This window comes from Astatotilapia calliptera, chromosome 12 (assembly GCF_900246225.1).
Source record: "Astatotilapia calliptera chromosome 12, fAstCal1.2, whole genome shotgun sequence".
NCBI classification, from domain to species: Eukaryota; Metazoa; Chordata; class Actinopteri; order Cichliformes; family Cichlidae; genus Astatotilapia; species Astatotilapia calliptera.
This window is the reverse complement of record NC_039313.1, coordinates 36,085,150-36,228,092: the sequence shown is the minus strand read 5'-3', so window position 1 is coordinate 36,228,092 and position 142,943 is coordinate 36,085,150. Positions and strand designations below refer to the sequence as shown.

General features: G+C 43.7%; 7 protein-coding genes and 1 long non-coding RNA gene across 16 annotated transcripts in view; 5 read left to right on the top strand and 3 right to left on the bottom strand.

The window, feature by feature from the left end:
- Window positions 1-14,115, bottom strand: part of LOC113034150 (multifunctional-autoprocessing repeats-in-toxin-like) — a 23,210-nt gene extending 9,095 nt beyond the window's left edge. Inside the window, exons 1-2 of the mRNA XM_026188512.1 lie at window positions 13,903-14,115; window positions 2,848-2,930 (exon numbers count right to left, since the gene is read on the bottom strand). Coding sequence (XP_026044297.1) covers window positions 2,848-2,926 — 79 coding nt within the window. The 5' untranslated portion in view covers window positions 2,927-2,930; window positions 13,903-14,115. The remainder of the gene's footprint in view (window positions 1-2,847; window positions 2,931-13,902) is intronic.
- A 13,444-nt stretch (window positions 14,116-27,559) lies between these two features.
- LOC113033408 (serine/threonine-protein phosphatase 2A catalytic subunit beta isoform) lies at window positions 27,560-40,389 on the top strand. Its single transcript, XM_026187163.1, has 8 exons — window positions 27,560-28,001; window positions 30,162-30,200; window positions 33,034-33,204; window positions 34,452-34,625; window positions 37,038-37,127; window positions 37,708-37,869; window positions 38,895-39,013; window positions 39,667-40,389. Exons 1-8 carry the CDS (start codon window positions 27,900-27,902, stop codon window positions 39,737-39,739), a joined length of 930 nt encoding a protein of 309 aa, XP_026042948.1. The 5' UTR covers window positions 27,560-27,899; the 3' UTR covers window positions 39,740-40,389.
- Window positions 40,390-40,652: 263 nt separating this feature from the next.
- shld3 (shieldin complex subunit 3) lies at window positions 40,653-47,138 on the top strand. Of its 4 annotated transcripts, XM_026188552.1 has the most exons (5): window positions 40,653-40,742; window positions 40,838-40,991; window positions 41,212-42,203; window positions 42,269-42,497; window positions 45,991-47,138. In XM_026188552.1, exons 3-5 carry the CDS (start codon window positions 42,028-42,030, stop codon window positions 46,192-46,194), a joined length of 609 nt encoding a protein of 202 aa, XP_026044337.1. In that variant the 5' UTR covers window positions 40,653-40,742; window positions 40,838-40,991; window positions 41,212-42,027; the 3' UTR covers window positions 46,195-47,138. The 4 variants fall into 4 exon arrangements, with proteins under 4 accessions (XP_026044337.1, XP_026044336.1, XP_026044334.1 ...); XM_026188551.1 differs by having other exon boundaries at window positions 40,838-40,923; window positions 41,212-42,497; XM_026188549.1 differs by having other exon boundaries at window positions 41,212-42,497.
- Window positions 47,139-47,831: 693 nt separating this feature from the next.
- On the top strand, window positions 47,832-68,138 carry LOC113033441 (phosphatidylinositol 3-kinase regulatory subunit alpha-like). 2 transcript variants are annotated; one of them, XM_026187227.1, is made up of 17 exons: window positions 47,832-48,053; window positions 50,671-51,124; window positions 51,899-52,028; window positions 54,374-54,466; window positions 54,913-54,984; window positions 55,068-55,184; window positions 55,284-55,482; window positions 57,811-57,893; window positions 62,963-63,068; window positions 63,149-63,247; window positions 64,683-64,863; window positions 64,935-65,060; window positions 65,313-65,455; window positions 65,713-65,889; window positions 65,961-66,035; window positions 66,341-66,511; window positions 66,595-68,138. In XM_026187227.1, exons 2-17 carry the CDS (start codon window positions 50,933-50,935, stop codon window positions 66,782-66,784), a joined length of 2,154 nt encoding a protein of 717 aa, XP_026043012.1. In that variant the 5' UTR covers window positions 47,832-48,053; window positions 50,671-50,932; the 3' UTR covers window positions 66,785-68,138. The 2 variants fall into 2 exon arrangements, with proteins under 2 accessions (XP_026043012.1, XP_026043013.1); XM_026187228.1 differs by lacking the exons at window positions 47,832-48,053; window positions 50,671-51,124; window positions 51,899-52,028; ... (3 more) ...; window positions 55,284-55,482; window positions 57,811-57,893 and adding an exon at window positions 59,315-59,775.
- Window positions 68,139-72,595: 4,457 nt separating this feature from the next.
- On the bottom strand, window positions 72,596-88,124 carry LOC113034230 (GTPase IMAP family member 8-like). 3 transcript variants are annotated; one of them, XM_026188628.1, is made up of 5 exons: window positions 88,034-88,124; window positions 87,913-87,950; window positions 84,867-84,918; window positions 74,843-75,997; window positions 72,596-74,757 (listed from the first exon to the last, which is right to left on the bottom strand). In XM_026188628.1, the coding sequence occupies exons 3-5, from the start codon at window positions 84,883-84,885 to the stop codon at window positions 73,196-73,198; spliced, it is 2,736 nt and encodes a 911-aa protein (XP_026044413.1). In that variant the 5' UTR covers window positions 84,886-84,918; window positions 87,913-87,950; window positions 88,034-88,124; the 3' UTR covers window positions 72,596-73,195. The 3 variants fall into 3 exon arrangements, with proteins under 3 accessions (XP_026044413.1, XP_026044414.1, XP_026044415.1); XM_026188629.1 differs by having other exon boundaries at window positions 87,913-88,124; XM_026188630.1 differs by lacking the exon at window positions 87,913-87,950.
- A 9,754-nt stretch (window positions 88,125-97,878) lies between these two features.
- LOC113034020 (GTPase IMAP family member 8-like) lies at window positions 97,879-108,764 on the top strand. Of its 3 annotated transcripts, XM_026188294.1 has the most exons (6): window positions 97,879-98,683; window positions 98,767-98,804; window positions 100,030-100,081; window positions 101,081-101,125; window positions 103,716-104,924; window positions 105,025-108,764. In XM_026188294.1, the coding sequence occupies exons 3-6, from the start codon at window positions 100,063-100,065 to the stop codon at window positions 106,590-106,592; spliced, it is 2,841 nt and encodes a 946-aa protein (XP_026044079.1). In that variant the 5' UTR covers window positions 97,879-98,683; window positions 98,767-98,804; window positions 100,030-100,062; the 3' UTR covers window positions 106,593-108,764. The 3 variants fall into 3 exon arrangements, with proteins under 3 accessions (XP_026044079.1, XP_026044080.1, XP_026044081.1); XM_026188295.1 differs by lacking the exon at window positions 98,767-98,804; XM_026188296.1 differs by lacking the exon at window positions 101,081-101,125.
- On the bottom strand, window positions 102,098-102,554 carry LOC113034021 (uncharacterized). Its single transcript, XR_003274111.1, has 3 exons — window positions 102,523-102,554; window positions 102,287-102,446; window positions 102,098-102,204 (listed from the first exon to the last, which is right to left on the bottom strand). It is a non-coding gene; the product is annotated as an uncharacterized LOC113034021 (long non-coding RNA).
- Window positions 108,765-115,090: 6,326 nt separating the features above from the next.
- Window positions 115,091-134,049, top strand: LOC113033265 (GTPase IMAP family member 8-like). Its single transcript, XM_026186900.1, has 6 exons — window positions 115,091-115,567; window positions 117,548-117,606; window positions 128,632-128,679; window positions 129,026-129,640; window positions 130,764-131,927; window positions 132,016-134,049. The coding sequence occupies exons 2-6, from the start codon at window positions 117,585-117,587 to the stop codon at window positions 133,572-133,574; spliced, it is 3,408 nt and encodes a 1,135-aa protein (XP_026042685.1). The 5' UTR covers window positions 115,091-115,567; window positions 117,548-117,584; the 3' UTR covers window positions 133,575-134,049.
- The last annotated feature ends 8,894 nt before the right edge of the window (window positions 134,050-142,943 follow it).

Sequence of the window (142,943 nt, the reverse complement as noted above, 5' to 3'; positions counted from 1 at the left end):
GAGACAGGATGATGGTGAAGCTGGAAACCTGGAGCCTTCAGTCACCAAGACTACGTGAAGTATCCTCTGAAGGTCAACTAGAAGATGTGAAAGCAGCATTACGGGCAGTCCTCACTGCGACCATCACCGAAACCAACCAGGTGATCAACATTACAGCCATGTGTATGCAAGCAGGCCGCTTGGTGCTATAGCTACAGGAAAGGCTGGATCATTGGATGGTTAGGGGTCAATTTATGATGAAGGTGGAGCAGGACAGTGGAGTTGTGGCCCCATTTTCCTGCTTATTGAACAGAAACTACCACAGAGAGTCCCATTTAATAATTCAGAGCAATAAACGTAATATTTACATTATTGATTTTAAGCAAAGCAGAATGTTGGAAACTTAAGGTAGGATTAATTCAAGCATTATAATATAGTAATACTATCCAAATAGGCTAAAACATCAGTCACTATTACCTTATTATTATTACATTATTCCAATTGAAACTGTATAAAAATGTGAAAATTCAAACTCATTTTTGTATTGTTACAAAGGTATTACACTATTATTACTGACGGCCACCATGAGTTTACTTGAATATTAACTGGTTACTATGTTATAATTGAGTGGTAATAACTTTGAAATGACAACAACTGACTTTCCTGGGGGAACCCACCCGAGCGATTAATACAGTTTTATCCAATCTCTAATCATTATTACAGGATTGTTTCCGTCTTGTTATCCTACCTCTGCCACTTTATTGCAGAATGTAAAACTCAAAGTCAGAATTTCATTGCAGATAACAAAGTGACCAAGAAACCCCAAAAGGCCAAATACACTATCTAAGCTGGGCAAGAACAGAACAAGAGACAGAGACAAGAGGTGATGTTCACGGAGAGAGCAAAGAGAGACGCGAACATGACCGGAGAGGTCGGAGGTGAATTAAAACAGGGACACTGAAGACAGAACATGGAGCAGAGACAGACTGTCGGGGTTCCTGGCTGGTTGACCCAGTGTTTTCAGTTTTGTCATTTTAGTTTGTTTTTCCACATCAATGTTGTTCTCACTTCCTGTTTTTCCTGTCAGCTCGTCTCACGTGTCGTTAGCCAGATTATGTTCAGCTGTGTCTCTCATCAGTCTGTGTGTTTAAGTCTTCTGTTTCCACTCGTTCAACATCATGTCTTTGAATGTGTCTACGCCATACGTGATCCACTCCAGCCAGTTCAGCTATTTCAGTTCAGTCGGTCCTCCGTTTCATGTCCTGTTCATCCGCTCATCATAACAAACACTAGCCTTCACCTATCTGTGAGTCCAGCGTTTGGGGCCTCCTTTCCTTGCATCCACACACAACACAAGTCCTGGCACAGACTGGCCAAGAAGAACGAACATTACCAGAAACAACACAGAGCTCGTAAAGACTGCTCACATTATGTTTTTAATTTATGTTTAAAGTGAAGTTTAATTTTATATTTTTGGTTTTGGTGCCTAACTGCATAAAGCTTGTTAGATATTATAAAATTCAGTTCAATTTTATTTATATAGCGCCAAATCACAACAACAGTCGCCTTATATTGTAAGGTAAAACAGATCAGATCGATCGATGGCTGTTAGAAGAATTATTAGAAATCTTGTTACTACGTGTATGATGGGCAATTTCCATTGTAAATATTAATCTATGAAATGAAGTAGTCTTCAAGTACGCTGTCATTCCAGTGGTTGTCATGGTTACTGTCAGCAGACTCACTCATCCACAGTTCAGTGTGTTTATTTAAAGTGACGACTGTAACAGGGCTCATGAAGGTTTGACCAGCAGCAACAACAGAAACAAACTACTCACAGCTCAGAACAGTCACTTTAAGCCCATCTTAGTCAACAATCTGGTGTTGAATGACTGGTGTGATAATCAGCCCAGGTACAGACACGCCGCGACAAAGCAAAGTGTGATTAAACACACAGAGAGAGGAGAGTGCAAAAGTGAGAGCGAGCCATGAGACCAGAGGACCATGATGATGGTAGAGTGATGGTTTCCTCCTGTTCTTGGAAAGTCTGGACTGCTGTACAAATGTTTGAAGTACAAACTAGCAAGAACACAAGCACAGACCTGCTTACTTGGGTATTGAGCAACAACTTTGTCTGAGTCTCTTGTTGCTGCGTGCCTCGTGCTTCTTTGTAGTTCCTAGTGTGTAAGTTCCTGGTTTCTGCCTTGAATGAGTTTTTGTACACTGTTCCTGTGGCTTCCATCAATGAAGTGTGATACAAAATTTGTGTTTTATCTAACCTTTGTGTACTGCTGATATGTAATTGTAACTTTCTTGTACAAATAAAGATGGGAAACAAGTGTAAGCTCTGCTTCGGGTCACGACACGCTTCATTATGAAGCTCAGCTCAACACGAGGGTGAGAACTTCACTCCAACCAGCCGAACAAAGACTGTATCCTCACCATGGGCCTGATTAACATGCGTGGTTAACATGACTATCAGAAATGTCTTGTGGTCCAGTTACTGCAACAAACAATGAAATAAAACAGCAGCAACAAACAGAACACGATACAGTGATCCAGACTCTAAACTTTGTTTGATGTTAGTGAAGAACCTGCGAGCATCAGGGATTTTACTCTAAACGTCTTTTCTCACAATCGATCCAGCTTCTCCATCATAAAAAATTATGTTCTGAAGAGAAGCCGAATGTTAGTTGCAGTATTCAGGATTCTCATCCAGTGATGTCAGCTCCAAGATGTTACAATATAGACATCTATCCATCCATTCTGGTCTGTTTATCCTTATCAGGGTCGCTGGAGCCTATCCCAGCTGTCATAGGGCAGGGGACACCATGAACAGGTCACCAGAATAAGGAGGAAGTCTCTTACCGAACTCTTCAGTGAGGCCGAGGAGGCTGAAGATGACCAGGAGCTTCCAACTCCAGCAGCCCTGCCTCTGTCCTGGCATGGCCCTGCAAAATATGATTAACATTCAATTCAATTAAATTTTATTTATATAGCGCCAAATCACAACAACAGTTGCCCCCAAGGCGATTTATATTGTACAGTAGATCGTACAATAACAGAGAAAAACCCAACAATCATATGACCCTCTATGAGCAGCACTTTGGCGACAGTGGGAAGGAAAAACTCCCTTTTAACAGGAAGAAACCTCCGGCAGAACCAGGCTCAGGGAGGGGCGGGGCCATCTGCTGTGATTGGTTGGGGTGAGAGAAGGAAGACAGGATAAAGACATGCTGTGGAAGAGAGACAGAGGTTAATAACAGATATGATTCAGTGCAGAGAGGTCTGTTAACACACAGTGAGTGAGAAACGTGACTGGAAATGTCACGACCTGCGGGATCGGCAAGGCGCTGATCAGCATCTCTTCACTCCTAGCCCTCCTTCTCTTCTCTTTTTCCTCTCCTTCTCCCCTGTTTTGCCGGGGAGGAACTCATGGCGGGTTCACGCCCTCAGTCCACGCCTTCCCGGATCGTGCACACCTGGGCCTCATCAGACCAGCTGGTATATTAGAAGGAGGAGATCAGCTGTTCAACGCTGGATTGTTGTGAAGACTCTAGTCAGTACACGTCAAGCCCAAGTTTCGCATGCTTCCGTCTCAGAAAGTTAACGTGTGTCTCTGTGTTCTAGATTCCCCGGACCTGTCCCCATGTTTCCCCGTGTGGAGTGTGGAAGGAGTGACTGGTCACAGGGGTGGCTGTAGCTCAGGTGGCAGAGCAGGTCAGCCACTAATCAGAAGGTCGGTGGTTCGATCCCAGGCTGCATCCTGGCTGCATGCCAAATATCCTTGGGCAAGATACTAACCCCGTGTTTGCCTACTGGTGGTGGTCAGAGGGCCCGGTGGCGCCTGTGTCCGGCAGCCTCGCCTCTGTCAGTGCGCCCCAGGGCAGCTGTGGCTACAATGTAGCTGCCATCACCAGTGTGTGAATGTGTGGATGACTGAATGTAGTGTAAAGCGCTTTGGGGTCCTATGGACTAGAAAAGCGCTATACAAATGCAGGCCATTTACCATTTACTAGCAGAGAGAGAGGTTGGAGTGCGCGCGTGTGTGATTCCCTTGTTTTTCCTGGAACCCTGCCTCTCACATCTTGTATATAGCACTATCCTCGCACTGTCTGTTAATACACTTGGTGAAGATCTTGTAAATAAACCATCTCTGTTAAAACACAACTCCGGAGTCCTGCGAGTGGATCCTCAGAGCAACCCGTGACAGGAAAGGAAAAACTCAATGCATCATGGGAATGCCTACGTCTATTGCAGCATAACTAAGGGAGGATTCAGGGTCACCTGGTCCAGCCCTAACTATATGCTTTAGCAAAAAGGAAAGTTTTAAGCCTAATCTTAAAAGTAGAGATAGTGTCTGTCTCCTGAATCCAAACTGGAAGCTGGTTCCACAGAAGAGGGGCCTGAAAACTGAAGGCTCTGCCTCCCATTCTACTTTTAAATACTCTAGGAACAATAAGTAGGCCTGCACAGTGGCATGTCAGGAAATTTTTTGTTTGGGGGGGCAGGTAGGGGCACAGATTTGGAGAAGGGTGGCAGATGTAATTGGCAGATAATGTTAAAAAAAATTCTACCAACCATTAACCATAATCCAATAACCCTGTAAACCTAATAACCGAATGTGCTTTTAACTCTTGTTAGAATGAGATTTTAACCACTACGGTGCAAAGTTTTTAGATACTGCGTTGATAAAGTACAAGAGATACAATCAGTCAGTGTTTATTCAGCATTCAAGGACATCAATATTTGCATAGCATTTTTACTGACATATAGTGCACATATGTTTTGGGCAAAAACATTTTTGAATATTAAAATACGAACATTTTTAACATACAATTGGCAAATTCCAATGTAAAACTTTATCTGCCTGTTAAAAAAAGAAGATAATCTTCTCACAAACTGGTGTTTGATTTTGAAACAGGAAAAAAGTGGAGAAACAACTGAAAAGACTAACATTTGAATAAAACCTGAAAGCAAGTAAATACTTTCTATGCTGCCTTATGGTAAACTTTGGTAATATTGATAAAGAACAACACTGGCTGATGATGAAATACAGTCAGCTGGCAGTCAGCCACCACCTCTCATTGTTCATGCCGTTACAAAAAAACCAAACAAACTCATCAGCCCACCGGGCAAATGCCCGGTATGGTCAGTCCAGGTAAGTTAAGTCGCGTCTTCTGTCCTTGTAGTTGCTGGTCCGTCTGTGTATCTACCATGTTCCACTCGTGTGTCTCCCTGCTGTCTACCGTCGTCTGCCTCTGCTTGCCCTTCTCGTTTGGCTCTCAGCGAAGGCGGTCGCACTTTTTCTCCTCTCCTCTCCCTTATCTTCCCTGCTTAGCTTCTTATGTCCTTGTCTTGTCTCGTGCTTTTCTCACTTTCCCTGGAACACTCTCTCACAGTCTGTTTCTAAAGCCTAAAGAGAATTATGGATTTGATCAACTGGTCTCTGAATGCAATTGACACGCTCTTATCAACGAGAAGCCCCGCGTCGGGAGAGCCCGAGTACCCTGGATGGACTTTCCCTGCCGGATACACGATGGACGGGTGGCATAACTGGAGGGTCGTGTGCCTGGTGGGACTGTCGATCGAGGACGCTGAAGATATCTATCTATTTGGAACCATGATAACAGGGTTCTTACTGATCGGAGCTGGCTTGGCCCTGACTTATCGGAGAATTAAGAAAGCAGAACCGGCTATTCAAACCCCCCCAAGGCTGCCCGCTGGGATTGAAACGCTGGGACGAGACGCGACTTTTCAGAACGGGCCCACTGAGTGCAGCATGGTTAAGATCTTGGAGAAGCTTACGGCTGCAGTGAATACTCAGTCCAACACCTCTGAGCGTATATTAGATCAGCTCACTGTAACATTGAATATTTAGTATTTACTGCTGTTTACACTTAGCTAGATTAATGCGATGGTGTTGTGTTTAATATGTTGCTTTGTTTTTTTTTTGGTTTTTTTTGCTTGTTTTCTATTCTTCTCTCAACAGGTGATCCAGGAGATTTTTATTTTTTTTCTCCCCCCCTTTCTCACTGTCCCTCTCCCCTTCTGCTTTTCCTTTCCTTCCTCTTTCTCTCTCCCTTTCCTATCTCTCACTCATGTCTGTCCCGTCTGTAACATCTGGAAATAAAATATAATAAATAATAAAAACAAAGATCGACCAAATGGACCAATACGGCAATGCCACGATGATCCATTTGGCAAAGTAAATCCATTGGGTATCCTTGTTGGTCTTCAGACAACAATTCTGACGGCTAAAGAACCAAGTGGAACAGGCAGAAAAGAAAAAAAAATTTCTGAGACCTCACTGTGGTCGTGAGGTCTCAGAATCTGCTCTCTGGGCACAAGAATGACAACACCATGGAGCATAAGCTTGATAACATCATGGAAAAGCTCGCGGCTCTCCAACGGGAAATTGAGAGACCTATGTCGGTGTCGGAGTGTTAAAGAACAGCTCTTAAATTATCATGAGTTGTTCGCATAAAAGAAAAACCACCATCACTTCATGCGGCTACCCATTCGGCGCCAGCTGTGGGCTCAAGGCTGGAGCCGAACAAAAAACACCCTGATAACGACTGTGTTGTGACTGTTCCTCCCATCCTATGCAAGGCCACCTGAGTTGGCTGGAAGACTGTTTTACTTAGGGCGAAGGACACTGTCTCAGCTTGACTCTGGACACGCACACACATACACACATACTGATATGCACACACTGATCCCCCTGCCTTTCCAAACGCCTTCGATACTTGTTCCCTCCTGGGAACACGGCGGGTCTGTGTGCTGCGCTGGAATGATACCGCTGTGCAGGGCGGCTGCTGAGTTCGCTTCGTATTACTCCTCACCAACCACCCAACCCTGTGGCTTGTCAAGTCTTTCATAATGTTGTACTGTGGACATTTATGTGCTTTTCTGTGCAGAGGAGTTTTTGTTTCCTGCTCTCATGCTGTCCTCCTGTAGCCCAGCATGAGTAGAGGTCTCTGTCTTTCCTCTTGTACTTTCCCATTGTAGTGTACATTTCAGTGTTTTTCTGTAACGTGACTGATCTCCGACTTGTATCCCCATGTGATGTCTGTGTTGTGTGTGTAAGGTCTGGGGGGGGGGGGGGGTTCCATTTCACTGCAGGGCAACCTGCATGTGACGAATAAAGATTGATTGATTGATTGATTGATTGGATTGGATTGAATTGAATATTCATGTTCGCGTTTTTGTTCATGCTCAGTAGTTTAGTTTATCTTCATTTGCCATTTTCTCCCTGAGCTTTGTATTCAATAAATCACCTTCACTCCTTCACGACTGCCTGTGTTTGGATCCTCCTTTATTTCTTCCACATGGCTCACTCTACTCGCCGTGACACCATCTCTGAGTGAGTCTCACAGACCTGAATGTGCTTCAAGTCATTTATTATTCTTAACGCGTTTGATCTGTTGCTCACCCATACACCGCAAACAAGCGCAAGAAAAGGGTTTGGACTGTATTTTTATACGTTTTACAGCTTTTACTACAGATGAAAACCTCCCTCATGGCTATTCATACTACACAAAGTCATTAGCAATAACAAAATTAACCTGTTGAACCCCAGTGCCCTGGGACTCGAGGTGATCTGTTACTTAAATATAAACGTGTGGTTTCCATGGAAATATCAGAATTTCAGCAACACTAAACAGGTAAAACAGATAAAATGATTACAGAGCAGGCAAACTGATTCCTAAACACAAAGCGTGGATCGTTCTCCCGACGGCACGTACTCAAGACATGCTGTTGGTGCTGAAACCCGACAGCTCACAGATCCTGAAGCTGCAGGTTTCATCACTCAAAACAAGAGCCAAACTCTGTTGATGTTTGATAAATATCGTCATGAATTCCCTCTGACTTTGGCTTTTACTTCCTGCACTCTCCCTCTCAGTGTACTCAGAGACCATTTTACCTGCATTATTCAACTGCTGATCAAGCACCAGTCTACCGTTGTGTTCAGTGATGTCGGACAGTTTTAAAAAAACAAAAACAAAACCTTTGACAGGAAAGTGTACCGCTGTTCAACATCGAAGAAATTTCAGCTTCACGAATTTTGTGAAATTGTAAAACGCTTAGCTCTATCTCCAATAAAACCTGTGTAACTTTGTGAAAAACAGAAAAAATCTGTGTATCAATTTCTACCTTAGAGATTAATGGAGAGGAGTTATGACTACAGTTATGAATATTAAATATTAAATAGAATAAAACAACAAAAACTGACAGTGTGGGCAATGAGCTAGCAGAAACTTTTCTGTAATTTTATTTCTTACAGTTTAAGTCCAAAGAGTCGTGCTGACAGAGTTCTTTGTCTTTATCATGTCTGAAACTTACAGTGACAGGAAGGTCAAAGTGGGCAGTACGTGGGCCGCAATGGAAAATGAAAGTTTAGACATATAGATTTAATCAGAGGTTCCTTAGATGCCTGTACTATAAAGTTTCATAATATATGTATACGTGTATATATATATATATATATATATATATATATATATATATATATATATATATATATACACTCAACAAAAATATAAACGCAACACCTTTGTTACTGCTCCCATTCCCCATGGGATGGACGTAGAGACCTAAAATTCATTCCAGACACACAATATAACCATCCCTCCCAAACAGTGGTCACAAATCAGTCCAAATGTGTGGTAGTGGGCACATCTGCTATATTGAGATAATCCATCCCACCTCACAGGTGTGCCACATCAGGATGCTGATCTGACATCATGAGTAGTGCACAGGTGTACCTCAGACTGACCACAACAAAAGGCCACCCTGGAATGTGCAGTTTTTTGCGCTATTGGGGGTCTGGGGACCCAGAACCGGTCAGTATCTGGTGTGACCACCATTTGCCTCATGCAGTGCAACACATCGTCGCATGGAGTCTATCAGATTGTCAATTGTGGCCTGTGGAATGTTGGTCCACTCCACTTCAATGGCTGTGCGAGGTTGTTGGATATTCGTGGGAACTGGTACACGCTGTCGTATACGCCGGTCAAGCACATCCCGAACATGCTCAATGGGTGACATGTCCGGTGAGTATGCTGGCCATGCAAGAACTGGGACATTCTCAGCTGCCATCTGCCCTGAACAATGTGAACCATGATTCATCCATGAAGCGCACACCTCTCCAACGTGCCAGACGCCATCGAACGTGAGCATTTGCCCACACAAGTCTGTTACGGCGACGAGCTGGAGTCAGGTCAAGACCCCGATGAGGACGACGGGCATGCAGTTGAGCGTCCCTGAGACGGTTTCTGACAGTTTGTGCAGAAATTGTTTGGTTGTGCAAACCAATTGTTCCAGCAGCTGTCTGGGTGGCTGGTCTCAGACGATCTTGGAGGTGAACCTGCTGGATGTGGAGGTCCTGGGCTGGTGTGGTTACACGAGGTCTGCGATTGTGAGGCCGGTTGGATGTGCTGCCATATTCTCTGAAACGCCTGTGGAGACGGCTTATGGTTGAGAAATGAACATTCAATGCACGGGCGACAGATCTGGTTGACATTCCTGCTGTCGGCATGCCAATTGCACGCTCCCTCATTGCTTGTGGCATCTGTGGCATTTTGCTGTGAGACAAAACTGCACATTCCAGGGTGGCCTTTTGTTGTGGGCAGTCTGAGGTACACCTGTGCACTACTCATGATGTCAGATCAGCATCCTGATGTGGCACACCTGTGAGGTGGGATGGATTATGTTAATATAGCAGGTGTGCCCACTACCACACATTTTGACTGATTTGTGACCACTGTTTGGGAGGGATGGTTATATTGTGTATCTGGAATGAATTTTAGGTCTCTACGTCCATCCCATGGGGAATGGGAGCAATATATATATATATCCATCCTATCCTATGGATAGTATAGGATCATGGCCAAGCTTGAAACCTGGATCCCCCGTAGCCGGTTACCAAGATTACGTGAAGTTCCCTCAGAAGGTCTGCTAGATGATGTTAATGCAGCACTACGGGCAATACCTACAACCACGATTACCGACACTAACAAGCTGATCTACAATACAGCAGCAGTGATCAGTGAGATGCTTGGCTACAAGTTGAACAGCCACAAGGGGCAGTACCCTCCATGGAGAAGGAGGCTAGAGAGCAAGATCAAAGTAGCACGGAGGGAGGTTAGCCAACTAACGGAGTTGCAGAAAGGTGCGACAAATAAGATGCCTAAGAAATACAGCAAGCTGTCCATACCTGAGGCCTTGGAAACTGCCAAGCAAAGACTCACAGCCTTGGCCAGCCGCTTGAGGAGGTACACCAGAAAGATAGAAGGCAGGAGAATAAACCAGCTGTTCTCCACAGAACCAGCAAAGGTGTACTCTCAGTGGCAAGGGAACAATAATAAGAGAACAGCACCACCAAGGCTGGAGACGGAGCAATACTGGAAGAGCATATGGGAGAAGGATGCAACCCATAACGGCAATGCTCAGTGGCTAGAGGATCTGAGGGCAGACCACAGCGACCTCCCTGAACAGGGTCCAGTAACCATCACAGTGGCAGATATCCAAGAAAGGGTCTCCAGTATGAAGAGTTGGACAGCACCAGGGCCCGACATGGTTCACGCCTACTGCCTGAAGAAGCTGACTGCACTCCACGAGCGTCTGGCAGCACAAATGAACCAGCTGCTAGTTAATGGGAGACACCCGGAATGGCTAACCGAAGGTCGGACGGTCCTGATCCCCAAGGACCCCAAGAAGGGACATCCAACTACCGACCAATAACCTGCCTCAGTACTACATGGAAGCTCCTGTCAGGCATCATATCGGCTAAGATGAACAGGCACATGGGTCAATACATGAGCGGGACACAGAAAGGAATTGGCAAGAATACCAGAGGCGCAAAACACCAGCTACTGGTAGACAGAACAATCAGCCGAGACTGCAAGACCAGACTGACCAACCTGTGCACTGCCTGGATTGATTACAAGAAGGCCTATGACTCAATGCTCCACAGCTGGATACTGGAATGCCTAGAATTGTACAAGATCAATGGGACCCTAAGAGCCTTCATCAGGAACTCAATGGGGATGTGGCGTACAACACTAGAGGCCAACTCCAAGCCCATAGCACAAGTCACCATCAAGTGCGGGATCTACCAAGGAGATGCTCTGTCCCCACTGCTGTTCTGCATAGGCCTGAACCCCCTCAGTGAGATCATTAACAAGACTGGCTACGGATACCGACTACGGAACGGAGCAGCTGTCAGCCACCTCCTGTACATGGATGACATCAAGCTGTATGCCAAGAGTGAACGAGACATCGATTCACTGATCCACACTACTAGGCTATACAGCAATGACATTGGAATGTCGTTCGGACTGGAGAAGTGTAGTCGGATGGTAACAAAGAGAGGGAAGGTAGTCAGAACTGAGGGGATTGAACTACCAGAAGGCAACATTGCAGACATAGAGGACAGTTACAAGTACCTGGGGATCCCGCAGGCGAATGGGAACAATGAAGAGGCCGCTATAAAAGCTGCAACCACCAAGTACCTGCAGAGGGTAAGGCAAGTCCTGAGGAGTCAGCTGAATGGTAAGAACAAGATCCGGGCCATCAACACATACGCCCTGCCCGTGATCAGGTACCCTGCTGGGGTAATAGGCTGGCCAAAGGAGGAGATAGAAGCCACTGACATAAAGACAAGAAAGCTCCTTACCATGCATGGAGGGTTTCACCCCAAGTCCAGCACCCTGAGGCTGTACGCTAAGCGGAAGGAAGGGGGCCGGGGACTGGTGAGTGTCAGCACCACAGTCCAGGATGAGACGACGAACATCCAAGAATACATTGGGAAGATGGCCCCAACTGACCGAGTGCTCAGTGAATACCTCAGGCAGCAGAAACCCAAGAAAGAGGAGGGAGACGAGGAACCATCATGGAAGGACAGGCCCCTGCACGGTATGTACCACCGGCAGATAGAGGAGGTGGCTGATATCCAGAAATCCTACCAGTGGCTGGACAAAGCTGGACTGAAAGACAGCACAGAGGCACTAATCATGGCAGCACAAGAACAAGCTCTGAGCACAAGATCCATAGAGGCTGGGGTCTATCACACCAGGCAAGACCCCAGGTGCAGGCTGTGTAAAGATGCCCCAGAGACAATCCAGCACATAACAGCAGGGTGCAAGATGCTAGCAGGCAAGGCATACATGGAACGCCATAACCAAGTGGCCGGCATAGTGTACAGGAACATCTGTGCCGAGTATAACCTAGAAGTCCCGAGGTCAAAATGGGAGATGCCCCCAAGGGTGGTGGAGAATGACCGAGCTAAGATCCTGTGGGACTTCCAGATACAGACGGACAAAATGGTGGTGGCTAACCAACCGGACATAGTGGTGGTAGACAAACAGAAGAAGACGGCCGTAGTGATCGATGTAGCGGTTCCGAATGACAGCAATATCAGGAAGAAGGAACACGAGAAGCTGGAGAAATACCAAGGGCTCAGAGAAGAGCTCGAGAGGATGTGGAGGGTGAAGGTAACGGTGGTCCCCGTGGTAATCGGAGCACTAGGTGCGGTGACTCCCAAGCTAGGCGAGTGGCTCCAGCAGATCCCGGGAACAACATCGGAGATCTCTGTCCAGAAGAGCGCAGTCCTGGGAACAGCTAAGATACTGCGCAGGACCCTCAAGCTCCCAGGCCTCTGGTAGAGGACCCGAGCTTGGAGGATAAACCGCCCGCAGGGGCGTGCTGGGTGTTTTTTTTTTTGGTTTATATATAAAAAAAAAAAAACACCCAGCATATATATATATATATATATATATATATATATATATATATATATATATATATGAATTATTTTTATATTTATACCACATCACACATTTATCTTATCTTTTACTACACAAATACGTATTATTACAGGAAAATGCGACATCCGTGCAATACAAAACATACCCCCCCTCCCAGGAATGTGTGTGGGGGATGGTCTTCCAGCCAGTTAGGCAGGAGGACAGGAAATAAGTTGTGTGTGTAGAAAGAAGGGGTTGATCGTCTGTCTTCTCTTGCAGGAAAAGATCGGAGGAATGGACAAGGTCGGGTAAAACTTTTTATTAACATTAATTACAATGCATGTTCATAATAGGAGTCATACACTCCTCGTTAGAAGGATATAAGCACTAACCCCACAGTGTGGAGGGTTAAAAATAAGAATAAGGTGAGTTTAGTGTTGAAAGTAAAACTGCTACACCCTTACATAGGAAGAGGCCTTGGCCTTGTGTGTAACACGATGTTCCTGCTGACAGAAAACTGACCAGAAATAGAAACTTTAAGGTGTTGGTTAAAGCTGACATCAGTGTGGAAATAAAAGCTGCGTAGTAACAACTGCAGAGAAGGCAGAAGTTTTCTCATATGGGACAAGATCCGTGGTTGGAGGTCAAAGGTCGAACAAATCAGGGAGGCTAAGTCTAAACCACAGCATCTCCCGGTCGACGGCCAATCACAAACATTACCTGTTAATATTTACTCTGAGTTATGAACTGTGCTTCACTTCTCTGTGTGACACGTCCACAGGTGTGTGACCCCAATCTTTAACTGTCTGACGATAAAATAGTGTGAACTACTAGACTGTCTCCAGTTCTCTGAGTAAAAGAAGAAAACGACACAGATCCTTCTGAATGTAGAAGCCAGAATGCTTACAGTGCTGAAGTCACTTTTTTGCTTCCAGTACAGACGTCATAAACACTTAAGAAGTCTCACCTGGATACACAACCGCGGTTAAAGAATAATCCTTTGGTCAGTGTTTAACTTGACAGCCTTTGTCAAGTTAACCGAAGTTTTGTTTCCTGCACATTTAAGCTGTGTAACAATGCATGTATCATATAAATGATAAAAACATTTATCACACAGCTGGAAATTGGAATAAAAAAGTTCATAATTACATTTTTTACCTCTTGCTTTACTCACCTGTAAAATGTAATCCTAGTCTTTGGATGTTAGAGTTCAGCTGGAGTGTGAGTTCATGCGTGAGATGGTAGCACCCTTCCACATCATCACAAGTTTCTGTGAGTTGTTTTCTTTCAGTTCTCTTTTTTATCATGCAGAGCAGACCTGCCCCTTTGGGCTGGGACTGTGAGAGACGCCAGACATGAGTTTTGTAGGCAGACACACAAACTTCAATCTATACTGGAAAATAAACAATATTCAAGAAAAACATAAATATTTATATAGATAAGATGTTTTATAATATTCAAACATCTCAGTTACATACTGAGATGTTTGAATATTGCTATAACCTGTAATGTTGTGGTGCTTTGTGTCTGTGAAGGTTCTCAGTCATCCAGGTCATCGTAGTCTAAGGAGCTTGGAAAGAAAAGCGTCTGGACTGGATGTTTCATGCAAGAAGCTTCTTCAGTTCTAAGAGCAACTTTTAGGCCCTATGAGAATGTCCCCAAGAGGGTCATGGACCCTCTGTTGCTCCTCTAATCACATGTGCTTTCACATCAGACATAGTGCATGCAAACTTTCCTCCATGAGAAAGGAAGTGGGTTCCAGGAAAGCGGGGTCAGGACTTTCTGTTAAACTCTAAAAATGAAACTTAGTTGATTCTAGGAATGAAGTGAAAGCAGCACAGAGCTGAATAAACCCAGTGTTCAGGTAATGTGCCAGAAAATTATTTCTGATGTTTGTGTTTTATGTCAAATATGTTTGCTTATATCAGTGAATACACTGTAGTCAAAATGTAAAGAGGTTATACAGTCCAGGAATTAGTAGCTTCGCTCTCTTCCAAATAAATGAACAGTCTCTTGTTTTTATGATAGTTTCTTTTAATTTTATTTCCATGTCATGTTTCATGTCCTCCCTTACGACCCAGCCACAGTTCTGGCTCCCACAGGCCGGCTGTGCCCATGTGGCACACGTTTGATGGTTGGTATTGTTTCTTCACATGTTCAAGGCTGAACAGGTTTGCTCAAGTGTTTCTGTGAGAGTCACACTGGAAGTTTTAATATTTGGTGTCTTTCATTTGTAGTTTATAATTAGAAGTTAAGCTTAAATGGGCACAATTAGTAAACATCTTCACTATTTAATTACTTAACTGTAAAAGTAACGATATTAACAGCGACCTTCTCCTTTCATCTTGAACAGCGTCCTGTCATTTCTGTCATCGAGTAAATGAAATGGTCACGGCCAAACCCGGTAAAAGACTCACAAGTGGAGCGCACACAGAGACTGTGGAGAGCGTGACTACAAGACTTTATTTACACCATTTTCACAAAGACAACTGAATGTGAGCGATGAACTAATGATGCACAGAGCCTAGAAGAAAAACATAAAGCTCCTGTTCTCCAGGTAAATGTAATTACTAGGATTTTTGTGAGAAACTGGACTTATGGAGAGTATAAGCAATGGTGGTGTGTGAAAGTCAGGAGGCTATGGAGGAGAACAAAAGCTGAGATGGTTACTACGACAAACTCTAAACTTTAACAAGAATTGTGATGGCCAGCACTGACTGAGGGTGGCAGATCACTTGGCGGTGAATGCTGGTCTTAAATGTCAGCAGCTCAATCGCCCGCAGGCGTGTGGAAATGCCAGTGCACGGCGACTCCGCCCAGGGGTGGCGACCAGAGATGAGAGGCGACCAGAGATGAGAAAAAAGTAATCGGATTACTTTTTTCAAGTAACGAGTAAAGTAAGGGATTACTATAGCAAAAACGGTAATTAGATTACCGTTACTTTCCCGTAGGAACGCTGCGTTACTGCGTTACTAAAACCGTGATTTTTTTGCGAGAATGTCTCACGACAGTGACGTAAGCAAGTGCGACGTTCGTGACAACAGCTGTGTGCAGATCAACAATGGAGTATGAGCGTGCAGCGTTTAAAGCGTGGAAGTACTGACCTTACTTTGAGTTTGATTCCATAAAAAGTGACAAAAACATTAGTGTCCGCTGTGCGTGGGAAGAAAACTTCTTTTTACAGCGAAAAAAACCCCTAAACTTCCAACAAGCACCGAGTAGCTACGACGTAATGGGAAACTCACAGAGAAACTCGCGGATTCTTCCACTGACCGCAGCACACCTGCACCAGGGTAACCCTCCACCTACCCACACTTCTGCTTTACAGGTGAAAATAGAGCAACTTTGGAGGTGGGGTGCCCCCGGCCTCTTGGCCTGGGGCTCGGTCACTCAGGCACAGCTGGCTGCCGGCGGAGCTCACGGGCGCGTCACTGCAACTCCCCCTGGCTTCTGCTCCGCGGCTGCTGAGTGAGCCCTCATCTGGGACTCTCCTCAGCTCTTTCTGGGACAGTGGCGCGGCTGCCCCTCTGTTGGTCTTCCTTGGTCTCTTGTGTTCTGGGGGCCTCTGGATGTCTGGAGTTTTGATCTCCTCCACACCTGCTTCATGCCCTGGAGGACGGGGCTGTGGCCCCCCCACACTCCCTAGCAGATCATTACATGAAGGAACCTTTTAAAAAAACAAGTGCGTCCATGCTCACAGGTGTACACACGGGTGATCACACCCACAAACTACACCCTTTTTGGCTCCTACCTCAAAGCACACTGTGTTCTGTTGATCTTATGTGCTGCACAATAATGTTTAACATTTAGTATTTACTGTCATATTCCCATATATCATTGTGATGCTGTTTATTCTATTACTCTTGTTCTCTTCTGCTTGTTTTCTTTTTTCTTTCTCAACAGGTGATCCAGGTGATTGATATATGCATTTTTCTTTTCCTTTTTTTTTTTTTTTTCCTGCCCGTTCTGTTGGTTTTTGTCTTTTGCCCTTCTCCCCCGTCCCTCTTCTCAGCTGTTTCTCTTTCCCTCTTTCTTTCTCTCCTTCTTTCTCCAGTCAAGTCTGTCCCGTATTCAGCAAGTGAAAATAAAATAAACAATAAAACTTGAATCAAATGGACCATTACGGCAAGGCTGGGATGGTCAATTTGGTAAAGTAAATCCGTTGGGCATCTTTCTTTGCCTTTAGACAACAATTCTGATGCAAAAGAGCCAAACGGGACAGGCAAAAAAAAAAAAAAATAAAATAGAGCAACAGGACCGCTGAGTCTTTGATTTTATTTATTTTCTGCTGTGTTTTACTTGCATCTATTTGAAAGACTGAGTGTAAACACAAAAAATATTTTATTTTATGTGCTGGAATGTGCAGAAAATAGGTTTAAATGTTAAACTAATTTCTTCCAGTCAGAGAATGTTGCAGATAATTAAATTTTTGCTTGATGCATAAAGTTAAAAGATTAAAACTAATAAAACAAGTTTTAAAAAGAGACTTTTCCATTTGATTACATTTTGTATGATGGATTATGCAGAAAAAGTAGAATTAGGCTGAAAGATCTATCGCTTTATCACCTCTTCAGGTTGTAAATCGTGTTTTTAAAAAGTAACTAAGTAACTAAGTAATTAATTACTTTTGAAAATAAGTAATCAGTAAAGTAGCGGGATTACTTTTTTTGGGGGGGGGAAGTAATCAGTAATTAGTTACTGATTACTTTTTTCAAGTAACTTGACCAACACTGGTGGCGACCGTGCTCCGGTGGAAAACCGCAGCACTCACCTGGACCATGACATGAAATAATAGTACAATTACAAAGAAACAGATCAGTGGACTGTCAGTACATATCAGTTCATACAGATGGCACATTTCATAGTCCTTTCGTGTATCTTTAACGTGCACCATGTTACTCTGTTTGTGTCGGGGACCCGATCCTTGGGGTGGACCAGTTTTTGGCGCAGCGTGTTTTGGGCTTTAAAAGCCACAGAGACGCGGTGTTTAGAAAAAATGCGTCTCAACTCCTCGATACTCCTGACACGTACGGGATCACTACAGGTTTTTGCTTAGGCAGCGGTTACTCCCGTTACTCCCCAACACTGATGGTAGTCATGTGACTGATCCTTTTATTTAGCAAAACGGTGATTAATAGTTAAATGTTATTGTAGAGGAGCACAGGCACACATGAAAAAAAAACTGCCTCAAGAAAAGGGCAGGTTTTCAAAGCCCCCCACCCCCACCCTGCATGTACCGGTGGAGGATCAGAAAAACAAACCCACATCCAGCATGTCTGGGCAGAGCTTCTATACAACTGATAAGGACTTCGATAGAACAGGAATGTAAATCAGGAGGCTGGATCAGGTCACGGACAGCTGACTGTACCACGCTTCGTTCTCAGCAACGACCTGCAGCTGATTTCACAACATCAAGCAGCAGGTAGAGAGTGTGAGCTCTTTTCTACAGCTGCATATGAAAAGAACATGAAACCATAAAGAAAGCTTCATGGACTGATCCTCAAATAGCACCTCTCTACTCTATTTGAGGACTCTACCAAAAGCCTCATTCACTCTCTGTCACTCACACACTGATAGCTCACCTGCTCACAATCAAAGCTTTGAGCAGGTACTTCAAAGGTGACAGGACCATTCCCACCAACATACAGCTGGACCATTCAGCTCATATTGATAAAGACAGTGATGGGCCGATCAACACAGAGGTGGATGAGGATGTTAGCCCTGCTTGTTTGAAGAAATGACTCCAATTATCAAGGTTTTAATTCAAGTGACCACTACAGAGGAAATGCAGGCATGAAAGGTCCAGCTGCAGCCCTCCATGGTGCAGCTCAGTGTTTCCACCTGACATGCCTGTTGTCTGCTGTCAAACACAGGTGTTAAGTATTGCTTATGACTCAACTGTAGAGGAAATACACAATTTTGCAAATGTCATTAGAAATTAATCACAAAAAGCACAAAGGTCTTTCTTTGAATGAAAAATCAATGTTTTCTGTCTTTGAACCATAAACAATCAGGATATACGATTTGATACGCAGGATCCAGAAAATATATTCTTTTTACTATTTTACTCTCATCATGCAGTCTTTGTAGTTCGTAGGCAGTGTCAGTGGAATCAAAAACAGATTCTTTGGAAAAGAGGAATCACGTCCAAAGTATGTGAATGCATGAGGTTGAGTGACAGCTTCAGGTTTTTGTGTTTGTTTCTTGAGATAGGCACAGGTCCCAGCTGTTAATTTCACAGTTAACAGCAGCATGAATAAAAGGTTTTGTCCTCTGGGAGAAGCTTGTCTTAGACTCATTGTCATTACATGCTTTCCTCCTGACTTCTCTGTGTGTGCAAAGCATTTGTAACAGCAACTAAGATGTCTGTTGTTTCTAAATTCAAGTTTTCAGAAAATAAGTTGTCATCTTTCTTTTTATAGCACATTTAAAGGACATCGAGTGTCGGCCAAGTGCTGAACAGAGGGATAATATAATCAGATAAAAAGAGTTAAAATAGATAAGATGGAAACATCATAGAAAACATTGTAAGACATCCAAATATGTTTGTAAAGTCTGACAGCACCGATGTCAACTTCGGCCTCCTTAACATCCGCTCGCTTACGAGCAGAGATGGGCAGAGATGATTACTTTTTTCAAGTAACGAGTAAAGTAAGGGATTACTATTGCAAAAACGGTAATTAGATTACCGTTACTTTCCCGTAGGAACGCTGCGTTACTGCGTTACTAAAACCGTGATTTTTTGCGAGAATGTCTCATGACAGTGACGTAAGCGAGTGCGACGGTCGTGACAACAGCTGTGTGCAGATCAACAGTGGATCATATATCGATTGTGGGAGAGAGTATGAGCGTGCAGCGTTTAAAGCGTGGAAGTACTGACCTTACTTTGAGTTTGATTCCATACAAAGTGACAAAAACATTAGTGTCCGCTGTGCGTGGGAAGAAAACTTCTTTTTACAGCGAAAAAACCCCTAAACTTCCAACAAGCACCGAGTAGCTACGACGTAATGGGAAACTCACAGAGACACTCGCGGATTCTTCCACTGACCGCGGCACACCTGCACCAGGGTAAACCTCCGCCTACCCCACTCCTGCTTTACAGGTGAAAATAGAGCAACAGGACCGCTGAGTCTTTGACTTTATTTATTTTCTGCTGTGTTTTACTTGCATCTATTTGAAAGACTGAGTGTAAACACAAAAAATATTTTATTTTATGAGCTGGAATGTGCAGAAAATAGGTTTAAATGTTAAACTAATTTCTTCCAGTCAGAGAATGTTGCAGATAATTAAATGTTTGCTTGATGCATAAAGTTAAAAGATTAAAACTAATAAAACAAGTTTTAAAAAGAGACTTTTCCATTTGATTACATTTTGTATGATGGATTATGTAGGAAGTAGAATTGGGCTGAAAGATCTATCGCTTTATCACCTCTTCAGGTTGTAAATCGTGTTTTTAAAAGTAACTAAGTAACTAAGTAATTAATTACTTTTGAAAATAAGTAATCAGTAAAGTAACGGGATTACTTTTTTGGGGAAGTAATCAGTAATTAGTTACTGATTACTTTTTTCAAGTAACTTGACCAACACTGCTTACAAGCAAGGGTCATCTAGTTCGGGATCTACTCACGGATCGTAAGTTTGACTTTATCTGTTTGACCGAGACGTCGCAACAGCCCAACAACTCCACCCCTCCGGGGTTTGTTTACACCTGCCAACCCCGTATGTCCGGCCGTGGTGGAGGTCTCGCGGTAATCTATCACGAGAACTGGAAAGTCACGCCGTTGTCTGTACCTGTCTACAGCTCCTTTGAATCTGTTCTTTGTCAACTCTCAGGACCTGTTCCAACTGTCATAGCTGTTATTTACCGCCCTCCAAAGTCTAATTCTGTCTTCATAAGTGACTTTGTTGATCTCCTGACTCACATAGCTACTGTTTCCCCTAATATAATACTCCTGGGAGACTTTAATATTCATATGGAGAACAGAGATCATCCACTCACCAAAGACTTCTCATCCTGCCTCGATAGTTTTGGCTTTAAACAACACATAAACTTTCCTACTCATATTAAGGGCCATTCTTTGGACCTAGTTTGTTGCTCTGGACTTACTCCTTTTAACTGCAAAGCTGATGAACTGCTAATTTCTGATCACTTGCTTCTTTCTTTTAATGTCAAAATGACCTTTTCTATAACCAAGAACCCTCGTACCATTTCTTTTCGGAATATTAAGAAAATCAATCCTGATACTCTTTCTTTTGCTTTTTCTGGTCATTTGCATTTTCATAACCTGCTTACTCAAGAGGACTTAGTTTCCTATTATAACTCTAGTCTCAATAGTATTCTAAACTCTGTTGCCCCACTCAAAACCAAATCTGTATCATTCTCTCAGTCAGCACCCTGGTTCACAGCTGAACTCAGGCTCCTGAAAGCAAAAGGACGACGACTTGAACGCCTTTATAAGAAAACTGGTCTGAATATCCACAAGGAAATGTTTAATAATCATATTACGTATTGGGGCGATCATGGCTCATGAGTTGGCAGTTCGTATTGTAATCGGAAGGTTGCCGGTTCGAGCCCCGGCTCCAACAGTCTCGGTCGTTGTGTCCTTGGGCAAGACACTTCACCCGTTGCCTACTGGTGGTGGTCAGAGGGCCCGGTGGCGCCAGTGTCCGGCAGCCTCACCTCTGTCAGTGCGCCCCAGGGTGGCTGTGGCTACAATGTAGCTGCCATCACCAGTGTGTGAATGTGTGTGTGAATGGGTGGATGACTGGATGTGTAAAGCGCTTTGGGGTCCTTAGGGACTAGTAAAGTGCAATACAAGTACAGGCCATTATAAGGAGTGTAAATCTTCTTACTACTCCACCATTATCTGTTCAAAAGACCAAGATACTGTTTTCACTGTTCAACTCTTCTTTCAGGTCACAAGATTTTTTACCTGCTCACCTTTACTCGTCCTCCTTCTGTGATTCTCTAATGTTATTTTTCATCAAGAAAATACACCAAGACCTGGTTTCCGATGTTCCATTAAGCTCTTCCTGTGTAATTCATCTCCCATCACACTGTTTTTCTGCTTTCCAGCTCCCCTCAGTGACTGATATTTCAGATCTCATCTGTAAGTCAAAACCTTCAACCTGTCAGCTAGACCCCATTCCTACAGTTTTGGTTAAAGCATGTCTGCCTTCTTTGCTTCCCCTCATATCTGCTATCATCTGCTCTTCACTTACCACTGGAACTGTTCCTGCTTCCCTCTAATTTCTGCCATCACCCCAATATTGAAAAAAACTGGTCTAGATCCCAGTAATTTTGAGAATTTTTGGCCTATTTCCAATCTACCATTCCTCTCAAAAATTCTTGAGAAAATAGTTGCCACACAACTCCACTCACATTTAACTAATAATAATCTGTATGAACAGTTCCAGTCCCACAGCACTGAAACAGCACTTATAAAAATAACCAATGATCTTCTTATAGCAGCTGACTCTGGTTTACTTTCCATCCTTATTCTCCTCGATCTGAGAGCTGCTTTCGACACTATTTCTCACTCTGTTCTCCTCAGTAGGCTAGCCTCCATCGGTCTCTCCCATACTCCACTAGCCTGGTTTAAATCGTACCTGTCTGATCGCACTCAGTTCATTCAACTCAAATCCTTTACTTCTCAGCCCTTTCCTCTGAGCACTGGCGTGCCCCAGGGATCTGTCCTGGGCCCCTTCTTTTCACTATCTACCTTCTACCGCTTGGACACGTTTTTCGTAAATACAATATCCAGTTTCACTGTTATGCTGATGACACCCAGCTTTATCTGTCCACCAAACCTGATTCTGCTCTCCCCCGTCCTCCCTCACCCTCTGCTTAGCTGAACTAAATTCATGGTTCTCTTCTAATTTTCTTAAACTCAACAGTAACAAATCCGAGCTCCTCTTGGTCGGCACTAAATCAACATTATCCAGAACCAACAGTTTCTCTGTTACTATCAATAACTCGCCGGTCTTCGTTTCTTCCTCTGTGAAAAGCTTGGGTGTCATCCTCGACAGCACTCTATCTTTCACTTCACACATTAATAACGACACTCGGTCTGCATATTTTCAATTGCGCAACAATAATCGTCTCCGTCCTTTCCTCTCCCCACATGCTGCTGCCATTCTTGTCCACAGCCTTGTTACTTCCCGGACTGATTATTGTAATTCACTTCTTTTTGGTCTTACTCAAACATCCATCCACAAGCTCCAACGCGTCCAGAACTCTGCTGCCTGTATCATCTCCAGGACCCCTTCTGTCCACCACATCACTCCTGTCCTGCAGCAGCTTCATTGGCTTCCAGTCAAATATGGCATCAATTTCAAAATACTCTTGTACACATTTAAGGCTATTCATCATCTGTCTCCTCCATATCTCTCTGACCTGGTTCGGATCACCGCCCCATCTCGGTGTCTCAGATCTACTTCTTCCCTTTCTCTCTATGTTCCCTCCGTCTTGCCACCATGGGGAGCTTTCAGCTGCTCCTCGACTCTGGAATTCCCGACCTCCTGATTTAAGAAATATCTCTTCCTTGTCTCTCTTTAAGTCCCAATTCAAAACTCACTTGTTCAAAACAGCTTATCCCACATAACCTCTCCACTCTGCTATTTTAAATTTGTTTTATGTCTTATGCTTTTATGATTGTGTAAACTGCTGGCTTTCATGTTGCTTTTATTATTCTACCATGTACAGTGTCCTTGAGTGTTCTGAAAGGCGCTTTCAAATAAAATTTATTATTATTATTATTATTATTATTATTATTATATTTATTATTATTATTAAGGCAGAGAAGAAAGTAACAAAAATCAGCAAAAAGTGGAAAAGTTGGGTCAGAGCATCCAGCACGGCAGCCCACCTCACCGGTGTTCTGGGACTCTATCCTACCTCACAAACCATCCAACCGTTTGTTTCTGCACAAACGCTGCGCATGCTCGTAACCCAAACCCCTAATTTACATATTTTTTTAATCCATTGTGAATATTTCTTATGGTTAGGGTTAGGGGTTGGATTAGTCAGAAGTCTCTGGCAAATTCTAATACAAGTAGGACGATATGCCAAAGTAGGACGGTTTCTCAGCACACTGGAATTGGAAAATCGCACCATGCCACCATCTTCCTTATGCCTGCTTACAAACAAAGGCTAAAGCAGTAGGCACTAGTGATGTGCGAATCATGAACCTATCGTTCAATACTCGAGAATCACTTTCCTGACTCGTGAATCATGATTCACAAGCCCAACTGACTCATTCACTGACTCCTCCCTGTTCCTGATAGCAAACTCATTTCATTAGTAGAAATATATCTAGCTTATAATTAAAATTGTGGCCCCCTGGCATAACTTTGCTAGACCCGCCCCTGCACAGTTACCAGCTACTTAGAAAAGGATCCTGGTGTTATTTGTCTCTCAGAAACAGTTCATAACTTTGTCTTGATGCATTCTCAGTCATCCAGGAAAGTAAATCTCCAAAAAGTTGATTCTGTTCATCTGGACGTAGCGTTTTGTGGGAGAAACGTTTCGTCATCATCCAGGTGACTTCTTCAGTCTCAGCTGACTGCAGGTTTCTCCAACCTTATAAACAGCACATTTGCATAATGACTGAAACCAGCCCACTGAAGGACCAATGGGCTGGGAGGTCTCCCACAAAACTTCCCTTCAGCTCATTCATGTCACCTAAAAGGTAAACCTGCTTCTCCATCACTGTTCAGCTCTGATGATTCAGTAAGGACATCTCCTGGTTTCATCTTCATGTTTCCCTCTCACCACATATCCAAACCGACATCATGAGCAGCAGCTTTACAGCTGTGGCTCCAGCAAACATCAGCTGATACTAGAAAGTAATATTAAATAAACTCTAACAACAGCTGATCTGGTTTCCTCTTTCTGGCACAAAGTGGGCGATAAATAAACAAGAGAGAAAAGCCGATCAGCTGATCATTGATCAGTTTCATGATTGAAGTAGGAACAGCAGAGGGAGGGGGAGAATGAAGGAAGAAGAGGCAGCTGTGCAGCGTAAAGACACAGAATAACTCCAGCTTTGTGTCATTTTTTGTGTCATAATAAAGTTACGTTGAAACCAAGCACACCATTGTTTTTCTTGTGACATTACCAATAAGTTTGATGTGTCACATGGCCCTCTTCCTATTGAAAAAACAAAAGTTGTATCCAAGATGGCCGACTTCTAAATGGCCACCATGGCCACCACCAGAGATTACTTTTTTCAAGTAACGAGTAAAGTAAGGGATTACTATTGCAAAAACGGTAATTAGATTACCGTTACTTTCCCGTAGGAACGCTGCGTTACTGCGTTAGTAAAACCGTGATTTTTTTGCGAGAATGTCTCACGACAGTGACGTAAGCGAGTGCGACGGTCGTGACAACAGCTGTGTGCAGATCAACAGTGGATCATATATCGAGTATGGGAGAGAGTATGAGCGTGCAGCGTTTAAAGCGTGGAAGTACTGACCTTACTTTAAGTTTGAATCCATAAAAAGTGACAAAAACATTAGCGTCCATTAGCATTGTGCGTGGGAAGAAAACATCTTTTTACAGCGAAAAAAACCCCTAAACTTCCAAGCAAGCTCCGAGTGCGCTACGACGTAATGGGAAATTCACAGAGAAACTGCCGTATCCTTCCACTGACCGCTGCGGCACACCTGCACCAGGGTAAACCTCCGCCTACCCAACTCCTGCTTTACAGGTGAAAATAGAGCAACAGGACCGCTGAGTCTTTGACTTTATTTATTTTCTGCTGTGTTTTACTTGCATCTATTTGAAAGACTGAGTGTAAACACACAAAATATTTTATTTTATGTGCTGGAATGTGCAGAAAATAGGTTTAAATGTTAAACTAATTTCTTCCAGTCAGAGAATGTTGCATATAATTACATTTTTGCTTTATGCATAAAGTTAAAAGATTAAAATTAATAAAACTAATAAAACTTTTAAAAAGAGACTTTTCCATTTGATTACATTTTGTATGATGGATTATGCAGAAAAAGTAGAATTGGGCTGAAAGATCTATCGCTTTATCACCTATTCAGGGTGTAAATCGTGTTTTTAAAAAGTAACTAAGTAACTAAGTAATTAATTACTTTTGAAAATAAGTAATCAGTAAAGTAACGGGATTACTTTTTTGGGGAAGTAATCAGTAATTAGTTACTGATTACTTTTTTTCAAGTAACTTGACCAACACTGGTCACCACCCATCTTGAGGAGTTTGCCCCCTCACATATACTAATGTGCCACAAACAGGACTTTAATATCACCAACCATTCCCATGTTATTACGGTGTATCCATATAAATGGCCACCCTGTAGTATACGAGTAGTAGTTGTTGCAAAGATTTTTGTTTTTCTTCCTCACTCGCCCTAACCTTACCTGACTTACCTTGTTTCCTTTTCTCACCTTCGATTGGCTCTAGAGTTTGCCCTTAATTGCACTCACCTGGCACACATTATATAAGGACTGCACTCACTTACAGCTGGGGCAGCAGCTGACGTGAGTTTGAGTTGGTCTCCTGAGTTTAAACCTTTATTCCTAAGTTCAACATCACCTCCGTCACATCCATCACCTCCGTCACCTCCGTCACCAAAAGCGCCTCCACTTCCTGAGACGCCTGAAACGGGCCAACCTCCCTCCTCACCGTGTTCTACAGGAGCACCATAGAGAGCGTTCTGACCAGCTGCATCTCCGTGTCGTTCAGTAACTGCAAAGTCGACGATCTCAGCCAGCTCCGGAGGAACCCACCCGAGGGATTAATAACGTTTTATTTAATCAAATCTAAGAACTTTAATCTCAGCCAAACTGATTTACTCCCCAACAAATAAAAGACTGAAAAAAGCAAATCAATAACATCTTAAGTTATCTGAGTGACTTATATATCATGTTTAACCTGAGTAGCGAAAGACCGCGGGGGTTGAACGATTAACCATGTGCCGGGGGTCTGGTGTTCTCGCCGGCTCGAGTGACCCTTGAACCCCCGGTCAGCTATCAAGCTGGTGGGTAACAGATGTCTCTGAAAATGTCGGAGCACTTTTGCAAATATGTGATGTCTTGATAAACCGAGCAGATATTTGAAGTTTACACAGCTACATTCTCGCCTGAATATATGTTAAAAGTTTATTTTGTGACCCAGAAAGATTAATAAGAGCATGTCTGTGAATGTCCTCAGTCATCCAGGTCATCGTAGTCTGAGGAGCTTGGAAAGAAAAGCGCCTGGACTTCTTTAAGTTGCTTGAAGACGTTTCACCTCTCATCCGAGAAGCATCTTCAGGGCCACGAAGGACACACCCGACCCACCCTTCAAATCTGGGGAAAAGGAGGACGTATTTGTCGGCCGGCTTCGGAGGAGTCTACGAATTGGGACAGCCTTCGTTGCGCCGCTGTGACGTAATCGGCCTACAAATGCGGCCTCAGGAGGATGCAGCCTACGTTTTGGGACACAGCTTATGTCTCCCTTTAAGTTATGCTATATAACTCTGATATACTGCAACAGATTGATGGGTGTTTTATTTTGCATTCTGACCGGTTGATTTCATGAGGATAACAATTTCAACTTTCCTTTGAACCTCCTCATTAACAGTATTGATAGTGTAGTAATAGCGTAGTTATAGTATTGCAGTAATGTAGGTGTACTGTGAAAGTAGCAGTAATGAAGCTGTAGCAGCAGTAATGTAGTAGTGTAGCAGCAGTAGTTCTGTACTTGTACTGTGTTAGTAGTACTAGTAGTGTTGTGGCGCGCATTCGCGCCGTAATTCAAGGTCTGTCCACACGGTGTCACTGCTGTGCTGAGTCCACACGCTGGTTAAATCCCCGGATGTTATTGTGGCTAGCTCCTTTAGCAAATCGGCTAGCCGCTGCGACGCCGCAGTATTCTGCCGCTACGCTCTGCCGCATCGGGGACTTTTGATCCTTTTCACTCCCCCGGCCGATAGACCCGTGTTTTTAACGTTGGTATCTTAACATCGGTCATTTATCATGATAGAAGTTGATTAAACAGGTCGTTGTTTTAAACTGTTGCGGTGATTTTTTTCCAACCGGTCCGGTGGGTTAACAATACGAAGAGCTAAAGGCTAAATTAGCAGCTAGCGTAGAGACACAGGCCCGCTTGTTTCTTCAGGTAGCTAACACAGCTAGCTTAGCGAGCTACCGCGGCTGTCATGGAAGACAAATCCTTCACTAAAGAGTTAGACCAATGGATCGAACAGCTAAACGAGTGCAAGCAGCTATCGGAAAACCAAGTCCGGACGCTCTGTGAGAAGGTAAGTTCCAAAGTTTTTGACATGATTTCCCGGCAGGCCTGGCTCAGCCCAGCGCGGCCTGTGTTGCGAAAGTGGCTCCGGCTAATTTCCGGAATGAAGGAGCGACGAGGCGGCTGTTTGCGCCCAATTTTCCTACGCATTCTGAGTCAGAATTCCCTTTCAGGTGTGATATATATGTGTGTATTTCTATTAAATAATCCCCACTGTGAACTGTTGTCCGACTATCGTCGACTCATTACACACGGGCCGAAAAATCGCATCTCTAGCCCAGTGCCAAGAAATAGACGCAGCCCATTTTACTGCCCGGTTATTACCTGCGCTGTCTTTTGCGCACAGGCCGGGATTCAGCCTGATTCAGCCATTCACTGTAGAGGGCTTTATTCTTAATTCTCTCTTAAGGCGAATCATCTGTTAATGTGTGTCGCGATTGATCGATTAGTACCGCGCCCTTAATGTATTGATCAACCATTTGATTGCATAAACGGCAGGTTGGTTGCACCATTAAAGATGAGCCGTTTGTTCAGCCGTGTGGCGGCTCTCGTCCTATGTCGAAGCGATTAAACCCGAAATATTCTTCGTTGCGTACTTTTAGAAGTGTGCGTTGACTAAATGAGCAGCGATGTTCAGAGAAAATACCCATCAAACTGAAAATCCACGTCCGAGACAGCAGAGCGTAAAATGTCTGTAACCTGATTTATTATGCTCTCTGCATAAAGAGCAATCCATTGTTGGTGCCATTTAACATCTAAATGAGGGCTGAAACCGTCTGTACTAATCAGTCATTTATTTGTTTCTAGCTAATCAGCAGAGTCAGAGATGGTTTAGATGTTAAAAATAAATAAATAAAGAGACTTATAGTACAGGTTCTGGTGTCCCCGTTTTGTCTTCTTAGATTTTCAGTATAATAAAAAGATGAAAGTCTCAAAGTAAAAACTGGATAAACATGGCGTGAAATTTGAAGGACAGAAGAATATAATGGAGGTATGATGAACATGGCACAGACTGGCTCATATCTGATTGATCTCCATTAGGAGATTATTGCAGTAATCTGAGGGGGAATGAAAGTATGCAGGTGGTATTGGTCAGGTGGGTGAGGAGGTTTGAGCGCAGCCAGGTTCTGCCAGCTGACTTCATATGAACTAATCAATTACTGAAGGGGGCTCTTATTACAGTTAATAACAGCAACATTCATGAGATGAATGAGGTTTGGCCTGTTGTAGGTACATGCTGTCATCTTTCAGCTGTGAGTGGAGCTGAAGTGATGTAAAAAGTACTGATAAGTCTTTCTTTTGCTCTTCCTACACATTGCTGTTTGCAGTAAATTTGAATAAAAACCAGCAACATGTTTATGGACTTTTTCCTTAGGTGGGTACATTTTTAAAGGTTATTGATTTTATATTTCCACGTATTGAAGCTGTTGCATGATTCATTGCAGCAAGTTTTTCCTGCTCTAAATGAGCCTCACACAGCGAGTCCACGTGTAGCTGATGACTCAGTGTTGATGAGTTTACTGTGCCTAACAAAGGGCTGTGTAAGGTTTGGATATTTCTGACATTTTGACTAACAAAGATGGCGTTATTTCGAATAGAGGGAACCGTAACCTGCTGTTCTGAAGGGTTCTGGTTGGAGGACGCTGTTGGTACAGCATAAAAAAGATATTTAGCATTTTGCCCGGTTAGCTGTTTCCAGTAAAATAAATTAATAATACTTTATCAGTAAGAGAATTTAAAAAAATGACAGCTTAAATGTCACATGTGTGTGACGTGTTTAGCTGGTCAAAAATGAGGCAGTCCCAGCTGTAGCCTGTGTATCCTGTGAATTCTGATGTGAAGGAGGGAAGTTTAGCTGCTGAGTGATTGATGGTTAAAACTCTAAAATAAGATCAACTTTATTTTCTCACTAATTTAAAAGAGCTGTGGGGCTGAGGAGAGCAGGTTTCCAAACAGCACAGTGTCCTCTGAGGTCACGTGGGCCTGAAATCTTAAGAAGGAAAAAACAAACAAACCAAAAACAGTCGTGTGTGTGACTCTGGGCATGTAGGAGCTGAGTTTGATTTCACCTCCTGTCAGCTCGTCACATGATCCCCCCCTCCACTGTCTGAGCTGTGAGTCCTTTAGAAAAAACCCCCAAAGACACTCATTAAATCTGTTTCCTCTACAGGCCAAGGAGATCCTGACCAAGGAGTCCAACGTTCAGGAGGTGAGTTTTCCGAACTCATTATTGATTATTCATGGAAAATATGAAAGTCACGAGGAAAAAGAAAAGCAGAAGATAAAACCAGAGCTGATATCAAACGATTAGATTCTAATCCAAGTCAGCCGTTTATGGGTCATCGGTCCTTTATAAATGGTAAATGGCCTGTATTTATATAGCGCTTTTCTAGTCCCTAAGGACCCCAAAGCGCTTTACATATCCAGTCATCCACCCATTCACGCACACATTCACACACTGGTGATGGCAGCTACATTGTAGCCACAGCCACCCTGGGGCGCACTGACAGAGGCGAGGCTGCCGGACACTGGCGCCACCGGGCCCTCTGACCACCACCTTTATGTGTTTCAGAGTGAAGATGTGGCTCTGTGACTCGGGTGGAGCGGAGCTCAGGTTAACATTTTACATGCATCCGTAGTTCTGTGTTAACCTGAGCTGCACTGCTCACAGAGCCACGGTACTAGGACTCTACCTTTGACAATATTTGAAGTAGGTCCAGCCCAGGGAGCCTTCTAGATAGTGGAGTTGTAAACTGTGACAGGCTCCTTCCTCCTCATAAACACCTCCAGGCTGCTCTTACAAAAACCCATAAAAGCAGCATGAAGAAACACGCTGTGAAATGATGGACAGTTTCCAGGTCCCAGGTATCAGCACGTGTAGGTGAGCACCAGCCTGTTTTTAAATGAGCTCTCCACCCGCTGATGGTGTTTCTGCAGGGCACAGGTGAAGAAAGGTTCCTGTTTGTCCAAATTCTTTCTTTCATTTGTATCAAAGTGTGGAAAAGATTTGAGGAACAGATTTCAGTGTGCGGTTTGTTCCCTGTGGGGTGTTTGAGCAATCTCACACCCTGTTTACACGGCCTACAGCTGAGGCGTGGGCTCGCACACATGCCCACCGCCATGTTTTTATGGAAACGGTTTTCCCTCAAAAGCACAAAACTGATCCAAACATTCAGCCGTCGGTGAACGTCCTATTTACAGCCGCTCCTGTCAGATGCTTGTTACTGATTCACCTGCAGTGAGGAAGGTGGAAGTGATTTGAGGAAACTGTTCCTCCTGTGTGTTCGGCCTTAAAGAACTTTAATTGATCATATTGACTTCCTGTCAACAGAGCAGTTGCCAGATCGGATCAGATTTCTTTTGTTTTAATGCAGTTCTTAAACATTTTTTGGTGCCTTCATTTTTTTATTATTTGTAAACAATAACAAAAATGAGGATTTCTGTCAGCAGCTTAGAACCTCTTTAAACCCTGAAGTAAGCAAACGCTGACGTTCTGAAGTAGGGGGTTCTTTGAGACTCAGGTGTGCTAAAAGGAACGAGTGAAAGTTACATTTACTGTGTGTGAACACATGAAAGGGCTGATTGATGGTGAAGAGGTAAAACTGATCCCTTTGACGTTTGGAGAAATGACCTGAAGAAAAACGCAGTCGAGAGAAACGACAGTGAAAGCTGCCTGACGACATCAGGTGTGCCGAGGTGTCGGCAGCTTTCAGTGAAACCTCCTCTAAAAGGAAGCTGGATCTGAACCAGAGTGTCTGATAAGACCAGTTATGATCCAGTGAGCTTATCATGAAGAGAGCTTGATGCTGCTACAGGTGACATGAAGACGTTTCCCTCGCAGGTTGTTGAAACGTTACTTCACTCGGTGTTGTGCCTTGGCAGTAATTGGTGCGCTCAGTGTGATGTTGCACAAACATGCCAGTGTACTCAGCACGGTGAGGCTAACGTTAGCAGTGCTAGCACCTGCAGCCATCATGTGCATGATGTGGGCGCCTTGGTCCCGTGGTTTTATCTTAGTGTGCCAGGAAACACATGCAGGAGTTTTAACAGCAGTGTGGATATTTAGTGATATTCCAACAGATCAGCTGCGAATGTTTTTTTTTTTTCTTTCAGAAACAAAACAAATGGACGTCTCTAACATCTTTTTTGTTTCTTATTGACATGATTATATACTGACGCTGATATTGGCCCACCGATAAACTGTGCTAGCTTTACAGGAAACTGTGGTTGTAGATTAATGAAATACTGCTCAGTTTAACCACAGAGTAGTTATGTAACTGTCGAGTGCAGCAGCTGTTAAACATCTAATTGATGAGTCGCACACATTCCTGGTAATTAGTGAGCACAGGTGAAGGTCGAACAGTGTTACACCGATTATCATTTTCATCGTCTTTCTAGCCGATCTGATTCCTGCAGGTTTGATGTTTTTGTGTCCAAAAGGCTAACAAACAGTAAAAACTAGAACTGACTAGAATATATCAGCCTGTTGTCATGGATACCCAGTTCAACCTTTTGAGTTGAGATCAAATTTCTGATTCAAAGATCAGGTCAGTGCATCCCAAATAAAACCCAGCATTAAATATTCACGTACTGTGGCTCAGCTCCGTGTGTGTGTGTGTGTGTGTGTGTGTGTGTGTGTGTGTGTGTGTGTGTGCGCGCGCGCACGCACATGTGTGTTCATTTGTTATCAGCCTAAATATTGACGTTCCTCTGCTGCAGACACAAACATGAGTCATGTCAACATAAAAGCAGGTTGTTCAGGGTTAAAGAAAATCCCCGACTTTTCCTTCAGCTTTGTATCCTAATAGAAATGTAATTTATTTAATGACCCAACAGTTGGATCCTATTTGATCATCAGTCATCGGAGCCAGTATCTAACAACTATATTTGTGCTTTTATCTAAACTCAGGCCTTGGAGCGGATGTTAGAGCAGGAAGATAAAAAACCCCGCTGGCTTCCTTTTGGCTTGGTGTAAAAAAACAAAACGAATGAGCTTCAGTTTCTGTGGCGCTGACCATGTGACTCTGTGTTTGTCCCCTCAGGTGCGATGCCCGGTGACGGTGTGCGGCGATGTCCACGGTCAGTTCCACGACCTGATGGAGCTCTTTAAGATCGGAGGAAAGTCTCCCGACACCAACTACCTGTTCATGGGGGACTACGTCGACAGAGGCTACTACTCTGTGGAGACGGTCACGCTGCTCGTCACGTTAAAGGTAAACCTCTGTGTTTCTGTGTGGCGTTCACGTGTGCTGCGTGGAAGCGCTCTGATGTCAGCTGATGTTCTCTGAGTTTACTTTCTGTTAGGATCACAGCGGCCCTCTCGGTGGCCACAGGCTGACAGACTGTTTGTTTGTTCTGATAAGAAGCATACTGAACTTGTTTGCTCCGTCAGTCTGAAAGCTTCCAAAAATCATCTGCAGTTCGTCTGAGCTTCAAACAAACAGATCAACATCAGCTCAGCTGAGCAGACGTTTAATCTGAGGACTGATGGTTCTGTAAAGTTTTAGAGCATCATAAACACGTTTTATAAAAACATGAAGTGGTGGCATGTGAGGGGAAATCAGCTGACTGAGGAGATGGCCAATGTTTCTGCTGCACACAGAGGAGCAGTCGGGGGATAAATGTGGTCTGAACAGAAGCAACCACATGATGTGAAAATGATGTGAACTAGTTTGACTCTGATTGTGTTCACAGTACAGCTGCAGCGTGTAAATCTCAAGGAAACTGACAGACTTTAATGACCTTTTTGTTTTCCAACCACAACACGTGTCAGACCTGGACTCTGACGTGTGATTCTGGTTAGATATCAGGTTTGTTGCAGGATTCACAGGCTGTGAGCTTCGAGTTTACAGAAACATGGTTGTTCACAGGAACAACCAGGCGTGATCGGCCCTTCAGACAAAGTTATTTATTCTTAAAGTTTAGTGTATTGTAGTTAAAATGATACACAGACAAATAAAAATGATGCAAAGAAACTTTATTTAGAAAATTGCATCACTGTGGTTATTGTTGTACTTGCATGTTTCACACATGTTTACCTGGTTGTTATAATTTTTTTTTTAACCTGTTTGAGAGAACAGCGCTGCTGCTTTAGTAGTTTACAACCTCTTTGCTTTTATTTTGAAAGTATAGTTAATGCCATCCAGCTAGCTTCCTGTCTCGAAGGTTCTTCCGGTATGTCTCGTCCTGCCGTCAGACTCCTCCCCCGGTGGGGAGCGGTGGTCCTGTTTCTGTTCTAGAGGCTGCCAGCAGAGTCACACTTTGGTCTGAGTGCTTCTTCTTTCCCGTCTCGGTATCACAGCGTGACGGCTTCCTTTAGCTAATCGTTTCTATTTTACATCATGAAGTCTGACAGAAGAGTCATTAAACATGTAGCTGAGTCAGCATGCTGCTCTCTGGGGGTCTGACCCAGCTTTAGATCGTCTTTAACGTTATTATGTATTTTTAAATTGTCGTTCAGGTTCGTTTCCAGGAGCGAATCACCATCCTGCGAGGGAACCACGAGTCTCGGCAGATCACACAGGTCTACGGCTTCTACGACGAGTGCCTGAGGAAGTACGGCAACGCTAACGTGTGGAAGTACTTCACAGACCTGTTCGACTACCTGCCGCTCACCGCGCTGGTTGACGGACAGGTAGGACGCGCCACGCCCAGTTTCACTGTGACGTTTTCATCTGATCAGACCTGCAGTTAGAATGGGAATCAATAAGAATTTAGTTATTCAGATTCCATTATTAATATTACTTATCGATTTGATTCCTTATGAATTCTCTTATTGATTCTCATTGGCTCTGCTTTGAGAGTGGCCACCGTCACTGAGCAGCATATCAGTTCATGCAGATTAATTTCATGTTGTGTGGTCAGTTATTTGTGCATGTTGGAGGTGTTTCCTGTTTGTTGTGATCGGTGTTGGGTCAATACTCATAGTCAAGTAAAAATGTTAGTTTCTGTGCTACCAAAGTTCCCCGGCTTTCATTCAAACTGTGTATCAGCACCGACACTTTAAACTACTTAAACATTATAAATGTCTTCAAGCTCACACTGAGGCCTGTGGAGCACAATCAGCCACTCACACAGTACACACAGTTATGTGTGTTTGTATATGAATATTTCATAGTTTGAGGCTGCCTGTTTATCTAAGGCAGATGAACAAAGTACATTGGAATTGTACATAATATCACAGATGATAAATTCAATAGATTTTAAGTAGATGCTTGTGCTTTCTTAAAGTCTTATATGTTGAATTGAACTATGTGATGTGTTCAAAGCCTCCCAGTCAGTGCTGTTCTCCGTGCCTGTCTGACATGATGTTATTAGCACAAACACTTTAAAGGTGATCGTTCAGGATTTCAGCAATAATACAGACAGCAACGTAGTTAGCAAAAAACAGTTTTATTGGGAATTAACTTAAAAAACAAACAAACATCTGTCTCCTATTTTTTGTCACACAGGAAAGAAGCATCAATATCTGATGAGAAGACTCATTGGTTTCTTTTTGTGGGGTTTTTGTTGTTGTTGTTGTTTATTTTAGAACATCTCTAACAAGTTGATTTGTTCACATTTTCACATCTTAATTTTTAAGTGAAATGTGCATTTTGAGTTTACACGATGTGTATAAGGCGACCGTTTCCTTTTGCAGTATTTTTGTTTGGTGCGTTTTTATATGTCTCAACAAAAGGGGAACAAAGGTGTTTAAGTTCACCCAGGATGATTTGTTTTCATTTTCACATGGTCTTACTGACGTGATGCGAATTGAAACATGCATTCTTTGTGTTGGGCGGTGGGGGGGATGTGCTGGAAAAGCTTGAAAAGTGACCTTGAAAGTGCTTAAAAAGTGCTTGAATTTGACCCTGAAATAGGCGTATGAACCCTGACACTGAGTCAGTTACTGTTTAACATTATAAACCTGAGGCTACAGCTGCATACACCGACATAGATCCCTGTGCTGATAAGGACACGCGATCGTTCTTAGTGTTTAGGCATGAGCAGAGCTGAAACCAGCAGAGAGACTGTAAAGTGGTTGCCATGGTGATTCTACCTCAGCCTGGCTGGTCACTTTATCGCAGCGCGGTGTGGTGTTGGGATTCACTCAGCTTTAGCGTCACTCTGGGCTCTTGGCTAGCTTAACATTAGCATGCTGTTAAAGAGCGTGTGTTAACAGTATGATGCAGGCGCTTCTGTCCTGGAGGAGTCTCCATATTATCATTGCGTCCACGCTGGAGACGGCGCCACTACTTTCCTCCTCCAACACGCAAACTGAAATCAGCTGATCGTAGCCAAGTGTGCAAGGATCTATAGGCAGGCAGACTAACAATTCCAAGCACGTAGACTACTAGAATTCCAATAACCGGTTCTTCTACCATAAGAACCGGTTCTCGTATCCCATCCCTGCGTGTAAGGTTAAATCAGTGCTCCTTTTTTCAGGTATGACATTGTGTTTATTATCATAACCCACAGATGGTTACTTGCACACACTTGTTTTTGTTTGTTGGTTGGAAAACGTTTTGTAGCTGCGTCACTGCCCCCTGCTGGTGATGCTGGCATGTTTTTAGCTGAGAGTAGAAACGGGAGAAACGACTCTATTTAAATGACTTCATGATTGTTCCATAGATGATAAATCTCCTCACGTCGTGCTTTTTGATAGACTAGAATAAAAGATGAGTGCAGAGATCTGCTGTGAACTGTAGCTGATTAAAGAAACCTGAACACATGAAAGAATGGTGATCATATTGTTTTTGGCAAATGTGGCAAATCTTTTTCTTAAGCATGAATCTGACATTAAAAACGGTCAGTATAGATCATGATTCTTATTATTTTTAATCGCCTGTTTCTCGTGTCTGCGGTCTGTCCGCCTCTTAAACATTTACCCTATTTTTCAGCCACATCCTGTCAGTTTTATTTGGGTTTTTCTTTCTTCATGAGTGAATATTTGAGCGTCCACACACTCCCGCCTGAGTTTGAAGCTGAATAAAGATGTTTTTAACTGTTTGTTGGTGAATCTGTTCATTAATTATTTAACTGCAGGTTTTGTTGTTCTTTGTTTCAGATCTTCTGTCTCCACGGAGGCTTGTCTCCTTCCATAGACACTCTGGATCACATACGAGCTCTGGACCGCCTGCAAGAAGTTCCACATGAGGTATACACACACACACACACACACACACACACACACACACACACACACACACACAGGTCAGCTTTCAGATTGTCAGGGATGGAAACAGAAATACTTTTTAAACAAAAGCCCGTCGGTTGTTTGAGAGACGGCCTCTGTGGAGCTTTTATTTTCACACTGATCCATGTTTGGCACCACAGCAGTTTGTGGTGATAAATGGGGAGAACAAACGCGTCGGCCGGCTCGATGCTGACACTCATTCGTGAGCTGCAGAGGAGCCAGAGCCGAGGCTTAGACCTGATTGTGTCATTAAAAACTACAGACACAACTCATCTGTTCACACGTAGTAATTTTACTGCTTTATGTACAAAATTGTCACCAAAGCAAGAACAGGAGAGCAGTTTATTAAAAACAATCAGTGCTCTGCAAAGCTCTGCAACACCAGTCAAACCTTCAATAACGTCTGGTGTCCATCATGAGTTTGTGCGTACAGTGCAGTTACGATCTGTGCTTCTAGTTTAAACTCTAAGCGTCATTTATCAGGTTTATATTTAGGATTCTGAACTGTGCAGTTTACCTGAGCTGTTGGCTTCTGTTTCAGGGCCCGATGTGTGACCTGCTGTGGTCGGACCCCGATGACCGCGGCGGGTGGGGGATCTCTCCCCGAGGTGCCGGCTACACCTTCGGTCAGGACATCTCTGAAACCTTCAATCATGCCAACGGACTCACTCTGGTGTCTCGCGCCCATCAGCTGGTCATGGAGGTATTTTGGACACTTTTTCACAGCACGGTGTCACTTTTATGTGAAAATATTGTGCTGTTTAACCAAAGAATGAGTATGAATATTTGTTTATAGAAAATCTCCTCGGGGGTTCGCTTTAAAAAAAACAAATCTGGCTGCGTAAAAGAAGGAAATCCAACCTGTTAGCAGCCTGTTTATATGCAGAGATGATTCAGATTAGAAGGAAAAAAACAAAACACTTTATTTTGGGTCAGGTGACCTCGTTATCCTGGTCAGGTGACCTGTTTGTCCTCTGATGTCATGATGATGAGCTTCAGAAACCCACGCTGCTGCAGGTTTGTCGTGATGAGCCCACAGACCGGCGCTCACATGTCCTGTTATTTTTATGTTAAACCTGGCACACGTGTTCACACAGCCAGTGGACTGAAGGGTCCTATAAAAATCCTCTGGTTTCCATGGCAACAACATGAAGTTGGAGCAGGCTCCTCATCTCCTCCCTGGTGTCCCAGTTTCACTCCCACGGAGGTTCAGTTCACTGTTCAGAAGATTCGCCAAGCAGCTGCACGAACTTCATCTGCAGCTGAAGGAAAGCTCCGATCACAGGCGGCTGAGGACGTGCCGCGCCCACAGATCGAGCTGGTTTGACCGTTATTCTCACTGGAAATGTTAAAATGACAAAGTTCTCGTCAGTTTTCCTGAACTGATCTGCGAGAGCCGTTCCTGTTGATGTTAGCACGCCATTCAGTTCACGGTTAACTTGACAATTTCATGTGTCTGAAGTGAAATATAACTTTGTAGTCCTTTTTTCTTCTTCTCACAGACTATTTCGTCCTTCAGAGTAAAATATCTCTGCTACTCTGTGCTGATTGGTCGGTTAAAGACTGGCTGATTCTCACTCAAAAACATTTCACGACCGCAGCGGTGAAACGTCAAAAACAAAGAAATGAAACTTGTTCTTGAGCCCATGGAGTCCTGCTCGTTCAGCTCAGTAGCGCCCCCTGTTGATCAGAGGTGTCCCAGTCTAACTGACATGTTTGTTCCTGCAGGGCTACAACTGGGGCCATGACAAGAACGTGGTGACCATCTTCAGTGCTCCAAACTACTGCTACCGCTGTGGAAACCAGGCGGCCATCATGGAACTGGACGACACTCTGAAATATTCTTTGTAAGTACGAAGAATGCGTTCACATCATATGAGAGGCCGAACGGTGCTGAGGTTAAATATGAATACATCCATGTAAAACACACGGAGCCGTGTGGGGACCCTGAGGGTTGGACACTAAACATCACGAATCCCCAGATTCCTTTTAATGTTTCTCTTCTTTCATATAATAAGTTTATCATGAATACTCAGACTGTGCTTCTGCTTAACGAGTCAGAAACATCAGAGCACACATTCAGTTTCATTCAGGGACACACTGACAGCTGCCAGCAGGGGGCGACTCCTGAAGGTTGACATGAGCTGAGCTCAGTAAACTCACCTGATGAGTTTTTGGTCTGAATAAAATGTAGTTATTCTGGAAGTTTTGGTCCTGTTACAGTTGAAACATCCATAAAGGGGGAGGGCTTAGGGGCGGGGCTTCATTGTGACAGACAAGCAGCTCCACGGCTCGCTCCTTATCATCTGATTTTAAAACGCCAGGTCAAGGCTTTACATCACTCTGACCATCTTTTATGTACAGTCTGAGTCTAGGTCTCATCTGCTAAAATTACATGACTGTCTTGGTTACCATGGATACAGAAGCTAAGGTTTAACTGATCTAACCTCACTCAACTTAAAGGAAGTCGTCACTAACGAGGTTTCTTCTGTCTCCTCAGCCTTCAGTTTGACCCCGCCCCTCGCCGTGGTGAGCCCCATGTGACCAGACGCACTCCCGACTACTTCCTGTGAATGTCCGAAGCATCCCCGTCCATCATCCACGAAGCTCCACCCACCCCCACCTCCCCCCCAGTCATTTTGGATGGAAAGACCATTCTAATCCTTCTTCTGATAATGATGATGATGATGATGAATAGAGACAAACGATTGGCTGAATCCAGATTTTAAAGAGGGCGCCCCCTACAGTCGTGTTTTCAGTATGCTGTCTTTAATGCTGTGCTGCAGAAACATGTAAACTCTGATCTGTTCTTCTTTTTGTTTCTTACATGTTTGAAATCGAGAGAATAAAACTACCAACGTGGACCAAATGTGCCATAATTCTGCTCCTTTACCACATGTACAACGCAAACGCAGGCTTCCTCCTTCCTCTTCTGTTTCCTTTCTCTCTCTTTTTTTTTTCTTTTTTTAAAGACCACAGCACTAAAACAGACCTGACGTCACCGCCAACACCACACGTCTCCTGGCATACCTGCTTTTTTTTTTTTTTTTTTTTCCCCCCCCTGTTGCGAAATAATTTTAAAAACTGATTTAAGTTTGCTTCTAGTAGTACAGCTGTGAGTTTTAGCTGTCCGGGCTGCAGCCGGTGGTCATCTCAGCAAGTATATTACTGTAATTTGAATAAAGACAACAGACGTATGAAATAAAATGTCCTATTGATGAACTTCCTGTGTGAGTCGACCTCGTTCTTCTCCTGCTTCACCTGGAGGTTCGAACTTTGTGCTCCAGTTCTGTTGTTTTCTGAGCGTGCTCAGAACACATGTTCAGCTTGTTACTTAAGCCCAGGGGTGGGCAACTCCAGCCCTCGAGGGTCTGTGTCCTGCAGGTTTTAGGTCTCACCCTGGGCCAACACACCTGAATCAAATGATTCATTACCAGGCCTCTGGAGGTCACTTAGTCATTTAAATCAGCCGTGTTGGATCAAGGACACATCTAAGGCCTGCAGGACACCGGCCCCTGAGGCCTGGAGTTTGACACGTGTGCTCTAAGGTCAAGTCAGAGAATGCTGGCAGGAAATGTATATATTTTTTATTTACATATTTTAAGGCAGAGATTCAGAAGGAAATCTGAAATGTTTAAAAGTGTTAAATGAGACTACTTTGTACTTTGCAGGATGTTTTTATTTGTGTTTGATGAAAGACTAACATCACAGTGCTGAGCAGCCTGTAGCTTCAGACCTGCATCTACTGCTGGAAACGGTAACCGGAGCTCACCGGCAAGTATGAGTGATGTCACGTAAAGTGAATCACAGCTGTTCTGAAATCAGGTGATCATGAACTGGTTGATGTGTAGTGTAGAAATCAGCAGGAACCTTTTCTTTAAATGATTTCTGCAGAGTGAGTTTTACAATTAAGAATGAGAAAAAGCCTGAAAGACAAATTTGATAGTGATTTATTTTTGAATTTATGGCAAAAGTTTAAAAAGTTTTTTCCACTCTTTGCTATTTTTATGCAACTGAACAACCATCGTTTCTCCATCGTTTTCAGGAAAATGCGAATAGATACATGGAAAAACTTCTCCGGGCTCCCTGAAGCTCTTCTTTGGATGCTTCTGCCTTTGTGGATGATGAGCAGATGTTTCCAGATGTTACTGTTTATGATATCAAACTTTGATGAAAATCAACGACTGTAAAAAAGACACGTTTTCAACTTAAAATGACTTCCGTATCAGCGTTACATCAATATCGCGAGAGTTGGAGCGATATTTGCTCGACACCGTCCATGTTAGCTTCCTGGAGTGGTTCGCGGCTGCTTGATGGAGGCGCGCGGGTCTGAGGTGTGGAGGTGGGCTAGAGTCATCACCTGTGAGCTCGGAGAGGCCCGCCGGTAAATACCGGCTCTGCTCGCCGGTCAGCCCGGTAGCTAACGTGAGCTAGCAGCAGAGGCTAAAAACATTAGCCCCCGGTGCTCGAGGGAAGTTTGGTACTTGAGCGCGAGCTGAGCCTGAGTTGACTTTAAAGCCACAAAGTTCAAAGGTCACGGAGTCGGTAAAGATTTGTTTGAATGTGACATTTCCGGTCGGGATGCTGTGTAGTGTGAATGCTTCTGTCAGCGTGTGTAGAAATGTGAACTCTGGAGCATGCGCAGTATAGTTTCTGCTGAGCATTTTTAACAGTTAATCCTTTCACCACTTGATGACGTTAACGGGCTGTCGGTCTGAATGAAACGTGCTTCATGTCTGCCTGGACTGACGTCACAAAGAGGAAGATGATGATGGTGAGGAGGAGGGTGTTGCCGCCGGTCCCCTGACCCCGTCCGCCTGTATGGGGGATGTAGTCCTGCACTATCAGCCTGGATCAGCTGATGAGCTCGGCTCACTGTTGGAGACTACGCAGAAGCTCCTGGAGCCGTTCCCTCTCCGTGCTCCTCCGGCCTTCACGCCGTGGTTCCCCACGCTCACCGGAGACTGCCGCCTGCCCATCAGACCTGCGAGACCAGCTCCTGTCGTCACGTGTTTGGATGATTCACCAGCAGCAGAGGTGAGACCCAGAGATGGTGACCCAGAAACCCACTGTGATCTCCACCCTGTGTCTCCTAACAACAGACCTGAGAAGCAGCCACACAAGGACAAAGATGGTGCCCTTTGCACCGGCTCGGAGGTCAGGCGGAGCAGGTGGAGCGTCTTCACGCAGAGAGGCGTCCTGCAGCAGAGCTCGCAGTCGTTGTCCAAACAGTTTCACCACGCCGTCTCCGTCCACGGGCTCCACCTCCGCCAGAGGGCCAAATGGGTGATCGGTGAGCTGAACTGCGGAGCAGCGAGAGACATCGAGGAGGTCGGTGGAATGTTGTAGAAACTGTGAAGCTTTACAATGTTTTAAAATTTTGTTTGAAGGCTGATGAAGATGTTAAGAGTGAGGAAAAACCACAGACTGGAGCCAGACGTGAGACGGTGGAGTGCACAGGCACACACCTGCTAATCAGCGCTCAGTAACACTCAGAATGTCTCTGAGTAAAACTCAGCCAGCCTTCCTGGGGTCAGTGCACTGACCTCACAGCAGCCATGTTATTGGTCACATGATGTCATTAAGCAAACAAACACATTGCAGAGGCCCAGTTCAGGTGAAGCTAGCAGACAGCTAGCTGTCAGTCAAAGAGGCCACGCCCCCAATAGACCCTGTGCACGAGACAATGCTAACTTCCTGGTTTGAGACCGGATGTGGGGTTGTACATTTCCGGTAGCTTTACTTTGCGGTCAATCACTACTGCAAAGATATATCCTCCACAATCATGTCCAAAACTTGAAAACGGAAAGATGGCGTTAAGTTACAAAGAGCAGAAGGTGGGAACGCTCACCGCTGCTGTGTCATAAAAAATCTAATGATCAATTTAAAGCGTTTAGATCATCAGCTGTTTACATCACTCAACACAAGCTGAACTGCATCACTGCAGCAGAAGACACATCGTCCACATGCAGAAGCACATCTCTGTGTTGTGACTGGTCTCATGATCTAAACAGGCAAATGTTCAGCATTCAAACTACAGGTGAAGAACAGTCAAACCAGATGTTTCCCGTTATGTCGAGATCAGCTCGTCCAGTACACACCTACACAGCATGTTAACAAACCGTGAAAAAAGCCACACAAAAAATGAATGATTGTAATGGTTTCTATACATTAGTATGTAGGAAGGGTATGTTGTGACTTACCTTCAAAATTACAGCGGTCCCTCGCTATAACGCGCTTCACCTTTCACCTCGCTGTTTCACTGAGTTTTTAGTGCAAGTTTGCTGCTTTTTTTTTTATGTCACATTGTGTCCTGCGTCCTGATCGCTGCAGACGATCTCCTCTGTCTCTCCTGTACAGTCCAGAATCGCTGCATCGATGCTAGCAGTGTGACTCTGCAGTGCAATGCTGTATGTCCACGATGTCCACCAAACGTTTTGCACCGTCAAAAATAAAATCGGCTCCTTGATTTCACCTCTCGCTGGTTATTTTTAGAACATAACACCCGCGATAAACGAGGGACAGCTGAGAAATATAACATTTGAATCCATTTTCTCTTTTGCTCTGAGGCGCGGGGGAAAATATCGACAAGTCAATGAACATCATTTACAGATATATTGGGTAAATGCCCGAGACATCTATAGAAATGTAAATCGCCGCTTGATTCATTCATTTGGTTAACTTGTTTTGGACCGTAAACCAGGCGCGAATACGACACCGGAAACAAAGCTCCCCACAGGAGTTTCCACACCGGAAGTAGCATATGCTAACGTGCACATAGTCAATTCAATTCAAATTCTTTATTGTCCCACAAGGGGAGATTAGTTTAGCAGCAGGGAACATAAAAGTAAACAAAACAATAATATAATATGTCTGTGAAGGTTCTCAGTCATCCAGGTCATCGTAGTCAAAGGAGCTGCAAAGAAAAGCGTCTGGACTTCTTTAAGTTGCTTGAAGACGTTTCACCTCTCATCCGAGAAGCTTCTTCAGTTCTAAGGTCAAATGGTGGAGAGTCCCAGATATAAACCTAGTGGGAGTTTCCCCCCACAGAGGGACAAAAGGACCCCTGATGATCCTCTAATCACATGAGCCAAGGTGGGAAACTGGGTGTGGGTCCCAATCAGCCAGAGTTTCGGGTGTGTTCATTGTGAAACCTGGCCCCACCTTATCATGCGAATTCCTGAGGTCAGATGGTCCAGGATGTGAGTGGCGTTAAGGCGTCTGGGAAGGATCTCAAAACTGGATTATAGATGGCAGAGAGTTGGTGTCGTAAGCCCCGCCTCTGTTCAAAGATGGTCGCTCACAGTGGACATAGATGCTTCTTTCACTCCTCTTTCAAACCATCTGTCCTCTCTGTCCAAAATGTGAACATTGGCATCCTCGAAAGAGTGACCTTTGACCTTAAGATGCAGATGGACTGCTGAGTCTTGTCCTGTGGAGGTGGCTCTTCTGTGTTGTACCATGCGCTTGTGAAGTGGCTGTTTGGTCTCTCCGATGTAGAGGTCTGGGCATTCCTCGCTGCACTGTACAGCATACACCACATTGTTAAGTTTGTGTTTTGGCGTTTTGTCTTAATAATATAATATTATTAACATAAAATAATAAAATGTTTAAGTCTTACTAGAACAGGTCTGTTATTAAAGCATGCTCACCTCTACAGCTGTTGTGAAGGAGGAAATTATCCACAGAGACCAGTTTGTTTATCAGGCTGGAAACACACTGTGAAGTTTTAACATGGGAGTCTATGGGGACTGACTCACTGCTGCCCCTGCTGGGTGTTAGAGGAACTGCAGGATGTTGATGTTTGTGTTTACAGGTGGTTTCGAGTAGAAGCGCAGGGCGATGTGTAACGAGAACTCCTCGACTCTTCCTCAGAGACGTTTCTTTAATGATGGCGGCGCCGTGACTTCACACTCGCTGTATTGGTTGTTGCGTGTTCTACTGGACTCATTGCAGTCTTCCTTTGAACTTCAGGTGTTGCATGGTAGAAATAAACGCTGCAGTGTGTGGGTGCAGATGAAGTTACAGTGGGAGCGGTCGCTTCCAGCAGCGTGTCCGTCTGAAACATCTGTGAATCTGCAGCTGTGACATCACATCTGCTGCACCTGCGTTCACAGCACGCACGGGAAACCTCACACGTATGAATGCTGGCGGCGGCGGCGATTGATAAATCGTCACGAGTCCGAGTACTTCTCTCGCATTCTTGCTGTTCAGACAGCTTGTAGGTGCATCGCTGCCACCTTCAGCCATAACAGTGCGTTACAAAAACAACCAAACACAAACAGGCTTTAATAATCAGTGACTGTGGAATATTTAATCATCGGGACCGTTCGTGGTAATCACCAGGTGTGAGTGTCACACACACGTTAAATATTAGAACGAAGCCACAGAAAGAAAACTTTATTTGCTGGTCAAAGTTAATAATTTGTTGGCTCTCAGAGAAAAACGCCAAAGATTCGCAGCTTCCAGGTTTTCCACTGACGTCTCGCCATGAAATAACGAGTGTGTGAGTCAGACGTGCTTTATCAGAGATGCAGTTTCTAAGCCTCCACAATCTTCACGCTTTAAATGTTAAAGCGGGCACGAGGACTGTGAGTCTGCTCCTGGTTAATGTTACCTGTGGACGGCGCCGGCGTGTGCTTTCTTCCTGCGTGCTGTGTCTGCTGATCCTTATCGGAGTGTCCGACCTTCACCTTGTTTCCACAGCTCGTCACATTTTAACGTCCCACAGAAATAAGTCTGCTCAGCAACAGAGACGGAAAATACAAACAGCTGTTTGATGTTGTCACATTGTTTACGTGGAGTTTGCTCCTCCTCCCCGCAGGTGTGGCGAACTCTGAGCCGCTTGGCGCGAACTTCCTGCCTGCCGTCGTGTAACGCCAACATCCAGCGCGAGCGCGGCGAGATCTGGGTGTTCTGCGACGTGCTGCACTCCGAGCAGGTGGGGCGCTTCCTGAAGGAGGAGCTGCGGCTGTCGGGGAGGATCGACCTGTCGGTGCGCCGGCTGGGAAACGTCTTCAGCATGTAGAGCGCCCCCTGCTGCACTCGCTTGGGTTTCTGCAGACGTCGCAGCTTAGACGGAGGCTGCAGTGACATCTGCGGGGGCAGCTTCGGTCTTATTCTTTGTCACTGTGGTTTAACCTGCAGCTCGGCCCGGCCGGCATCAGTGTGAGTCACAGTGTGAGTCCTGATAAGAATCAGCACCGTAAAAGTGATAAAAGGAAGCAACAGTGAGAGTGAAACGATCAGACCCACTCAGGGAGACGCGCTGTGTTACAGCAAGCTTTCTGCCATAGCTAACATTCTTGTTTTAGAGATGCAGACATAATCCAGCTGATGTTTATCAGCTGTTCACATCAGGTTGTAGCTGGAAACTGTTGATGAAGACGAAGAAGCTCCAAGAAAAATCAAGTTAGCATTCTGCTCTGTCTTCAAATAAACCAGCGTCCGTTAACAAAACCCTCACAGAGCACATTAAAAAGAACAGTTGGTGTTACAGAGTGCACACTGAGAGCGAGGCTGTGTGATAGTGAATGAAATCTGCTCATCAAACAGCAAATCCACGCTGCCATTTATCCACCGTTCAGGCTTTCTCTGAAGGAAACAAGGCGAATATTCATCAAGTGTTCTGCCATACTGGCTTTATGAGCAGATCAAACCCAGTTTCCACCAGTAAGCCTGACCTGTGTCAAACAGTAATATGTGATCAGGAGCTGTTGCAGCTGTGCGCTGCGTCCACACAGGATGTAAAAATATATCTAAGTTAAGCTAAAGCTGTTTTTCCTCTTCATCAAATGCTTCAAGGGCAGAAACCCATTTATATTTTATTCAAATCTACTGAACTATTCATGAGCTGGGGGGAGGGGGGTGCTCCAGCTGGATTTGTGTGTTGTGTGTGCGTTTGTAAAGTGTTTTCATACTGATGTTTGTCATCCTTCTCTGATGCCAATAAAGCTTTTTTAATATTTGTAATAAGTGTCTGGAGTTGCTGCATGTGATGTGATGTGACTGTTCTGGAAAAGCTGCAGCAGTCACATGATGCTGGAGTCTCACACACACACACACACACACACACACACACACACACACACACACACACACACACACACACACACACACCGAGCAGCCTGAATGAATGAGTGCAGCATGAATACAGTACAACCCCCATCCCTCTCACACGCACTCTTTTGTTGCTGTGGGCTCTCTGCACACTGCGTTAAAAAAATATCTGGGTTACCGGATGTGACGTAAGCACCCAGCCCCCGTTTTCAGCTTTAATCGCTTGTCAGATCTTCAATCCGTGTTTCTGGCTCATTAACGCCTCAAATATATGATGCAATAATAAAGGAAACGCAGAATACGTGACTATCTTCGGTTTGCTTAACGTCTCACTTGCTTGAAATTAGCACTATTGATTTTTAAGCACGTTCGTATCCTCAGGTTTATTGTGAAAGACATTCGGAAATGTAACATTTTGATCGCTTGTTTTATTTAAAAGAAACACACATATTTGATACATTAAGCAGAAAATAAATAACTTTAACATTTAGATTTTGGATTCTGATAAACACTATTATCCTGAAAACGAAGCATTTACGGTTAAATTGAACTTTTACGCCGATGCTTCGCGCTGTAAAATTAAAAGTCCCTTTTATTTTGAAAGCCCGTACCGGAACCTCTGTCTGTCACGCGCACTTGACACCTGTCTCCCTGCTGTAATACAGACGGACGAAGCACGAGTGTCTTCATCTGGGAAATAATCGATAAAACAGCGGCACGTCTCAGCTTTGAACTCCATCAGGAGGTCGTGTGCCCTCACTGCTTCGTCATGGCGCCCGCTGCTCGTGCTGTTGGAGGCTTTTATTGGTGAAACATCAAGAAATAAAGGTGAGACGTTTGAGCGTCTGAAGCTAGGTGGCTAAGCTAGCGCTGGCATGCATTGTCGTTTCCCGTTTCCTGAGGGGATCCATCGTCTGAAAGCTGCTCCTGATGCTGTTTTACAGCTTCTGGGAGCTTTACTTAAACTCTGTATCGATTAAGATTTCATGTGGCTAAAATAAAGTCAAAGTGTTTGGTTTTAGGCTCTGTGGGATAAACCCCGCGAGGTGGAAAGTCCCCTTAAAGTGGGTTTTTATTCCTTTTCTGCTCTTTGAGTGACGAAAGTACCTTTAAAACCCGACAAATGTTCTCTGTTTGGTGTGTATGTTTGTATTTTTGTATATTGTGTGTATTTTATAATTATTAGCATTTTTAAATGTCGTCGCTTTGTTTTCATTTATACGTCAATTTATCCAGAAATTCCAGTTTATTGAAATTAAATCTTAACGCATGTCCGCTTGAACCTGAACTAATTAAAATTCGTGAAACGACTTTTTTTTTTTTAAATTTTATCGGTCGATTAATGATTGAAGAGAAATTGGCGAAATTCAGATTCCAGCTCCTCAGTTTCGGGCTTTGTGTTTTCGGATTGAACCTTTTTCAGCCACACGGGAAACTAAAGGCATCAAATCTGTTTCTGATTATTGGTTCAGTGTCTGACTGTTAAACGTCAGCAGGGACTTATTCTGCTGATGTTGTTAAAGTGTTGTGCAGCATCCACAGGCGTGTAACTCATTGTTGTCCCAGTTTATTATTCTCAGTTCTTATTTTCATGTTTTATGTTAGGATTTAATGCCAGAAATATTTTTCACAAATTCCGAAGTTCAAAATTAAAATTTGAGCTCTCCAGCTCCGAATCACGTGATCATTATAAACGTCTGTGAACAGAACGCAGTTTGTGGATTAACTGGAGGCGATTTTTACATTTAAATGATCAAAAACTAAACACGTTTCATTTCTGTGGTTGGATTTAAGCTACAGTTATTTACAGCTTAACAACAACAATAATAATAATAATAATAATAATAGTAATCCTCAGATGATTTTTGTCACGCGATTCATAAATAAACATAAAGGTGAACCACTGTGGAAAATGAGGCTTTGTTTGCATAATAACAATGTTGTCTCATTTTTTACTGTTATACATCCACATTCTTCAGAAATGAGAAAAGTTGTGAAATCCTCGAAAAAAAGAATTAATTATAGCGATGATGATGATGATGAGGCGCCTGATGAAGACCTGGAGTGTCTGAGTTATAACAGGAGCTGTCAGCAGCAGCTTTTATCTGAAAGCTTTTATTTTGATGGTCTGGTGATGGCCTTAATGATGGTGTTCACGCATGGCGCCGCCTTCTCTGACCGCAGCCGATGCACCTGTCCTCCAGTCTGACCAATCAAAGTCTGAGGTCTGGGTGGAAGTGATGGATGCTGCAGGTCATCAGCACTCAGTTCACAGCCAGCGTCCCTGACGGGGTGGGGGTTGGGTGAAGGCCTCATTAAAGCTGAACCATCTGCTCCATCAGGCGGTGCCGGTGTGAGGAGGCAGGTGACGCTCGACCTGCTCTGGCGTCTTTTTCAGAGAGAGTCTGTGTTTAAGCACAAAACTGCAGCCGGCCGTGACTCGCTGAAGCACTCGGAGGTTTCTGAGGCTCGTGGCGTGGAGTCACGTCTGATGCTCACAGCTTCGGTGAAACGTGTTACAGAACTTAAAAATGTCTCATTGTCTTTGTACCGTTTTCTTTTATTAATAGGATTGGAATAACTTGCATATTATATTATTTACATCATAAAAACATAAATTATATTTTTAAATAAAACAACCGTGTAGATCATAACGTAAACGAGCTGTGAGCCGCTGCTCGCACTGTGGTGTCATGTGAGCACAGCTCAGTGTTCAAGCAGTACAAAGCAAACAGGGAAACTCCAGGAAATGTAGTTTTGTTTTTTTTAAAATTTCTAATATTGTATGAAAAACAAAACTGCAAACTTGACTGAATCCTTTCATTGAACCATCACACACACTCTCTGCGCACACGTGGCAGCTGTCAGTGTGCTCCTGTGTAACAAACTGCAGACATGCGTGTGCGCATTAGTTTGACATCCCTCACACGTCTGTAACACTGTTCATGTTGCCTTCATATGAAGTCATTTAAAGGACAGGAAGTCACTTCATGTGTGTCCTGTTTCTGCATGTTTGACAGCCCTGATTTAAACGGTTGGTTATTAAAATAACCCACAGTGAGTTCTCCTGGCTGCGCACTAACGGAGAGCATCATGAAGACACGAGGATATTCATGAAGATCTGAAGCTTTGTGTTTAAGTGCTGATGTTTTCCGACGGACTCTGAGATCCGAGGCAGCGGGAATGACAGCGGCTCGCTGTGGTGGCTGAGCTGCTTCCTGGGGGAAACCCAGCACTGCAGCAGAACCAACGAATAAACTGACAGGAAGTTGGTTCTTCCTCGTTTTAAAGGTTAAATAAACGCTCGGGGAGCAGTTTATTAGGTACAGACTGTGTAGAAAAAGCATTTTTGTTTTGGAGCTTTTGCTCGTTAAATGATGAAAGCGTCTTCTGCCGCATCGCGTTCCTCACACTCATATGTAACCTTTGACCTCTCGTCTCTCAGGTGACCCGTCGCCTCCACAGATGTGGCCGCTACCTCTGCTGAGACTGCTGTTCATGAACCGCGAGGACGCGCTGATCGAGCGGCTGCGGCTCGGCCTGGAGGGATGACAGGACTGTGGCGGACCAACATGGAGACAGGGGAGACGCGCGTCCACGTGGATTCTCCTCTTTAGACCCCCTCAGGACACGGACTCAAACCTATGTTCATATTTTTTCACTCAGAGCTGTTTTGTTAGTTTTCGTGAAGCCATACTTGAGTCAGGATGAGCTCGGAGGGCTTTCAGTACCGAGCGCTCTACGACTACAAGAAGGAGAGGGAGGAGGACATCGACCTGCACGTCGGGGACGTGCTGCTGGTCACTAAGGGGGCGCTGCTGGCGCTCGGCTGCACCAACGGAGCCGAAGAACGGCCGTCGGAAATCGGCTGGCTGCCTGGTTTCAACGAAACCACACAGGTACGATGCCGCAGCAGAGACAGGAAGTGCTTTCAGACCGCACGAACCTCTCCCGTCACAGGAAGCTCTTCTTTTAGCAGAAGAAAGTAATAGAAGTTCTTAGTCTTTATTTTGGAGTCTTTTTGGCTCTGCTGGCCGTCTCTGTGAAAGAGCTGATGTGGTGACATCAAAGGTTACAGCAGTGGAAGCTCTGTGATAGGCTAATCACCTGTAGCGCACAGAGATGTGAGGCAGAGCTCAGTCTGGGCGTCTTTGTTCATTTAAAAGCTGCTGTGCAGACTGAACCCTGGTGCAGCTCGTTCAGTCACAACTCCTGCAGCAGCGCTTCCAATAAATCCTGCAGTCAGTGAAGCACTCGCTCTATTAGCACATGTGATGGAGGAAATGCTCCGTGTTGACTCGTCAAAGTGAGATATTTTACTTGCGTTTCCTCTCGGCTTCTTTTCGGTGATGCAAAGAGAAAACGAAGCTGAAGTAAAAGTGGAGGAGCGGCGTAGCTGCACGGCTCCGTCATCACGAAACTCCACAAACAGCTCTGCATCCCACATCCTCCTCGCTCTGACCCCACACCGAGGAGCCCCTCGGTGTGGGGTCAGAGCGAGGAGCTCAGGTTTTCTGACCTTCACGTTCGGTCCAGTCTGTTAGAATGATGGTGGGATTAACGGGAACGCTCGTAGCGTTTCTGCTGTGTGACCCAAACTAGCCTCCAAAAAAATGATCGTTACTGACTTTATATGATTCTCACATCTGCGATCTTCGATTCGTGTACGACAGGAAAAAGGCGACTTCCCGGGAACGTATGTGGAGTTTGTCGGCAGGAAGCGGATGTCTCCACCCACCCCGAAGCCCCGCCCACCCAGGCCCCCATCTGCAGCGTCGGTGAGGGCCGACTCGGAGTCAGAGGGTGAGTAAAGTCGCTCAGATGCTTGTAGTTTGTTACCCACATCCGATCCTGCTGAAACTTGTCCAACTTTTAAAACCTGAACAGCAACCATGGACCATCCTAATTATCTGTCATGTAGTCGTTCACACAGGACTTGTCTGGTGTTTGATACGAGTGACGAAGCTGCAAACAGAAGTCGTAGATTACAGGTTTCGACTCCACTTTGGTTCAACTGTGTGACTAGTTTGCTTCAAACCAGCTCGTTTGCTTCTAGAGTTGTTTTTTGTTTTTTTTGAAACTGTTAAACGTGTTTTTTAAACATCATCCATCTTCATCCGCTTTATCCGAGGCCGGGTCGCGGGGGCAGCAGCCTAAGCAAAGAGGCCCAGACCTCCCTCTCCCCAGCCACCTCCTCCAGCTTATCCGGGGGAACACCAAGGCGTTCCCAGGCCAGCCGAGAGATATAATCTCTCCAGCGTGTCCTGGGTCTGCCCCGGGGCCTCCTCCCGGTGGGACATGCCTGGAACACCTCACCCAGGAGGCATCCTTGTCAGATGCCTGAACCACCTCAGCTGGCTCCTTTCGATGTGGAGCAGCAGCTGCTCTACTCTGAGCCCCTCCCGGATGGCTGAACTTCTCACCCTATCTCTAAGGGAGAGGCCAGCCACCCTTCGGAGGAAGCTCATTTCTGCCGCTTGTATCCGCGATCTCGTTCTTTCGGTCACTACCCACAGCTCGTGGCCATAGGTGAGGGTAGGGACGTAGATCGACCGGTAAATTGAGAGCTTCGCTTTTACGCTCAGCTCCCTCTTCACCACGACGCGAACAAGACCCCGAGATACTTGAACTCCTCCACTTGGGGCAGGAACTCATCCCCGACCCGGAGTGGGCACTCCACCCTTTTCCATTTTTTAAACATGTTATTGAATTTTGTCATATACGTCAGGCCAAATAAAGAGGCCGACGTGCCTGCATGACACGATGTGGAGCCGTCCTCCTGGTGTCACACAGGGTTGTATAAAAGCGCTCTGAGAGGAAGTGCTTATGTTTTAAAAGCAGACTGAGCTCGAGCGTCAGCCGTCCCAACATCCCAGCACAGCAGCAGAAACCAGTTCCCCAGTTTATGAACCAGTGAGCACAGCGACATAGATGAGAAACATCAGGCTGCTAAAACAAACACATCATGTATTTTCTGCTGATTTTATAGAAGAAGAAGAAAAGCTGGCGTAAAAATGCAGATTCAGAGACGATCAGCTGTGCAGCAGATCTGATTAAAACGATGCACGGGAAGACGGCAAGAGAATGAAGACAGTAAATAATAAAGCGAGTAAATAAAAATGTAAATTATTGCTATTTCTTGTTTATATTGTGTCCTCGGGCGGGTCGGGGAGGTCGGCAGGGAAGCGTCACACAGGCGTCGCCTCCTGCGGGTGCAGTGCTCCGATCCCAGCTTCGTGATCTCACAACTGCAAACTCAACAACTAAGAATCTGAAACAGCCTGATCCCTGTCAGCTGTTACCACAGCAACCACTCTGCACAACATCCAAACGCCACGGTCACGGAACACGTTAGCTTCCTTAAACCTTCAGTTAGAGGTAGACGTGATGCTCGCCGTCACATGGAGCCAGAACAGATTCTGATCTGGGACCAGCCGAAAGCCTGAAAGAGGGAGCCGTGAAATCTGTAAACCGACACTGAAACTTGTTTTTGTCGCTCTGCCCTGAAGAAACTGAAAGGTTTCAGCCCGATCGCTCGCTCAGTGATTCAGGTTCCTTCAGCTGCTTCCTCAACAGAGCAACAGCACACACCTGTGTGTGTGACGACCCTGCACCTGCAAGCTAGAGCCTGAGAAGACTCGAGCAGATTAGAGACGCTCACGTCCTGATACACTCCTCAGAGAGACACACACGCACACTAACAGACACACACGCACACGAGCACACACACACACACACACACACTAACAGACACACAGAGCTCGGGTTGAGTCAGGGCTGCGGTTGCTGAGTGAACAGATCTGCTGCCACCCGCCTCACAGAGCACAGGAAGTGTGCGTGCGCGCTGTGTGTTTGTGCGCGCTGTGGTTAAAGCTGCTGGCAGCAGAATCCTGATTATTGTTGTTACCTGCGTGTTTCACAGAACTGTTTTGCTCACTCAGCTTCCTGTTGCCTACATCCTTTCAAAGTAAAAGCTGTTATATGCTCTCATTTCCTCCTCCATAATTTTAGTCCCCCCCCCCCCCCGGTTTCCTTGTATACTTTATGACATCATAAAGGTTAAGGGAGGGAGATCAATGTCTCGTTATGAATCTTATTACTTTGACTTTTGAGTTGAAATCTTGCGTGTGCTGTTTGTTCTTCTTCAGGTCTCGTGCTGCCGGACCTCCCCGAGCAGTTCGGACCCCCGGACACGGCCCCGCCCCTCCTCAGCAGACTGATGGAGGCCATAGAGACCAAAGGTACCGAACACACTGACGTGGATTTCCAACCAGTTCCCGTCTCTGTGTCTGGTTTCAGAGTTTATCTTTGTTGTTCTTCTGAAGCTTCGAGACGCCTACATCTGCAAACGGCACACTAACCCTTCAGATGCATTCACAGCTTTATTCTGACCTTTTCTTCCTTCACTCTGATGTCACTGCGTTGGTGTTTTCCAGCATTTAAACTGAACATTTGAAGCTTCGTGACTTTCAGTCTGTAGGAACTTGTTCACAGTTCTGCAGAGTTGTCAGAAATGCATTTGTGGACACTTCATTAGACCCAGCTTCAGTTTAGGAGCTCATAATACTTCTCTCTAACCTATGTTCCTCATGTCAGGTTGAACATAAAGCAAACTGAGTGTGAAGTTTGAAATATTGATCTGACGAAGTCTTCAGCTGGTGTTTGTAACATGCGTGTGTTGCTGCAGGTTTGGACAGCCCCGGCCTGTATCGCAGCCTCAGCGGCGGCGGAGTGGACACGCAGCAGCTCGCAGACGCAGGTGAGGAGGGCGTGTTTTCACCTGTGAATTACAGAACAACTGCATCGTGAAATCTCTGCTTAAACTGATGTGTTTGTTTTCAGACCTGGAGCAGCTGGAGGCCCCGTCCCTGTGTGACGGGGTGGTCCGGTTCCTGCAGGATCTCCCCGGTCCCGTCCTGCCAGCCTCGCTGCAGGCCGACATGATCCACGCCGTTCAAGGTCAGAAGAAGCCCCACGATCCCGCCCCCGTCTCCCTCTTTCACACCGCATCTGGTAGTTTGTTCACACTTCTGTCCTGTTTCCTGTTCCTGCTTTCAGAGGTCAGAGACCTAGAGGAGTGCGCCCAGTTGCTGCGGAGCGTGGCCAGCTCGCCAACTTGCCCCGCCCAGTATGGGCTGACCTTGCTCAGCGTGGTTAGACACCTGGCCCGACTGTGCCTGCACGGCTCCAGGAACCAGCTGAGCCCCCGAAACCTCGCCGAGAGCTTCAGCCCGCTGCTGTTCAGACAGACAGCCGGGTCAGTGATCTACAGCTGTTAATACACACGTGACGGGTTATTAACACACACACGTGACGGGTTATTAACACACACACACACACGTGACGGGTTATTAACACACACACACACGTGACGGGTTATTAACACACACACACACGTGACGGGTTATTAACACACACACACACGTGACGGGTTATTAACACACACACACACGTGACGGGTTATTAACACACACACACACGTGACGGGTTATTAACACACACACACACGTGACGGGTTATTAACACACACACACACACGTGACGGGTTATTAACACACACACACACACGTGACGGGTTATTAACACACACACACACACGTGACGGGTTATTAACACACACACACACACGTGACGGGTTATTAACACACACACACACACGTGACGGGTTATTAACACACACACACACACGTGACGGGTTATTAACACACACACACACACGTGACGGGTTATTAACACACACACACACACGTGACGGGTTATTAACACACACACACACACGTGACGGGTTATTAACACACACACACACACGTGACGGGTTATTAACACACACACACACACGTGACGGGTTATTAACACACACACACACACGTGACGGGTTATTAACACACACACACACGTGACGGGTTATTAACACACACACACACACGTGACGGGTTATTAACACACACACACACACGTGACGGGTTATTAACACACACACACACACGTGACGGGTTATTAACACACACACACACACGTGACGGGTTATTAACACACACACACACACGTGACGGGTTATTAACACACACACACACACGTGACGGGTTATTAACACACACACACACACGTGACGGGTTATTAACACACACACACACACGTGACGGGTATAACACACACACCACACACGTGACGGGTTAACACACACACACACACACACACACACACACACACGTGCGGGTTATTAACACACACACACACACGTGACGGGTTATAAACACACACACACACACACACACACACACACACGTGACGGGTTATTAAACACACACACACACACGTGACGGGTTATTAACACACACACACACACACACACACACACACACACACACACACACGTGACGGGTTATTAACACACACACACACACGTGACGGGTTATTAACACACACACGTGACGGGTTATTAACACACACACACACACGTGACGGGTTATTAACACACACACACGTGACGGGTTATTAACACACACACCACACTGACGGGTTTTAACACACACACACACGTGACGGGTTATTAACACACACACACACGTGACGGGTTATTAACACACACACACACGTGACGGGTTATTAACACACACACACACGTGACGGGTTATTAACACACACACACACACGTGACGGGTTATTAACACACACACACACACGTGACGGGTTATTAACACACACACACACACGTGACGGGTTATTAACACACACACACACACGTGACGGGTTATTAACACACACACACACACGTGACGGGTTATTAACACACACACACACACGTGACGGGTTATTAACACACACACACACACGTGACGGGTTATTAACACACACACACACACGTGACGGGTTATTAACACACACACACACACGTGACGGGTTATTAACACACACACACACACGTGACGGGTTATTAACACACACACACACACGTGACGGGTTATTAACACACACACACACACGTGACGGGTTATTAACACACACACACACACGTGACGGGTTATTAACACACACACACACACGTGACGGGTTATTAACACACACACACACGTGACGGGTTATTAACACACACACACACACGTGACGGGTTATTAACACACACACACACACGTGACGGGTTATTAACACACACACACACACGTGACGGGTTATTAACACACACACACACACACACACACACACACACACACGTGACGGGTTATTAACACACACACACACGTGACGGGTTATTTATACAGACTTTATTTTCTTTTCCATACTAAGTTGAAGGAATGTTTCATAACACATTTTATGACTCGTAAGAGCAGCTAACATGGAGAGAGTTAAGGTTGTCGTGTTGCAAACCCCGAGGCCTGAAGCTTCGCTTCGATGGGTCACGCTGCTCTGGTTCAGGGAGTCACTGATGGCAGGAAGGACGTGAGCTGCTCGCAGGTCCTGGCACATGCACATATTTGAGGCCACACTCACAGGAAGTGTGATGATTAATGATGATTAATAAGATGAAGCAGAGAAAACCTTTGACCCATTTTGTTAACGGCACTGATGATGTTGTCTCTGTGTTCAGGTCTGAGTCGAGTCTGGATCCTCTGGTTCAGGTCCTGGAGGTTCTGATAACCAGCGAGCTCAACATGAACCAGGCCGCACCAGGTAACACACCTGCCTGTGTTCGAGTGGCTGAGCGTTGATGTGCATGTGTGTGAAACTCCCGTATGGTTGCTCTCAGCCGTCACGTTTAGTCTGTCACGCACAGCTGTTGCTCAATCGAACGGTTCAGATGAGACGGCGGTGGAAAGATGAGTCTGAAAAAGTGCAGCAACAAAGATTTGATGACGGGGTTTATTGGTAAAGACTGCACGAGGCTTTGGTTTCACTCAGGGAAGTGCTGAAGCTCTCAGCCTGACCACTGTGGCTCATTTCCAGCTCCACAGTTTTATTCTCGGACTCTGCTGAAGTCCAAAAATTATCCTCCTTTCTCTTACACTCAAGTTGTTTTGGCTCCTCCTCCTTTAAGATGATCAGGGATGCCTTTCTCCCGATTGGCTGCTCCTTGTGAACATGAAGTAGGTGGGGCTTATCCATCCTCTCTGACATCACGCAGATCCAAGAGTGTTTAGAGCGTTCTGAGGCCTGAGCGCCGTCCTCACACTGTCGAACGACAGGTTTGTTTTTACGTTTTACACGTCGTACAGAAGAATCAGGCGCCGTTTAAGCTCGCGGTTACTTTGGCAACATCTGTGAGGCCTTTGGGTTAAGATGTGACAGGAAGTGATCAGCCTGTGCTGAGGTACAGTCTGGTACTTTTGTTCAGCAGACGGTGGAAACGGTTGAAATTATGCTCGTGATGAAAGCAGCGCAGCTCACGGGTGGTTCCAGAACTTCCTGTTTCATGTTTTTCACAGCGAGGATGACCCAGAGCACCGAGCGTCTGTTATTATTGTTATTGTTATTATTTCATGCTTACTTTATAATGTGTCGCGGTGTAATTACAGCCTCACTCCTCTGGATCGTTGTTGGCAGCTGTTGTTAACATTGGTCCTCACGTGTGCACCGGCACACGTGATTGGCTGTTAGAAAGCAGATGATTGGCTCTTCGGCAGGATTTCTGTCATACATTTGCCATTTTGGGGGTTCAGGAATTCTGCAGCTCATTCCTGTCCCATTAAGGAAGGAAGGAGGTTTTTTTTCTTTGTTTTGTTATTTCAGGATGATGATTGGCTGAAGCATCGGGTGCTGCGGGTAACAGAGCAAAGATGGATTTGGAGAGAAATGGAAGGTTTCAGCAGATCAAACCTCTCAGATGTGATGGGAGGGAATATTTAAAGCCTGAATCAGCTGATTTAAAAAAGCACACATGATCGCTGGCGTTTGTCTCTGGGTCAGTTAAGTGGGTCAACGAGCAGCTCTGACTGCGTTAGTCACTCATCCATCGACTCATCCATCCACTCTGCTCGGCTCTGAGTCAGCCGGTCAGCAGCTGAAACGATGACATCACCCGTCCACAGAGTGAGAGATGCAGCAGACGAAGAGGGGAGGGAGGAGGGGGGTGTTGCCTTGGTGATATCACTGCCATCACAGGATTGGCTGGAGCCATCGGTGATGTCACACATCTCCAAGCTGCTCTCCTGAGCTTTGAACCGAGACTGCGAGAGAGAGGGAGAGAGAGACGGACGGGAGAAAGTTGCGTCGTTTGGAAACGTCTCTGAGCCGCGGACGGCGAGCTGGAAAAATAAAAAAGGAGGTTTTGAGGCCGTGGAGGCGGAGCAGAGCTGCAGGTGCAGAGCGAAGCCACGTCCAGCAGGCCCGAGTCGAGCGAGGTGACCAAAAATGAAGATGTAGCTGAGATGACGTCAGATTTTTGGCGGCCGAACGGGCTGAAAGCAGCGGGACATGAGAGCCGGGCGTCCGTTCGTTTCTGAGGACTCGACAGGTGACGGTTTAGGGGCCGACATGGAGCGAGAGGAGGGAGGCAGGGCCGAGGCGCTGAGGGGACGAGACAAGATCCTCTGCTACATCAACATGCAGAGCCCAGGTAGGAGTCAAACCCCCACCTGGAGGGAGCAGCGCCTGATCAGATGGCCGCAGCGGCGAGACTAAACCTGTGTCGGGTTAAACATCTGCATCAGGAGCTGGAAGTTTGTTTGCTGTGAAGCCTCGAAATGTGTTTCCATGTTATTCCTGATGTTCTCGTCATCCCACCCAAAGTCAGCGTGTTCAGGCTCAACCCGGCGGTGTGAATGCAGATGTGCGATGGAGTCGAGGTTAAAAATGTGACGTCGCTGTGTGCTTCAGGAGTCGGCACATCTTCATCTCGTGGTGATTTCACCAGAGCGAGTGTCGGAGTGTTTCCCGAAGCGCAGATGCGTCTGAAGCGATTTCCTGCCACGCGTGAGAAAGAAAAATGGTGTCAAACCTGATCTGAGCTCAAAGTTCAGACCTAAAAATGGCCACGAGACGCGGCGAGCTCCGAGAAACTGCTCCGACGCTTAGTTTAGTTTCAGGTGTTTTGTGCTGCAAAGCTCTGGTTTTCACTTGTTATCAATGGCGTGCGCCTCCTCCCCGTGCGCCTCCTCCCCGTGCGCCTCCTCCCCGTGCGCCTCCTCCCCGTGCGCCTCCTCTCTGTGCGCCTCCTCTAAAAGCTCAGACTCACTCGCTGTTCAGTTGAGCAGAAAGTGAAGCTTGAGTCAGAGGGCGAGGTGTTCCTCAGAGAAACATGAAACGTGTTCAACTTAATTTTGGTGAAGCAGACAGTCGATTTGGAGGCTGCTGTTTTCAGGCCGGATGGGCTGAACGCAGCGTGCTGTCACTTTTATTTGTGAGTGACCAAAAGCTCAGTTTCACTTCCTCTTTAACAAACGAAATGGCGCTCTTTCTCTACAGCTCGATCCTAATATGCTCGGTTATTTTAGTACTCGAGTATTCAGTCGAATAATCGAGTATTTGGATAAGAAAGGATTTCTGACAGGTGTGTGTGTGTGTGCGTGTTGAAGAACATCGACATTCTCAGTTTTACTCTCTGCTGTGATGCAACGTTTCCTGCTGGTGTTAATAATTAATAGTTAATATAAATACTTAATCAATGTTAAGAATAATTTTCAATTATTAAGACAATTTAATAAATATTTTGTTCATATTTATGTGAATCTTGTAAATAAAGTTACTAAAGCCTTGAAACAGTTGGGGTCTGCTACCCCCCGAGCCCCCTTTAGACTCCGCCCTGTTGCTGCCTGATTTAAACATGGTGTCAGACGGAGCTCACTTTGCTGCAGCCGGTGACGTGTGGAGCAGGTGCACAGGTGTGTGTGCAGCACCTGTTCTCAGTGAGGAGGCTCCTCCGTGCTGCCGGCACGTCGCTGAGGTTTCTGTTGGTTGTGCTGTCAGATGAAGACGCCTCCCTAAATCTGGCGTGGAGCTTTAAAAGCCCCGCCAGCGCACGCGCTCACACAGTCCCACTGTTCTTTCTTTGGGTTGTGGGTCACACTGCTGGTTAGTTGTGGTTTCTTCGATATAGTCTGCACAACAAAGTGATCCCTCCCCCCTCCCCTCATCAGTCACTGATGTGTCACATGACTGCAGATACCTTTGACATCAGGGTGAACGTCAGAGTGAGTGAGCGCCTATAAATCAACAGTCGCAGGATGTTTGTTTTAACAAAGGTTTAAATACTTTCTGTTCACTCAAATGCTCACCTGTTAGCGCCCCCTGGTGGTGTGACTTTAGAACAGGTGACGCTGTGAGGAGGAGAGCACCGGTTCCCAACAGCACAACCTCACAGTGTTTCATGTAGTACAGACTCTACAGCAGCGGTAGATAACTCCAGGCCTCGAGGGCCGCTGTCCTGCAGTTCTTAGATCCAGCACAACTGAGTCAAACGGCTAAACCACCTCCTCGACATGTCTTGAAGTTCTCCAGAGGCTGGTAATGAACTCATCATTTGATTCAGGTGTGTTGGCCCAAAGTGAGATCATTGAGCTAAAACCAGCAGGACAGCGGCCCTCGAGGCCTGGAGTTGCCTACTGCTGCTCTGCAGCATGAGAGAAACTCACCCAGGAGCATTTGGTGACAGTGGGAAGGAAGAACTCCTTTAATCCGCTCTTTAAGTGATGACGTGATGAAACCTGCTTCCAGGCCCAAACTACTCTGCGTTTAATAAGCTGTTGTGTTTTTAACATGTTTTGTATCTTGTTCTATTTAATCTCAAAAAGTCCCTAAAAACAGTCAGTGATCCCTGTTTTTATTGCCGCTAATCGTTTTAAAGCTCAGTGTTTAAACCCTTACGATGTAACTGCAGCCCAGCAGCAGTACATTAATGACTAACCTCGTATTGTGGATGGATTATCTCAGTTGTTCTCCTGACTGAAGTTTGGTCCGTTTACAGCATCCTGCCTTGCGACTGTATTTGTCTCTAACCATCACGAACCTTCACGTTAACTTTTATCGAGTGGAAAAGTGTTAGCGTTCATCCTCCAGCTTCACTGTGCTAATGTTATGCTAACATAGCTGTGTAGCTAGCGATCACGTAGCACATCATTATCTACCAGCTAGCCCAACTTCAGTAACCCTACAAACGTCACTGCTGTTTAGTTTTCTGTCTTCATTTATGTTGGAAGTGACAGCAGAGCTGTACGTTTGAATTTTCAGAAGTCTCTCAGTCAGAACATGTTATATCATGTTTAGGTGGAAGCTAGCGAGCTAACTTCCTGCTAACTTCTAACTCTGTTAAATGTCATAAATCCTGTTTTCATGGATGTTAAACTCAATTGTTACACCTGGTAAAGCAGCAATGCTGATGATTTTATTACAGATGAAAGACAGTTTGTAACTCTCAGTGATGCCGCAGTGTTCGTTTGACTTTGGGCCCAGACACAGCTAATAACGTCAGACTTAAAGACCAGATAGGATGAAAACTATTAAAAGAAACCAGGATGAGGGAGTGGAGGATCCAGGGTCACCTGGTCCAGCCCTAACTATATGCTTTAGCAAAAAGGAAAGTTTCAGGCTGAAGAGGGGCCTGAAAACTGAAGGCTCTGCCTCCCATTCTACTTTTAAATACTCTAGAAACAACAAGTAGGCCTGCAGAGCGAGAGCGAAGTGCTCTAATAGGGTGATATGGTACTACAAGGTCATTAAGATAAGATGGGGCCTGATTATTCATCCATCAAAGAGACGTAACTACTCCATCTCGGGGTGTGACTCCTCCTTCTCGCTCTCTGTTTCAGCTTTACCTCCTAAACCTGTGAAGTCTTCGGCTCCGGCTCCTTCCACCAGTTTCAACAACAGCATGGTTCTGCAGGACGCCGAGTGGTACTGGGGAGACATTTCCAGGTAACACACACACACACACACACCGTGGGAGGACATGCAGGATGTACGGAGGGATGCAGAGTCTGTTTTTGCCGTTTTAGGGAGGAGGTGAACGAGAAGCTGAGGGACACGGCCGACGGTACGTTTCTGGTCCGAGACGCCTCCACCAAGATGCACGGAGATTACACTCTGACTCTGAGGTAAAGCTCTCAGTGCATCACCGGCTTTTCAAACACAGGTTCAAAATCCAATAAACAAAAATGAAGCATTTAAATAATGTTTAAATGTAAAGACTGACTGATCTACAGGTGTGACGGGTGGAAGAGCCAAAACTCGTGGATACGAGGCTCAAATAAAGCTGAGAGAAACGTTCAGCTGAAAGTCGACATTAACCCTTTAAGACCTACCATAGAACCAAGTCCGCCAGAGCTTATATTATATTTTTACATGCTGTGGAGCCATTTTTGGGAGCATTTCAAGTTGATATACATCAATACGACCATTATATTTTAATAATATGTCTGCATTAAGTGCATAGTAATTACATAAATTGCAAAAAAGTGCAATAAACTACAAAAAAATTGAAAATTGTTTTTGATTTTTTTAACATATTTCTAGTTAGAGAAATTTAAGAGGTTTATCCCTCAAAACTGTAAATACAAAAAAGTTGCACAAAATAGTTTCCCACCACAGGAAATTTATTTTGAGTGTCTTCATAGTTTTATTTTTGAAATACACCAATTTTTATACACTGCAGGAAAAACGAAAATAAATATTATAGTGCAAATTTGCAAAAAAGCAGCATATGCATCAAAATAAACTATTTCCAGCAGTGCAATATGAGTCCTCAGCATCCCAGAAACGACACAAAGTCATAAAGTCAAAGATAACTTTTAAAAAGACGAGTACAGGCCCTGAGGCCCTGATGGTAAAAAAGACTACATTTCCGCGAAAATGACGTCACTTCCGGTTTCGGGCAGGTAATGGCGGAAATGCAAAAGTTTGCGCTGACGTCTATTCCAACGTAGGAAGTGTTATGAACAGCTGATCGGATCGGCAAAGCGTGTTTCTGGAATATTATGTTTTTGTTCCTGCAAGCGCTTTTTATGCAATTTTTGCAAAGCTTTATGTGGAAGGAAACCGTGACCGAGGACAAGCTGATGGCATAAGATGTAAGTACAACTCCTCCGGTTTCATATGCAAAAAAAATTTACGTGGTTGCAGAGCTACTGGGATTTAAAAATAGTTACGCAAAACGGAGCGTGCCCGCTCCGACCGGCTCTAAAGGGTTAACAGTTGAATAGAATGTGGAACAGGATGAAACCTTTGCTAATCTTGTAAGAATAAAACATTCATACAAAGTTAAACAACCTTATACTCGTTAATTCACATTTTTGAAATCCTATAAAAATAATTTATTCTCAGTGATCTGTGGCTGCTCACCTGCAGCGCCCTCACTGCCCACCAGGGGGCCAAGGCTCTACGTCTTCCAGCCGATTTACAGATTTCGTGGTTTGCACAGTTACAGTCTTGTTGTTTGTGCAGTAAACGTCCACAGCACGACTGTCTGCTTTGTGTCTGGACGATGCCGCGGGCTCTGAGTTGACCAGCTCTCCGTTCTCTCGTCACCTGCAGGAAAGGAGGCAACAACAAGCTGATAAAGATCTTCCATCGGGAGGGGAAGTACGGCTTCTCCGACCCCCTGACCTTCAGCTCGGTGGTGGAGCTGATCAACCATTACAGACACGAGTCTCTGGCCCAGTACAACCCCAAACTGGACGTCAAGCTGCTCTACCCGGTCTCCAAGCACCAGCAGGTGGGTCGCGCTCTCCGAGAGTCTGCGTTTGGTTAACGACGGCGTCTGACCGCTGCGTTGTTGTCGTTCAGGATCAGGTGGTGAAGGAGGACAGCATCGAGGCGGTGGGGAAGAAGCTGCACGAGTATCACCTGCAGTACCAGGAGAAGAACCGAGAGTACGACAGGCTGTACGAGGAGTACACCAGAACGTCGCAGGTACGCTCGGAGGAAGTTCTCTAATAAAACTACAGATTTGTCAAACAGAACTACAAACAGTGATGATCAGGATACTTACAGGGTTTTTAAGAAAGAGCTGATTCTTTACTTTTAGTGCTCGATCATTTAAGGGTGTTAACGGGGAACTCTGAGTACTGGAGTAGAAGAGGACTGAGAGACTACAGTTAATTAAAATGATTACATTTAAATTATGGTAAATAAAACATTCCTCCTCTTCCTCCTCCTCATCAGGAGATCCAGATGAAGAGGACGGCCATCGAGGCGTTCAATGAGACCATAAAGATCTTCGAGGAGCAGTGTCAGACTCAGGAGCGCTTCAGCAAAGAGTACATCGAGAAGTTTCGCCGGGAGGGAAACGACAAGGAGATCCAGAGGTAAGCCGCTACCATGGCAACTGTGACGGAGCTCGTTGAGGGGAAAGCACATCTACACACACTAAAAGGAAGCCGGTTGCCATGGCAGCAGAGACTGCAGGAAGAAAGCCACCTGCTGGTAAACGAAGTTCGGAGTCAGAAATGAGCTTCAGCTCAGTTTGATCTGAATGTTTTTATATCCAGACGACGAGTCTGCGCGCTCGCCGTGCAGCGGCGTGTTTGTCACGTGACAGTGAACTCCCGCTGCGTCTCCGCAGGATCATGGAGAACTACGACAAGCTCAAGTCCCGCATCAGCGAGATCGTGGACAGCAAGCGCCACCTGGAGGTGGACCTGAAGAAGCAGGCGGCCGACTACCGAGAGATCGACAAGAAGATGAACAGCATCAAACCGGACCTGATCCAGCTCCGCAAGACCAGGGACCAGTACCTGATGTAGGTGACGCCCAGAGCGCAGCACTGTGACGCCCGGTGTGACAGACTAATAACTGTGCGTGTGTTCACAGGTGGCTGACTCAGAAAGGCGTTCGGCAGAGGAGGCTGAACGAGTGGCTCGGCCTGAAGAACGAGACCACAGAGGAGTAAGTACCGACCGCACCAGCGGCTCAAACTGTTTGTTTTAGTGCCCAAAGCCTCCGTCAGCTGCTCCACCCAAAGGAGGAGGAGTCACAGATAAGTCCAGCCTTTAGCATTCAGTGTGACTGTAAAACGATGATGGCAGGTCACGCTGTGTAGCCACAGAAACCTCGTTAAATTTACCTGAAAGGTCAAAGGTCACACAAGGGGGCACCAGCCCACACAGTGCAGGCAGCTCTCAGCCTGAGCAGAAAGTAGAAGTACTCGAGTAAAGCAGCTTCCTCACAGTCCTCTGTCTCCGCCCTCTCAGCGAGTACAGCATGGTGGAGGATGAGGAGGACCTTCCTCATCACGACGAGCGTCTGTGGCGCCTCGGAAACATCAACCGCAGCCAGGCGGAGTCTCTGCTGCGAGGGAAGAGGGACGGCACCTTCCTGGTGCGGGACAGCAGCAAGCCGGGCTGCTACGCCTGCTCCGTGGTGTAAGCAACACTCCATCTTCCTCCTGCTCCTCTTCTTCACCCGTTTACTGCACATCAGCCTGACCTCTCTTTCTCCCCCACAGGGTGGATGGCGAGGTGAAGCACTGCGTCATCAACAAGACGAGCACCGGCTACGGCTTCGCCGAGCCCTACAACCTGTACGGCTCGCTGAAGGAGCTGGTGCTGCACTACCAGCACACGTCGCTGGTCCAGCACAACGACTCGCTCAACGTCACGCTGGCCTTCCCCGTCTACAGCCAGCAGAGACGGTGACCCGCCCCCCGACATCGTCTACACGCCCCCCTCCCCGCCTCTCCTCATTTCCCTCCTCTGACACAGATCAGCGTCTGGATGAAGCTTTTTGTTCAGGCTGAAGCTGAAGCTTGAACTTCCTGCGAGGAACACGTTACAGACATGCCCGTTTCACGCTTTCCCTTCTGTCAGCATGCTCAAGGTGCTCCGGGCTGTTTGTCTGTTATGTATCGATGTCGCCGAGCGAACAGAAGCGAGGCGGGGACGCCGTGTTTCAGCGGGCGGTGTTTCACGGGCGGGGCTGCTGTCGCCTAAAACCTGGTGTGACCAAAATCTACAGACTTGATGATTTATTCAGTATGACCCAAAATGAGCAGAGGTCAGAGGTCATTGGTTCCTCTGACTTCTGTAGGACTGGAAGTATTTGTCGCCCTCTGGTGGCGTTCAGGTAGAATGCAGGTGAAGGTGTTTCCTGACTGTGACCCTGCAGCTGCGTCCATGTTTCCCCGCCTGTGTTTAGTTTAACTTTGTGCGACAGTTTCCTGTCCTTCGTGCAAACTCGACACATGTAAACATTAATACGTTTGATTTAAAACGTTCATTCTGACTCTTTGATTTCAGCCTTTTGTTCTCTGTGATGCGGCTCAGAGTCACAGCAGGTCGTGCGCTGGCGTTGTTGAAGAACATGTTTCAGTCTGAGGGGGAAACGAAGCTCAGCCCGACGCATCTGATCCGGCGTGATACGGGCACGTGTTCGGCCTGAGCGCAGCGGGCACGTCGGGACGATGAACGCTTTAATCATGGCGCTGATCCGGCTGCAGCTCGGACGATGAGCAGAACGATGATGAAGAGGCGTCGGTGTGAACACTGTGACTCTGGACGAGGGCTAAACCCGACCGAGCGAGGACTCGTCCCCGCCTCCCTCCCGTGTTTCAGTTCCTCAGTTTGTGCATCCTGGACTTCGCCGCTCTTTAATTCTTCTTTTCTTTACGCGCCCGTCAGCACAAGTCCGAGGTCTGGATCAGAACCGAGGTCGATCATAAACGAGCGGTGGAAGGTTTCAGTCGTGGAATCGAGTTTCCTGAACTTCGGACTAAACAGCCGCTGAACACCGGTTTGCTCAGTTCGACCACTGACGAGGTTTTTATGGCTTATTATTATTTTCCTGTGTGGCTCGTTAGAGGACACGCCCCACTGTGACGCTCAGTACGGAGGCGTGGCCTGAACTCCCGCTGAGACGTTTGAAACGTGGATGCTTCAGGTTTGTGGACTTTGTGACGCCTGTTACTAAAAAACCAAAACTGTAAAATGTTTGAGATGAACTGTTTGGAAGCTGGAATAAACAAAAGTGTCGGCCTTTACGCTGAAACATTGACGCGTCTGTTTGTCGTCAGTCTGTGCTCCGTTTAGCGTCAGCATCACGTCTCAGTGCTCGCTGAAAATCAGCTGATTGATTTGTACAGTAAACTCAGCTGATGTAACAGAGCTGCAGGTTCTCCGGCTACGTTAACCCTGACCGACACGCGAGCAGGAATGAGTAGGGATGGGTACCGGTATCCGGTGCCATGATGGCACCGGTTCTGACATAAACGGTAGTAACCAGACCGAAAAGCAGCGCACATTTCGGTGCTTTATTTCGGTGCTTTTTTTTCCTGAGATGTCACACACTTTAGATTCTAGCCAATCATTTTACGTTTCCGAGGATAGTAGGCGGGTCCAGGTACGTATGTTCTGTTAGAGCAGAGCTACAGACTAAAAATGCCCAAGACGAAGCGGTCAAAGTCTGGCTGTACTTCACAGCAAAAGATGCAAACTCAGCAGCAACAAGTGCTTTAAGCTGATACTGTGATACTGTCAAAGGAGGTAACACCTCGAATCCGATGAAACACCTGGCGACGCATAGCGTTTTTTTTTAAAGCCCAGAAATGCGCCGTATTTGATGGCAGCAGCAGCCGTTCTTCTCTGCGTGAGTAGCTTCATGTTGTTCGTGTGTAATTTACGTTGAGTAGGCTAACCACGTTATTACATTAATGCATGTAAGGTGAACTAGCAAACATCATCATAGCTACATGCGGCTGTCTTCTTGTTTGATGGCAGATACTCCCTTCACCCTGGCCAAAAAGGCTAAAATGATCAAAGAAAAAGTGGAAAACAGTTAAACATGAGAGGTTTTTGGACAAAGTTTGTGTTTTTTCCATTGTTTAAGCACTGCTTCCAGCCAAGAGTGACACCATATATGCCCCATAGCTGCAGAAAAGGCTAACATTGTTATCTTTTTACAAAAAAACAGCTGAACATGAGAGGTTTTTGGACCAATTTTGTGTTCTCCATTCTTTAAGCACCGGTTTGAGTACCGTTTAAGCACCGGCACCGTTTCAAAAGTACCGGTTTGGCACCGGTATCGGATAAAACCTAAACGATACCCATCCCTAGGAACGAGCATCGCCGTTTGATCGATTTGATTCACCGGAGAAAACTTCACAAAGTGCATTCTGGGTAAAATTTGAAGGTTCACATCGGGCTGCTTAGAATAGGCCACAGCAGAGGGAAGGTCTCCCTGCTGGATCAGGATCAACACGGCTCAGCTGGTCGAGGCTTCAGATCGACGCCCAAAGATGCTTTTCAGCGTTTGAAAGTAAACATTTAAACATCTTCTTAAAGTCACTGTTCAGAACTGCTGACTGTGACGGAGTCACTGCTCCATGACGTGATCTCCATGTGTAAGAATATTTACTGCCGAGCAAGAAGGACAAACTTGTAACCTGTTTAAATAATCGAATCTTTGTTTTTCAACACTAAGTTTTTGGTTTTAAATGAACTTTTAGGCTTGTAGATGAAAAGTGAAGCTGAAACCAGCAGTGCTGCTTTGGTCATCGTAACATTAAACAGGTTTATAAGTTTTATTCTAAAGTAAGAAGGTTTTTTATTGTACATCAGAGGACTTTAACAGCTGTAAATGTGTAATTATGTTACAATAGGTTTGAGTATAAAACAGCAGACACGTCAAACACAACCTGCACATCCATCAAATCATGTGACTGTGGACGCTGCATAATACCAACAACACTGATTCATTTCATTAGTCTTACAATTAGTACTGAAAACCTTTAATTTCTTGTATCTGTACTATCCCCACTAAATTATTCCAGAAGTATTACAACAACCATATTTTTTTAAATAGTTTTTAAAATATCAGAAAATATTTAATATTTTTAAAGTACTAGAAATTGAAAAAAAGCTTCCTGTCAGGTTGACGTGTTTAAACGTGTCCGTGAATGACGTTAAAGCCGCAGCTCTGTGTCGACTCACCTCGTGCTTCGGTTTATCTCAAACATGCTTTTTAATCTGCAGCTTAACCAGCTGATGCCACCAAATGACCACCAGGGGGCAGGGCTCGACCTGAGTCGTCGCCTCCATCCCGATTGGTCCGTTCAGCCTCATCGTCTCCTCTGAGCACACAGCTTTGACCCCACACAGATGTGTACTTCATTTACATTTGAGAACAGGAAGCAGTCGTGTACGATCAGAAACAGAATCGTTTTACTTCCAAGGATTCAAATTAAAGTTGTTTTTGTAATTAAATGTTTTTAAACCTGAGTAAAATGATTGTATTTCTCTTTTGAGCTCCACAAAACTTCATCTTCTCAGAAGATGATGTTTTTTAAGCACAACGAGCCAACGAACGCAGGAGGCAGAAAAGGTTGTTGATGAGGTGAATCAGCCGCTGAGAGGTGAAGCCGGCTCAATTTTGAAATGTCGAGTTTCTCAGTTTCAGACAGCAGCTGGAGGCTGCAGCTGGCACCTGGACTCGTCTGCTACACAGTCCTGCTGCGTGTGGTTTAACATCGTCCTGCTGAAAATAGAGGCTGTCAATGAAAAAGCTTTTCCGCACATATCTGCCGACTGTCTACGTTATCTCTGAGCTCCTAGACGCACGCTGGCGTTTATTATTTTACAAGCTGTCGTTTTTGTCTCTTTACGTCAGAGGCCACCACCAGGGTGATGGAGAAACGACATGAGTAGACGGTCCAGGCGTGTCAAGGTTTGCGCTCATATATTTCTTACGATGGTGCATTTTCCAGTTTAAACAGTTTAGAGAATAAATGAACAAAATATTTATTTATGAGAAAATTGAGCTCCGTTTTTATTGACATATTTACACACAGCGCGGCCACATGTTTGTACTTTCACCTTCTAAATGTCTGCCCTGCTTCAAGTCCCTGCATGTTATCTACACGTAGTGTTCAGACGTGTTCGAGCACATCAGCTCAGCCATCTGCTCCACAGGTCCGAGTGCTGCTACGACTCAAAGCTTCATTCTGTGATATCTCAGGTGTTTACAGAGACAGATAAGTTTGTTAGTATCTGAATAACGACACTGTGTTGATGACTCTGCTCGTCACTGCAGAGGATTTTAAACCAAAGTTTTTATTCATGTTTAAAAAACAATGCCGAGCATTTTCAGAGTGTCAAAAGTAATTGGACAGTTGACTGACTGGCAGTTTAGTCATGTTTATGAGAACAGAAGCAGATACACTCAGACAAAAGACCAAAGGTGTGACAAACACACGAAGCCAAGGTTCGATAGTACCGGACTGACGGGAGGAGAGAAACAGCCAATGATCTGAAGGAAACCACGTCATGTGACCAACATGGTGGAGCCAGTGTTACAGTGCAGATGGATAATGACCCAAAAAACTTCCACGTAGATCGTTCACCTGATGAAACTGGTTCAGCTGTTTTAATCTGACTGTTGTCCTGATGAATGTTTCTGATCGTCAGACTCTTCCTGCGTTGGTGCTACTGCAGCTGCAAACAGCAGCAGGCCAGAACAGGCCCTGCGATCTTTGTGCGTGCAGAGTCGGTCGCCTCGGACAAACAGATCGTCTTCACACTCTCAGCTTCTCACAAGATCACAAATGCATGCTGCGTTCAAGTGACAGTGGACGAATGATTATTAATGTTTATTTTAATGAGAAAATGAACAGGCAGAGGAGGAACAACAGTCAGATGACAGCCAGATATCAGACATTAGCCTGCACTGATGCAGATGTTTGAAGGAGAGTGATCGACATACACGATCTGTGTAACATGATTCTGTATCAGTGATTTGGTGGCTCAGTGATGGTCTGGGAGGCAAATCCATGGAGGGAAGTACAGACAGATCTCTACAGGCTAGATACCACCACCCTGACTGCCATTAGGTGCGGAGATGAAATCCTCCACTAACTGCAGACTCTACGTTGGTGCGCTGCCCGGCCTCATGTGGACAGAGTTTGCAGGCACTTCCTGGAGGATAAATGAATATCACTGACTGGCCCCAAAGCTCGCCTGACCTAAATCCAACAGAGCACCTCATTATGTTTTTGTCCACCTGACACCATCAGGTTGGACCTCAGACTGTCCAGGAACTCAGTGATGCCTTGTCCAGACCTGGGAGGACACCACAGGTCGTCTCATTAGAAGCAGGCCCTGGTGTCATCGGGCACACACACCATCACGTGGGGGCCAAACAAATGACAGAGAACCGTTTTGAGTTGGTCACATGACATTTCAGTGAAATAAACGAGCCACTTTTTTTCTCTTTGTGTCGTGAATTCAGCTCCTTGTATCTGATCTGACGTGTTTGTAAAGTGAACAGTCAAAGGAGCTTGCAAAGAAAAGCGTCTGGACTTCTTTAAGTTACTTGAAGACGTTTCACCTCTCATCCGAGAAGCTTCTTCAGTTCTAAGGTCAAATGGTGGAGAGTCCCAGATTTAAACCCAGTGGGAGTATCCCCCCACAGAGGGACAAAAGGACCCCTGATGATCCTCTAATCGCCTGAGCCAAGGTGTGAAACTGGGTGTGGGTCCCAATCAGCCAGAGTTTCGGGTGAGTTCATTGAAGTGGAAAGAGATGTTAATATTTTTCGAAAGTAGAGTCCAAAGGCAGCATATACAGGAAGAACAAAGTAGGACCAAGAACAGGCCCCTGGGGCACACCACAGTAGATATGGGCAGAAGAGGAAAAGTATTGTCCCATAGCAACGGAGAAAGTCCTCTCTGAGAGATCTGATTTAAACTAAGATAGGACTATGCCTTTGAGACCAACAGCATGTTCTAGCCTCGATAATAAAATGTGGTGATCAACCGTATCGAAGGCAGAGGTCAAATCAAGTCGACTAAAAACCACAGAGCAGCCTGAGTGGACGGTTAAAAGTAAATCAATGTTAGAACTCAGGAACACAGAAGTGCATGTAACATGTAACAACAGCTAATTACTATACATGAGATGAATTAGTTTTACCAGTCAGAAGCATATTTAATGTTGGTGTAATGACCTGTAGTTTAATGATGACACTGCTGAGACTGATGATCACTAATCAGTTTCTGTGCTACTTTAAAGATTCTCTTATCTAAATGACAGAAAGAGAAGAACATCTGACGTTTCATTTCATAAAATGCTGCAGGCTGATGAGCTGCTGAGCTCTTCTCCCAAAATGTTTTTCATCAACTCATTTAGTTGATCTTTTTGTTTTTCCTGGAGGTCTTCTATGTCCTCCTCATTAGTTTGATTCTTCATTTGTCTTTCATGTTTATGCATTAAATTCTTGATCTTGTTCAAGTTTTCAGTCTTTTTGGTCACACGTCTCACTAAGTCGTACATTTCCTTCTTATGTTCTTCCCTCTGTTTTGCTAATTCATCCATGTGTTTCTTCTGGGCTTGGTTGAACTCTTCAGCTTTCTTTCTGGCTTCCTCTTCATGTTTCTTCTTTAGATCATCCAGAGTTTTCTTATGAATTTCCTCCAATCCTTTTATTTCCTCTTCTCTTCTTCTTTGATCCTCTTCTTTATTGATTTTTTCACATTTCAGCTTTTCGTTATAATCGTCCTGTAGTTTTTCCATTTTTTCTTTCTCTTCCTCTCGTCTTTTGTCTTCGTCTTGTCGTTGTTTGTCCCACCATTCCTTCTGTTCTTTCTCCCACTCCTCTTGTTTTCTTCTCATCTCTTCTCTGGCTTCTTCCAGTTTTCTGTCCACAGTTTCTTTTGCCTCTTTTTCTGACTGAATTTGTTTGTCCAGCTTTTCAAGTTCTTTTTCAAATTCTTGTCGACGTCTTTCTTCTTCAGCTTCCTTTTCCCTTTTCTCCTTTTCCCTGATTTCCTGTTCCTGCTTTCTCTTCTCTTCTTCTTCTCTAATTTTATTTCTCATTTTTTCGAGTTCTTTTTCTCTCTGTATTCTCTCCTTTTCTCTTTCTTCATCAATTCTTTTCTCCATGGCCTCCATTTCTTTTTTATATCTTCTTTCAATTTCTTCCTTTTCTTTCTGCATCTCTTCTTCCTTCTCCTTTAAAATCTTCTGCATCTCCTTCCTTATCGCAGTTTCAGCCTCTTGCAGCATCTTGTTGGTAAAGCAGCGCCTTCCATTGTTCTTCATCGTGGTGTCAATCTTTGCTATCAGATCACTGACTTGTTTTTTATTTTGTTTGTCATTGTTATTGAACACATGGTATCTTCCTCCACAGTCAGAGATCAGCTTCTTAAAGGAAGGATCACAGTTGTTTTTGATGTAGTCCTCTGAGGACAATCTGCTACGCTCCAGTTCATCACCTCTGGTTAAAAGAACGATGGTGAACTTTTCAGAATTCTTCCCAAAGAATTGCTTGATGAGTTTCAGTGTCTCCTTCTCTTCTGCTGTGAATCTGCCGATATGAATCACCAACAGGAAGACATGTGGTCCTGGAGCCAGGAGACTGACACATTTCACCAGCTCTTCTAGAACCTCCTCATTGGACAAACTTGTGTCAAACAGACCAGGAGTGTCGACCACAAGAACGGGACGACCGTCCACCTCACCGTGTACTTTCCTACAACATTGGGTGACTGATATTTGACTTGATTCAGCTTTAAACTCATCTCTTCCTAAAATGGTGTTTCCTGTAGAGCTCTTTCCACAGCCGGTCTTCCCAATCAGCACAATCCTGAGACAGTCTGAGTCCTGTTCTCCAACTTCACCACCTAAAACATGAAAACAGTTGCATTTAACTTAGAGTTAGATCAGGACTCAGTGGGTCATTGGAAATAGAAAATCTAAATTACTTACCAGTGACAAGTTTTAAGACTTTCTCCATTTGTGCGTGTAAAAATGTTGCAGTTGTATAACAGCACAGTTGTCCTGTAGGCTGACTAATTTTGTCCACAATCTCAAACATCTCTGGGATCTGCTGTTTTTTCTTGATGTTGAGAACAACTGATCTTCCTCCACAGCTCTCACAGAGCTCCTGGATGTTCTTGTCTTCCTTTAGAAAGCTTAAAACAGTTGGATCTGTCGGATCTGAGTCCACAGTGAACAGAATCATGGTGAAGTCATTGACTCGAGAGCCGAATGCATCCTGGATGGTCTCTAACTCTCCCTTGTCTTCATTAGTGATGGCAGCTGCAGGTAGGACCAGAATGAAGGCATGGACACCCTCAGGATCACAGAGGGAGATACACCTGAGTGATTCCTCCATCACTGCCTCCTGAGGTTTTCCATACAAGGCAGGCAGCTCCACCAGGGAAACCCAACGTCCACACACCTCTCCCTGATGTTTAACACACTCTGATGAGTTGGAGGCTGAATGAAGCTCAGTCTGACCTAAAATGGCCTTGGCTGCTGACGTCTTCCCTGATGATCCACTCCCAAACAGAACCAGGTTCAGACTGGACTTCAGATTGGGTTTAGCTTCTTCTTTTAATATGAGATATTTTCCCCAGTTTTTACTCACTATCTCATTCATTTCTTCCATCAACTCTGAGGAATCTGAGAAGGAGTCTTTCCTGTCAAAGTTAATGAACTGCTGCCTTTGTTTGGATTCTTCAATGAGTTTATCCACTGAGTTATTCCCTTCCTCGTTATGCGTTCGGATGACAATGGAGTGATTAAAAGCATCTTGACCAAACAAGCTCAGGACCAAATTCAGAGTCTGTCTGTTCTCCTCAGTGAAATCAGAAGGTTTGACTAACAGCAGCAGAACGTTTGGTCCAGGAGGACAGAGACTCACACAGCTCTTCATCACTTTAAACAGCTCATTCACAGGCAGACTGAAGATGTTGGGTGTTTTTACAACTGTGGGAGGTTTCCTGTTCCTCTCTCCAGAGGCAGCACCAGATTGCTTTCCTCCAAAACCTTTAGACTCTTTTTTCCCAACGAGGAGCTTTTCCAGGGCTGATTTCTTGTCATTACTTTTTCCAAACAGCATTATCCTGAGTTCACGTGCTGTAATTAGAAAAAAGTTATTTTACATCAAAAATTATGAAACACATATTTACGTCACATTCCATTACATAGTTTGTAATTGTTAATCATATCACTTGAGAAATAATCACTTACAACTTTGTCTTAAAACAGGTTGCTTAGTGATAGCGCTGGCAGTTTCACTTTCAAATATGGTTTCTTGATGACGGGCCGGGCTAAGTTTGAACAGCCATGTCAGCCCTCTATTAAGGAGGATAGGCTTCTGGGCAGGTTTTAAAGGCACTGGCCTGATATTGTTGGACAGAGGTGGCAAAGGTGCAAACTTTCTTTACTTAAGTAGAAGAAATGAAGCAACTTCTTTACTCAAGTAAAAGTCCAAAAGTACAGGCTCTGAAATGTACTCAGTGTAAGAAAGTAAAAAGTAACTTGTTGAAGAACATTTCTATGAACAATTTTCATACAAAGGTAACTGAACCTTGTGCTAAACTAATATAACAATGAAATAATGATAGTGCATAAATCTAAATTCTAATGAATGTACTCAGTTTGAATCTGTTATCTCGGACACCTGCATTGAATGATAGCTTTAAAACAATAACTATTTTCTGTTGCCTGTTGTAAATGGTAACAGTGAAATGAGTACAGTCAAGGGTTATATTGGCGGGTGGGGAAACCCTAAGAGGGAAAAATATCACAACTCACAAAAATCTTTAATATGAGCTTCAGTAGATTTTCTTGACTGATGTCCATCCTCTACACTGATACTAAACTGTCTATACTGTCTTTACACTAGACAGTATAGAGTTGGGATAAAGTTGGAATTTAGTTAATGAATCATCAGCTTAAACGCAAATTATGAGCACTGGACCAGCTCTTTACCCTCTAGAGGACACTTCAAGGTGCATGGGAGTTTGCAAAACCAGTCTAGATGTGTTTTGTGAACATGGAGTATGGGGAGTCTGCTCCAGATCGGTCCACAGTTCTGGAGCTGCTACAGCAAAAGCACGATCTCCTCTAAGTTTACGTCCAGTCCTGGGTACATTCAGGCGCAGCTGATCAGCTGACCTGACAGAGTGGATAGGTGTGTAAAGCTGTAGCAGCCCAGAGAGATAAGATCGTGCTAGGCCATGGAGAGCTTTAAAAGGAAATAAAATAATTTTAAAATGAATCCTAAAATGAATGGGCAGCCAGTGAAGTGAAGCTAAAATAGGGGAAATGTGCTGAAACGTTCAAGTGCCAGTTAAAAGATGAGCTGCAGCATTTTGCACCCTCTGTAGATGGGTAATATATGATGCGCTGACCCCAATATAAAGTGCATTACAGTAATCCAACTTAGCGCTAACAAAGGCGTGGATCACTGTCTCAAAGTGCTGCTGTGAAAGAATTGGCTTTATTTTAGTTAGCTGAGTTAATCTATCTGTCAAGCTTCAGATCACAGTCCACTTTCACCCCCAGGTTTGTGACAGCTCGTTTAACATATTGGGCCAAGGTATCTAAATACACATTGGGGTCTCAGTGGGGCTACCAAAACACATCACCTCTGTCTTTTTATCATTGAATTTTAAAAAGTTAACAGACATCCAAGCCTTAATGTCATCAAGACACTGAAGTAATGGCTGTGTGGAGTATGTGCCTTTTTCCTTTAGAGGGACATAGGTCTGACAGTCATCAGCATAAAAGGGAAAAGGATGGCTGCTGTGTTTGCTTCGGGCTACTCCTCACCCCCTACCCAACCCTGCGGCTTGTCACGTCCATAATGTTGTGCTGTGGACATTTATGTGTAATGTCTGTGTTGTGTGTGTAGAGTGTGGGGGGGGTGTGGGGGGGGGGGGGGGTGTGGGGGGGGTGTGGGGGGGGTCCCATTTCACTGCAGGGCAACCTGCATGTGGCGAATAAAGCCTTGATTGATTGATTGATTGAAATGCAATGCCGTGTTTTCTCAGTATAGAACCAAGAGGAAGCAGTATAAAGATAAGAGGAGCGGGCCTAGAACTGAGCCCTGTGGGACACCACACAAGAGAGGAGCGGAGGACGACACATGTTCGCCCCTCCAAGTAGGACCTGAACCACTCCAGTGCTGTGCCCCTAATGCCCACCCAAAACCTTTAAAAGTGCTGATTCAGAGCTACAGTGGGGCAAAAAAGTATTTAGTCAGCCACCGATTGTGCAAGTTCCCCCACTTAAAATGATGACACAGGTCAGTAATTTGCACCAGAGGTACACTTCAACTGTGAGAGACAGAATGTGAAAAAAAAAATCCATGAATTCCCATGGTAGGATTTGTAAAGAATTTATTCGTAAATCAGGGTGGAAAATAAGTATTTGGTCACCTCAAACAAGGAAAATCTCTGGCTCTCACAGACCTGTAACGTCTTCTGTAAGAAGCTTTTCTGTCCCCCACTCGTTACCTGTATGAATGGCACCTGTTTGAACTCATCATCTGTATAAAAGACACCTGTCCACAGCCTCAAACAGTCAGACTCCAAACTCCGCCATGGCCAAGACCAAAGAGCTTTCGAAGGACACCAGGAAAAGTATTGTAGACCTGCACCAGACTGGGAAGAGTGAATCTACAATAGGCAAGCAGCTTGGTGTGAAAAAATCAACTGTGGGAGCAATCATCAGAAAATGGAAGACATACAAGACCACTGATAATCTCCCTCGATCTGGGGCTCCACGCAAGATCTCATGCGCATGCGCATGCGCCAACCAGCGTGCAGCCTGTTACAGTCGCTCCTGCTTTTCTCTTAGTTTAGCTCTTTTTTCTTACGTATTCTTTTTTTTTTCTGACTTGTATTTTCCTCCGTTTTCTATCTCTTACTCAATCATGTGGATTGAGAGAGTTTTTGTTCTTCTGGTGGCCGTGGAACTGTTACTTTTATCATGGAACGGGACCGCGGCACATCTCCTACACGCACGGACTGTTTACTCCAGAGATCAGCTGATCGCCCTGATGCCGGCCGGCTCGCTGGCCAGGCCCGCAGAAGTGCCCGCAGAAGTACCAGCTGAAATTTGGAGGAAAACACATCGGGGATGCAGAGGTCAAGGACAGAAAAGAAGAAAAAAGGTGACGGTGAGACAGCGGAGGCTCGAAGCGAGGAGGAGGTTTAAACCGTGTCTGCCTTCTATCGTGATGGGAAATGTGCGATCGTTGGCAAGTAAAATCGACGAGCTCTCAGCACTGGTACGGAGTCAGAGGGAATACCGAGAGTGTAGCCTGATGTGTTTCACCGAATCATGGCTGCACCAGGTCATTCCCGATGAGAATGCTTCCGTGGAAGGCTTCCACACTGTTCGGGCGGACAGGGACAGCATCGCTAGCGGTAAGCGTAAAGGAGGTGGGCTTGCTGTTTTAGTTACAACCGGTGGTGTAACCCTGCCAACATAACAATCAAAGAAAGGATTTGTTGCCCGGACACTGAACTGTGTGCTGTTGGACTCAGGCCGTATTATTTACCCAGGGAATTCTCTCACGTCATCTTGGTGGCTGTTTATGTTCCCCCCTCTGCTAACCCCACAGCTGCATGTGACACTATCCACTCTGCCATAGCTCGGCTACAGACTCAGCACCCGAGTGCCTTTATTGTGATCTCGGGTGACTTCAACCATGTATCACTGGACAATACACCCACATTCAGACAATATGTGGACTGTCCCACCAGGGGAGAAAAAATTCTAGACCTACTGTATGCTAACGTCAAGGATGCATACAGCTCCTCCTCCCTCCCCCCACTTGGTAGGTCAGATCATAACCTGATTCACCTCACCCCCCACTATGTGCCAATTGTGAGGAGGGAACCTGTGACCACCAGGACTGTTAGGAGGTGGTCAGAGGAGGCAATAGCGGAACTACAGGGCTGTTTCGAGGTGACCGACTGGGAAACACTCTGTGAGCCTCACGCCGAGGACATCAATGGGCTTACTGAGTGTATCACAGACTACATAACTTTCTGCACTGACTCCATTGTTCCAGCTCAGACTGTTCATTGTTACCCAAATAACAAGCCGTGGGTGACTAAGGACATCAAAGCCCTCCTCAACAACAAGAAGAGGGCTTTCAGAGGGGGCAACAAAGAGGAGGTGAGGAAGGTCCAGGTGTTACTAAAGGACAAGATCAGAGAGGCTAAGGACAATTACAGGAGGAAGCTGGAGTGGAAACTCCAGCAGAACAGCATGAGAGAGGTGTGGAGGGGCATGAAGACCATCACTGGATTCAGGCCAACCAACAGCAGGGGAGCTGAGAGAGGTGAGAATAGAGCCGACGAGATGAATCTGTTTTTCAATAGATTCGACACCACAGTGTCTGCTCCCACCCCCACAACCTCACCTGCAGTCAGCCTGGAATCCAGAGCCACACCACTGTGCCAGCCTCTCTCTTCACATGTTGCCTCCTGTGAGATTCCTGACACCCCTCCCCCACCCATCACCTTCACTCAATACCAGGTTGAGATGCAAATGAGGAGACTTCACTCAGGCAAGTCTGCTGGACCAGACGGAGTGAGTCCCCTCGTCCTCAAGACCTGTGCCCCCCAGCTGTGTGGAGTCTTTCATAAACTGTTTATGCTGAGTCTGAGTCTGCAGAGGGTCCCGGTGATGTGGAAGACATCATGCCTCGTCCCTGTACCAAAGACGCCTCGTCCCAGTGGCCCCCAGGATTACAGGCCCGTGGCACTGACCTCCCACATCATGAAGACCCTGGAAAGGCTCATCCTGGACCAGCTGCGACCCATAGTAAGACCACATCTGGATCCCCTTCAGTTCGCTTATCAGCCTCGTCTCGGAACAGAGGACGCCATCATCTACCTGCTCAATCGTGTCTACACCCATCTGGACCAGCCGGCGAGCACTGTGAGGGTCATGTTTTTTGACTTTTCCAGTGCTTTCAACACCATCAGGCCGACCCTCCTGGGTGATAAGTTAGCAGCGATGCAGGTGGATGCTTCTCTGGTGTCCTGGATTGTTGATTACCTGACAGGAAGACCACAATATGTACGTCTCCCACAGTGTGTGTCTGACAAGGTGATTAGCAACACAGGGGCACCACAGGGGACTGTCCTCTCCCCCTTCCTCTTCACCCTCTACACCACAGACTTCAGCCACTGCACAGAGACCTCCATCTTCAGAAGTTTTCTGATGACTCTGCGGTGGTTGGATGCATCAGCAGGGATGATGAGACAGAGTACCGGGCTGTGGTCGACTCCTTTGTCACGTGGTGTGAGCAGAATCATCTGCAGCTCAACGTGGCAAAGACCAAGGAACTGATCGTGGACTTCAGGAAGACCAGGAAACACTTGACCCCTGTTTCAATCCAGGGGGTCAGTGTTGACATTGTGGAGGACTATAAATACCTTGGAGTACACATTGACAATAAACTGGACTGGGCTAAAAACACCACAGCACTTTACAGGAAGGGCCAGAGTCGTCTCTATTTTTTGAGGCGACTGAGGTCCTTCAACATCTGCCAGAAAATGCTGAGGATTTTCTATGAGTCTGTGGTGGCCAGTGCGATCCTCTATGCTGTTGCATGCTGGGGGAGCAGGCTGAGGGTCGCAGATGCCAACAGACTTAATAAACTGATCCGTAAGGCCAGCAATGTTGTGGGGATGGAGCTGGACTCCCTCAAGGTGGTGTCGGAGAGGCGGATGCTGTCCAAGATAAAGACAATGTTGGATAACACCTCCCACCCACTCCATGACATGTTGGTCAGTCACAGGAGCTCGTTCAGTGAGAGACTGAGATTACCGAAAAGCACCACTGAGCGACACAGGAAATCATTCCTGCCTGTGGCCATCTCCCTGTACAACGCATCCACTTAACACACTGTTTACTGCAACAGCTACACATGTTTCTTTTCCAAATATTTATTTATAAGTGACTTATTTATGTATGTATGTATGTATGTATATATATGTATATATTGTACTATTCTTAGTTAGCGTATTGTCTGTCTTGTCTTAATGTTGGTTTAAAATGGAGCACTGTAACAAAAAATAATTTCCCCCAGGGATCAATAAAGTATTCTGATTCTGATTCTGATTCTGATTCTGATTCTGATCCCGTGGGGTCAAAATGATCATGAGAACGGTGAGCAAAGATCCCAGAACCACACGGGGGGACCTGGTGAATGACCTGCAGAGAGCTGGGACCAAAGTAACAAAGGTCACCATCAGTAACACACTACAACGGCAGGGAATCAAATCCCGCAGTGCCAGACGTGTTCCGCTGCTGAAGCCAGTGCATGTCCAGGCCCGTCTGAAGTTTGCCAGAGAGCACATGGATGATACAGCAGAGGATTGGGAGAATGTCATGTGGTCAGATGAAACCAAAGTAGAACTTTTTGGTATAAACTCAACTCGTCGTGTTTGGAGGAAGAAGAATACTGAGTTGCATCCCAAGAACACCATACCTACTGTGAAGCATGGGGGTGGAAACATCATGCTATGGGGCTGTTTTTCTGCCAAGGGGACAGGACGACTGATCCGTGTTAAGGACAGAATGAATGGGGCCATGTATCGTGAGATTTTGAGCCAAAACCTCCTTCCATCAGTGAGAACTTTGAAGATGAAACGAGGCTGGGTCTTCCAACATGACAATGATCCAAAACACACCGCCCGGGCAACAAAGGAGTGGCTCCGTAAGAAGCATTTGAAAGTCCTGGAGTGGCCTAGCCAGTCTCCAGACCTCAACCCCATAGAAAATCTGTGGCGGGAGTTGAAAGTCCGTGTTGCTCGGCGACAGCCCCAAAACATCACTGCTCTCGAGAAGATCTGCATGGAGGAATGGGCCAAAATACCAGCTACTGTGTGTGCAAACCTGGTAAAGACCTATAGTAAACGTTTGACCTCTGTTATTGCCAACAAAGGTTATGTTACAAAGTATTGAGTTGTATTTTTGTTATTGACCAAATACTTATTTTCCACCCTGATTTACCAATAAATTCTTTACAAATCCTACCATGTGGATTCATGGATTTTTTTTTCACATTCTGTCTCTCACAGTTGAAGTGTACCTCTGGTGCAAATTACTGACCTCTGTCATCATTTTAAGTGGGGGAACTTGCACAATCGGTGGCTGACTAAATACTTTTTTGCCCCACTGTATGAAAGGATTTAAAACCAGATTGGAAAACCTCTAAAACATTTTGCTTTTCCAGGAAGGTCATTAATTGGCTGTGAACCATCTTTTGAAGAATTTTGGAAAGAAAATGTAATTTGGAGATAGGCCTGTAATTTACAAGAACTTTAGGATCAAGAGCAGGGTTTTTAATCAGGGGTTTGACTACTGCATGTTGAATATCTTTAGGGACTACACCTGACATCAAACTGGTTTACCAGCTCAAGAACCAAAGGCCCAACTGTAGGTAACACCTCTTTTAAGAGTCGAGGAGGGACGGCATCATTTGCCCTGCAAGCTTAAAACAACCAACAGTCTTCTTTAAAGTGACTGAGAGGTCACGAGCACAAGGAGACATGTGAGCCCTGGTGGAGGAGACCTCAATAAAAAGGGGAAAAAAATTTCACAGGCTGCAGACGAGGGCTCGATACATTCAGTATGTGGTGCACCAAGAACAGAGTTAATGGTTTTAAATAAAACAAGCGGGTTGTGACAGTTTGACAGAATAATGTCAGATAAGTGTTTTCTGACAGCTCGGGTTGTGCTGTTCAGCCAGGACTTAGATTTAGTTTTAGGCAGTCTGGTTTTTAATGGAGCCACAGTGTCCAAAGCAGTCCGACAAGTGGAATAAAACCATGAGCTCAGGTTCTCAGTCTGTGTGCATGAACACTCCGGGATTTTAAAGTTTCAGTTTTAACTAAACTGTTGAAAACTGCTCAGCAGTGGAGGAGTTAAACACGCGACAGTGCTGAGCAGCAGTGCGATGTTTGACCCAACATCCGCGGGGAATTAAAACAGCAGCAATATTTAACATATTGTATTCTTAAATAGTCTAGTCTGTTTCTGTTACTGTACTGGAGCAACTGTAACCCACATAATTTCCTTAGGGATTAATAAAGTATGCTGATTCTGCTGATTCTGCTTAAGAAAGAAAGAAAGAGTACTTTATTGATCCCCGTGGGGAAATTCCTCTCTGCATTTAACCCATTCACTCAGTGAAGCAGTGGGCAGCGATTGGGCGCCCGGGGAGCAGTGTGTAGGGATTGTACCTTGCTCAGGGGTACCTCAGGGTAGCTGTTCAGGGGAATCGAATCCCCGAACTTCCGATCATGGAATCATGGACCACTCTACCTACTGAGCTAATATATTTTTTAATATAGTTTGTGTGTTTCTGTACTGTGTCCTGTTTTGTTTGTATGTGTGGGGTTTTTTTTTGCTGCTGTTAGAACCAAATTCCGCCCTGTGGGACCATTAAAGGATTATTCTATTCTATTCTATTCTATTCTATTCTATTCTATTCTATTGCCAATCTCCTTTATGAAACTAGCCTCTGATGGGATCCAGATATTTGGGACACATTTCAATTCTTGCAACCTGATTCCAACTGTGTGATTTTTGGGCCTAGGCATCGTGGTCAAACTGTTGATACTGATGCTTAGTGAAGGTCAACAATCCTGATTTCCAAGCATTAAACCTTTGGTAAGTACAGATAGTGTTACACTGGATTATCTTGTAAATTGTTGTTGTTGGCAGAACAGGGCGACATGTACTGTGAGCATGTTGGATATGTTTATCAGCCAACGTTGCTCCTAAAACCAGCAGCACAGTGTGATCATGGCAGTTGGATCCTGCTCCACCCTGCTGCTGCACCTGTTTGTTGCGTGCTTTCACTTCCAATACCTGAACAGATGTTACAGTTACTCTCTAAATCTACTCTCTGTGGACGGTGTGAGTGCAAAATCCTCACTGCTGATCAATAACATGTGAGTGGACTCACCAGCTGTTTTGGTTGCCATGATGTTGATTTTCTGAAAAGACCTGGGGATGAACTGGAAGGAAAAAAAAAAAGTATTTTAGGTTCTTTGAATCACACGACATGTGATGGTAGGTGGACAAAGGGCTGTAAGCATGAATGGTTCGAATGGAATGGCAGAAAAAAAGAGTGCAACACAAGTTACATTTAGCCATGGTAAATAGTATTTGTATAGCGCTTTACTTAGTCCCCGAGGACCCCAAAGTGCTTTATGCTACATTCAGTCATTCACACACAGATGATGGCAGCTACATTGTAGCCACAGCTGCCCTGGGGCCACTGGCGCCACCGGGCCCTATGACCACCACCAGTAGGCAACGGGTGAAGCGTCTTGCCCAAGGACACAACGACCGAGACCGTCGGGTCGAGCCCCGGCTTGAACCGACAACCTTCCGATTACAAGACGAACTGCCAACTCTTGAGCCACGGTCGCCCACATCATGAGTAACGGCTGAAAGAGGGATCATATCTTTCACCATTAATACCGTATTTTCACGACCATAAGACGCACTGTGCTAAAAGGCGCAGTCTCAGTTATGTGTGCCCTTACTGTATTTAACACACACATAAGGCGCACTGGACCATAGGGCGCATACAAGTACCGTATGCGTATTTAAAAATAAAGCGGGAGCAAACCTGAATTCGGTACCTTACTCACATTTCTATTGCCGGTAATCGTCATCATCAACAACACACAAGCATACAAGTGTGCGTATTTAAAAATAAAGCAGGAGCAAAACAAAGTTTGGTACTCACATTTTTATCATCAATCAAACCCATCGAAGTCCTCATCCTCTGTGTCTGAATTGAACAGCTGCGCTAAATCTCCATCAAACATGCCAGGTTCACTTTCTTCACTGTCAGAGTCACTTTCCGTGCCGTGCGGCTCCTCGGAAATGATGCCGGCTTTTGCGAAAGCTCGAACAACAGTGCCAGCAGACATGTTAGCCCAAGCATCTACAATCCATTGGCAAATTGTGGCGTAACTCGCCCGGCGCTGCCTTCCACTCTTAGTGAAACTGCGTGGAAAAAACCACCTGGTCTCCTTACATACACCTCCCTCAGCCACTCTTTCATCATTTCCTCATCCATCCAGCCCTTTTCATTTGCCTTAATGATGATTTCTGCTGGAAACTTCTCTTTAGGCAAAGTCTTTCGCTTAAAAATCACCATAGGCGGCAGTTTCTGTCCATTAGCATGGCAGCCAAGCACAACAGTGAAAGAAGACTTTTCATACCCCGTTGTGCGTATCGCTACCGTGCTGGTCCCCTGCTTCTCCACAGTGTGACTCACCGGGATGTCAAAAGTGAGCGGGACCTCGTCCATGTTTGTGATGTGGCTGGGCTGGATGTTTTTGTCGCCGATGTGTTTGCTGCAGTAGGAGCGGAAGATGGCCAGCTTTTCCTTATAATCCGCTGGAAGTTGCTGCGCTATCGTAGTCCTGGTCCGGATGGAAAAATGGCACCGTTTCATAAAACGAAAGCACCAAGACGGACCTACTTGGAAATGTTCAATGTTCATCTCTTCAGCTAGTGAAACTGCTTTTAGCCGAATGGTGACCGTCGAAACGCTTCTCCCGCTCGTTCTTTGCTCGATGATCCACCGCTCGAGTCTTTCCTCCAACTCGAGCCACCTCGCCTTATGTCCGCGGAAACTCAGCTGCGTTTTCTTGACCTGCCGGAGCTTGTTTTCCAGCTTCCTCCATTTGCGAACCATCGATTCGTTAATCTTAAATTCTCTCGCCGCTGCTCGATTTCCATGTTCCTCCGCGTAGCTGATGGCCTTCAGTTTAAACTGTGCTTCGTAAGCGTGTCTCTTTGCCATTTTCAGGGTTGTTAAAACAACGATGTTCCACATAATGCACATACCTGTTCTTTTATACAGGTATGTGCAATTGTCCCGGTATATACGATCAAAGCCCACACTTCACCCTTTAACGTTCTCATGGTGTTCTCTACTACGTCCTCCTTACAACACACAGGGCGCACTGCGCTATAGGGCGCGCCGTACTTTTTGAAGAAAATCTAAGACTTTTAAGTGCGCCTTATGGTCGTGAAAATACGGTAAGTGAAATTGAAGTCTTTTTAAAGGCCAAGACTGATCAACCAGATTGAAGAATCAGGGGACCTCAGTCTGAACACATGTAGAAGTGTTTTATACACATGGATGATTTATTTCACGTTCTCAACCTCAGAGATCATTTATGCTTTCAGGAGGCCTACTGTGCACAAGAAGATATTACTTGAATGAGATTTAATTAAAGAATATTATGATGGATCCATTTGATCCACTCATGTGTGCTGCATTCAAGTGCATAATTGGACTAAGATTATTCCAAACAGTCGGACAGAAACGACCAACTATAGACCACATCACCTGGATCATAATCACATTCACATCTTACTACAAGGATTAATTTAGCAAACGCTTCTGAGAACGATGATTAGATGAGATCACGAGAGTCTAAAAACTCCAGTAAGTGAAACACAATCTGAGTGTGGGCGGTACAACCTGCAACAAAGAGAATACCAGGACCTGTTCCAGCCCGCTGGGTACAGGTGAGCAGCTGCAAATAAGGTGTGTGTGTGTGTGTGTGTGTGTGTGTGTGTGTGTGTGTGTGTGTGTGTGTGTGTGTGTGTGTGTGAGGGGGGAGTTGTGGCAGTTTCAGTAGAGATTAAAAGTTTCATATAGATAAAATATTAAAATATTCCTCTTCACTCAACCGTCTCACCCTCCAGTTTATATGCAATCTTTCTGTCTGCTCAGAGGAAATCACTGATGTCATCATAGGTTATATAACAAATAACCTAAGTTTCATGTTTCTGCTCATTCTGTGCAGTCATTTGATAAAAGCACAAAACAAATATTAGCAATTATAGTTCTGCATCATATCACACAGGTTCACTCTCTGCAGCCATAAAGAAAAGATGTAAATGAGGAAAAATCAAAAGTATATTAAAGGCAGTAACGATCAAAGTGAAACTATCATTAACAAAGAATCACGACGCACCTCACAGCACAAACACAGCTAACAAAGGTGCAGCAGACCTGCAGAGAATCCAAAGCATGAGAAAACATTTAGTGATGAGTTTCACTGTTCAGAAAAAACAGCAGATAAATTTGTGCTTTACCTGTTTGTCGTCCTCTGAGTTCACAGGTGAGACATGGCGCCTGCTTCTTTGTTTGGTTTCACCTCTGACGACGGTATGAAGGCGGGCTTAACGCTGCCCACCCAATCAGAAATTAGAAACACTGCTCATGTTTTCTCTGAGCCTTCTTTTCTTCACTTTTGATTGGGTGGGAACAACCACCCACCCATACTCTGTGTGCTGGTGTTTGGGTGGAGTGAGTCTACTCGACACAAATTTATGCCTTATATTTGTATATTTGTACAGATTTGTGTCGACGTTCAGAGGCTGGATCCATGCAGAACAGATGACAAAACATCTGCATCGGTGCGCCTTCATGTTTGTCGTCTGGTTGCACCGATGTTCTGTACGACATCCTGATGTGTTGTTGGTCTGATGTTCGTTGTTTAAAGTTTAAAAGAATACATTTGCCCTCTGTCACTTTAATGCAGCGTGCATTGTGGTTGTGTGAGAAGCCGAGAGCATGAAAGTTAATAACTCCACAGACTACAGCTAATCTGTCAGAAAGCAAAAGAATGCAGGGCCTGTTCCAGCCTGCTGTGTTAGGAACGACGGTTACAAATAAAAGTGTGAGACAAAGATCGTCACAACAAAAATGTGAGTGTGCGTGCCTGTTACTGTTGCTCCTGCTTTTTCTCTTCAGCTTAACCTTTTCTCAAGATGACTCTCAATCTTGATGAACAAATTGGAGTCTATTAGACACCACAAGTGTGATTTGTAAATACTGAACATAATTTTTGAACAGCAGGGTGACTGACTGAACACTAGAGCGTAGGTGAAGAATCAGATTCCATGGTTATTGCTTTGGAATCAGGGTTATGACGTATCATGTGTATCAGTGGGGGCTGTTAGTTTTGGTTCAAAGACTTTACTGTCATTACTCAACACGTTCTCACTCCCAAAATGTAACAATTTATACTAGCTGACAAATCTTCAGTATGTTACCCAACACGTCTGCTTTTTTCTGTTTCTGTTTCATATATTTTGGTGGTTTTCTAGATTATGATTTATGTTCTGATTCTTGACTTGTGCTGGTTTGATTTTGTATTATGGGTTATATTTTCTGTCAAATCTGTCTTTGTAAATTGTTTCCTGTTTTATTTTGATAGTTCCAGTCCTATGTCAGTGTATTCAGTTTTACTTAGCCGTCTCGTTAGCCCTAATTTCTCCGAGCTGTGTCTCCCTCCTGTTTTCCATTCCGTGATTACTCAACGGTGTATTTAATCCCTGTGTTTGCCTTTGTAGTGTTGTGTCCTCTGCATGCTGTTTGTTTGGCATGGTCTAGTGGGCCTGTCTTCAAGCGTCTCTGTTCGGTGTTGAGTTTTGTTTTTGTGAGTTTATCTATGAGAAGTGTTTTTCCAGCAATAAAAGCTGCGCCTTAAGTTTAACCCTCCTGGTTTTGAGTCTTGCTCTTGGGTCCACCTTTGTGGCCTGCCACACAGCCCATCATGACAACATCCCTATATTACGAGTTTGGAAAAGTGAGGCGCTGTCAGTTTGTGTTCGCTGTCTCTGCGGTACAGTATCACTTCCTGTTCCTGTTCCAAGTGGTGTTTCTGAGTAGCTTATCTGCTTAGCAATTTAATTGAAAACTGTTAAATACATTCTTTTTTTCATAGTATAATCTTCACGTGCTTAATCCAAAACACACTTTCTGTGTACTCACTACCGAACTTATAGCCAAAGTATTCACTCACTGTGTTTTTACTGTTTCACTAGCTTAGCTTAGCTCGTAGCCGACTTGTTAGCACCATGGCTACTTCACCTGTCCCTCCTGCACTTTCTTGCTCATTGTGTCAGATGTTTAGTTACTCCTCGGCCTCCTTTAGCAGTAATGATACCTGTAACAATTGTACCATATTTGCAGCTCTGGAGGCCAGGATTACTGAATTGGAGACTCGGCTTCGCACCCTTCATTCACCCGTAGCTAGCCAGGCCCCTGTAGCTGGTGCAGCCGAAGATAGCGTAGGCCCCGCTAGCTGTTCCCCGGCAGACCCCAAGCAGCTGGGGAAAGAGGGCAGCTGGGTGACGTTGAGGAGGAAGCATAGTCTTAAACAGAAGCCCCAGGTACACCACCAACCCGTTCATGTGTCTAACCGGTGATTCTGTTCTCAGACATGTGAAGCTAGAGACACCGGCAACCATAGTCAATTGTCTTCCTGGGGCCAGAGCAGGTGACATTGAGGGAAATTTAAAACTACTGGCTAAGGGTAAACGTAAATTCAGTAAATCATAATTCACATCAGCAGTAATGACACCCGGTTACGCCAATCGGAGGTCACTAAAATCAATATTGAATTGTTGTGTAACTTTGCCAAAACAATGTCGGACTCTGTAGTTTTCTCTGGTCCCCTCCCCAATCAGACCAGGAGTGACATGTTTAGCCGCATGGTCTCCTTAAATTGCTGGCTGTCTGAGTGGTGTCCCAGAAACGATGTGGGCTTCATAGATAATTGGCAAACCTTCTGGAGGAAACATACGTAGAAAACAGGAAATACTTTTTATCAATAGGTAACTTCACATCTGAGCAGACAAGTATCACATGTGGAGTTCCCCAAGGTTCTATCTTGGGACCTCTTCTGTTTAACATTTACATGCTCCCACTGGCACAGACTATAAAGAACAACAAAATAAACGATCACAGCTATGCAGATGACACACAAATATATATCACAATGTCACCCGGAGATGAGGCCCTGTACAGGCTCTTGGTAAATGCATTGAGGAAATTAATGACTGGTTGTGCCACAATTTTCTCCAGCTAAACAGAAACAAAACTGAAGTAATAGTCTTTGGTGCCAAAGAAAAACTGATTACTGTAACAGCATCTTTACAGGTCTACCCAAAAAATCAGTCAGACAACTACAGCTCATTCAGAACTCTGCTGCTCGAGTCCTCACTAAGACCAAAAAAGTGGACCACATCAGTCCAGCTCTGAGGTCTTTACACTGGCTGCCTGTCCATCAGAGGATGGACTCTAACGTTCTGATGCTGGTTTATAAATCTCTGAATGGTTTAGGACCAAAATACATCAGTGGCCTCCTGACCCAGTATGAACCTTCCAGATCCCTCAGGTCATCTGGATCCGGTCTTTTATCAGTTCCCAGAGTCAGAACCAGACACGGAGAAGCTGCATTCAGCTTTTATGCTCCTTATATCTGGAACAAACTCCCAGAAAGCCTCAGATCAGCTGAAACACTCAGTTTATTTAAGTCCGTTTTGAAGACTCACCTGTTCTCAGCTGCATTCGAGGAAAACACGAAATCCACACTTTTAAGCTTAAATTTTAAAACTTACATTTTAATTACTGATTTTATCTATTGTTCTGATTTTATCTACTGTTTTTTTAAAATAAATTTTAAATCATGCTTTCTATTTGTTTTTGTTTTTAATGTCTCTGTAAAGCACCTTGTTGTTGAATTGTGCTATATAAATAAACTTGCCTTGCTTCTTGTTAGGAGAGACGGCATCCATCCCACTTTGGATGGAGCAGCTCTCATTTCGAGAAATATGGACAAATTTATTAAACCCCCCAAAATATGACTATCCAGAGTTGGGACCAGGAAGCAGAGTTAGTCTTACACGCCTCTCTGCAGCTTCTCTCCTCCTGCTACCCCCCCAAAAACCCATCTCCATTGAGACTGTGTCAGCTTCCAAAAAGACAAAAAACAAACTAAAAACCAGCAACAAACAACTTAAACATAAACAATTACAAAGAAGGAACAATACAGTATCCACATCTGAACCAAAGAGTAAAACAGTGAAATGTGGATTATTAAATATTAGGTCTCTCTCCTCCAAGTCTCTGTTAGTACATGACTTAATAATTGATCAACAAATCGATTTACTCTGCCTTACAGAAACCTGGTTGCAGCAGGATGATTATGTTAGTTTAAATGAATCAACACCCCCGAGTCATTCTAACTAGAGATGGCACGATACCACTTTTTTATGACCGATACCGATATCATGAATTTGGATATCTGCCGATACTGCTATGAATCCGATATAGTGTTTTTAATCAATAAAACTGTTTTTTAATATCTTGCTGCATTTTGTATAAGTTCATAGTCAAGTTTAAATAAACAACAGCACTAAAGCTATTCTGTTATACCTGTGTGTAAAAAGTACATTGCGCCCAAAATATTTCATAGTTCAGCAACACTGATCAATCTAATAAACTTAAACCTGCTCCATCCTTCCTATTCTGGTATTTTAAAGAGTACTTAGCAGAAATATTAAGCAACCTAACTAATAGGGTTGCAAACTACCAGCAAAAAAAAAATAAAAAATAGGGAACCACCCTCCACCCTCCACTTTGTGATGCTTAATCGATGTAATCAACTTTAATTTGATGCAGTGTGAAAAAAAAAATGCACAGAAATAAATTATTTTTTCAAGAAATATTAAATAGATTCAACATCTTTCTTCAACAAAATTGCAGACTGCACAGATGGTACTTTCCCAAAGGAAAAAGTACTATAGCTTACTAGGGTATATATTAGACTTAACAGTTACTATATACAGTAATGGACTTCTATACATTTTACATCAGATTAAAACTTTGGGTGTAAGATTCAGATAATTATTTATTAAAAGCTCGACATTTTAAATGAGAATAAGAAAGAAAAGTATGTCTTTGTGCCCCCTTTTCCCAGTTAATGCCCTATCGGCCCCCCTGGCTAAACTTTGCTAGATCCGCCCCTGCACAGTTACCAGCCGTCAGCTGCGTAGAAAAAGATCCTGGTGTAGAAAGAAATATTAAATAAATCCTAACAACAGCTTATCAAGCTTAAACGTGCTGCTGTTGTTCAGCCGCTGGTTTCCTCTTTCTGGTGCAAAGTGGGCCAAAAACAAACAAGAGAGACGGAGTCACGACAGAAAAGCCGATCAGCTGATCATTAAGCAGTTTCATGAAGTAGCGGCAGGAGAGAGAGAGAGAGGCACTTGCTCCATATATCAGTTGTTAAGCTTAACGTGGGAATGCTTTACAAACATTCAGAGAGGAACTTACACACTTGCTTTACTTCTCTCTGGGATCACTTCCTCGGAGATGAAATGCTGGTTTGGTAGCGAGACTACAAACACACACAGCCGCTCTATCACGTGATGCATACTGCTCCGACGTGCTACGGTTATGAGACGAGTTACGCCATGTCGCAAGTTTTGTGAGGTGCTTTTTTGATATTTAATGGATCGGATTACATTTTTTATTTCTCGCCGATATCCGATCCAGTAATTTAGGTCAGTATCGGACCGATACCGATACGTAATATCGGATCGGTCCATCTCTACTTCTAACTACCAGAAATCTCGAAGCACAGGCCGAGGGGGCGGTGTGGCAGCAATTTTTCACACCAGCCTATTAATTAATGAAAGACCAAGACAGACTTTTAATTCATTTGAAAGCCTGATGCTTAGCCTCGTCCACCCCAGCTGTGAAACTCAGAAACCAGTCTTACTTGTTATCATCTATCGTCCACCTGGGCCTTACACAGAGTTTCTGTCTGATTTCTCAGACTTTATATCTGATTTAGTTCTGAGCTCAGATAAAAGAATTATTGTGGGTGATTTTAACATCCATGTAGATGCTAAAAATGACAGCCTCAACATGGCATTTAATCTGTTATTAGACTCAATTGGTTTCTCTCAAAATGTAAAAGAACCCACCCACCACTTTAATCACACTCTATGTCACGCTGATCGGCCGTTTCTGTCTTTTTTTCTCTCTCGTGCTCTCTCTCTCTCCTCCTCTCTGTCGCCGGGGTGGAAGTCACTGTGGGTTCACGCCCTCTGCCCACGCCCACGGAAAAGAACACATCTGATGCCCATCAAGGTGAACGGCATTTAAGCCAGGAGGTGACTGCTGGTCTTCACTGGATTGTTGTCTGCCACACGTTAGTGAAAGTCAAGTGCTTTCTGTGAATATCGTTCTCATTCCTCTCTCCTTATCTACAGACCCCTGGATTACCCTTCGCGTGTGAATCTGTGTGTCAAGTGTGAAAGAAGAGGACTGCTGTCGTGAGTTGGAGAGCGAGTTATTCCCACCTTGGATTTCCCTGGAGCCCGTCCCTCACATGTAGCACTACCCCGCACTCTCTGTATATACACTTTGGTGAACTCTGTAAATAAATCCTTGTGTTCACCTCTGTCAGTGCGCCCCAGGGCGGCTGTGGCTACACTGTAGCTTGCCATCACCAGTGTGTGAATGTGTGTGTGAATGGGTGGATGATTGTGTATAGTGTAAAGAGCTTTGGGGTCCTTAGGATCAAGTAAAGCGCCATACAAATACAGACCATTTTCAGCTGATTCAGGAGTCCTGCGTTTGAATCCCCTGCATTGAACCTTAACACTCTAGATCTTGTTTTAACATATGGCATAGAAACTACACATTTAACAGTGTTTCCTGAAAACTCTCTCCTGTCTGATCATTTCCTGATAACATTTACATTTACAATAATTGATTACACAGCAGTGGGGAGTAGACAAGACCCACTGCAGGGATGAGAAGGGAATTCTTTTTATTTATTTATTATTTTAATATGTGTGTGTATAGAGATATCTAGATATAGAGACGTAGAGATATTCTTTTAAATACAGTTAAACTCTCATCATGTTGTCTGTGACATTTCTGCTCTAGGTGTGGTTTGAAAAACGAAAGCATCACTCACCTGCTGTTCCTCATATCTTAAATAATTCTGTAACCAACTCCTTACTAGCATTCAAAGGTGGTGTCCACATATTTTTCTGCATCACTGAGTTTGAAACAAAAAGAATTCCAGCATTGTGTTTTCTTCCATTTACGTCATTCTTCAGTCACATCAGTTCAGCTGTAGGACTTTGTATTTTGGAGTCAAAGATCAAAGTGTATTAAAATGAAGACAGCATTTAGAAACAATGTATAATTAAAACAGATGAACTTGCACAGAGAACAATGACAGGTGTGTTACTATGACTACTGCTTTCCTGAAGTGCTGTAAACATATAAATCAACAATAAAACCTTCTCTGGAATTTCAGTTTTCCAGATATTATTGCAAAAACCACAGCACTGTTCAGGGAAGAGTTTCAACAAATACATTTTGTTTGATGACAGAAATGTCCACAACGAAAACTTGTGCAGTGTATGTTATGTGCATTTAATTCTTTATAGAACAACCTGTCAGACCTGTTTGTCTATGGTTGGTTCAGCTCTCATAAGGTACAGAAATGGAAATCATTTGGACATTTGTGTCGCACGGAAGACGACACATAGAGTGGAATCTGCATATAGTATAAGCCCTGAGGCGGCATCAGATAATCTGCTGTGACAGTTTTAATAAAGCCTGTAAGTTCCTCTATATATACTGGAGAGCAAAGAAAAGTTAGATAATCACTTTACCCATAAAAACCACGTAAACAGACATGAAAAAAATGTGTTTGTAAAACTAACAGTAACCTCTGAGAAGTATAAGACAGACAGACAGTGTTTCTGCTATTAGAACAGTTTGTGTTGTTAATCCTGAATGATTCTTGGTCATGACATTTACATCATCAGAGTAAGGTCATTTTGCTCCACACACACTTGGAAAAAATCACATCTAGTTTAGGGTGTGAGAAGTAAATGCATCACAGAAGCTAAAAAGGAGCTGCTTCTCCCTACATTTGTTCAAATAAAGTACACAAGGCTGATGCATAAAACAAGAAAGAAGATCCATGAGATGCTTCACATCATCTAAGCAAGACTTGAATGCAAGCTCCAATGTTAAAGTTCACTTCTTGTCACGATTGTATTTTTATTACCTGAGCTGATGTGGATGCTGTAAATCCACCCTGACTGAAAAAGAAGTGCACATTTGGAGAAATTGTGCTTTAATTTGACATATTGTGAAGTTTTTTGACTCTTGAGTCTTTTCTTTGAGTAAAGAAAAACAGACTCCTTGATATGTTGATATTATGCAAGTAATTCACAGACATCATGTGTTTAAAAAGTAAAGGTTAAAAATTTAAAGTACGGCCCTCCGTAAAGTCTGTACACATTTTGTCATAGATGTAAAAGGACTGGAAAAGGGTGTAATAAGAAATAAAACCATAAATGTTAATCGAATCATTTGATTTTTTCTAAATTTGATCATTAGTTTGACACATGAAGGACCCAGGCTGCGATTGCTAGCAGGGGCAGTCCTGGCCTTGTTGGTGTCCTGGGCAAGCATACACCTCTTTCAATTAATGGCTTAATTAATATTGTGCTGAACACAGTCCAAAAGATTCAATGAGCCACATCAGTGTCTACTGTTTACTGTCATAGCAAAGGTAAACAGAAGTTTTTACTATCCCTGCTAATGAATGTGATCTTGTTTCTTGTTTGACCTTTTCTTGTCCATCTTCCATCAGTAATTTTGCACTCCAGAATCAACACCCAACCTCACAACATAAACGAATAGACCTTGTATAGAGATGTTTTTCTCGGATTTCACACAACCAAGGAAAAATAATTAATTCAATTTTAATACAATTCAATTTTATTTACACAGCACCAAATCACAACAGAAGTCACCTCAAGGCGCTTTATATTTGTAACCCGGGTTAAAAAGATGCATAAATAGTAAAAGATAAGTGAAGTCTGAGAATATTAATATCAAAGAGTTCATTTATTTAAATTAAAATTCTTGTGTATTAGAAAGATCAAAGTTCATGTCAAATGATTAAAAACATGTTTGCATTGTTTAAAATAAGTTATCTTTGTTTTATTGTGGCTTGCTTGTGAGAACTGTAATTTCCAGGAGGTTGTTATCAGTCGAATTCGAACGGGCCACTGCTTTTTAAATGGTACTCTTTTTAGGATAGGGAAACATCCGACTGGGTTGTGTGATGGGTGCACTGATATGGAGACGGTTGAGCATGTACTCCTTAGTTGTAGGAAGTATGCAAGTCACAGGAGGGTGATGGGTGCACTGATATGGAGACGGTTGAGCATGTACTCCTTGTAGGAAGTATGCAAGTCACAGGAGGGTGATGTGGGGTGAAATGAGTGGTGGAAGGGAACTTACATTGGAACAAGTGGTTAATAAGTTAAGTCATGGTGAAGGGAAGGTGGTGGTTTTTCGTTTTTTGAGAAATACTGGTCTCATCAAGAGGATCTGAGGATTCAGGAGTGACGGACGGTTGACAGCCAGGAGATGGCAGTAATGCAACAGTTTTGGATGCAAGCTGCCGTTAAACTTGACCGAAGAAGAAGAAGAAGAAGAACTGTAATTTCCTACGGGGATATGGTCTGTGAAGGTAACACAGGGTGGAGAAGGAAAAAGAGAAAAAAGAGAGCGCGAGGAGAGAGGGCGGTGGCGCGTGAGTTACACGGAGCATCCGGAGAAGTTAGCTTGTTTTTATGTAGTATCAGTAAGTGTGTTTTGACTTCTCGGAAAGATAAGTCACTGTGTCGGTGAGTTAGTGACATGACACGTAAAGTTTCGGCGAGAAGCTGCTGGACTGTGAGTTTTGTTCATTGCAGCCGTGCACGCATTGAGTTAAAGTGAGGCTAACCCAGCTGCAGTTATTTATTTGTAAAAATGTTTGGAATCATGTCTGATTTTCGTTCCACTTCTCACGTGTGCACCACTTTGTGTTGGTCTTTCACCTGGAAGTCCAACAACATTGATTCATGTTTGTGGCTGTAATGTGACCAAATGTGGGAAAGTTCAAGGGGGTCAAATACTTTTGCAAGCGACTGTATCAGCTGATATCCACAGACCGTGGTCAGAAGTTGCCATCCACTCTTCATGGGCATGAGTGTCAAGGGTTGTGTGTGAGTGTTGTTTGATGATTTTGTTTTGTGTGTTTCAGAATCAGAATACTTTATTAATCCCAAAGGAAATTATATGGATCACAGTTGCACCTAGACAGTAACAGACTAAACAATTTAAATAATTCAATATAAAGAGTTCAACACTCCAGCTATAAAGCAAAAGACAAAGAAATGAGTAAGTAAAAGTTAAGCTGAAGAGAAAAAGCAGGAGCAACTGTAACAGGCACGCACACTCACATTTTTGTTGTGACGATCTTTGTTTCACACTTTTATTTGTAACCGTCGTTCCTAACACAGCAGGCTGGAACAGGCCCTGCATTCCTTTGCTTTCTGACAGATTAGCTGTAGTCTGTGGAGTTATTAACTTTCATGCTCTCGGCTTCTCACACAACCACAATGCACGCTGCATTAAAGTGACAGAGGGCAAATGTATTCTTTTAAACTTTAAACAACGAACATCAGACCGACAACACATCAGGATGTCGTACAGAACATCGGTGCAACCAGACGACAAACATGAAGGCGCACCGATGCAGATGTTTTGTCATCTGTTCTGCATGGATCCAGCCTCTGAACGTCGACACAAATCTGTACAAATATACAAATATAAAGCATAAATTTGTGTCGAGTAGACTCACCCCACCCAAACACCAGCACACAGAGTATGGGTGGGTGGTTGTTCCCACCCAATCAAAAGTGAAGAAAAGAAGGCTCAGAGAAAACATGAGCAGTGTTTCTAACTTCTGATTGGGTGGGCAGCGTTAAGCCCGCCTTCATACCGTCGTCAGAGGTGAAACCAAACAAAGAAGCAGGCGCCATGTCTCACCTGTGAACTCAGAGGACGACAAACAGGTAAAGCACAAATTTATCTGCTGTTTTTTCTGAACAGTGAAACTCATCACTAAATGTTTTCTCATGCTTTGGATTCTCTGCAGGTCTGCTGCACCTTTGTTAGCTGTGTTTGTGCTGTGAGGTGCGTCGTGATTCTTTGTTAATGATAGTTTCACTTTGATCGTTACTGCCTTTAATATACTTTTGATTTTTCCTCATTTACATCTTTTCTTTATGGCTGCAGAGAGTGAACCTGTGTGATATGATGCAGAACTATAATTGCTAATATTTGTTTTGTGCTTTTATCAAATTACTGCACAGAATGAGCAGAAACATGAAACTTAGGTTATTTGTTATATAACCTATGATGACATCAATAATTTCCTCTGAGCAGACAGAAAGATTGCATATAAACTGGAGGGTGAGACAGTTGAGTGAAGAGGAATATTTTAATATTTTATCTATATGAAACTTTTAATCTCTCTACTGAAACTGCCACAACTCCCCACACACACACACACACACACACACACACACACACACACACACACACACCTTTTTTGCAGCTGCTCACCTGTACCCAGCGGGCTGGAGCAGGTCCTGGTATTCTCTTTGTTGCAGGTTGTACCGCCCACACTCAGATTGTGTTTCACTTACTGGAGTTTTTAGACTCTCGTGATCTCATCTAATCATCGTTCTCAGAAGCGTTTGCTAAATTAATCCTTGTAGTAAGATGTGAATGTGATTATGATCCAGGTGATGTGGTCTATAGTTGGTCGTTTCTGTCCGACTGTTTGGAATAATCTTAGTCCAATTATGCACTTGAATGCAGCACACATGAGTGGATCAAATGGATCCATCATAATATTCTTTAATTAAAACTCATTCAAGTAATATCTTCTTGTGCACAGTAGGCCTCCTGAAAGCATAAATGATCTCTGAGGTTGAGAACGTGAAATAAATCATCCATGTGTATAAAACACTTCTACATGTGTTCAGACTGAGGTCCCCTGATTCTTCAATCTTTTGCTCAGGATAAATCTGGTTGATCAGTCTATACAAAGACTTTTCTTTGAAAACTGAAATTGAAAGTGAAAGATGTAAACCTTCTTTCTGCAGTTACTCATGATGTCTTAATCGTCTAAATGTAATTGGTTACACTTGACCCCCCAGTTTGTATAAAACATTATCTACATGGTGACCAACCGGAGACCAACTGAAGTACTGCATAAAACAATATCACAATAACAACTTCTCTCTTTTTTGTGCCGTTCCATTAGAACCATTCATGCTTACAGCCCTTTGTCCACCTACCATCACATGTCGTGTGATTCAAAGAACCTTAAATTATTATTTTTTCCTTCCAGTTCATCCCCAGGTCTTTTCAGAAAATCGACATCATGGCAACCAAAACAGCTGGTGAGTCCACTCACATGTTATTGATCAGCAGTGAGGATTTTGCACTCACACCGTCCACAGAGAGTAGATTTAGAGAGTAACTGTAACATCTGTTCAGGTATTGGAAGTGAAAGCACACAACAAACAGGTGCAGCAGCAGGGTGGAGCAGGATCCAACTGCCATGATCACACTGTGCTGCAGGTTTTAGGAGCAACGTTGGCTGATAAACATATCCAACATGCTCACAGTACATGTCGCCCTGTTCTGCCAATATAGTTACTTGTTCATTTTCAGTCGCTTCACTTGCTGAAAAAATGAATGTAAATAAAAAATAAATAACTGAAAGCTGCTTGAAGGCACCTTAAATAGCTCCCTGATCTACCAGGCAATCAGGAACAGGTGGATTATCACAGACACACACTCCAGGGTGAATTGTATAATTAGTCCACCCACACGAAGTACGAAAACAAAGCAGGATAATAAAAACCCCTGACAAAATGGCTTCTTGCCCACAACAAGAAACACAAAGAAGCTGGATTAAGGAAGCCATGCTTGTAAATACTTCACTCAGAGACAGAGATATGCTGAGATACTTTCTTGGTTTGTTTTGAAATCCAAATTCGGATTTCTTTAGTTTCTCCAGTGACCACTTAGGAACAAGAAATAGATTCATGGTATTGTTAGTGATACTGGGATGTGCAGAAAAAAGATGTTATGTTACTGTGGAATATTGCTCCATCTTTGAAGATGATCAGAACTTTATAAAATTGGGGTCAAGTTGATACGATAAAAAAAACAACCAAAAACAACTTGGGATAAAATATCTGCTTCTAGTCTTTTCTCACCGGCTCAGGGTCCAATCTTTAAACTTAATTGAGATGGTATGAATTGTTTTCAGTCAAGTACACTAATTACTTGGCATATCAGAAGTAGAGACCTCATGACACATTCCTGTAACACCAAGAGATTTCCCACATTTAAGTGTTGAAGGATAACTTGAGTTCTTTATATTTTTGCAGAGGATTTCCAAAAACCAGAAGATAGCAGCTATGACATCAAGGACTGTAAGTTGAACTAACAACATTGATGTATCATGAGTAAAATAAAAATCATTTCATTTAAAGTATTAGTTATAATGCCAAAAGCTATATAATTTAGGAAGGGAGGGATAAAGCTCTACTAATCCTACAATGACATTTCCCTCCTGTGTTGTCAGGCATCAGCCAACCAGATTTTAATCTGAAAATCTTAGAAATATGGTATCTAACCAGATTCTTACTCTGGTAAGAACAACAGTCAACAACAGTCGCCTCAAGGCGCTTTATATTGTACAGTAGATACAGAGAAAAACCCAACAATCATATGACCTGAAAACTGAAGGCTCTGCCTCCCATTCTACTTTTAAATACTCTAGGAACAACAAGTAGGCCTGCAGAGCGAGAGCGAAGTGCTCTAATAGGGTGATATGGTACTACAAGGTCATTAAGATAAGATGGGGCCTGATTATTTAAGACCTTGTATGTGAGGAGCAGGATTTTGAATTCTGGATTTAACAGGAAGCCAAAACAGGAGAAATCTGCTCTCTCTTTCTAGTCCCTGTCAGGACTCTTGCTGCAGCATTTTGGATTAGCTGAAGGCTTTTCAGGGAGTTTTTAGGACTTCCTGATAATAATGAATTACAGTCGTCCAGCCTGGAAGTAATAAATGCATGAACTAGTTTTTCAGCGTCACTCTGAGACAGGATATTTCTAACTTTAGAGATGTTGCACAAATGGAAGAAAGCAGTCTTACATATTTGTTTAATATGTGCGTTGAAGGACATGTCCTGGTCAAAAATGACTCCAAGGTTCCTCACAGTGTTACTGGAGGCCAAGGTAATGCCATCCAGAGTAAGACTCTGGTTAGCCACCATATTTCTAAGATTTTAAGGCAGAGTACAATAACCTCAGTTTGATCTGAATTAAGAAGCAGAAAGTATCATGAACCAACAGCTTTGCCCAGGAAAGTGGACCCAAAAACACAGACAAACATGGGCGTGGAATGCTTACAGTGATATTTATTTGAAAAGGTGGCCAAAAGTGACGAGGGGCCCAAAAGGCTAGTGGCAGGAACGTGGAAGAGGTCAGAGAGGCGAGGGGATATTCTGTAACAGATGGAGAGGTAGTTAAAATCGAAAGAGAAAACTAGAGCTTGATAACTAGAAACTGGAGAATAGTTCGCCTTACTGTGCCAGTCATGGTTTGTTTCACTGAGGAGAGGGGAGAGAGGTCCGTGGGAAGCTTCTGGAGGGTCTCAAGCTGAAGCGTGGAGGTTAGAGGGCAGGCAGGCGAGCCGGCTGGGAGACAGGGACTGTCCCAGTAAGGTGAAGCCAGGGTTGAAACTCTGCTGAATGAAGGGAAGACAGGAATTACTCCAACAGATAAATCACACAAGGAAAACCACAAAGGGAAACGTAATTTACCACCAAGAAGAGTAGAACAAACTGGCACGGAGGAGACGGTTGAGACAGCTGAAGTAGGTCTCCAGCTGATTGCTCACAGCTGAGGCTCAGTTGAAGCACCGAAGTCCCTGCCCCAAAGGGATGGTACAGCAGCCACAAAAGGAAAACCCCCTCCAGGCACTCCCACGGACCATGACAAAAAGTTAGTGGCCATCCCAATCTTTATGTCTTGTGACATTCTTGACATTTCAAACTTGGAAGTGCTAATTCTCATCCTAATTGTGTCACACCACACTAGTGCAAACTGGAAGTCAGTCCCTTGCAAAATCAACAAAATCAAAAATCAGATAAGATAAAAGTTTATTAATCCCTCGGGTGGATTACTCTGGGAAATTCGGTAAGATCAGAGGTAAAATCAGAGATTATACCCTGAGACCATTGATCCCAGCACCTAATAAGTGTGTAGCCCTTGAATGCACCTAAATATTCTGTCCAAAAAATTATAAACAGAATCAGTGACAAAGGACAGTCCGGTGCCAATCTGCGGGCCAACAACCCTTGGAGAGGAACCTTTTTTTGGGGGGAGGGTTCTCTGATAAAAAGGTCCTAATCTCTGGTCCTATGGGTCTTACCCAGCTGCCCCCCTGCACCAGCTGGAGTACTAACTACCTAGAAATTGTCCAGGTGTCTTTCCTCGTAACCCTGATAAGATAAACCAAACCTGAATAGCCTTGTAGGTCAAGTCATCAGTCCCACCTGTTAATGGTAGGTCCCCTATTGACTGAGCCACTTGTAGTTTCTGGGTGTATTTCAGAGGCCCCAAAGAAAGGTTATCATATGTTATAATATAAAGGGCTAGCGTTGACATCCTGTACATTTCCACTTTTGAGTAAATAAGTTGTTTCATTTCTTCTACTTAAGTAAATCAAGTTTGTACTTTTGCCACCTCTGCCCAACAAAATCACGGTAGTGCCTTTAAAACATCTGCATGAGCTTATCCTCCTAAATAGAGAGCTGATATGGCTTTTCAACTAATCAAGAAACCATATCAGAAAGTGTAACTGCCAGCGCTATCACTAAGCAACCTGTTTTAAGACAAATTTGTAAGTGATTATTTCTCAAGTGAAATGATTAACAATTACAAACTATTTAATAGAATGTGACATAAATATGTGTTTCATAATTTTTGAGGCAATTTACATTGTTTTTTGCAGCACGTGAACTCAGGATAATGCTGTTTGGAAAAAGTGAGAACAAGAAATCAGCCCTGGAAAAGCTCCTCGTTGGGAAAAAAGAGTCTAAAGGTTTTGGAGGAAAGCAATCTGGTGCTGCCTCTGGAGAGAGGAACAGGAAACCTCCCACAGTTGTAAAAACTCCCGACATCTTCAGTCTGCCTGTGAATGAGCTGTTTAAAGAGATGAAGAGCTGTGTGAGTCTCTGTCCTCCTGGACCAAACGTTCTGCTGCTGTTAGTCAAACCTTCTGATTTCACTGAGGAGAACAGACAGACTCTGAATTTGGTCCTGAGCTTGTTTGGTCAAGATGCTTTTAATCACTCCATCGTCATCCGAACGCATAATCAGGAAGGGAATAACTCAGTGGATAAACTCATTGAAGAATCCAAACAAAAGCAGCACTACATTAATTTTGACAGAAAAGACTCCTTCTCAGATTCCTCAGAGTTGATGGCAGAAATGAATGAGATGGTGAGTAAAAACTGGGGAAAATATCTCATATTAAAAGAAGAGGCTAAACCCAATCTGAAGTCCAGTCTGAACCTGGTTCTGTGTGGGAGGAGAGGAGCAGGGAAGACGTCAGCAGCCAAGGCCATTTTAGGTCAGACTGAGCTTCATTCAGCCTCCAACTCATCAGAGTGTGTTAAACATCAGGGAGAGGTGTGTGGACGTTGGGTTTCCCTGGTGGAGCTGCCTGCCTTGTATGGAAAACCTCAGCAGGCAGTGATGGAGGAATCACTCAGGTGTATCTCCCTCTGTGATCCTGAGGGTGTCCATGCCTTCATCCTGGTCCTATCTGTGGCTCCCCTCACTGATGAAGACAAGGGAGAGTTAGAGACCATCCAGGACACATTCAGCTCTCGAGTCAATGACTTCACCATGATTCTGTTCACTGTGGGCTCAGATCCTACAGATCCAGCTGCTGAAAATATATTAAGTATAGACAAAGACATCCAGAAGCTTCTTCAGACGTTTGGACAAAGACATGTGGTTCTCAACATCAAAGACAAACAGCAGATTACAAAGATGTTTGAGGTTGTGGACAAAATTAGTGATGCCACAAACAAACCACACTGTTATACAAAGACAACATTTCTACATGCACAGATGGACAAAGTCTTACAACAAGATAAATCCATACAGATGCAACATGATGAACTTGAGAAGCTGAAGACGAACATGATGACTTGTAAGTAGTTTAGATTTTAATATTTTTATGTGTTCAGTGACCCAAAGAGTTTTAATCCAGCAGTATACAAGTTTTAACTCTGATTGTTTTCATGTTTTAGGTGATGAAGTTGAAGGAAAAGACTCAGATTGTCTCAGGATTGTGCTGATTGGGAAGACCGGCTGTGGAAAGAGCTCTACAGGAAACACGATTTTAGGAAACGACAAGTTTATAGCTGCATCAAGTCAAATGTCGGTCACAACATATTGTACGAAGGCAGAGGGTGAGGTGGACGGTCGTCCTGTTGTTGTGGTCGACACTCCTGGTCTGTTTGACACAGCTCTGTCCAATGAAGAAGTTCAAGAAGAGCTGGTGAAATGTATCAGCCAGCTGGCTCCAGGACCGCATGTCTTCTTGGTGGTGATAGGGGTTGGTAGATTCACAGCAGAGGAGAGAGAAACGATCAGGCTCACTAAAAGATTCTTTGGGAAGAATTCAGAAAAGTTCACCATCATCCTTTTTACCAGAGGAGATGATCTGGAGCGTCAGGGAGAGTCTATTGATGATTATATCAAGAACAAATGTCATGATTCCTTTAAGAAGCTGATCTCTAACTGTGGAGGAAGATACCATGTGTTCAATAACTCTGACAAACAAAACTGCACACAAGTCAGTGAGCTGATAGCAAAGATTGACACCATGGTGAAGGACAATGGAGGAAGCTTCTACACCAATGAGATGCTGCAAGAGGCTGAAGCAGCAATAAAGAAGGAAACGCTGAGGATCCTGAAGGAGAAGGAAGAAGAGATGCAGAAGGAAAAGGAAGAGATTGAAAGAAAACATAAGCAAGAAATGAAAGCAATGAAAATAAGAATGGCAGAAGAGAGAGAAAAATCAGAAAAGGAGGGAAAACAGAAAGCTGAAGAACTCGAGGAAATGATGAACAAAATTAAGGAAGAAAAAGAGAAGAAGAAAAAAGAAGAAGAAATGAGAGAAAAGGAGGAAAAGGAAAAGGACACTGGAGAAGAAAGGTATCGACAACAATTCAAAGAAGAACTTGAAAAGTTGGACAGACAAATTCATTTGGAAAAAGAGGCAAAGGAAAGTGTCGACAGACAGCTGGAAGAGACCAGAGAAGAGATGCAACGAAAACAAGAAGCCTGGGAGAAAGAACGAAGAGAAGAGCGAGAGAAACAAAGACAAGAAGATGAACAGAGACGACAGGAGGAGGAAGAAAGAATAGACAAACTGCTGGAAAGTTACAAACAAGAAAAAATAAAATACGAAAACAACAAATTACAAGAGGAACAAATAAGAAGAGAAATGGAAATAACAGAGAACAATCATCAGAAAACACTGGAGGACCTAAAGAAGAGCTATGAAAGAAAAGCCAGACAGAAAGCAGAAGAGTTCAACGAATCCCAAAAGAAACACATGGATGAATTAAATGCTCAGCGGGAAGAACACGTGAAGGAAATGAACGACTTAGTCAAACGTGTGACCAAGAAGAGCGAAAACCTGAGAAAGATCAAGAATCTAGTGGAAAAACATGAAAAACAAATGAGGAACGCAAAAACTGAGGAGGACAAGGACGAACTACAGGAAGAACATGAACAACAATTAAGTGAATTGATGCAAAAAATCTTAAGTGATGAGGTCAGTGAAGCATCAGGCTGCAGCATTTTATGACGAGAAATGAATGATTTCAGTTGTTTTTCTTTCATTTGTACTGGGAAAAAACGTTAAAGAAGCACCGATTTGTTGTTCTGCACGTTTTACATGTTTGGGATTTCCTCGCAACAGCAAATAATTCTGACTGGGTGTCATCGAACCTGCCTTAAACACAGTGTCGGACTCCAGTCTCACCATTAAACCACAAGTCACTATCCCAACATTACCAAAGCTTCTGACTGGTTAAACTAACTCCAAAGACTGAATAGGTATTAGTTGCTAAAAGACCCACGTGGAACCAGCATGTTCCACTCTGTCTCAGCTCATTAATCTCCCACCTGGCAGAGTGGAAGCTATGGTCAGTGTTTTTCCAGCAAATAAATGTTTTTATCATAATTTACTTCAAAATAGAAACAGAGTATAAGTTGCAATGATGCAGGAAAAACAAATTATTTTCAAATAAGTAAAGAACAGAACAGTTATCAGTGTGACTTTGTCATTCTAATGTTATCATTGTGTTTGTGTGTTTGTGTGGGCGGGGGTATTAAATGTTTGATCACAAAGAAAGACGACACACATTTGGTGATCAGGTACCTTTATTCTTGTCTTTTTTTTGAAGTTATGAATCAAATAATTTTTCCTGGGCTGAGCTCTTTAAGTACCAGGATTTTCATTTAAGTTGTTAGTTTTGCTCTGTACTGCACTGTAAGTTGAATCAGTCATTTTAATCTTTTCTGATTTGTTGTTTTCTGTAATGTTTGGTAAAAATCTGGAGAGTGTGTGATTTGATTTATTGTATTTTATTGGGAATAGTTCTATTTTTATTGTGTTTATTTGTTTTGGGTTTTTTCATACATGTTGTGTAATCAGTAATTATCGAGTTTTATTATAAAATCTCATTATTTTTTATTAAATAGTCAGATATATGACCGTAAAGTTTAGATATTATTTATGCCTCTGCAATATCTAATTATAACAACATTTACTCAATTATCATTGAAAATAATCAGATACAGTAGATAATATTTGACTTTATTTTGATAAATGTCAAATATAAATTCTTTGCTTCATAATTAGTGACATAACTAAGAATAAAAGTATTTTATGCATCTGTTGATTTTCCAAATAATGAGTGTTTCCCTGTGATTCGTGTGGATGGTACTTAAATGATGAAACAAAGCATCTTCATTCAGATTTTGATTTCATGTTTTCTTTAATTTCATTGAAGATCCTGTCAAATCAAACTGAGCTTCCTAATCCCCACACCCACTCTGACACATGTGTTTTGCAGCAGTTTAATTTCTGTCTGTCAGCAGCATTAGCATGGAACGTAGTGCAGAACAGGAAGAGAAAGGAAGATTGCAGTTATCACAGATCCATAAAACTTTAGAATTTGTAACTGGTGCTCTGGACTTGGTGGGAAATGTGCTTTTTGAGTGGATTTTTTTTTTTTTTTTTTTGAAGAGTTACAAAGCCAGTTTAAGACCTAAAACAATTTGAAATCCTTTGAATGTGTAGCTGCATTTGCAGCCTGATGCTCTCAACTCAGCACTAAATGCGTGAGCAGCTCTCCACTTAGTCTATGCTGGCAGTAGTGCTAGATGGTCACATAGAGGAAGCATTAAGGCTATAAGCTGTGCAATGGCAAGGTCTATATAACACATAGAGGTTGTGCAGGTATATTAATATAAACACTGACATTGACTTGTGTGTGATATTTTAAATCTTTTTGAAACTATAATTTCATTCAGTGTCTTGATCTTCATCATATTTATGTGAGTCTTTGATTATTACCAAAGTCCTTAGGCCCAATCATACTGAAAGAAATAAGTCTTACAAGCTGCTGTACACTTTTGGCTATGACTATTTGTGTTTTGACACCTTTGTTGGGTATTTTCATAGGAATGATGAGGATGGATAATGAGGAAGGCCACAGATGGATTCCTTTGTTGGTGTATTATAATCTAAAAGTTAACTCCCTTTGCATGTGTAACCTGATAACAGGTCGCCCCTCCCCCAATTCAATTATCATTGCACTCTTTCTGCACTTGCTGTGCTTACACTACAGTCGGGAATATATTCCATTAAAGTTGTTGACTTTCAGAAACTGCTCTAAAACTGCTCTGAATTTAAGGATACTGACAGTGATGTACACTGTGTTGTTGGTATATATGTATCAATCTAATAAACTCAAACCTACACCATCCTCCCTATTCCGGTATTCTGACTGCTTGGTCGAGTTAACCTCCTGATCTATCTACAGCACATGGTGGAAACCTGAAATCAAGACAGAGAAGACTAGAGGTGAGATATGATCATTACTCAATATTAAAAATAATAAATGACAGATTTAGTGATATTTTCATAAATTATTTATCTACCACATCAATTAACAGCATGGCAGGGCAAAATATTTTTTCTAACATGGAAAAAGTGAAAGGAGACAGAAAGACGGGTGAGACTTAAATAGTCTCTTGGCTCTCGGAGGAGGCGGACACATCTTTCACCCTCTCCTTCCCTTATCTTCCCTGCTTGCTGCTTCTATCTCCTTATCTGGTCTCGTCTGACTCTAACCCCGAGAAAGCCTCTATCTCCCTCTTGTTCTCTGAAACCTAAAGAAGAGTTATGGATTTGATCAACTGGTCCCTTAATGCAATTGACACTCTATTCTTGACGAGAAGCCGAGGTTTGGGAGAGTGTCTTGGAGGGACGTTCCCTGCTGGATACACAATGGATGGGTGGCAGAAGTGCCACGTTGTGTGCCTGGCAGGACTGTCTACTGAGGACATTGAGAACATCTACCTATTTGGAACCATAATAACGGGGCTCTTGCTGATCGTAGCTGGCTCGGCCCTGGCTTATCTGAAATTGGAGAAAGCGGTGACTGCTGTTCAAACCGCCACAAAGCTGGCAGGTATGATCGAAAATGTGGGAAGAGCTGTGAGTACTCAGACTGTTCTTACTGAACGCAATATGGAAAACATCTTGGACGAGCTCACGGCTCTTAAACAGATGATACAACAGGAGACCAGTGATGACATTAAGAATAACTGTAAAACTGATGCAGTTTGTTTGTCCCAAAACAACATTTACAGCATCTCTCATGCGGCTACCCCCACACCTGCGTAGGCTGTGGACTGTTGATCTTTGACTAATAGGCAAAAGGACACTCTCTCAGGCTGAACACAAGATATACATCCCAACACACATGTACACTGATACTGATACACCCACACCACCACCCTCCCTTGCCCGAATCCAACGCCTCCTTCCATGCTTTCCTCCCATCCAATGTGGACAGCGGCTCAGCCAGAAGCGCAATCACTAGATTGCAGCATCCCAGATGCAGCTGTTCCACCATACCCTTCATCATGGCACTATTGTGCTATGGTATCATGATGAAGGGTATGGTGGCGCATGTGTTTGGCTCTGCCGCTGCCGGGTGCAGTTTGCTCCACTACTTTTGTGTTATTTTTTTTCTGCTTTGCTGTTCTCATTTAGTTTTAACGATGTATTGGCTGCGTTGGTGTATGATCGTCTGGCTTTGCTATCTATCCCATCTTTTATGATGCCTCATGATGTCTCTTCGTCCTCCTTCGGCATTTTCCACCCTCTTCCATCAGCTGGATCCTCGTCAGGCGATTTCGGCGGATCCTCTAGACCACGGAGAAGGAGAGTGAGAAGAGGAGGCTTTCAGGTAAAGCTCAGGCTTTACTGGCTGCGGGGTTCGGCTGGGAAGTGACACCGAGCGTGCCTTGTCTCCTGTGCTCAGAGAAGCTCCATGGAGGTGGACTTGTTTTCCACGTCCCTGTTTGGATACGCTGGGCCCGGCTCTTTGAGACTGGCCTGCCTGGGGAGGGTTTATCCAGACTCTTCTGCTGGCTGGCTTTTTCTTCCCTCGGATTCTATGAGCAAGATGGTTCAAACCCTGAGTATCTACGTCCTTTAACTTGAGCCTCCGCAAATACGGAGGCTTCTACTTCGCTGAATATGGCGCTTTTTTAACCTCGATCTCTGTCTAATAAATCATTCTTGTTGAATGATTTTATATTATCTAAAAAACTGGATTCTTTTATTCCTAACTGAGACCTGGCAGTGGGACGTAGACTATTCGTCATTTGTTGAACTCTGCCCGGATGGCTATACTTTTATTACCCAGCCTAGAGTTTTTGATCATTCAACCAATCTTTTGAATAATTATTGCCTTTCTATTTTAGCTGAAATTTATCCGGTTAAAACGAGGAAAGTTTCTGCTTGCAAATCTCCTCCTTGGCTAAATGACAGTATTCGTTGTCTAAAACATGATTGTCGTAAAGCAGAGCGCAGGTGGAGGAAAACTCACCTAAATGTTCATCTCTTCTACCTAAAGGACCTTTTAGCTTCTTTTAATAATGTGATCAGAGATGTGAGGGCTGCCTATTTCTCACACTTGGTTACAAAGAGCAGAGGTAATCCTAAGGTGCTATTCAACACCATTTGTGGCATTGTTACTCTTGCTCTGCCTGTGGCCCCTATTTCATGCAGGGCTTTCTAAAAAAAGCCTTAAAGTGGTGACGTCTCTCCCAGAGCTCCAGTTCAGTGACATCTACATGTATCTTGTAGAGAATCGCTCACTTTACACTGCTGCCAGCATGAGAGCTTACCTAGTACGGACAGCTACATTTGTTTTACATCTGGATGGAAACAAGAAGAACAAGAATAGTTAAAACAACGGTAGCTAGCTTGAACAAACTACCATAAGTAATTCTTGAACTATGTTGATTTGGACAAATACTACATGATAAAAGGGGCAACTGGTGTGATTTGGCCTGTAAGCCAGGGTTAGGAAAGGTGTGTTCACATGTTGGTGCCTTACTCTGAGCTCTTCTGTCACCTGTAAACAAACGCAACTAAGAGCACAACAGGTTTCTGGAAGTTAAACTAAAAGATGTTTAAAGGAAGGCTGGAGAGCAAATGGCCACATTACTGTTTTTGCCCACCAAATGGGCGGGTCCCAGTAGCTCTGCCATCATGTGAAAATAATGGATAATTATAACTTCCACCTTAAAATTATGTAGTATGTAGTCCATTAATAGACATAGATTAATTAATTAATTAATGGCAGGACTTCTTTGAGGAGTCTTGAAGGGATGGGGTCTAAAAGTCACATTGATGGTTCGGAGGAAGTCATTACTGAAGCTAACTCAGAAAGATCAATTAAAGAGAAAGAGCCAAAGGAAATATTAATAGTTTTGAAGGTAGCTGTACATAATGTTTCATCTGTGAGATGGTTATGAGTATCGTTTTTGGCAAGAAGAAGAAGAATGTCCTTGGTTTGAAGCCAGTGTGGGCCTTTTTGTTTGGAGTTTGCATATTCTGCCCAATTCTACGTAGGTTCTCTCTAGGTATGCTGGGATATTCATACACACCAAAGACATGCTGGTGAATGTGAGTGTGAATGGTTGTCTGTCTCTATGTGTCTGGGATAGGCTCCAGCTCACATTATGGCCCATCCCCATGACGTTGAAGTGGACAAGTGGAAGAAATTGCCTGGATGGATATCATATAAAACATTTCTGTGACCACCACCAGAACTTATTATTCCAGGTTGGTTTTTGGATGTTTTGACCTTCAGTCTTTATCGCTTCCAAGCAGTACACATGTTGTGTGCCCATCTACAGGTGTACAATGTACAGCCCTGGCATTCTGTTTGATTTATTGAAGATTGTATTGCCTGATATGCTCATGTCATATTTTGCAAAGGGGAAGAGTCTCACTTCTAACAAAATCACACATACATGTTGCATCCAAGTAAAGTGAACAAGCTTTTTAGTTTTTTAACAAAAATCTCCAAATTTTGAGTAACATTTGAGCAACACATCAAGACATCATACAGAACAACACAGCCAAATGAGAGGAAGTGGAATAAGATTCAAGATACTGTTCTTGATGCATGAAACAGGCCTGTTTCATGCATTTATTTTTAAAATAATTCAGTTGAAGCATGGTTGAAAAGCTTTTGTCAGATGAAAGTTATTTCTGTGACCATTGTGGGTTTTTCTTTCATTGACCGAAGGGTACCAACAATTTTGTTCACGTCTGTATACATAGTTAGAATACATATACATAGATGTTGCCCACCTGTGGTAAACAGGAAGCTGTGGGTGGAAATATTACTGTATCTATGTACCGCATGTATTATATTCTGTCTGCAGAGTGTGCTGCCGGCAGGAAATGAGACATAGTCAGACGTGGGAACGGTGGGCGAAGCAAGCAGTCTAGCTTTTAAAAATTCTGTTTCTGTTTCTGGCTCATTCTGTGTGATGTGCACTTTCTTTTCTAGATAGATTTAAATAAACAAGATTCAAAGCACTGTGTTTTAGTGTTAGTTAAGCTGGATCATTTTAACATTTTCAACTGTACAGAATGGAGAGAACTGACTTTAAAATAGTTGTAAATGTGTATTGCATGATCAGTGGAGGAATAAGAAAAACTGTATGTAAATGAATACTCACAAATCCATGTTCCACTTCACACAAACATGAAACTATTTGGACACAAATGTGCACAACTTGAATAAATTTTGATTCATACACAGATTTAGAATGCCCCTGATCCAGAAAGCCACAACAACATGAAACATTACTGTGAGTATTACTCAGATGAGCTTTTCAACAGTAATGTGGAAATGGCAGGTGCTCTATCAGTCATACACACCAACAGTAGAAAGATGCAGAAACTGCACAAAACAGGAATATTTATATCAGTTCATAGAGTTGAATGTTTTTTCAACAGAAACTGTTGATGAGAAATATCAAGTATATCTTTTTAGTTGTGTATCTAGAACGCCAGGTAGCTTCACTGATCCACTCAGTAACAAATTGATTGGTATGTTTGACAAAGCAAATAAAAACAAGGTGAAAACAATGTGTAGTAATTTTTATACTGACTTGGTAAATCCACACAAAGGGACCAATGATTTTATTAATACAGTGTACAGGAAAGCCCTTTTCTGTAGTTCTTAAACCAAACTGATTAACATCTGATTCGGCTACATGTAGAGTTCAATATAATCATGTTCACAGGAAGTAGTGAACATGATTAACTGAGACAGAGAAATGAATGTATTTGGTGATTAGACTCTGATGACCCATTGTGGCAGAACAGAATCCTGGTGGTGATTTAGGACAGGACCAACCCAGAGTCTAGGCGCCGGTGGTGATGAAGATGAAGACTGAGGCTTGGATGGAGGTCTGACTGAGGAGTCTGTGATGTGGAGATGGGGAGAAGGTGAGTGGCAAAAATGAGAGTTTGAAAATGAGGATGACGGAGAGCACAGATTTAAACTATGCAACATGGAGGCTGATTGGCCCAAAGAAGGCAGGAAAGAAAATGATTGGATTAGAGTAATGATTGACAGCATGGAAAAGTGATAGCAGTGTAAAGAACAGAAAAGCAGCCAAACACTCAGGAAAGCAGGCAGATGACCGATTACAGACATTCACTACTGAACTTGTGCATAAGCTTCATAAAACACAGAGAGCAAAATAATAGCGGCTCTACTTATAAATGAACTTTTCCAAGTCCTTGTGTTTGTGGTCTGGTTCTTTTCCTTAGTATCTTGAGCCATTAGCTCTTAGTTGCAGGTTCTGTCTGTATTGCATTTTTTGAGTTATTTGATTAGATCCTGTGTTAGGTCTAAACTTATAGACCTCGCTGACTCAGAGACTTATTCCCATGATCAAAGCAAGACAGAACAGCGATCGATCGGTTTTAACGTGCACAAGGGAAGCCTGGTCGGATTTTCAGAGCAGCACTCTGCCCTCGACCTCAAACGGCTCTGACCTTGGCTCCCTCTGCAGCCTTTTTGTTAAATACAGTTATAGTTTACACAAGCACCACCCATCGAAAAAACCCACGTGGCGTGTCAGGCACCGTGTGTGTGTGCGAGCGTGTGTGTGTGTGGGTGTGTATGCACGTGTGAGTGTCTCTGTGTGCGTGACTTCCTGGTTACAACAGTATTAACTACATTCTTAACATGATTACAGCAAGAAAACTGTAGTTTTTCACCCAATCTACTTATTCATAAAAGTGACAATTTGCAGTGTTTTGAAAGGAGCATTGCAAAAAAAACTGGCATTTAAAGGAAGATACAAACAATCAATTGCTACAGCAAGATAACTACATACTCGCCTCTGTCAGTGCGCCCCAGGGTGGCTGTGGCTACAATGTAGCTGCCATCACCAGTGTGTGAATGTGTGGATGACTGGATGTAGTGTGAAGCGCTTTGGGGTCCTTAGGGACTAGTAAAGCGCTATAGAAATACAAGCCATTTACCATTCTTGGTCATAAAAAAAGTGTCATCTCACCCCACCCCTACATACAGTTTAACCCCTCTAACGGTCCACCGTACACAAACACAGGTGAGGCCATAAACGGCAGGACGTTTACTAAACAAGGAAAAAGAAACCTCACATAGGATGTGCCTGCAATTAAACACTCTAACCTCCCCCACCACTCAACAGGCCGGGGAGGTGGATAGGAACAAAAGAAGGTCTTTGATCATACAGTTTGAAACAAGATCCACAGTTGTAAGCGCAAAAATGACAACATGTAACAATTCCCCCTAACACCCTGTTGTTTCTATTTAATCCTTGGTAATTCGGTTTGTTGTCCTAACACCTGGCAGTGTTCCTCTGTGTAAGCGTTCTGTTTTTTTTAACTTGCTGTTTTAATTTATTTGTTTCCCGTGCCTTAGTGTTCTGTGATAGTTTGATTCAGCTGTGTCTTGTTTTCCAGCCGTAATGACTTCCCTGATTCTGATTGGAGTTGTTATTTTTTGTTCGTTTAGGGAGTGTAAGTTCTGATTGGGCAGGCAGCTTACAGCCCACCTACAAAGTGTCCCACTCTCTCACCCACCAACATGAGAGACACAAACAGACAAAGGAAGAAGCAGTGCTGTCTGTCCGAGCGTGCAGAGGTGTTCAGCTGCGAACTCAGAGCAAGGCAAACAGGTAACACACACAAACACCTGCTGCTGCAAAGGAATCACTCGAACTATAACCTGCTTAAACTTGTACAGATCAGTCAGTATGCTGTTCATGTCTGACCTACACCAACCTCGCACTGGGATGACACTCTGACACTTCTTTGTCTAATTTACATTTAACATTATCTGATTGAAGTTTAGTCTTCATTAACTTTAATACATGCAAGAGAGCCAAAGACAAACTGTTAAAATTGGCAAACCAATAATTAGGAGCAGATATGCTACGTTTTTTAAACCAGTGCAAAACTTTTGTTTGGCTTTCAAAAGCTAATGTCACGATTTACTAAAAAGTAAAGTATCAGTTTTGTGACTGAAAGGTGTGGGCACGGCTGTTCTTACAGCTCTCCTCACTGCACTCTGACACCCGCCTGCATGATCGGTGCACTCTGCTACTTACAGGCTTAGCTTTACACCCCTGAAGGCTACTGTGTATTAAAGCTTAAGCTGTTTTTGATCAGTTTTGTGTACTTTTATGGAATAACTGACAAATGAGTGGCACCATCTAAGTAGGGTAAAATAATCCACTTCAGCAACAAAGAGATTCTTAAATTTACATGTAAACTGGAAGTTGAAACATTTAGTAAAGACTTTCTGTTGGTACTGATAACCTGTGATGCCACACATCAAGGTCTGGGTTTGAATTTTCTCTTTATGTGAGGAGTTTACTGAGATGGAAGTGATGTCCTTTGTGCTTTTAACCAAACTGAACACCAAGAGAATTTTTTTCAATCAGTCAAAAAGACACCGTTCATCTCTCTTTGAGAAGTCAGGTAAAAACATACTTCTGGTAAGCTTTAGATCTCTAAAGATCTCTGCCAAAATTCTGTATTCACAAAACACAGATTTTGTCTTTTAAATGTTGACCTGTACTTTATTCATCCAGAATGTTTTACAAACGGATGTCAGTGTAACTTTACTCTTACTGTATTGTTGTTGTACTTTCTCTCTTCTTCCTATCTCATTAAATTTGAGGGATTCCAGTTGTGTCGTTTGTCAGCTCTTCTTCCAAAGTTTTAGGTCTGTTTAGTTTATTTCCACTGATTCAACCAAAGTGTCGAATAACTGTACTAACTGGCTTTTCACAAATAAAAGCAAAAAAAGAAAAAAGTTTAAGGGTGCCATAAAGTTTTTATGACTTTTTAAATTATGTTTGTACAAAAAGGAGTTCTGTGTCATTCGATGTTTCCCCCCCTGCTTGTCTTGTTAATTCATGTTTCCCCAGTCTGTCATGTCTCTCTCTCACCCTCGCTCCCTCTCATCTGCTTCTTGTGCACTTGACATGTTTCTCAGTTTCCTGTTTTATTGTGAAAGTCTTGTGTTTGCATGTTCGGTGTGCTTCCCCAGTGGCGTCATGCTAATTCGTGTCAGCTGTGTTCCCCGTGTGTTCTCACTTCCCTCGTTATCCTTTTGTGCATTTATGCCAGCATCTCTCTCATACCTTACTGTCTGCCAGCCTGCATGCATGTCTAGTTTTTTTTTTTGTATTCTCAGTTTAGTTAATGTTGGTTTTCCTTGTGTTCGCTGTTTTTTGAGTTTACTTTTTACTTGCTTGTCGAGTCTGGATTTGTGTCCCATCCTTCCTGCCGCTCACAGTTTATGATATTCTGATGTCAGAGATGAGTTTTCCAACAGTGTCCATCACAAATGTAATATGGTAATAATAAATGTTATTTTGAACAAAAGATTTGTGAACAACTCAAAGAAATGTGTAATTTCTGAACAAAAATCAAAATGATCATACTAATGCTATCTAAATAATTTCTGTATTGCCATCTGAGCAAACCATCTTAATCTGCAGAGATCCGAGGACAAAGTACAGAGAAAGTATTGAGTATTCGCTGTTTGTCCAAAACTATAATGCATGCCCTCTGTCTTTGGAAATATGTGTTTCTAAAAGCAGGTTTAGAACAAGAAAGACTAAAATCTTTTTCTTTCTTTCCTCCAGTTCAATCAGTCTGTGGGATTTTCAGCAGAGTGACATTATGGCAGCAGCAGCAGCACCGGGTGAGTCCAGCCAGACTTCACTGGTCTAGATAACACACTGTTTAAACACACTGTAGCCTGGTGAGATCAGATTCCGTGTTATACACTGTGAACTGACAGAAATGTGAAAACTGGTTGAAACTTTTTGGTTTTTGATCATTTCAAGACAATGCAATGGTTCCAGTGTTGGAAATAAAAATATGAAAATAAAATAATTCTCTGTCTCAATAATTCTTATTGCTCACTTTTAAAATCATAAATAACACCGCACCCAGCTATGTTACGGATCTCCTCAGCTTTTATATCCCTGGGAGAGCGCTTAGATCAGCAGGCCAAATGCTCCTGATGCGACCTAGATCTCGGCTCAAGACCAGAGGTGACCGAGCATTCAACGCTGTCGCACCCTGCTTCTGGAATAACCTCCCTCTAGCTATTCGGGCGTCTGATTCAATTCAGTCTTTTAAATCTCGATTAAAAACTTATTTGTTTAGCCTTGCTTTCCCCGCCTCCTAGAGCCCACATTTTTAGTGTACTGGAACTTATCTTTATCATTTTGTTAATGTTTATAATGTTTTAACCTTAAGCCTTTCGGGTTGTGCCTACTATGCCTGGTGTATTATTGGTTAGTTATGTCACCCGCCTGTTAGTATATTTTATTAGTATTTTGTGCTTCATATTTGTATTTATTATTGCTCCTAACTCATTCTGTGAAGCACTTTGGCATACCTGTGGTTTCTTAAATGTGCTATATAAATAAAATTGTATTGTTAAAGGAAGAACAATTGTTTTTGTTTTGTTTTTTCATTTTGTATTCAATAATTACTTTCTTAACAAAGGAGCAAATGTTCATGCCATAAATCAGCCCTGAATGAAAAATTTTCTCATTACAAGTTTTTATTTGGTTAAAGTGAAACATCACATTTAGTAAAAATTGTCACTGCAAGAACAGTCAAAAAATCCTTGGAAGACACACAACAGAAAAATGAAAACAATAAACAAAATGTTGAATGCTGTATCTGTGCCTATTAAATGCATGTCCTTTATCTCCTCTACCTGCACTTAGTGCCATCTTGTCCTTTACAGAACGTGACATCACTGCTAATAGACTTATGTTAGTTTAATAAAACCAAAAACTCTGTGGAAAACAAGGACAAAAATTAAAAATCAGGCTAAGAGGTCCATTTTGGGCTGCATTACAAAGAAAAACAACTGAAAACCACTTTTACATGGAGTACGGTTTCACTCAGCTGCTATATATCCAAATGTGGTGAGAGGAATAAAGTAGATTCTCACGTGTACATTTTTTAACTCTAGTTATCTCAGAACTGCAGCAGAAGGTATTTTCTGTGGGATATAAGATGTAATGCACTTTAATCACATCTAAATTATTTGATTTTACAATCCACTATGGTGGTACATAGAGGCAAAATACTCAGAATTTGTCATCATCCAGAAACTAATGAACTCGGTCCTTATGAAACATGGTCAAAAACTTAAAATGTCATATATGAGTAGGTACTTATTACCTTTTAATCCAGTGACAGATCTTTAAGTTTTTGCTTAGTACATTCAGTCAATTGTGTCGATTATTCTTATTTACTATTACAGATTTAAGATGCAGCACCTTGATGTCTCGATACATTACTGGATAAATATAAAATCAAGCAATTAAACGCTTGAAATTTAAAACACATTTAAATTTATATAATCTAAATGATTTATATATAAACATATAAATCCTTTCATTTGAGTTAAACGTGTCACTTGCTGACAGATTTTAAAAAGACTTTAAAATTAAAAATGTCAACAAAAATTTGTGTAACTTATTGTTTCCTATTGTTTTAAGTATCGTTAGAGTAGCATAACTCCTGTAGAAATTGCTAACTTTAAATCTTTACAGCGCAAACTTAACCAAACTCCAATGCTTTTTCAAGATAAACTTTGGTAAATGGCCTGTGTTTGTATTGCACTTTACTTGGTTCCTAAGGACCCCAAAGCGCTTTACATATCCAGTCATCCACCCATTCACACACTGGTGATGGCAGCTACATTGTAGCCACAGCCACCCTGGGGCACACTGACAGAGGCGAGGCTGCCGGACACTGGCGCCACCGGGCCCTCTGACCACCACCAGTAGGCAACGGGTGAAGTGTCTTGCCCAAGGACTCAACGACCGAGACTGTCGGAGCCGGGGCTCGAACTGACAACCTTCCGATTACAAGACGAACTGCTAACTCTTGAGCCACGATCACCCCGTCTTTGAAAACTACTTGTTTCAAATTTTTAAGAAGGAATCCGGGGGAATGTTGTGTCATTTAAAAAGATTTAATTTGCTGGGCAGTTGAAATTACAAGTGTGACATAGCACTATGGACCGTGAATATGATACAGCATACTGCCTCGCACCAAGGTTGGCCCTGAAATGGCTGCACAGGTTTTATACAGTAACAACAACAAATGATTATGGCTATCTTCTTCAAACACCCATCCTGATGGCTTCTGCAAAATCCTCCCCCGTGTCCGTTCGGCTCCTCGACCTCCTATATGCTCCTTTCCTGGAATTGGAAAGACAAAACAAAAACGCACCCTACGTAGCCTTGGCTAGCTGCTGATTCTAAGGCTCCACTCAGGACATCTTTTTCGGACTCCCTGTCCAGAGAATATCCTGATACTTATTATCAATTGTGATTTGTGTAAGCATGTTGCATATCTTTTTGCACTTCTACGTCATCCTGCAATATATCAACTCAGACAATCAATGAATGAAGCTCTGAACCTTCAAAAGACGGAATGCCAACTCATATAAGCGCAATTGTAGTGTGTATAAAAGATAATTAAAAAAGCTTTGTTTAATCATTTAATAAAAATATAATTTTCAACCCTAACAGAGTATTCTGTTCATGCTCAGCGTAGCAGAAGTGAATGGAAATGATGGCAAGTGTTAGGCTGCTTAAAGTTGCAGAGTGGGGTCAGCAGATGCTGAGGCACATGCAGAGGCTGCCAACTTTCTGCAGAGTCGAGAGAGAGAAGGGAAGACATGGCAAATGGCCATGGGTCAGTTTTAAACCTGGGTTGGCCGCTCTCATGCCTCTAGCCCCTCCTCATCTCAGATCTAAACAGGCGCCAGCAGTGAAAGCTCTTAATGCTTCAGCGTACCAAGACATTTTGGAGAACTTCATGCTCCCAATTAAGTTGGAACAGTTCGTGGACGTCACCTTCCTGTTCCAACATGATTGCACACCAGTTCATAAAGTAAGGTCCTTAAAGACATGTATGAGCCAGTGTGGTGTGGAAGAACTTGACTGGCCTTCACAGAGTCCAGACCTCAAACTGACAGAACACCTCTGGGATGAATTAGAGTGGAGACTCTGAGCCAGGCAGGAGGAAATAACAAACAGGAGAAAAATATACAACACATACAATCAAGAGGAAATACACTACCAGTCAAAGGTTTTGGACACACATTCTTCAAATAACCACCCTTTGCTTTGATTCCTGCTTTGCACACTCTTGGCGTTCTCTCCATGAGCTTCATGAGGTCATCACCTGAAATGGTTTTCCAACAGTCTTGAAGGAGTTCCCAGAGATGCTGAGCACTTGTTGGCCCTTTGGTTTTCACTCTGCGGGACATCTTATCCCATACCTTCTCCAAGATGGTGCCGTGTATGGATGCCCTGGTGCTTCAGTGCGTTACTTCTGTCTTGTTTTTGTGCATAACTTCTGTGTCTGGGCACTCCTCTGGATATTCTTACACCAGAGAAGAGCTTCTTAACCACAGGACTACAACACCTGTGGATTTACTTCCAATATTTGTCGCATCTGCGGCAGATTTACTGCAGACTCTGACCAGGAAAGCGAGACGCCGAAAGAGAGGTAAGCGAGCCGGCGCACTCGTGCATCTGAGGAGACGCGGACTGCGAACTGCTCTTCCTGGGATCTTCCTTTCCAACGTACGCTCACTCAGGAATAAGATAGATGAGCTGGCCCTGATGAGAAGCATGAACAGAGGCGTTGCCTCCTCCTGTGTCTTATGTTTTACGGAGTCGTGGCTCAGTGAGGACATCCCGGACAGCGCGCTCAAGCTGGAGGGCTTTCATCTGCTGCGCGCTGACCGGCAGGCCTCTCTCTCTGGTAAGACCACAGGTGGAGGTGTCTGCTTCTACATTAATAGTGGCTGGTGCACAGATGTGACAGTGATTGCTCAGCACTGCTCTTCCTCTCTGGAATATCTTTTTATTCTCCGCGGGAGTTTGCTTCATTCATCCTGGCCGCTGTTTACATCCCGCCAGATGCGGATGTGCAGGCAGCTCAGTGCGCACTCGCGGAGCAGATTCTCCACATGGAGCGGACATTCCCGGACTCTCTCATCATTGCTCTTGGGGACTTTAACAAAGCCAATCTGAGCCATGAGCTTCCCAAATACAAGCAGTATATTAAATGCCCGACCAGAGAGGAGAGGACATTAGACCACTGTTACAGCACGATCAGCGGGGCCTATCGCGCGGTGCCCCGCGCTTCACTCGGACTTTCTGATCACGTCATGATCCACCTAATCCCCGCGTACAGACAGAGGCTGAAGCTCTCCAAACCTGTCGTGAGGACCAAAAAACTGTGGAGCAACGAGGCTGTGGAGGAGCTTCGCACGTGTTTGGAGTCTACAGACTGGGACACACTGAAGGCTGCTTCTAACAGCTTGGACGAGTTTACGGACACTGTCACCTCCTATATCCACTTCTGTGAGGACAGCATTGTGCCATCACGCACCAGGGTGAGTTATAACAATGACAAACCCTGGTTTACTCCTAAACTCAAAAAGCTGTGGCTGGAAAAGAGAAAGGCGTTCAGAAGCGGAGACAGGGACTGCTACAGAGAGGCCAAGTACAGGTTCACTAAAGAAGTGGACATTGCTAAACATCAGCACTCTGAGAAGATGCAGCAGCAGATCTCAGAGAATGACTCGGCCTCTGTGTGGAAAGGTTTTAGGAATATCACAAACTACAAGCCTAAAACCCCCCACTCCACTGATGACTTGCTCTTGGCCAACACCCTTAACGACTTCTACTGCCGTTTTGACGAGCCATCAGGCAGCCTTCACACCTCCAACGGCCCCAACAATAGAGACACTTTGGACACTCATTCCCCCCACCTCTCCCCCCTCCATAGAGCCATCACCACCTTCAATCACTTCACCTACAACACCCGCCCCCTCACCCCACACAAAAGAGGATTTCACACCACCTCCTCCCACCACAACTCTTCATATTCATGAAGCAGATGTGAGGAAGCAGTTTAGGAGTCTGAATGCTCGGAAAGCTCCCGGCCCAGACGGTGTGTCTCCTGCCACCCTCAGACACTGTGCAAACGAGCTGGCCCCAGTGTTTTCTGGCATCTTCAACTCCTCACTGCAGGCATGTCATGTGCCTGCCTGCTTCAAGTCCTCTACCATAATCCCTGTCCCCAAGAAACCTAGGATCACTGGACTAAATGACTACAGACCCGTGGCTCTGACATCTGTGGTCATGAAGTCTTTTGAGCGCCTACTTCTCTCCCATCTCAGGACCCTCACGGCCCCCCTCCTGGACCCCCTGCAGTTTGCATACAGAGCAAACAGGTCTGTAGATGACGCCATCAACATGGCCCTACACTTCATCCTGCAGCATCTGGACTCCCCAGGAACCTACGCCAGGATCCTGTTTGTGGACTTCAGCTCTGCCTTCAACACCATCCTTCCAGACCATCTCCGAGACAAGCTTTCCCAGATGAATGTGCCTGATCCCATCTGCCGGTGGATCACTGACTTCCTGACGGACAGGAAGCAGCATGTGAGGCTGGGAAAGAATGTCTCGGACTCCCGGACCATCAGCACCGGCTCCCCTCAGGGCTGTGTTCTTTCTCCTCTGCTCTTCTCCCTGTACACCAACTGCTGCACCTCCACCCACCAGTCTGTCAAGCTAATCAAGTTTGCAGATGACACCACCGTTATTGGACTCATCTCGGACGGGGATGAGTCTGCCTACAGGAGGGAGGTTGAACGTCTGGTGTCTTGGTGCAGCCACAACAACCTGGTGCTGAATGCCCAGAAGACAGTGGAGATTATTGTGGACTTCAGGAAGCACACAGCCCCACTCCCCCCCATCATCCTGACTGACACCCCCATCACCTCTGTGGACTCATACTGCTTCCTGGGTACCACCATCACCCAGGACCTGAAGTGGGAGCCCACCATCACCTCCGTCATCAAGAAAGCCCAGCAGAGGATGTACTTCCTGAGGCAGCTGAAGAAATTCAACCTGCCAACACGGACGATGATGCAATTCTACACTGCAATCATCGAGTCCATCCTCACCTCCTCCATCACCGTGTGGTACGCTGGAGCCACTATCAGGGACAAACAGAGACTGCAGCGTGTCGTGCGCTCTGCTGAGAAGGTGATTGGCTGCAGACTCCCATCTCTGCAGGACCTGTACACCTCCAGGACACTGCGGCGTGCAGCTCGGATCTCAGCTGACCCTTCTCACCCTGGACACAGTCTGTTTGACCTGCTCCCCTCAGGCAGGAGGCTCCGGTCCATTCGCACCAGAACCTCTCGCCATAAGAACAGTTTCTTCCCCTCTGCTGTTGGACACATGAACAATAACCATATGACTGTTCCCACCACTAACACCCTACGCTGTGTCACTGCATCATTCCATGTTTGGCACTGATCACCACCTGCACTCATGTATATATCATGTATATATCTATCTACTTAGCACTTTTAATTCTTATTCTTATTTTTATTTTCATGTCTATTTAAGCGTAATTTATGACAGTATGTTTGCACTGAAGCACCGCAGCAATTTCCTAATGTTGTAAACCTGCTCAACATTTGGCAATAAAACCCTTTCTGATTCTGATTCTGATTCTTCTGATTCTGATACCATCTTGATTGGGTTTAGGTCAGGTGACTGTGGAAGCCAGCACTCCATTACTTACTCACATGACTAAAATGCGTCATCGTTTTCGAAAAGGCTCAGTTTTCTGCACTGCTGCAAAAACGGCATTTTCAAATGCATCCACTTTGGAGAGCGCTTTCAAAACGCTGCATTTTCCTAGAGCCAAAACACCATCTCGGTGTGGACGGGATGCCACAATGGAGAGAAAATGATGCGTTTTCAAACAAAAACGTATTAGTGTGGACATGGCCTGAGTACCGAACACCCAGGCAGGGGTTAGGGAGAGCATGATCTCCACTGAATAGCGGTAGGAGCTGATTCTGTTGGAGGTTTCTTCTTGTTGAAAGGAAGTTTTTCTTTCCCACTTTGGCCAAAGTGCTTGCTCATAGGGGGTCATAAGATCGTTGGCTTTTTCTCTGTCTGTATTATTGTAGGCTCTACTTTAAAATATAAAGCGGCCAGAGGTGACTCTTGTTGTGATTTGGCGCTGTTTAAATAAAACTGAATTGAATTATGTGGGAATCTTTAGCTCTGCTGAGAACACGTACAGGCAGCTTCAGGTTGTTTTCTGAAAATCAGCAGGACAAGATCTCTACCTCTTCCCTTTACGCTGTCCAACCCCGGTGGTGTCATTGTCAAGTATGCCAATGACATTGGCTGGGTGGGTTATTGTACGGGTTAAAATAGCTCCTCCCTGAAACTCAGAATACACACTCAGGATGTGAGCCGACTATTCCAGAAACAGAAGCCCAGGAAAGCCCCCGGACCAGATGGCGTCTCACCCTCCTGCCTCAAAACCTGTGCTGAACAGCTGGCTCCCATCTTTACTCGCATCTTCAACAGATCGCTGGAGCTGTGTGAAGTTCCCTCCTGCTTCAAACGCTCCACCATCATCCCTGTTCCCAAGAAACCCACCATCACAGGACTGAATGACTACAGACCTGTCGCCTTGACGTCTGTGGTCATGAAATCCTTCGAACGACTGGTGTTAGCCCATCTGAAAGACATTACAGGTCACCAGCTGGACCCTCTGCAGTTTGCCTACCAGGCAAACAGGTCGGTGGATGATGCAGTGAACATGGGGCTGCATTACATCCTGCAACACCTTGACTGCCCGGGAACTTATGCCAGGGTCCTGTTTGTGGACTTTAGTTCGGCTTTTAACACCATTCTGCCTGAACTTCTTTCCTCCAAACTCTCCCAGCTCAGCGTGTCACCAGCTACCTGTCAGTGGATCACCAGCTTCCTGACAGACAGAAAGCAACAAGTGAGGCTGGGGGAGATCACCTCTGAAACCCGGTCCCTCAGTATTGGTGCCCCTCAAGGATGTGTCCTCTCACCACTACTGTTCTCCCTCTACACTAACGACTGCACCTCCAAGAACTCGGCTGTCAAACTCCTAAAGTTTGCAGATGACACCACTGTCATTGGCCTCATTCAGGATGGTGATGAGTCTGCATACCGGCAGGAAGTTGAGCGGCTGGTACTCTGGTGCAGTCAGCACAATCTGGAGCTGAACATGCTTAAGACTGTAGAGATGACAGTGGACTTCAGGAGACATCCCTCAACTCTGCTCCCCCTCACCATATCAGACAGCCCTGTGTCAACTGTGAAGACCTTCAAGTTCCTGGGTACAACCATCTCCCAGGACCTGAAGTGGGAGACCAACATCAACTCCATCCTCAAAAAGACCCAGCAGAGGATGTACTTCCTGAGACAACTGGGGAAGTACAGTCTTCCACAGGAGCTGCTGATCCAGTTCTACACTGCGGTCATTGAGTCTGTCCTGTGCTCCTCCATCACAGTCTGGTATGGAGCAGCCACTAAACAGGACAGGAGCAGACTGCAGCGGACTGTACGGGCAGCAGAAAGGATCATCAGCGCCCCCCTGCCCTCCATCCAGGATCTGTACCTCTCAAGAACCAGGAAACGAGCAGGGAAAATCATCGCAGACCCCTCACACCCTGCACACAGACTTTTTGATCTGCTGCCCTCTGGCAGACGGTACAGAAGCCTGCAGACCAGGACCACCCGACACAGGAACAGTTTCTTTCCCCTCGCCATCTCCCTTCTTAGCAGTTGACCTGCCACACTGCCAGACTGCAACTGCAGCTTATGTACATTCTGTAGTATTCATTCCACCTCATTCATTTCTGTATTTTATGTATATACGTTTAGATTCATTATTTATAGTTGGTTTACACAGCTTTGTGTATGTATGTGTAATGTGTATATATAGACACTTGTGTGTGTGTGTGTGTGTGTGTGTGTGTGTGTGTGAGATTTACATTGCTGTGCTTGAGAGCCACCATCTACCGGAACCAAATTCCCTGTATGTGTCTGCACATATACTTGGCCAATAAACACGATTCTGATTCTGATTCTGATTCTGAACCATGGCATGAGTCAAGGAGCCTGGATCCCTTCCAGTTAGTCCAGGCAGGCTTTAACCACAGCCCTTGGGATGCCGTCAGGACCGGCAGCTCTCCTGGGGGTTAAACGCACTCAGTCTCCTCCTGGCCTCATATTGCTGGAAGGCAGGTGGGGTACGGGGGTGTGGGGGAGGAGTGGCCTCAATTCAATTCAATTCAATTCAATTCATTATTTATTTATTATTAGCTCCTCTGCCAGTTTGAGGCTGCTGTTGGAGGTTTTTGTCAGTGAGGAGGCCCTCTATCCTCCTCCTGTAGGCCTCCTTGGCCTGTTTGATGCCCCTCCCCACGTTGGCTCTGGCAGTGCTGTACAGAGAACTGTCCCTCAGCCTGAAGGCTGAGTTACGAGTTCTGATCAGAGCCTGGACTTCACACATCATCAGTTGGGAAAAACCCAGATGGTTTATGCCACTGTCATGTTGTCTACACAGCACTTAATATAGAAAAGGACAGACTGAGTGAATGTCTCCAGGTCCTGCTGTTCAAAAATGGACCAGTCTGTCAGATTGAAACCTGTATCTGAAGGAAGGCATCATCTGGCCATTTTTTAATGACCCAGATGATTATTAAAACATGGCCATGTGGAGTAAAGGTTGAAGAGGAAGGGGGAGAGGACAGTTCCTTGTGGTGTCCCTGTGTTGCTGATTACCTTGTCAGACACACAATGTGGAAGATGCACATATTGTGGTCTTCCTGTCAGGTAATCAACAACCCAGAACACCAGAGAAGCATCCACCTGCATCACTGTCAGTTTATCACCCAGGAGGGTCGGCCTGATGGTATTGAAAGTACTGGAAAAGTAAAAAAACATGACCCTCAGAGACTTGCCTGAGTAGAATATCAGGGATATTTGCATGGAGCCAAGATTCAGTTACAGTCAGTAGACAACACTCCCAGACAAAGGAGTTGTAGTAAATCTCTGATTGTAGATCCTTCATTTTGTTTCAAGGGATCTTATGTTGGTAAGGAAGATTGATGGCGGCAGGGGTTTATGTTGTTGTTTTTGAAACTCTGTATTCCCGCTTTTGTTTCCTCTCCTTGCACTGTCTGCATCGCTTGCTGTTCACAACAATAACCCCCGGAGAGACCAGTAGTCTTAAATCTCAGGTGGGATAATGTCGGTTCAATCAGAAGTAAAATTCGGGCTGAGGCCAATGTCTATTAGTTCGTGACGACTGAAAGTGATCAGTGCTTTGCAGTAAGACACAATGAAAGGGCATCAAAAACACAAAAAGGTGCACACGTCAGTACACATGCATGAAAGTAAGTGTCACAGATGATTTGTGTTTATATATCAGATTCTCTAAATCCAGTATTAGGTAGTTTTTCCAGTGGTGGGATTTATGAATAATTTTGTAGTGTAAAAGCATTTTAAAAATTTCAGTGTTTTTTTTTTTAACTGACTGAATAGTTTTCTGTTGACCTGCATGTTTCAACATAACCTATACTTAAGCTAAATGGTCAAATCTAATGGCAGTTCTTTTAAGTTTGAATAACTGATTTTAATTATAGGTATTCCTGAAACTGAATTTTCAATGCAAAACTTCAGAATTAAATGTTGGAAGCTGAAACGTTATTGTGGACTAAATAAAGAGGATGCTTTTTTTCCCTTTCTCTTTCTAATTGGTGGAGAGTTCTCAATAAATTTGGAATGCTGAATTTGTTTCTATATTTTTGCAGATGAGGATTTCAATCAACCAGAACACAGCAGCTCTGACTTTGAGGAGTGTAAGTTAAACTAACAGCATTTCATATATGATGAATAAAATTAAAAAATAATAATAATAATAATTTAATGCATCAAATGTTGTGTCAAGAGGTTTAGGATTTAAAAAAAATGGATGAAGCTTCTACTAATCCTGGATTTCCTGCTCATTCATCAGCCTGTTAGTAACAAGTCACAATCTTTATTAGATGAAATGGAAATAAGGGATTAAACGAAAGTGTACATTTTATTTTTTTTGTTTACTTTTTTTTTGACTAAACCTACTACAAAAAACGATTAATAACTGATAATTTTCTATTGAAAATGAACTTAGTTTTTCAATAATTGAACTAATTATACTTTTTTCAGTGTCTGAGCTGAGGGTCGTTCTGTTGGGAAACAACAGGTCTAAGAGGAGCTCAGTGGGGAACTGCATACTGGGAGCAACTGTGTTCAGCTCTGAGGATAAAGCAGACCTCTGTCTGAGAGTCAAAAGGGAGCTGAAGGGGAAAGAAATCGATCTCATCAACACTCCAGATCTGCTGTCGGCTAAAATCTCCCCAGAAGATCTGAGGAAACAAGTTGAGAACTGTGTGAGACTCTCTGCTCCTGGACCTCATGTGTTTCTGCTGGTCCTCCAGCCTGCAGACTTCACTGAGGATCACAGACAGAGGCTACAAATGGTCCTTGAACTCTTCGGTGATCCATCATGTGATCGTTCACTGGCTCTGATAATGCCCAAAGACAAGAGTTCAAGTTCCACTGAAAAGTATCAGCAGCATCCACAGTTAGGAGAGATTATCAAGAAATGTAGAGAAAAATTGTTGTGGCAGAAGAACCTGGAACAAGAGCAGCTGTTAGCAGCCATAGATACAGTGGTGAAGAAGAGCACGAGGGAGGAAGTTTCCAATGAGGAAACATCTGATTTGTCCAGTAATTACCGAGAACAAAAAGTCTCTCCCACCTTGGATCCTGTTAGGGGCGGTAAGTGCAGGAACAACATTTTTTTATTTTTGCATATAATGTGATGATCAGTTTTATGTTTAGTGTTTTCATCAGAGAATTACAAAACCTACAATCCTTCAATAAAAACAGATGTAGCACTTAAATATCCCTTAGCTCAGATTGAGAAGTTAGGATACAAAGTAAGATGGTTTAGACATGTAAAGAAGGGGGTAGTGGATATGCTGCACAAAAGATGATGAAGATGGAGCTGGCAGCAGAGGTGAAAAAGGAAGAGCACGGAAAAGATTATTGGATTCAGAGGATTTGTGTAACAGAAGAGGAGTGATAGAGTAATAGATGTTGTTGTGGTGACCCCTAATACAAACAGCCAAAAAACAAGGACAAACAAACAAAAGGACGTATCAGTGAAAAATCCAATTTATTATGAAAAACTATAATCATTAAGAATAAAATAAAATGTGAGATCAGTGAAGATGTTTTTATTTTAAGTGCAGTTATTTGCAGCTGAAAACTCGAAACCCCTATGATTCCAAAACTGATCCCAGACTTGCAACCCTAACCCAATGACTCATAATCATCCTTATGCTTACAACTGATGTTCAAAAAAAAAAAAATAGTGCAAATAAAACTGCAGGGGGTGGGCCCACAGAGGTTCAGTCACATATGGTGCATTCTGGCTGAGCACAGCAAGGGCCCATGAGTAAAGGTCCATCCACCAGGTGCTGATTGATGAGCTGCTTCACAGGGGCTGGCTCAGGGAAAGGCCGTGGGTAGCCCTATACATATATCTGACATAGTTGTGTTTGGAGTTCTTCTTCTTAGGAATCATCCATTCGCTTCCGCTTATCCTTTTCCAGGGTTGCAGGGGGAGCTGGAGCCTATCCCAGCTGTCTTAGGGCGAGAGGCAGGGTACACCTTGGACAGGTCGCCAGTGTGTCGCAGGGCTAAAACATATACACAGACAACCAGTTGCACTCGCTCATTCACACCTATCGGCAATTTTAGAGTTTCCAATAACCTTTCCCCACTAACTGCATGTTTCTTTGGACTCTGGGAGGAAGCCGGAGTACCCGGAGAGAAGTGAAAATATCTGCTTTTAAAATTTTTAAAAGTTAATACTGTAAAACCTTTTGTATTGCAGCACATAAACTCAGGATAATGCTGTTTGGAAAAAGTGATGACAAGAAATCAGCCCTGGAAAAAATCATCGTTGGGAAGAAAAGATCCATTGTGTCTAAAGTCCTTGGAGGAAAGCAATGTCGCGCTGCCTCTGGAGAGTGGAACGGGAAATCGTTGACAGTAGTAAAGACTCCCAACATCTTCAGTCTGCCTGTGGATGAGCTGTTTAAAGAGATGAAGAGCTGTGTGAGTCTCTGTCCTCCTGGACCAAACGTTCTGCTGCTGTTAGTGAAACCTTCTGATTTCACTGAGAAGAACAGAAAAACTCTGAATTTGGTCCTGAGCTTGTTTGGTCAAGATGCTTTTAATCACTCCATCGTCATCCGAACGCATAACGAGGAAGGGAATAACTCAGTGGATAAACTCATTGAAGAATCCAAACAAAGGCAGCACTTTGTTAATTTTGACAGGAAAGACTCCTTCTCAGATTCCTCAGAGTTGATGGAAGAAATGAATGAGATAGTGAGTAAAAACTGGGGAAAATATCTCATATTAAAAGAAGAGGCTAAACCCAATCTGAAGTCCAGTCTGAACCTGGTTCTGTGTGGGAGGAGAGGAGCAGAGAAGACGTCAGCAGCCAAGGCCATTTTAGGTCAGACTGAGCTTCATTCAGCCTCCAACTCATCAGAGTGTGTTAAACATCAGGGAGAGGTGTGTGGACGTTGGGTTTCCCTGGTGGAGCTGCCTGCCTTGTATGGAAAACCTCAGGAGGCAGTGATGGAGGAATCACTCAAGTGTATCTCCCTCTGTGATCCTGAGGGTGTCCATGCCTTCATCCTGGTCCTACCTGTGGCTCCCCTCACTGATGAAGACAAGGCAGAGTTAGAGACCATCCAGGACACATTCAGCTCTCGAGTCAATGACTTCACCATGATTCTGTTCACTGTGGACTCAGATCCTACAGATACAGCTGTTGGTAACTTTGGAAAGGACAATGAAGACATCCAAGAGCTCTGTGAGAGCGCTGGAGGAAGATCTGTTGTTCTCAACACCAAGAACAAACAGCAGATCCCAGAGATGTTTGAGATTGTGGATAAAATTAGTCAGCCTACAGGACAACTGTGCTGTTATACAACTACAACATTTTTACACGCACAAATGGAGAAAGTCTTAAAGCTTGTCACTGGTAAGTAGTTTAGATTGTGATATTTTCCAATGACCCAGAGTTTTAATCCAGTATACAAGTGTTAACTCTGATTGTTTTCATGTTTTAGGCGATGAAGTTGGAGAACAGGACTCAGACTGTCTCAGGATTGTGCTGATTGGGAAGACCGGCTGTGGAAAGAGCTCTACAGGAAACACCATTTTAGGAAGAGACGAGTTTACAGCTAAATCAAGTCAAATGTCGGTCACCAAATGTTGTAAGAAAGTAGAGGGTGAGGTGAACGGTCGTCCTGTTTTTGTAGTCGACACTCCTGGTCTGTTTGACACAAGTTTGTCACCAGAAGGGGTTCAAGAGGAGCTGGTTAATTGTGTCAGTCTCCTGGCTCCAGGACCACATGTATTCTTAGTGGTGATTCATATCGGCAGATTCACAGCAGAGGAGAAGGAGACACTGAAACTCATCAAGCAATTCTTTGGGAAGAATTCTCAAAAGTTCACCATCGTTCTTTTAACAGGAGGAGATACACTGGAGCATGACAGAGAGTCCATAGAGGACTACATCAAGAACAACTGTGATGATTCCTTTAAGAAGCTGATCTCTGACTGTGGAGATAGATGCCATGTGTTCAATAACCGTGACAAACAAAACCATACACAAGTCATTGAGCTGATAGCAAAGATTGAAAGCATGATGAAGGTCAATGGAAGGCGCTGCTTTACCAACAAGATGCTGCAAGAGTCTGAAACTGCGATAAGGAAGGAGATGCAGAAGATTTTAAAGGAGAAGGAAGAAAAGATGCAGAAAGAAAAGGAAGAGATGGAAAGAAAATATAAAGAAGATATGGAGGCCATGAAGAAAAGAATCGATGAAGAAAGAGAAAAGGAGAGAATACAGAGAGAAAAAGAACTCGAAAAAATGAGAAATAAAATTAGAGAAGAAGAAGAGAAGAGAAAGCAGGAACAGGAAATCAGGGAAAATGAGAAAAGGGAAAAGGAAGCTGAAGAAGAAAGACGCCGACAAGAGTTTGAAACAGAACTTGAAAAGCTGGACAAACAAATTCAGTCAGAAAAAGAGGCAAAAGAAAATGTGGACAGAAAACTGGAAGAAGCCAGAGAAGAGATGAGAAGAAAACAAGAGGAGTGGGAGAAAGAACAGAAGGAATGGTGGGACAAACAACGACAAGACGAAGACAAAAGACGAGAGGAAGAGAAAGAAAAAATGGAAAAACTACAGGAAGATTATAACGAAAAGCTGGAATGTGAAAAAATCAAAAAAGAAGAGGATCAAAGAAGAAGAGAAGAGGAAATAAAAGGATTGGAGGAAATTCATAAGAAAACTCTGGATGATCTAAAGAAGAAACATGAAGAGGAAGCCAGAAAGAAAGCTGAAGAGTTCAACCAAGCCCAGAAGAAACACGTGGATGATTTAGCAAAACAGAGGGAAGAACATAAGAAGGAAATGTACGACTTAGTGAGACGTGTGACCAAAAAGACTGAAAATTTGAATAGGATCAAGAAATTGATGCTAACACATGAAAAACAAATGAAGAATCGGACTGAGGAGGACATAGAAGACCTCCAGGAAAAACAAAAAGATCAACTAAATGAGTTGATGAAAAATATTTTGGGAGAAGAGCTCAGCAGCTCATCAGCCTGCAGCATTTTATGAAATGAAACGTCAGATGTTCTTCTCTTTCTGTCATTTAGATAAGAGAATCTTTAAAGTAGCACAGAAACTGATTAGTGATCATCAGTCTCAGCAATGTCATTATTAAACTACAGGTCATTACACCAACATTAAATATGCTTCTGACTGGTAAAACTAATTCATCTCATGTATAGTAATTAGCTGTTGTTACATGTTACATGCACTTCTGTGTTCCTGAGTTCTAACATAATTTTCCTTTTAGTTGTCTCTTCTTATAAGCCTAATTTTTGTGCATATTTTGAACCTATACTGTAAATGTATAAATGAACAAGTGCCATTTTTAAAATGTTTAATTATCAGTAAAAAATTAGTTGCAATAGAAATTCATTTTTTTCTGTAATGTCCAAATTTTTCTTTATCTCATGAAATGTCTCATGATTCTTTTTATTAATTACATAACTCAGAGTCCTCATTTTTTCAGATATCATTTTTTGTATTATCTTTGTAAATGATGACTAAAGTTTTCTCTACTGTTACTATGATATAGTCAAACATCTTCATTCACCTCTGTGTTTATGTGCTTCTTGACATTACTGAACACACCATCAAATTAAACCTTTTAAATTACACATCCAATCTTTCATGTACTGACCAGCAGCCTCGCTGTGCATATATATATTTGTATAATGAATTCTGGTGTCGATGATCAGGAATGTGGTTGCCTCTCAGCAGGAATATTCTGAGGACCTGATCAAGGATGCTCAGTTCTATATCTTTTTATTTAGTTCAGTTCAATTTTCATTCTAACACAGCGGTGCTTAGTGGCTCAGTGACAAGTTGGAAAAGTGTTTATCCCTACACCGCAACACTAAAGATTTAAAACTTAAACAAAAACACAATAATTACATACATAATTTAAAATGAATTACTAACAGCTCTAATTTTCTTTTAGCCAAACCTTCACCCGAGTTAGTGCACTCACATATGACAAGTCTTTAGAGAGAACACCTGATATACTTTGCAGGACACAAATGCAGGAGTCACGCAGACGTGACTGAAAACATATTTATTTAATGTATTTAAGAGAATGCAAAAGGTCAAAAGTACAAGTGATTCACAATAAATAAGTAACCAACAAACCAATTCCAGGGAACAAACCAGAAAACATACAGAGGAGCTTCAACAAGGAGAAAATGGGACTATAAATACACCGAACTGGGCCTTGTGTCAGGATTATTGTTGTGTGACACAGTGTTTTAGTGTTTCATTGCATTTTGATATTCATTGTTTATGTTTTGGTTCATTTAGTCTTCTTTAGCTCCTAGGTTTCCTAGTTATAGTTCTTTGTTCATTTAGATTGATTGTGCGATTTTCCTCTGTGTTAAGTCTTCCTTGTTGCTTAGTGTCTCTTACCTATTTTTTCTCTGTATGGTTCATGTTGTCAAGTTCGGGTCATTTTTGTTCCCCATCAGGTTCCCTGTTTATTTTCAAAGTCTTGTTTCCATGATCTATGCGATTAGTTTACACTTCCTCTGTGGCGTCATTAGGTTCATTCTAGTCAGCTGTTTCCTCATGTGTGTCCCCTTCCCCTGATCACCTCATGTGTATTTAAGACCTCCGTCTTCTTTTGTTCAGTGTCACATCATCTGTGTACCTTCCCTTATGTCACGTCAGGTTATGTACTTCAGGACTCTGTGCAGGTCAAGTTCGTGTTGCTTGATCATGTATATGGTTCATAGTTCTTGCACAAAGTCCTGTTCATAGTTGTCACAGTCTCCTTGTCATTGTCTTCCTAGTTGTCATAGTTAAGACTCAGTTTTCTCAGTTTAGGTTCCAGTTTAACTTTGCCTCTGTCTTTACTGCTTTGTTTTTGCCACCTAATAAAGGCTCATTTTTTGTTCAAGTTAGTTTTGGTCTACTCGCCTGTTTCTGCACCTGGGTCCTCATTGAACCACACACAGTCTGCCTCCACAGCCCGTGACACCTTGTACTACGAAGCAACATCTTTCCTGAAAAATATAAGGAGATTACACACATACATGAAGAATGAAAGTAACACAGCTCCAGCAGATATATCAGCAGTGTGAGAGGAAAAGCTTTGTACTAGAGATGGACCGATCCGATATTACTATCGGTATCGGTCCGATACTGACCTAAATTACTGGATCGGATATCGGAGAAAAATAAAAAATGTAATCCGATCCATTAAATATCACGAAAGCACCTCACAAAACTTGCAGCACGCCGTAACTCACCTCAGAACGTTAGCACGTCGGAGCAGTATGCATCACGTGATAGAGCAGCTGTGGCATGCGGGACCTGTCGGTGGTCTGGATAGCATTTGGAGCTTCGCTAGCAACCCGGCATTTCATCTCCGACAAAGTTATCCCGAGAGAAGTAAAGCAAGTGTGTAAGTCCATCTCTGAATGTTTGTAAAGCATTCCTGCGTTAAGCTTAACAAGCGACTGCCTCTGGCTCTCCGGCTGCTACTTCAATCATGAAACTGCTTAACGATCAGCTGATCATTGATCAGCTGATCGTCTCTCTTGTTTGTTTTTGGCCCACTTTGCACCAGAAAGAGGAAACCAGCGGCTGAACAACAGCAGCACGTTTAAGCTTGATAAGCTGTTGTTAGAATGTATTTAATATTACTTTCTACACCAGGATCTTTTTCTACGTAGCTGACGGCTGTAACTGTGCAGGGGCGGATCTAGCAAAGTTTAGCCAGGGGGGCCGATAGGGCATGAACAGGGAAAAGGGGGCACAAAGACATACTTTTCTTTCTTATTCTCATTTAAAATGTCTAGCTTTTAATAAATAATTATCTGACACCCAAAGTTTTAATTTGATGTAAAATGAATAGAAGTCAATTACTGTACATAGTGACTATTAAGTCTAATATATATACCCTAGTAAGCTATAGTACTTTTTACTTTGGGAAGGTACCATCTGTGCAGTCTGCAATTTTGTTGAAGAAAGATGTTGAATCTATTTAATATTTCTTGAAAAATAATTGATTTCTGTGCATTTTTTTTCACACTGCATCAAATTAAGGTTGATTACGTCGATTAAGCATCATGAGGTGGAGCGTGAGGGGTGGTTCCTTATTTTTTATTTATTTATTTTTGTTGTTGCTGGGAGTTGGAACCCTATTAGTTAGGTTGCTTAATATTTATGCTAAGTACTCTTTAAAATACCAGAATAGGGAGGATGGTGTAGGTCTAAGTTTATTAGATTGATCAGTATTGCTGAACTATGAAATATTTTTTTTTGCATACAGGTATAACAGAATAGCTTTAGTGTAGTTGTTGTTTTAAACTTGAGTATGAACTTATACAAAATGCAGCAAGATATTTAAAAAACAGTTTTGTTGATTGAAAAACACTATATCGGATTCATATCGGTATCGGCAGATATCCAAATTTATGGTATCGGTATCGGACATAAAAAAGTGGTATCGTGCCATCTCTACTTTGTACAGTAGTTTAGTATTAAAAGTACTATATCAAAGTGTGAGCTTTAAATGCTTCAAAGCTTTAAATGGGCAGTGACACTGAAAAACAGCTACAATATTAATAGAGTTTGGCCTGTTCAAAGTCAGGAAGAAGTCAGGAAACAAAAACATCCACTGAGTCAGTCAACAGACCTATTATATCAAAACTTTATCTGTAGCTGTCACACTGCAGAGCAGAATAGGTCTTGGTATTTCCTTTTATTGCACACTATTGCCTAACATGCACATTCAATGTTATATATTTTAGACGTCACATTCTGAGCTTCTCACAAAATCTGAAACTGTTCAAGTGAACAAGTTATTCATTTTTCAACTTAAATTTTCAAGCCAACATGGAGAGGTTTCAAACAGCACATCAAGACATCGCACAGAACAAGACAGCTGAATGAGAGGACGTGGAGAAAGATGATAGAAACTATGGGGGGGGGAAGGAAATTCTGCTTCCACAAACATAAATCAAAGGACATCATCTTCATCACAGGCACCAATTACCAGACATGTCAACTTAATAAAGTTTATTCAAAGCTTTGGGGAGAACAGACACTTCTCAGAGGAAGATCATTTCTGCTTCTTCTACCTGTGACGTCGTTCTTTCAAAACCACAAAACCCTGTTTTGACTTCCTGCCAACAGTGAAGGAGGCTTGATGCTGGTGCATGCTCGGTAAGGCTGTTGTTTGCTTTCTCTTCTGTTTTTTTTTCTCCATACAGGTGACCCAGGTGTTTTTTTTTGTTTGTTTGTTTGTTTTTTCCTCTCTTCTCCCCTTTGGTTTTCTTTCTCTCCCTCTCTTTCTTTCATTCTTTCTCCCTGTCCTATCCCACAGTCATGTCTGTCCCGTTTGTAGCAACTGAAAATAAAATAAATTCATAATTATAATAAAGGTCAATCAAATGGACCAATATGGCAAGGCCATGATGATCCACTTGGTAAAATAAATCCACTTGGCATCTTTCTTGGCCTTAAGACAACAATTCTGATGGCTATAGATCCAAACGGGACAAAAAAAAAAAAAAAGTAAGGCTGCTACCGTCTAAGAACAGATCTGAACTGGTTCTGTTTTTAATCTATTAATCAGGAGGGAAATTATAGAGTTAGGACAAATGCACCAAATGCAAAGTTTTGCTATGGAAACCTGGAAAACATTCTGTTTGTGTACATTACCATGAATCAATGGTCACGAGACCTGGTGAAAAAACAAAATACCAATCAAACCAAAGGACTCCAAAACAACACAAACTACAAAACCAAATAAAAACTGAGTAATCTGAGCTCATGAGATCTTTATTTTCTGTTCTGAGACTGTGATGGGAGTAACAGTAATCACAGTGATTGTGGTGACAAATTTGTTTTTTGAATACTTGGTTTTCAATATTCAATTTCTAATATTTCTTATGTTGTGTTTTCTTTGTTTTATGTTTTTTCTATACTGTTCTTGAATGGCCTGACCCAGATTTAACAGAGAACAGCTGAAGCTGCATACCTGTGGTAAACAGGAAACTGTGGGTGGAAAGATTACTGTGAGAAAGATGCTGAAAAGGTGCCAGTTGCAGGGTATTCTGCCTGGCAGGAAACGAGACAGACTGTTTTCTGTCTTTGATGCTCCTGCAGTGTGATGTGCATCGCCTTTTCAAGATGATGTCTGTTTTCTTTTCCTTTCAGTAACTAACACAAAGATAGCTTTCATTCTTTTAATGAATATTTATTATTTCTTCTCACTCAGAAAGATTTTCCATCACAACTGTGAGCTGAGCTCTCCAGAGGAGGTGGTGACTGTTAAGTGTGCATGTGTCAGTATTGGCAGGTTCGTTTTAGTTGTAAAATTTTGATAAATGTCAGTTGCATTATCTACAGATGAAGATTTACATGTGTTCAAACATTTGTGTATAACTGAATATTAATAGTTAACGTTCCACCCTAACACGTCCTAACACCAAGCTATCTGAAAAAACGTGCAAATACAAACCTGTAAAATTAACATCTTTTTTGGTTCAGTACTTTACAGTCGAATATGTATTATTTAGAAAATTTTGATGTAAATTAGACATTGCTTTGTTTTTCTATTTACACTTTTTTGATTACAAGATTTCACCAAATTTTACTGTTAATTTCACAAACATTTTTTACAGTGTAAGTCAGATAGGGAGAGATGAGGTGCGGGTGGACATGGGATAATTAAATGTCAGCGACTTGATTGGATGGCTGAAATGCGGAGATGTGACATCCATCCATCTAAGAGTCTGTTGTGGTCAGTGCTATCCTCTATCCTCGTCTCGGAACAGAGGACGCCATCATCTACCTGCTCAATCGTGTCTACACCCATCTGGACCAGCCGGCGAGCACTGTGAGGGTCATGTTTTTTGACTTTTCCAGTGCTTTCAACACCATCAGGCCGACCCTCCTGGGTGATAAGTTAGCAGCGATGCAGGTGGATGCTTCTCTGGTGTCCTGGATTGTTGATTACCTGACAGGAAGACCACAATATGTACGTCTCCCACAGTGTGTGTCTGACAAGGTGATTAGCAACACAGGGGCACCACAGGGGACTGTCCTCTCCCCCTTCCTCTTCACCCTCTACACCACAGACTTCAGCCACTGCACAGAGACCTGCCATCTTCAGAAGTTTTCTGATGACTCTGCGGTGGTTGGATGCATCAGCAGGGATGATGAGACAGAGTACCGGGCTGTGGTCGACTCCTTTGTCACGTGGTGTGAGCAGAATCATCTGCAGCTCAACGTGGCAAAGACCAAGGAACTGATCGTGGACTTCAGGAAGACCAGGAAACACTTGACCCCTGTTTCAATCCAGGGGGTCAGTGTTGACATTGTGGAGGACTATAAATACCTTGGAGTACACATTGACAATAAACTGGACTGGGCTAAAAACACCACAGCACTTTACAGGAAGGGCCAGAGTCGTCTCTATTTTTTGAGGCGACTGAGGTCCTTCAACATCTGCCAGAAAATGCTGAGGATTTTCTATGAGTCTGTGGTGGCCAGTGCGATCCTCTATGCTGTTGCATGCTGGGGGAGCAGGCTGAGGGTCGCAGATGCCAACAGACTTAATAAACTGATCCGTAAGGCCAGCAATGTTGTGGGGATGGAGCTGGACTCCCTCAAGGTGGTGTCGGAGAGGCGGATGCTGTCCAAGATAAAGACAATGTTGGATAACACCTCCCACCCACTCCATGACATGTTGGTCAGTCACAGGAGCTCGTTCAGTGAGAGACTGAGATTACCCATGATGCACCACTGAACGACACAGGAAATCATTCCTGCCTGTGGCCATCTCCCTGTACAACGCATCCACTTAACACACTGTTTGCTGCTACAACTACACATGTTTCTTTTCCAAATATTTATTTATAAGTGACTTATGTATGTATGTATGTATGTATGTATGTATGTATGTATGTATGTATGTATGTATGTATGTATATATATGTATATATTGTACTATTCTTAGTTAGCGTATTGTCTGTCTTGTCTTAATGTTGGTTTAAAATGGAGCACTGTAACAAAAAATAATTTCCCCCAGGGATCAATAAAGTATTCTGATTCTGATTCTGATTCTGATATGCTGATGCATGCTGGGGCAGCAGGCTGAGGGTCGCAGATGCTAACAGACTCAATAAACTGATCTAGAAGGCTAGTGATGTTGTGGGGATGGAGCTGGACTCTCTTAAGGTGGTGTCAGAAATGCGAATGTGGTTGAAGAGAAGAATCATGGTGGATAATAGCTCACACCTACTCCATAACATGCTTGCGAGTCACAGGCAAACACTCAGTGAGAGACTGAGATTACCAAAATGCACCACTGAATGACACAGGAAAATGACACCTGGCAGGTAGTGAGGAAATGCCCTGAGCGACCGCTGTAAAAACACCCCACTCTCTCTCTGCTCTGGAGTATGTCTTTATCGCCTTGAGTGTGAGGCATCAAAGCCAGAGGCAGTGGAGGGGGAAGCATGGGTTGGCAGGGAGACAGAATCTGTTCTGGCAGAAGGTTTGGGATATTTATAACTTTTCTCTGCCTCCCTCTCTCCCATCTGTGTGTCAGTATATGAAAAGTGAGGGAGATCAGTTCTTCGAAGGAAGCTGGCTCATCCCGTGACGCCAGTTGTTCTTTAACCTGATCATTTAATGCTTGAAGGAACCCATCTGCAGCGCATTTTCAGGCCAACACGTTTTGTCTGGTTTCGGGTAAATCCACCACACTGCGATCACTCTGACGGGAGTTGATATATATAATATAACGGTGTACAGAAAGAGGCAGAAATGTTGAGAGCGCAAGCAACACATAGCGAGCGCAAATGCAAGAACTGAGCGAGTGTGTGTGTGTGTGTGTGTGTTTGTGTGTGTGTGTGTGTGTGTGTGTGTAACAGCAAACACTGAAATCCATTTTTTGCACGCAGCAATGAATTTTGTTCACTCAAATTTAGCTTTTCTTGGCTCAAAATAAATTTCTTTTCACTTGTGGGCTTCATAGATAATTGGCAAACCTTCTGGAGGAAACCTGGTCTTGTTAGGAGAGACGGCATCCATCCCACTTTGGATGGAGCAGCTCTCATTTCTAGAAATATGGACAAATTTATTAAACCCCCCAAAATATGACTATCCAGAGTTGGGACCAGGAAGCAGAGTTGCAGTCTTACACGCCTCTCTGCAGCTTCTCTCCTCCTGCTACCCCCCCAAAAACCCATCTCCATAGAGACTGTGTCAGCTCCCAAAAAGACAAAAAACAAACTAAAAACAGCAACAAACAACTTAAACATAAACAATCACAAAGAAAGAACAATACAGTATCCACATCTGAACCAAAGAGTAAAACAGTGAAATGTGGATTATTAAATATTAGGTCTCTCTCCTCCAAGTCTCTGTTAGTACATGACTTAATAATTGATCAACAAATTGATTTACTCTGCCTTACAGAAACCTGGTTGCAGCAGGATGATTATGTTAGTTTAAATGAATCAACACCCCCGAGTCATTCTAACTACCAGAAACCTCGAAGCACAGGCTGAGGGGGAGGTGTGGCAGCAATGTTTCACACCAGCCTATTAATTAATAAAAGACCAAGACAGACTTTTAATTCATTTGAAAGCCTGATGCTTAACCTCGTCCACCCCAGCTGTGAAACTCAGAAACCAGTCTTACTTGTTATCATCTATCGTCCACCTGGGCCTTACACAGAGTTTCTGTCTGATTTCTCAGACTTTATATCTAATTTAGTTCTGATCTCAGATAAAAGAATTATTGTGGGTGATTTTAACATCCATGTAGATGCTAAAAATGACAGCCTCAACATGGCATTTAATCTGTTATTAGACTCAATTGGCTTCTCTCAAAATGTAAAAGAACCCACCCACCACTTTAATCACACTCTAGATCTTGTTTTAACATAAGGCATAGAAACTGAACATTTAACAGTGTTTCCTGAAAACCCTCTCCTGTCTGATCATTTCCTGATAACATTTACTTTTACAATAATTGATTACACAGCAGAGGAGAGTAGACTTTATCAAAGTAGATGTCTTTCTGAAAGCGCTGTAACTACGTTTAAGAATATAGTCCACCCACTGTTATCATCTTCAATGCCCTGTACCAACACAGAGCAGAGCAGCTATCTGAACGCTACCCCAACAGAGGTCGATTATCTTGTTAATAATTTCACCTCCTCACTACGTACGACTCTGGATACTGTAGCTCCTGTGAAAACTAAGGCCTCTAATCAGAAGTACCTGACTCCGTGGTATAATTCTCAAACACGTACCCTAAAGCAGATGACTCGTAATCTGGAGAGGAAATGGCGTGTCACAAATTTAGAGGATCATCATTTAGCCTGGAGAAATAGTTTGTTGCTTTATAAAAAAGCCCTCC

Bases quoted from the DNA above. Each gene is read 5' to 3' on its own strand.
- shld3 (XM_026188551.1), top strand. From the start codon at position 41,988: ATGGGGGATGTAGTCCTGCACTATCAGCCTGGATCAGCTGATGAGCTC. The intron at 42,498-45,990 runs GTCGGTGGAATG...TCCTCCCCGCAG, and splicing joins CAGCGAGAGACATCGAGGAG to GTGTGGCGAACTCTGAGCCG.
- LOC113034230 (XM_026188629.1), bottom strand. The intron at 74,758-74,842 runs GTAAGTAATTTA...TTCATGTTTTAG, and splicing joins AGTCTTAAAACTTGTCACTG to GTGGTGAAGTTGGAGAACAG.
- LOC113034020 (XM_026188295.1), top strand. The intron at 101,126-103,715 runs GTAAGTTGAACT...TGTTTTTTGCAG, and splicing joins CAGCTATGACATCAAGGACT to CACGTGAACTCAGGATAATG. The intron at 104,925-105,024 runs GTAAGTAGTTTA...TTCATGTTTTAG, and splicing joins GAAGACGAACATGATGACTT to GTGATGAAGTTGAAGGAAAA.
- LOC113033441 (XM_026187227.1), top strand. From the start codon at position 50,933: ATGAGCTCGGAGGGCTTTCAGTACCGAGCGCTCTACGACTACAAGAAG. The intron at 51,125-51,898 runs GTACGATGCCGC...CGTGTACGACAG, and splicing joins GTTTCAACGAAACCACACAG to GAAAAAGGCGACTTCCCGGG. The intron at 63,069-63,148 runs GTAACACACACA...TTGCCGTTTTAG, and splicing joins TACTGGGGAGACATTTCCAG to GGAGGAGGTGAACGAGAAGC.
- LOC113033265 (XM_026186900.1), top strand. From the start codon at position 117,585: ATGGCAGCAGCAGCAGCACCGG. The intron at 117,607-128,631 runs GTGAGTCCAGCC...ATATTTTTGCAG, and splicing joins GGCAGCAGCAGCAGCACCGG to ATGAGGATTTCAATCAACCA. The intron at 129,641-130,763 runs GTAAGTGCAGGA...TTTGTATTGCAG, and splicing joins CTTGGATCCTGTTAGGGGCG to CACATAAACTCAGGATAATG.
- LOC113033408 (XM_026187163.1), top strand. From the start codon at position 27,900: ATGGAAGACAAATCCTTCACTAAAGAGTTAGACCAATGGATCGAACAG. The intron at 28,002-30,161 runs GTAAGTTCCAAA...TTTCCTCTACAG, and splicing joins TCCGGACGCTCTGTGAGAAG to GCCAAGGAGATCCTGACCAA. The intron at 34,626-37,037 runs GTAGGACGCGCC...TCTTTGTTTCAG, and splicing joins CCGCGCTGGTTGACGGACAG to ATCTTCTGTCTCCACGGAGG.